The sequence below is a fragment of the Pleurodeles waltl genome, chromosome 3_1, assembly GCF_031143425.1.
Source record: "Pleurodeles waltl isolate 20211129_DDA chromosome 3_1, aPleWal1.hap1.20221129, whole genome shotgun sequence".
Classification (NCBI taxonomy): Eukaryota; Metazoa; Chordata; class Amphibia; order Caudata; family Salamandridae; genus Pleurodeles; species Pleurodeles waltl.
In genome coordinates, this window is record NC_090440.1 from 455,608,463 (window position 1) to 455,752,641 (window position 144,179).

The following is a 144,179-nucleotide window of genomic DNA, read 5'->3' on the forward strand; positions in this document are numbered from 1 at the left end:
GACTGGGGACAGATATGTAATGTCATATCATCACATGATAGATGCAGTCGGCTGAATGTTATGATCATAGCTGCGAGATTGATCGCAAGCAGCTACAGTCTGGGATTGGCTGTAAAATTGCTCTCACTTCTCAGTTAATCACACGTGAGTCATAATGAATGATTGAAGCAGCCTATGCTCTTGCTCTGCCTCTTGGTACTGTCTTCGTCAAGCTTACCTTCTGTCCTTCTCCTTGCTTCTACAATATTGTTTCTATTTTATAACCCACTGACCTTTTCTTTTTCTACATGAAAGGTGAAAGCTCTATAACAGTCCTGCTTACCTTATTGGACTGGTTCAGTTAGGCACCCAAGAAGATGGATATTTCAAGTACAATGAAGATGCACCACCCAATTTGGTATTTATATACAGTATCATTTTTCTCTTAATCATGATTTTCAGAACTGTATGTGTTCACACCTCCAAAACATTTTTATTCTTCAAACCTAGATGACAGAATATTTAGTATTATATTAACGTGGGTCTCAGGGGCTGAAAAACTGTTTGCATTGTATTCAATTGAACTGTAATTTCTTCTTTTCCTTCCACAACAGATTTGATGATGATGTGCTGCTCATCTACCTGATGAATATTGTTGTTGTCTAGTGTTGGTCTTTTTCACACCTTACCCAACTACCCATTCCGATCCATTCACCACACTCCCAAACCTCTTCCCCCAAGCTGTGTGATATATATTGATGTGTGACCTATGAATTTACACCATGAATGGATCACATACTTGGTGGAACAAATGTGGTGAAAGCGATCCCAACTCACTCTGGTACCTTCTATTATCGGAGCAATAGCCACACACTAGCCCCACTCATCCATGAACACATAAAAGGAATCCATAATTTACATTTATAACATTCTTTGTCAACAGTATCATTCAAGCCTTATGTTGTATAATTGCTTACCCTTGTGTAAACTTCTCCTGACTCTAGGATTTTGTAAGTTTAGATTTAATTGTTTTAATGAATTAAACACTAACTCCCATGGCACAGAAGAAGTTACTACTGCTTTAGTCTGATGTTAGTCTGGTTGTAGTCTTTGATTAATTTATGATATAAATGAATAAACCACTAACTCTGTGCTTTCTTTCTAGTTGTCTGTGATGGATACTCATTCTGATTAATCCTTCAGTTGGAATTCACCTAGTTCTGGTGGGATACCACCATTATTAAGAGGCCACTTTGGGAAATCCTGCATTAAGGTTTTGGAAGATCGGGAGAGGTAGCAACCATCGCTAGTGCAGTTAGTAACTAACTTCTACTAGATTAGGATTTTTAGAATAGATAATTGTAGGCAATATAGGCATAGGCATACCCCCCTAGTGGACAATATAGTTACAGAGGGTAAAAGGACAATGGCATAACCAACTGATATACACTTTGATAAATGGATTGACAAAAGCAGCCTGCGCTAAAAGGAAGCAGTGCAAAGTAAAACACAAAAGACGGATCTCTGGCATAACAATTTCCCTTTAATTATTTTAACAATAAAATCCTTGTCCACCCACAACAGGCCCACCCCTTCCCAAAACAAATAAATAAATGACCACAACCAATGTCCAAAGAAAGAAGACACTAAAGTCCAAGGTTCAACTGTCCACCCCAATTCCCACTCTCTCCACTCACAACAAAAGTCCCTTCCACCAAAGCAAATAATAAAAAGGGCATTAGGGGGCATCACTAATCCAGGCATGAAGGCATGTCACCTCTCGGCGAATGATCATCAGCTCTCATGGGATGTGGCGTTGGAATCAATCTCAGTATACTAATGAGGAGGGGGCAGTAGTGGTGAATTTCAGCTGCTGGCAGTGCTTGTGATGATGTGGCAGGGTTGGAGGCCCTGTCATCTGGCTGGAGGTACTGGGGTCTGGGGCAGTGTCATATGCCTTTGTCTCCTCATCCTCCAGAGCCACCAGATGGCTATATTCAGCACACATTGGCCCCCATCCATTGCCACCACAACCAAGTTGCTATCTCGTCTCGACATGGTGGACCAGCAGGAGTAGCTATATCAAGAAAGGAAAAAAAGAAAAAAGACAAATTGTAAATAATGCTCAGTGCAAACTTGTTTATATAGTGTCAGAGTAGCAATAAATGGTTGGTCCCTAAAGCTTTTGGAATTTTTGAAGTGATTAGTCACAGGGTCAAGTTTTCCTCACACTGCATCACATAAAAGCACTGACTGGCTGCAAGGGATTAAGGCAGAACACCACCAGATTAAAGCTAAGTGTTTTTTTTTTTCTTCTTTTAAAGGATTTCCTAGTAAAAGAACTAAACAGACACTTTGGTGGTCATTATGAACATGGTGGTCATTATGAACATGGCGGTCTGGACCGCCACGCCAGCGGTGGCAGTCATTACCACCAATGGCATAGCGGTCCAGACTGCCATATTTTGAAAACAGTAGTTAACTGCTTGCAAAGCAGCCAGTTCACTACCACCCACCGCCAGGCCAGATTCGACCAGCGGGCCAACTGTGGGCACATTCAGTTATTATGATCCCATTTCCACCAGGGATTCCCTGGCGAGTTACCCCACAAGGTAATCCCAGGTGGAAAGCATACCGGTGACAGGAATAATCATTCCTGTCACCTTTATGTGACACGCCAGACCACTCCCCCCCTTTCCACTACACCTAACCACCCTCCAAGCCCCTAGTACAGCCCCCACCACCCACCCCCTGAACCCCAGAAACAGACCCCCCAAACCTCCACTCCCAAAACCCCATGTAGGTCCCCCAACCTGGCCTTCACCATCCCCCATTCCCCCCTTACATACAGGTCCCCCCAAACCCCAACTCCCCACATCCACATGCACCCATTCACTTATATGCACACATGCATACTTGCGCTCAGACACACATCCCCCACACATACACTGACGCACACCCCAATGCACTCACACACTCACAAACACCCCCCTCCCCTCTTCCCTCTTGGACAGCACTTACCTCTTCCGTCGTGCTGCTCCGGGAGGGAATGGTCTCCCTGGATGCTGCTCCGCCGCCATCGCTGCCTCTCCATACACCACCACGCCTATAACTGCTTCATTATAGGCGTGGTGGTGTATGGTCTCACGTGGCGGTGAGGGTGGAGGAGCATCCACCCCCACCACCGATCGCCAGCATGGTGCATGGCTGCCCACACTACCATCAATAGCGGCTAGGCTCCATCATGCGTCATTATTTGGTGGGATGCCGGTCGCCATCTTTCATTGACCGCCGGCACGCTTGACAGCGGGGCATCCCGCCGAGTTCATAATGGGGGCCTTTGTGTGAAAATTAAATTACCCCTTATTAATGAGTAAGGTGCTATGCAGCATAATTAATAGTATCCTTGTTATGCAACTTTAATGACCTTAATGGAGTCATGCTAGCATCAGGTACTACTTTGCGACTCTCTGTAGTTTGCAACTGGGGCAGCAGTAACAGGCAATTTATAATCTTACTTTAATTACAATGGTCCTGATATTTTACGACTGCCTTTAAAATCAACCCTGATTCCAAAGAGGAAGATGAATAATAATAATACTACGTCACACATGTCACCTATAAAAGTGGATATCCCGTCTCCTGTAAGAAGATAGTGGAAAGAACTGAGCACTGCAGTATAGGGAAAGTAAGGGGTTACAGATTTCATTTGTCACATTTGTCACAGTGTATCACATTCACCAAAATCAGGCACTTAGGGGCTCATTCTGAGCCCGGCGGGCGGCGGGAGCCGCCCGCCTGGAGGGAGCCGCTAAATGGCCGCTCCGCGGTTGAAAGACCGCGGAGGCCATTCTGGCTTTCCCGCTGGGCTGGCGGGCGACCGCCAGAGGGCCGCCCGCCAGCCCAGCGGGAAACCCCTCCCCACGAGGAAGCCGGCTCCGAATGGAGCCGGCGGAGTGGGTATGTGCGACGGGTGCAGTGGCACCCGTCGCGTATTTCAGTGTCTGCAAAGCAGACACTGAAATACAAAGTGGGGCCCTCTTACGGGGGCCCCTGCAGTGCCCATGCCATTGGCATGGGCACTGCAGGGGCCCCACGACACCCCTCACCGCCATCCTGTTCCTGGCGGTCGGAGCCGCCAGGAACAGGATGGCGGTGAGGGGGTCGGAATCCCCCATGGCGGCGGAAAACCGGCAGGAGACCGCCGGTTTTCCTTGTCTGACCGAGGCCAAACCGCCGCGGTCAGAATGCCCTGCGGGGCACCGGCAGCCTGTTGGCGGTGCTCCCGCATCCCCGGACCACCGGGGTCGGAATGACCCCCTTAATCCCACGCTACTCTCAGTTTTATCCTTTACCACAAATTATTTTCAACAAATACCTTCGCTTTACGGTAAGGAAAGTTATTCTTCTGCAGGGTATGTTAGTGGGATTAGGGTAGGTAGAGATTTTGCCATTTTAAGGGGGTTGCTAATGATCATCATGTGCTAAGCTCTGGCTTAGTCACTCACTGTAGTTGGTGAATGACGAAAGGGAAATATTTGAACAGGCCGAAATCCTTTATATCAGCCATTAATTATGTATATATAAACCACATGGCCAGTGCGGCACAAGGCACTAATGGATTTTTCAATTTGTTTGGTAGGCTGGTCAGAGCTGAGGAAAGAATAATGGAGTGAAGTACTAGAAGGAGGTAACTGAGTGAGCACTGGGAAACACACCTTGTTTTCGCTTTGTAATGCATTGAAGACTTTGTAATACCACATTAACTGATGTAGACACACACTTCAGTGCCAAATTGAACCATGCTGCAGTTATGTAACAGGCAGTGAAATATCATGGGCAGAGAGGTGATGGATGATGATGGGCTGGATATCTTCCTTGCTTAATAAATACAAAATTCAACTTTGGGGTAGGGTCCATGACCAGGGCCACAATCTTGTTTTGACTGTTTGATCATGAGCAAGAAAACCCTCTCAACAAACATGCATGGTATTAAAATAGCTTACTTAGTCCTACAATCTTAACAGTACCAAGATTCTGTTCTTTTAGTCTTGCAGTACCACAAGATATATAGGGGGAGAGGGAAACCTTACTAACAAAGCCAGAGAAAGCTACAGAATACAGGCAGGATGAAGTCAGCTACAGAAATATGAAATATAGAAAAAAAGGATAATGCAGCGATAACAAGAATTTACCAAACATTAGATAGAGGAGTTGAAAAAAGGAGAAAGTCAAAATGAAACATGACAAAATGATTCTAATAGTGAGGAAGTGTAAAGGTTAAGAAAATAATAATAATAACAGCACTTACTGGGGCCAGCAGAACCATTGGCTGAGGCACTGATGGTGGTGGTTCCACTCGCTGTAGCACTTGTGGTGGCAACCCCTTCACCCACCTGTGATGCCCTTTTGACCTTCAGTGCAGATGTAATAAATAACAAAGATAAAAAAATAGATCAGTGCCTTTGTGTTTCTCTATTGTCCTTGGGTGCTGATATAAAAAATGAAGAAGATAAAAAAATATATAGATCAGTGGTACTGTTAATTTCCCAAAAAATGTTTTTACAGGCAGATGCAGCAGCATTGTACTTTTCTAAATCAGATTATCTGTAGTACTAATAATGAGTTGATCTATTCCTTATTTCCTAAACCTAAACTACATTTTGAACTACTAATGCATTGCAGTGAATGCTCTTTGCTTCTCAACCCTCTTGATAGACCAACTGAGTCTCCCTTATTATTGGAACCCTATGAGATACATAGAGAAAGTCACAACAAAGAGAGTACTAACTCACTGATATACTACCACTATTTTAGTGACAGGACAGAAGAGTCTGCATGACTTATTAAATAATCAGCCCAAGTGAGCACCAACAAGTACGAGTAAGTAGCACCAAGAACTTGGCTAGCTCAAGTTGGATCAGATATTATTTGTGACATAAATTTAACTTACTTCTGAGTGTGAACAGCATGGCATTTAATTTTTAGAAAATAATCAATAAATAAATAATTATTCAAGCCACATGACCTCAACACCCAGCAGGTCTAGCAGGTCCTATTTGCAGTCTAGCAGGTCTGCCTAGTGGTGCATCAGCTGCTATGTCTTGAGCTGTGCTCCAATTCTATGGCACATGTACTGGTGTACTCTCCTCCACAGCAGCCGATGCTCCAGTAGGGTGTACCCTCTCTCATGTCTGCCGCTTGCTGTCAGCATGGAGGAGAGGTGGCACTGTACAGTGTGGCCATCCCTGGCCTAGGGCTGGATCGCACAACTTTGCGGCGTCAGCGACTGCAAGGTGTGCAACTTTTTACATACAAGTGCATTTATGCCATCTACTCATCTGGGTGCCTAATATGCAAAGCCTAGGTACTGAAACCATTGGAGCAATAAAGCTGGATCACATTCGGTGCAGCTTGAGTGCCTCTGAAAGGTAGACAAGGTTCTATTTAGCAGGGGTAGTATTGATTTGCAGATGGTTGATCTCATCTGTAATGTCACTGATGGTATTGAACCATGGGAAGGAGTCTGCCCAGGAGAAGAGTACTTACGGAGCACTGGCTCAAAACTTTCTACCCATGAACTTTTAATCATGTGGGATTTCCAAAAAAAGTACTAAGAAACCCCAGAATTAATGTTATAGGACCCTCTTGAGTGTTTATCTCTGCTTGGGCCTCTGGCACCGCATACCATACTCAGATTCAATATGCTTTTGTAAAAGGGCATTGCCTTGAGCTCCAATTATGTCAATGTGAACATGCAACTTACCAGACACCTTTGTCAAGGTGGTTTGAATGTTAGTAGGCAGTACTATATATATTGGCTGCAGGTATATACAATCTAGTTATATATGTATATATGATGATGTTTAGGAGCATTGTATCATGTGACTTTTGAACCACTAAATGCTTGTATGTGTCTTTTGACACCCAAGCAGATACTGGTTATACAGAGCAAAATCAAAATCTCCCTAATGTTTTACATGCATTTATTGCTTTCATTTTATTGGTGGTGAACAGGAAGATGAAATTCTTAAGCTTAGTAGATTTTGAAAGAAAAACATCAAATAGTAAATGATCAGAAATATGTTCTAATTGAGAGGTAATGGATGACGATTTACAGTTTGAACTAGAAATGGAGTAATTCAATTCTACCTATCTACAATAGTTGGGAATGACATGCAGAGAAGGAGGGAGGAGAATCAAGTTTGCCAGAAAGTTTTCAGTACATATGAATTTTCCATTCACATTTTACTCTACTGGGGACTTTGCTGGACTCTCTCAACGATTTTGAACTGTGCTATGATGTGGGTCTTGCTTATATGTATACAAGGCTTGTGGAATGACCCTTTTCAGATCACATTCACAAGGCCACAGGGCTGACAGGGGCTACTGTACCGTTACTTTGCTGGTTAAAGTAATTTGCCAGTGGCGTCCTGGTGGTTGTCTTACTACGGCTCTGCAAACATTGCCAAGTTCACCCTTTCTATACTTGACTCTCAGGGTACTGAGGGTGATTAGTCAAAGGCTACTCAGGGATGTAGTGTGGGGAGCAAGAGCTCATGAACTTAACCGTAAAAAACAACAGACACAATAATGTACTGACCAGCCCAGTGGCATGTTTTAGCTTAAAGAATCTCACAGCAAATTGAAATACTACACAGCACAAGTAAAGTTCTCAGTTTTAGGGTTATAATATGGTTTGCAATCTTCATTGAAGCACTGCAACCCTTTGGTACCTAATGTCTACTGCGTGTAGCATGACATAGCCATGAATTAGGAAGAGGTACAGTTCAAACAAAACTACTGCATTGTACAAATCAAGAGAAGTGACTTTCATACATTCAATTTAAACCAGCAGGTTCAGAAAGAAGAGTTCTAGAGTTCTGTGTTCTCATTCTCTCATTCCACTCATGGTTAGGCCTTGTGGTTTCCTGTGGATCTATAGTTTTATAGTTGTATTCTTTAGGGCTTAGGGTGTAGTTTATTTACTAGGGGCGGGGGAAGGCTTTAGGGCTCAGGGCCGGTGGGGAATGTTGGGCTACTTTAGTTTTAAGGGGCAGGGTGTGGGGGTCAGGGTAGTTTAGCTATTAGGGATGGGGGTAGTTTTGTGCCTCAGGGTGTCTGGGGGCTCTAGGGGTAGTTTTGTTTTTAGGGGTGGAGTTGGGGGGTCAGGGTAAAGTCATTTTTTAGGGCTTAGGGTGGTTGGGAGGGTCAGGGTAGTTTAGCTGTTGGGGTGGAGTCGTTTTTAGGGCTCAGACTGGGTAGGGTAGTTGGGGTAGTTTCGTTTTTAGGGGTGTAGTTTATTTTTAGGGCGGGAGGGGGGTCAGGGTAGTTTAATTATGAGGGGTGGGGTTGTTTTGGGCCTCAGGGCAGGTGCAGGAGGTTGTATGATAGAACCCCAATGTTGTGTCCACATATGCCTTTACTAGGCATTCTTTTACAACAAAATTCGTTGTAAAGACATGCATGATAAAGGCATGCCTAGAAATGACACGGTCGTGGTTCCGACCTGGTTGTTAAGGCATGCGTTGTTCCGGCATGCGTGGTTCTGTCATACAACCCCCAAGCTTGATTAAGACTGCACTTGTTCTGAGATGGTTGGTAGCAGTAAGATGTTTTCGGCAATTATATCATCCAGGCCGATTAGGACATATGGATCGGCAACTGTTAGACTTGTCGCCCTAGGGTGGGATACCTCCAAACATTTTGCCTTACTTCTTCAGTTTTTAATGAATTCGATTTTTTTTACTTTAGGACTCAGTGCACTTTACCAGTGCTAACCAGTGCTAAAGTGCGTGTGCCCTCACCTATAAACATGGTGAAATCGACTTCCACCCCACTGCCACATTTAATTCACTTGTAAGTCCTTGGTAAAGTGGTACTACATGTACCCAGGTCCTGTAAATTAATGCTACTAGTGGGCCTGCAGCATTATTGTACCTTCCATTCAGTAGCCCTTTTAAACATGTCTCAGACCTGCCGTTGCAGCCTGTATGGGCTGTTATAAACAAAAGGCTCTGTGCTATGCCCAAAACTCTCTTTTTTATACGCTTAAGTTAACTCTAGGGTAGGCTTTATATCCCATACGGTATGGTATAGTATATTTAAAATGCTGGACATATACTTTTGAATTTTACATGTCCTGTTAGTGAAAAACTTCTAAATAATTTTTCACTACTGTGAGGGCTTTTTCTCTCTATGATAACATTGGGTTATCGTATTACTTTTAATAGATAATAACTTTCAAATGAGAGCAGGTAGAAATGTTGAATTTCTTCACTAAAGAATTGTAATTGAAAACTTGCTTTAATGGGAAAGTCTGATTCTAAGTTATTATTCTGACAATGCCACTTTTAGAAAGTTCATTTAAAACACAAGACCCCCATTCACCATACACAACAAACATAGAATTCAAATCACAATAGAGTAGGATTTAGATTAATTTGTTGGTTCTTACCATTAAGCAGGAAAAATGCAGCATAAGTAACCAGCAGAAATATGTTCCTACACTATTCAAGTCATTATCAGAGAAACCTTAATATCCACCTTATAGTCAGTTCCTTCAAATTCTAAGAAACTGTTCTAAAAAGGAGGATGTTTGCATATAGTGTAAATCATGCAACAACAGGGATAGATTTCAACAATTTTTGCTAAGGTATCAGGGTGCTTCTGTCACAAAGCCTTTCGGTTGTTTCCTTTCAGAGATGGCCTGAGTTCGGCTCATTCCTGTCCTCTTTGTGGTTTCGTTAAATGTCTCTCTCTCTTCTCCCCACAATCTGGTCACCAACAAGGGTTGAGATCCTTGGGATAAATCACACGGAAGTAATCAGTAATTTGACTTTTCTCTGAGAATTCCTAGGTGCTCCCATCACCTTCCTAGTGAGGGTTGTATTCTACACACGGTGTTCCCCCCTCTCTCTTTCCCATTGCTCCCCCCACCCCATTGTGCGTACCCTCAGTGGTACCACCACCTCCACACTTGCATACATTGAAATGAAGACACTTGCCTGTGGCCACAACCCTCCTCTAGGGCCGTGGAGTTGGGCCATCGGTTTTCAAGAGGTTGCTTGGGTTACCTGGTACCGACCACTGCCATCACTGATCATCCCTCCACTTGCCTTGCTAGGGTCTTCTTTGGCATCTTAAGGGTTGGTCTCCTCCTTACCAATACGCCTCAACTCCTCTTCCTCTGGTTCCTTCAGGGTCTGGATATTCCTGTTAGTTTCTCGCCTCCATATCTCCTCCCTCTCACCATCCATCATCTTCGCCTGGCCTTCCCACTCTTCTCTTCATTGTCCCGTCGTGGGGCCTCATTGTCAGCCCTCTCAGTAACTACAATGTTGATCTGTTTTCCACCGTGGAGCATTTTAGTGTCCATCTTGTTGTCCCCACTTGGCCTCTGGGACTCCTTAAAGAGGACTACTTTTCCAATGCGGGCTATTAATATCAAAGTAAAAGGCCGCCAATATCTTCATAAACTTTTAAAGTGAGCTATGAAATGGACTTAACCCCTCTCAACCAGTAACCCAATTTCATATAGCAAAGATAACGAATCTCTGACTCTGATTTTGTCAGCAGCAGAACCAGTGTCTCGGACACACAGTAGTTTGCCGCATGACACGAGGGGGAAGCCCTTTCATAACAGTGATCACATCAGGCTGCAATCACTTTTGGACATCTGCTCCCTCAGGTTGTTTGTCATGATGGGGAAACACTGGAATTCTCCTCCAAGGATGTAAATCCTACACAGTGAGGCACACCCCAAACTCTATCAACAGACAGGTGTTCCAGCTCTGTGCAGATGCTTAGCTTTTCTACCAGAAAATTAAAGCTTCAGGTAATAACACCTCACTTCTAGGAGACTGACTGTTAGAAATGGGGTCTTTGGTTGGCAGTCAGGTTACCCCCTGTTCAAGCAAGGACCCTCACTATAGTCAGGGCAAAGGAGAAACATACATGGTTCGGCCCCACTGATCCCCTTGGTAGCTTGGCACAAGCAGGCAGGCTTAACTTAGAAGCAATGTGTAAAGTATTTGTACCAACACACACAGTAATACAGTGAAGACACTACAGCATGGACACCACACCAGTTTAGTAAAAATCGGCAATATTTGCCTAAATCAAACAAGAACAAAACAACAAATATCTAACATACACAAGTCAAGATATGAATTTTCAAAAGAATAAGGTGCTCATTATGACATTGGTGGTGACTGATAAAGTGGCGGTAATACTGCCAACAGGCTGGCGGTAATTACCGCCAAATTATGACCATGGTGGTGAGAACTCCCATAGACAACCAATGTACCACACCAACCTCCAGGGCGTTAACGCCATTGAACACGGCAGTAGCCATCAACAGCCAGGCGAAAGACAAGGTACCTCCCACCATATTATGACCCAGCAAACTGCCAGGATTTTTGTGGCGGAACCAATTCCATCAAAAGCCTGGCAGAAACACTGAACAGAAAACCAAAGACTCACCATCAGAGACACAGAGAAGAACAACGCCACCATGGAACCGGAACTGCAAGTTTTCCCAATGCTTTTCTACGCCATGTTTCATCTGGAACACCAACGCCGACAAAGACGATGACGGTGAGTACAGCCACCTAGCACACAAGGGAGGGAGGAAAAGAAGAGTGACACACACATGCACAACACGCACCATACACACACACGCCATACACACAACCAGCTGCAGACGTAAACCGATGGCACACGACACACGCCATAATAAAACAAGGACTAGATTTCAGAAGTACTGAAAATGTATTAGCAAAGGAAAATCCACCACATGAACCAAATATGTACAAATGTCCACAAAGAGCCAATGCCCAATCCAAAGTACTTAGGCCCTGATTTATACTTTTTGACACAAACCTGCATTAGCGCAGGTTTCCGTCAAAAAGTTTACATTCGGCTAGCGCCATTCCTGGACTCCAGCTGGGCGTCATATTTAAGGAATGACGCTAGCCGGTGGTAAGGCCCAGTTAGCATAAAAATTATTGATGCTAACCGGGTGGGGGAGGCGTAGTGGAAACAGGAGGTTGTGCATCAAAGAATGGCGCTAGTCAGGTTAGAGTCTGAAAAATAACTCTAACCTGACTAGCGTCATTTTTTGACACACAACCTCCATGGATATGACTCCTTTCTTAGTAAAGACAGGAGTCATGCCCCCCTGCCCAATGGCCATGCCCAGAGGACTTGTGTCCTCTGGGCATGGCCATTGGGCACAGTGCCATGTAAGAGGGCCCAAGTTAGGCCCCCTAAGGCACTTTGGAAAAAAATCAAAAATGTACCTGGACTTATCTGGGATGGGTCCCCACATCCTTAGGTGTCCTCCAGGTGTGGGTGGGGTGGGTAGTGCTGTTCCTGGGTACAGGGAAGGGCACTTGTGGGCTGTTTCCATTGTCTGACCATGGCAAATGGCCCACAGGTCCCCTTACGCCTGCCCTGACCCAGGCGTTAAATAATGGCACTAAGCAGGCTTAGCGCCATTATTTAAGGCCCTCCTCCTCCTGTGCATTAGTTTTGCACAGGAGAATAAATAAGGCACAAAGGGCTTAGAGTCATTTTTTGCCCGGGAACGCCTACCTTGCATCTCATTGAGGCAAGGTCATTTTCTGCAATATATAGTTTTATATTTTGATGCTAGACTGCTCTAGCATCAAAATATAAATATAGAGTTAAGTTTGGGCCGGATTTGCATAAAAAAAAAATGCAAATCCTGCGCAAACATCGTATAAATATGCCCCTAAGGGCTCTCATGGAAACAGGGTACAGTCGAAGGCTCAACTTATTTCCTGGTGACATCCTCACAGAATTGTGCATGATTGAAGTGGGCAGGCACCTCACGGGGAAGGTGGTGGAGGGCACCTCAGCCGAAGTCAGCAACTCGCCCACTGGTTCTGGAGGGGGCTCCATGCCCATTTTCCTTTGCTGGGGAGTGCAAGGTCACAGTCTCTCAGGTGGGGAACTCGCCCAATGCTTCTGGAGGGGGCTCCATGCCCATTTTACTTTGCTGGGGAGTGCAAGGTCACAGTCTCTCAGGTGGGGAACTCGCCCACTGCTTCTGGAGGAGGCTCCTTGCACACCAGTCCCTGGAGGGTGGCCTACATGTCTGCTGCTGGAGGAGAGGGCTGAACCCTCTCAGCTGGAGGTGAGGGCTCTGTGACCACTGGTGGTGGTGGTGATACCCTGCCAGCCTCTGCTAGGGATGAGGGCTGCTGTGTCTCAGCTGGGGAAGGTGCCTCATGGGCAGCCTCTTCTGGAGTTGAGGGCTGCTATGTCTCATCTGTGGAAGGTGCCTCCTGGGCAGCCTCTGCTGCAGGTGAGGGCTGCTGTGTCTCAACTGTGGAAGGTGCCTCCTGAGCAGCCTCCATTGGAGGCGAGGGCTGTTGTGTGGCAGCAGGAGGTGAGGGCTTCTGGAGTGGGATCCTTACCCTTCATGGCTGGTGGAGTGGGATCCTTTACTGTCTTGTCTACCAGACTAGAAGGTGCCTCCAGTGTCTCCGTGGACTGTTTGGCTGAGGTGCTTGGCTGGGTCATTGGGACCCTGCTCTTACGAGCAGGACGGGGGGAGGGAGAGGGAAGGAAGAGGTCAAGTTGGGCACAGAAAAGCTTCTTAGGGATGGTGGGGCGGGATGATGGAGGAGGGGTGGGAGTGGAGGTTAAGGGAGTGGTTGTTGGAGGAGTATGTCTGCTGGATTGGGTGCAAGTGCATAGGCAGTGTGTTGATGTGAGGTGGATGTCTGTTGGGTGTCTGATTGCCTGCGTTTGTGTCCTTTGTGGGGGGGACAGACAGGGTGGGAGAGAACACGGGGGATGAGTGCATGGATGTTGTGGAGGTGTCTGCAAGTGAGGTGTGTGTGCTGCTTGTTGTAGTGATGCTGTGGTGGATGTCAAAGCAGTGCATGCAGGTGTGAGTGTGGACGCAACTGTGAGGGAGGGGAGAAGGAGGAGGAGGGGACACAGTGGAGCCAGTGGATGTGGTTGTGTGTGTGCAACTGTATGGTATTTGCGTGAGTGGTTGTGGGCTAAAGTATGGTGCCTCTGTTTGACTGTGCCACTCTTGTGTGATGTCTTGTGTGCATGCTCATCTGTATGAGTGCATGGGATGGGTTGAGGTTGAGGAGACTGGGACTGGGAAGTGATAGTTGGAGGGAGGACCTTAGGAACAGGGACAATGGCTGCCATCAGAGAGAAGGCCAGAGCCTGAATCGATATCTGTTGGGCTGCCAATCCACTGTGGATGCCCCCCAGGAATGCATTGCATTGCTGCATATGGGATGCCTGCCCATGGATGGCATTCACATTGGTTGACTGCCCTACAGAGATGGATCTCAGGAGGTCAATAGCCTCCTCACTCAGGGAAGCAGGGCCTGGGGTTCCTGGGTGAGCGGGCACGGGCAGCTCGCTGAGGGGCTACAGGGAGGGTGGTGCTGGTACAGGGGGTGGCGGCTGTACCTGCAGCTGTGGTGGTCACAGAGGTGTTTTCCACCACCAGGGAGCTTCCATCGGAGGAGGTATCTGAGTCTGTGCTGTCACCTCCTGTCTCTGCCATGGTGCTCCCCTCGCCCTCTGTTTCACTGGTTCCCTCTGTTCCCTCGGCATTGTTGGACTCTGCCTCCTGAGTCTTGTGGGATGCAGCTCCCTCTGTTGCTGGTGCCCCTGCTCCTCTGCCAGATAATGCTAATGTACACATGGACAGGATGACAGAAGAAAAAAGGGAGGGAGAGAGAGAAAGGGAACACTGGGTCAATTACAGCACCAACACCACAGTTGGCATACACAGCACCATCACACACAGGGATCAGGATTCAGCACTATGCATTGCACTGCCATTGATTTAGCTGGATGCCACAGCAAGATAAGTGCCAAACACTGCCAACTGCACCCCTCATGGGACCCACTAACCCTTGACTGACATGGAATGCAAACAAGCTAGGTTACCTGTATTTAGCATACACCCATTACCTTTGAGCTGGATCACGCTGCAATGTCTGGCCTGGCATCAAGGGGCTCCCACTAACTCACAACCCCCACCCAGATTATTGCAGTAATGCCCACTGTACTCACCCCTTGTGGCTGCTGTGATGCCCTCAAGTGCCCATCCAGCTCTGAGTAGGCCACTTCCAGTATGCAGGCCATCAGGGGGGTCATATTTCAATGGGCACCCCTTCCTCGTTGGGAGGCCATCCCCAGCTGGGCCTACGTGGTCTTCCGTGCCCAGCATCTCAGGTCCTCCCAACGTCCTCCCAACGTTTCCTGCAGTGGGTGCTCCACCTGCTGCAGACCCCCATGGTCCGCACATCCTTTGCGATTGTACACCAAAACCCCTTCTTCTGATGGGCGCTGACCTGCAGAGGAAACACAGACAGGAGGACACCATTAACCATACAATCCAGCCTGTCACACACATGGCCCACAAATCCCGTTTCCATCACAATTGGGACACACACATCATCCGGTACCCACCATGTACACTACCACCAGACATCCCCCTGATGACACGTTACTTGCACACACATCCTCATGCATCCTTCTCACATGCATCGTGCCCATGATATACTCACCTGTTGGTCTGGACGCCATTACAGCAGTCCATACTGGGGTAGGCCACATCCCCCAGTTGCTCCCCGATCACACGGGCCATGGTAGGTTCAAGACACAGGTCACAGCAGCACACGAAGTGTAGGTGTCGTCCTATGGAAAGTCAGGAAACAAGTGAGGATTTGGGTATAAAATGGCGATCCCGTCTGTGGCAGTGTATGCAGTCACCGTTGGTACAGATCCCCATTGGCCACTGTACTCCATAGAGCCCCATATTATCCAATGAGGAATAGCATGGCGGTGCAAGACCATCTTCCGCCATGACGCATAACGTCAGCAGAGTCACTTCACTTCCACCTGTCCCAAGATACAGGACAGGTGGACAACGATCAGATAAACCATAACTGCATTATTTCCTAAAATAGAACATACATTGCCATTCCCACTGTTCCATCACCTTGATGCTATATGTACACGGAGATAGTGGTTCTATTGTTCAAATGGGGACAGACCACTCACTTTTGTGTCCCTTAGATACCTACCGCTGTGGATGAATAGAAGGAGGAGACAAACCCCCATGTACAGACCCCTTGTGGACTTGGCTACACTGGAGGACAGGCGCATTATACTCACCTATAGACTGGACAGGGCCACAATCACACAGCTGTGTGCCCAATCGGAACCTGACCTGATATCAGCTATCCGTCATCCCACTGGTATCCCCCCTCTTGTGCTAGGGCTATCAGTGCTCCATTTCCTGGCAACTGGTTCTTTCAATTGACAGTGGGCTTGGCAGCAGGAATCCCACAATCAATGTTCTCAATCATGCTGTGAGGGGTTCTATCTTTCCTGGTGAAACACATGTGCAGCTACATTATTTTCCCCTACATGGAAGATCTAGCCATTGTTAAGGCAGGGTTCTATTCAATGGTAAATATCCCTAATATTATTGGGGTGATTGACTGTACACATGTTCCATTAGTCCCCTACCGCCAAAATTAACAGGTGTTCAGGAATCGTAATAGTTACCACTCACTGAATGTACAAATGGTGTACCTGGCTGACCACTAAATCTCCCACGTCACTGCCAAATATCCTGGGTCGGTGCATGTTGTCATTGTCCTGAGGAATAGCAGCAGCAAACATTTGATGGCCCAACTACAGAGGCAAAGGGTGTGGCTAATATGCCAGAGTTCCCACCCACTGTATGTCAGTGTATGCCTTGAGGTGTTATCACCATAGGATTGTGTAACACTAAAGTTTGTCCCTAACTATTTGCAGGTGACTCTGGCTACCCAAAGCTTTCATGGCTCCTGACCCCTGTGAAGAATACCAGGACAGGGGCTGAGAAATGTTATATTGAGGCACATAGGTAAACCAGGAAAATAATTGAAAGGGCCTTCGGCCTCCTGAATGCGAGGTTCAGGTGCCTCTATCTGACAGTGTATCCCTGTGCTACTTACCCGGGAAGGTCTGCCAAATAGTAGTGGCATGCTGCATGTTGAACAACCTAGCCCTCAGATGGCAGTGAGGATGAGAAGGCAGAGGATGAGGATGTGGACAACAGAACATCAGTTATATGTCAATATACACAGCTGAGACAGTAGAACTGATCATTGCTCTGAATATTGATTTCATCTGTTTGGCTGTGGCATGATAGCATTCACTTCATTTGCATCTAATCTTACTGTCACCTATGGTTTGTAATCTTACAGATGTTGGTGATATGACAACAGTGTCCTGATGTGATTACTACAGAGAGATACAGGTCATTAATTATATGCTATCACGGTGTCCATATCAATTGCACCAGATGTGACTGTTCCCCTACATGCACATTTTCAACACATAAAATACTATCAGTCAAGGTGTGTTCAAGGGTGTTTATTATGGTGATATAAAATCGAGGGTAAATTGCAATGAGATGGGGTGATGGTAGAGCAAAATCCAGGATATTGTTCTAGTCAGTTTGTAGCACAGTTGCAGTATCCAAGGTGCCACAGGAAGGGGAGCAAAGGCAGTTCAAAGTGGACGAGGTGACAGGGTGGGACAGAAGGGGGACAATCAGGAGAGTCTCATTTCCTGGCAGTGGCCTTGGCAAGTGTCTCTGGCTTCTGTCTGGGTCACAGGGAACGTTTGCGGGGTGGTTCACCTTCTGCAGGGGAAGGGATGCCAGTGTCCTGTGGGTCCTGTGGTGGGGCCTCCTGCCCACTAGCTGCAGTGGAGGTGGTGGGCTGGTTAATAGACTGCCTAGTGGTAGAGGCCGTTGGTGTGCTGTCGATTCCATCATGATGTTGACCATGTCTGCTAGCACCCCTGCTATGGAGATCATGGTGGTGTTGGGAGCCTGCAAGTCCTCCCTGATCTCCAGATGGTGTTCCTACTACAGCTACTTGTTCTCCTGCATATGTCAAGGATCTGGTCCATTGTGTCCTGGGATTGTTGGTAGACACCCAGGATCTTGGTGACTGTCTCCTGGAGAGTCGGTTCTCTGGGCCTGTCTTCCCCTGGTACACATCGGTCCTCTCAGTGTCCCTGTTGGTGTACCTGTTGGCCTGTGCCCCTGTCCCCTGAACGATGTGCCCACTGCCACTGACCCCAGGTCCCTGATTGTCGTGGGTGTGAGGTGTGGACTGGGGTCCCAGAACAGGTGGGCACACTTCTGATTGACGTGTCCTGGGGACAGAGGTGTGGGAATGCTGGGTGGGTGCTGTGGTGTTGAATACTGTTGGGGGAGGATCTGTGGTGGACTGTGAGTGGGCTGGGGTGACCGACTGTCTAGTGGTCCCTGATGGGTCAGTTTGTTGATACAGATCCTGAAGTCCAGAGTTACTGTCATCACTGTGGTCATCTTCTTTTGGGGGACTGCTTTGTTATGGCACCTCCTCTACGATGACATTGGCTGGGGCACCTGCGGGGATGTAAGTGATGTATTATGTTTCATGCCTGTGACATATTGTACATCCCTAGCTTCCCCTCCATCGTTGCTGTTTCCCTGCCACCTTTGGTTGTGTACGGTGATGTATTGTGGGATTGTTAGTTCCCCTATGCTGTGCATGCTTTAGTGATGGGTGTCCATGCAGGGCTTGTAGGGCTGTCCATGCATTGGTATAGCATGCAGGGCTGGGCATTGTGGTTAGTTATGTGTGTAGATGCAGTGTGTGGGATGTAGTGGAGTGATGGGAGTGAGGGTGAGGGGGTGTGATGGCATGCAGGTATGAGGGGTGATAAGTAGTAAATATTGACTTACCAGTGTCCACTCCTCTGGAAACTCCAGTGAGTCCCTCAGGATGCATTATGGCTAAGGCTTGCTCCTCTCATGCTGTGAGCTGTGGGGGAGGAAGCAGGGGTTCACCACCAGTCCTCTGTATGGCGAGCTGGTGCCTTGCTGCAATGGAACGCACCTTCCGCCGTAGGTCATTCCACCTCTTCCTGATGTCATTCCTTGTTCTTGGATGCTGTCCCACAGCATTCACCCTGTCCAAAATTCTCCACCACAGCTCCATCTTCCTTGCAATGGATATCTGCTGTACCTGTGCTCCAAACAGCTGTTGCTCTTCCTCCACCATGACCCTCAACTCCTCATCTGTGAAACGGGGGTGCCTTTGTGGGGACATGGGTGTTGTGTGGTGTGTATAAGTGTGTGGGTGTTGTGTAGTGTTGTTGGGTGTGCATAGTGATGTGAGTGCGAGATGTATGGGTATAAGTGGTGTGTGTGTCTAGTTGTCGCAGTTGTCTTGGTGTCAGTGTGGTGGCAATAATTTGCATTCATAAAGGGTTGTGGGTAATGTGAGAGTTTGTTTTATAGTTCTGTGCTTGGGTGGGTGTGGTGTGTGTCTGATTGTCAGTTGTGTGTTTTTGGTATTGGCCAATATTGTGCAGTTTAGTATTTGGGTGTCCATTCTAAGCGCGCCGGTGTGCACCGCCAATGGTTTACTGCCGTTGAATGTCCGCCGTGGTGGTTTGTGGGTCATGATGTAGTCGGCGTTGTTTTGTTGGCGTAACGGTATGGGTGTTGGTACCGACACTTTAGCACTGACCTTTGGACTGGCAGATTTGTGAATGTGCCAGTATTCTGTCAGATTAGTGTGTGTGTGTCATAATATGGTGAACGGATATTCGCCACCCCAGCGGTATGTTGGCGCCATCACCATGGGGGTAAGTGGGATTTACCGCCAATGTCATAATGAGGGCCTGAGAGTCTTACTCCATAGAAAACAATGGAAATTATGTAGATTTTTCTATGCCATTTTTGTAGCCTCCTTGAGTGGGAATGCCCCCCTTGCATACAATGTGCCTGAAGCAGGCAAAATGTGGCACAAGGGTTAACAAAGTGGCACAATGCAAGCATTGCACCACTTTGTAAATATTGCACAGGCAAATGGCCTCCTTAACGCCACATTAGCATAAAATTACACCAGTGTGGCGCAAGGAGGTGCAAGGGCCTTGTAAATTTGGCCCTTGGTATTTAATCCAGACAACGAGTCACCTGATATCAAAGCTTTTTACACAAATATCCCTAAGGTGAACAGTGTTTAAATTAAATGCTCTTAAAACATCCACTGAAAAGAGATTTATACACAAATGTCATTGTGAAATATATAAAACTAAGCAAGACAAGTGTATATGGGGGGAAAAATAGATGATGTGTGTGAAGAGTGTATAATGGGATTTAGACAAAAGGCCTGCCTCCTAACAATAAATGGATGCCAAGATGTGTGGTCTGTCTTGCAGTGGAAATGCAAAGGATTGTGGTCTGTGAATGGGTGTGTTTTATAATGTGCAGGTGTGTACACTTGCCCAATGTATGTGAGCTGTGTTGCTTTTGAATTTATCCAATGTAAACTTGTCTGTTACTTTGCTGAACGCAAACCACAGTGGTCAACTGCCATTAGTTGACTGCCGCGAGGGGACAACCACAGTGTTTGTAATATGCTCGGTAGTTAGCTGAAGCGCTGATGACACTGGAGATCAGACCACCTAGTTACAAGCCACTGTGCCACTAGCAGTCTGCCTTTTTTGCTTGACGGATGGTGGTCCTGCATGAATAACTCATAATACAGCGGTCTGGGGACTGCCAGCACAGCAGTCTTTTTAGGACCACCAACATGCGGTCTTGCGGTCCAACCGCCAAACTCATAATCAGGACCAAAGTCCCAAGATAAGATTTTGACCGCAGCTTCCTGCTCAGTATTTCCGACTTGCAATACATCACAGTCTGCCTCAAACTTTCACTTTCAGCTGGAAACAGCCTACAGCATTGTCTCCAGCTCGTAATAGAGCTGGTGGCAATGTAGTAGTGCGCAGGTTGCAGACAGTAAATATTGAGATGGTGCTGGCCAGGGGGCCCTACAATTCCGATGCCAAGTGTATGGGCAGTGCAAGGGCCCTCCTGGGGCCCCCTGTACCTGTTCTCCACCAGCCTTTGTTGGTGGAGAACGTAGTCATAATCCCAATGGCAGCGCTGCTTGCTGTTCTGGCTCATTAGGACTACCACGACCTCCGGGACTACTAATCCTGGCTGTGCTGGTGGTCCAACCGGTGTACAACCGCTGCAGTCATAATGAGGAATTTGGACTGCTGCATTTGGTGGTTGTCCATATGCCACAGCGAGTCTGGCGGTCAGTATACCTGCAGACTCGTAATGACCCCCCTTAATCTTTAAAAAAATATATCTCTGGTTACCTACATTGGATTTTTGTCATTTTGGTGTAATTCTAGAGATAAACATATGTGTACTTATTTACTGTATGTAGTTATTAAATGTTTTACACAGTTGTCTCTTAAATTAAGCCTAACTGCTCATGGGCCAAGCTACCAAGGGTTGAGCATGGATTACTTTATTGACTGGACCATATGTGAGACTGTGGCCTGCTACTAAGTGTAAGCACCAACCTGTCCTTACTAATATCCACTTTCCAGTGTAGGTAGAGCCAGAATGTCATCATGATTGCTCACCTTGTCTCTTGAAGTGCCAGGCAGAGTTATATTTTACCAAAAATGCCAAAATGAAGGAGCGATCATTTTTGACAAGGATAGCCATGATTCCAGTGAAACTGCTCACATTACAATCTGAAGTCACCACATTCATGGCAGAGAAAAATAGACTGTCACCAAACAAAGCCACCTTATGTCAGAAAGTACCATTATGACTATACATGCCCCCACACACACACATACATGCACACATAGATGTACACAGAGAGGCAGCAGGCAAACAAGTACACAATCCTTCTCCTACAGTCCCTTTCTCATGTACACTTACCGACTTGAAGACGCTGTCCCTGGCTTTCTCAAGGCTCTTCTCCTCTGCACAGTCACTCTCCATTAGTTGGCCCTTTACCATGTGAGGAGCCTGCTGCCATATATAATTGAATTTTAAACTGTGCTGGGGACTGACACTTCTTCTTTTGTAGGCTAGACATTTCTTTATCTCAATTCATGATAAGGTATATTAAAATAAGATAAAAGAATGTAGAGTACTCAAATAAATTAACTTCAAATACTGTAACTCTTGAAAACCTGTGTTTATACAATACAACTTTAAATCTCAATATATTATATTCCTTGAATGTTTATTCCCTTGATTATGTAATCATGTATCTATCTATCATGTATCTATATATTTACTCTCTCAAATCCTACTGTACAAGAGGAGAAAAAGAATACATTTTATTCTCTTGAAACCTTTACTTTGTCCCACCATCACCCTATACCTCTCTCAATCTATCCTCTATCTCCACTCTCTGACTCATACCAAACCCATTCTACTACTCTGATCTCCAAAATAATCCTTCCCAGACTATTCCCTCCTCTACGCTTCCTAGGTCACCGCAAACCTCAGTTTATCACTATGAGCTCACAAACAACTCTTCTAAATTCTCCTTCATTTATCTCTCATTTGACTCATCCCAAAAACCCATTTGATTACTATGATCTCCCTTATCCCTTTCTACAGATTTTTCCATCCTCCACCTCTCCTTTACTTATCCCAAACCTCATCTTACTACTATGATTTCCCAATTAACACTTCTGTATTCTTCCCTCCTCTAACCGTCCATTATTCTTTTCAAACCAACTAACAGACTTGCATGTAGCATGGTACTCGCAAAAAAGCACTTCAATGTCTTGTCAGGGATAGATGTGCTACATAAATACAATTACAATAAGGCCGGAACTGGCTTTGGGAAAGAGCACCAGTGTCCGAAATAGGGCCTACTAGATTCCTTGAAAAATGCACAGCATGTGAAGGATAGCCTTGTTCTGGTGCAATGGAAATGTTAAAGGAAAATGCTTGTCTGACAGTTAAAATCCTTTAAAACAGAGCTCAAACAGTAATGCTCAGCATGGCTAAAATCCCAGCATAGATTTGACCATGAGTGAAACTGTTATGCAAACAATGTCTTAAAAACATAACTACAATGAACACTACTGTAATAAGAGAAGTACTACCATCAGGAACTTTGTGGCCCCAAAAGAACAATGCTCCATAACAGTACTGTGTGAAAATCTCTTCTTGGGTGGTCATCCCATTTTTTTGTGTGTGATGCTGCTGGATTTTTTTACTTAGACACTGCTAACCAGACCCCAAGGCATGCACTCTGACCTCTAAAGTATGTTAAGTTGGCTAATACCTTATTGACATTATTAACTGTTAAATAAGTCCGTACTATATGGAGTCCTAAGTACACTTATGGCGTAGAAAGTTAAATGTGTGCTATGAACTATAGCAGTACAGTCCAATCCACTAGTAAAATCATGCCCAGCAGCTGCAGCTCAAAACTATTACCTGAGATGTTGAAATAAACCATTTTTGCCAGGAGTAAACCTCCCTTTTAAATATTAATATGTCACCTTGTGTGGGCTTTGTTACTCATAGGTCAGGGTGCATGGTATTTGAAGGTACAACATGCAAGAAATTAATGTTAACATGTCATTACAGTGACTAGCACCCAGAAGCCATTTTCACTGTTGGAAGGCTGACTGGACTATAGAGAAGCAATGGGAAACAATATAAAGTATTATTTTTGCTCTTTCAGGCTTGGGACCAGTTAGCAACACAATTCAAGGACTATTTTTACTTTTGTTTTAAAGCCCAACTCATTGTTGACATCAGATTTTAAAAAAAATATGAAGGAAAGGGGATTTTATAAAGTAACCTTTTCTCTGCCCGGAGTTATCAGAGGCTAATTTGCAATATGGTTTGTGTTACCCTTCATATGTCACCCAGCTGGTGAACAGCCCTGATAAGGTATGAAAACTGCTTGAAAAACAGAGCCAAAGGCCTGTGTATGAAGACGTATTTTCTTCCTCTGGTAGGAAGAGCAGTTAGATTGTACCTGGAACACATTTTATTTCAAAGGGGTCTCCACTGTCATACACAGATATACACTGGGCCGCCTCCATTATCCTCCCAATCAGTTAGCGGGAAAAGAGCTGCCCCAGAATTAGTTTGGAGTGATCAATGAGGAGGGTGCTGCTCAATGCTCTGGTCACAGCTCTGGGTGGGCACACAGGTTCCATACAATGGGAGAAAGATTTCTCTATCTTGAATTTCATTACAAAGTCACACTGTGGGACTGTTTGTAGTAGGGCAGTCATGAACTGCTACTAAAATGGCTAGGGTTACCTCTAGAAACATGCTTCGTATGGGTCAGCGAGGGTCCAGCAGACACCCCTACCCATAAGCTATCGCCAGGCATAAATGTGGCATCCCTAGAAACCTCCTCCAAACACTCTGGATCTTTGTAAGAACAGAAGAAAAACTGCATGTGCTCTGTGTGATGTCTGAAGAGACCTGAAGGGCTGAACCTGCTCCCCCATGAGCCCAGGACAATGAAGTGGACTTCAAGGGTCAGTTGGCTGACCTCCTACCTAAGCAACAGTTCCATAAAATCTACAGGAGGCCTTTTCAATGGAGATCCCAATTGACCAGTACTAATTGGATTTCATCTGGGCCCTGATAGTGGCCTCTGCTGGAGTGAGTTTGATCTCCATGTTCTGTGCCTGAGGTCCTAGGAACCTTGGCTCGGTCAGAGTGCACCCTTCCTACCATACCTGAAAGACCTGAGAATCAGAAACCTTTTGGACTGAAGACTCCTGAAGAACTGGGACAAACCTGTCAAGCTGATGTGATCAACGTGTGTTGCCACTGTGCTAAAAGGTTTCTCCTGCTCAGAGTGACCCTGCAGCATCAAATCAAATTCAGCTGGACCTCCCGGAGAATGCATACAGCCTCTTGGAGTGTTGTGAAGTTCATGATTCACAAATGACTGCATCAAAGATAGGTATTCACAATTTACAGTTGTATTTAAAAATGAAGCTCTCTGATCATACATAAGTATACGTTTTTCATTTTTCACATTGTGATCCTTGTCTTGGTTTAACATATGATTAACGTATTAAAAACACTTGTGTTTCAGTCAGTCAGGATCAGTAATGGACTTATACCCAAACGCTGAGTATGGTCTACTGGTATAATAATCAAAATACTTCAAATAACTGAACAATGAAGAAGGATCACTGCCACTGGGTTTCTAAATGAGAGTTAAAAGCATTATTTTATTTTCATACTTTCATCGTCTTAAAAGGTGCTAAATTTGATAAGCATGTTTCTTTTGTTTCATATGTATACTAATATATTTATTGCTAGCTAACCACATAAATATGAAGGTATCATGTTTGCACAGCACCACCACCAAGGTTGTAGTATTAAAAAAATATTTATAAGGTAAAAAATACTCATTAAAATTCCCTAGACTTTTTTCTTTATATAACTACACATAAAAAAAAAAAAAAAGAAATTTAGAATGTTTGTTTAAAATAAATCCAAACCATTATTAACCATGCTTTTAATCAAAGTAGCACCATGTATAACAAAAACCTGTACCATAATCTGCCAAGTAAATGATGTAAAGATAACTCTTTTCAGATAAGGTGTACTGCATATATTCCATGCATGCCTGCCTGTCAGGATGAATGATCATGCACATTACCCTAATAACCATTGTATATTAGTTAGTGCACAAGCATACTACAATAACATTACACTGAACATAACAATTTAGCATAGCAAATTACAACATAATGGTGGTCATTACAACCCTGGCGGACGGTGTTAAAGCGGAGGTAAGACCGCCAACAGGCCGGCGGTAAAAAAATTGCAATTACAACCGTGGCGGAAACCGCCAACAAAAACAGCCACTTTAACACTCCGACCGCCACGGCGGTACAAACAAACAGCGCGGCGGTGACCACCAACAGACAGGCGGGAGACAATGTACCGCCCACACTATTATGACAGGCCAATCCGCCACCATTTCCGGGGCGGATTCACCGCGGATAAAAACACGGTGGAAACAGGAAACCCGAAGGTAAAACGCTCACCTCTACACACCCCACAAGGAACGAGGACGCCACGGATCCGGGTCTCAGCTGCTGGCGGTCCTTCATGGCCTAGCGGGGCTTTTGCTGGCAGTCCTTCATGGCACAGAGGGGCTTGTGCTGGCGGTGGCCTCCTGGGCAGGTGGGCTGGTGCTGGCGGGCCCCTCCTGGGCAGCTGGGCTTGTGCTGGCGGGCCTGTCCTGGGCAGCTGGGCTGGTGCTGGCAGTCTGGTCCTGGGCAGGTGGGCTTGTGCTGGCGGTCCGGTCCTGGGCAGCTGGGCTTGTGCTGGCGGTCTGGACCTGGGCCGGTGGGCTGGTGCTGGTGGTCCGGTCCTGGGCAGCTGGGCTGGTGCTGACGGGCCTGTCCTGGGCAGGTGGGCTGGTGCTGGAGGTGGCCTCCTGGGCAGCGGGGATGATGGCGGTCTTCTCCGCCGTGCTGCTCTTCCCGGACTTGCCGGGTTTCTTGTGGCCCTTCCCCACCTTGGATGGTGTCACAGCTGACTCCACACTCCCACCGGGACCCCTGGGAGCGGCTTTGGTGGCTGGAGTCTTCCCCCTCTCCCGCCGGGCACTGACCAACTTCTGATGCTTCACAGGTGGGGGACTGTCTGTGCTGTGGCTCCGTGCCCCACTGGCTGCCCTGGTGGCCGGTGCACTCCAGATTCCGGTGACTATAGGCACCACTGGTCCTGGAGATGTTGTGGCTGAGGTGCTAGTTCGGGACCTAGGAGATGGACGGGTGGGGGAGGTGTGGGAAAGAGGTCAAGGTTGGACAGGAAGAGTTTTTGGGACACACTGGGACGGGTAGCTGGAGGGGGTTTGGGAGTGGAGGCAGAGGTGGTGGTTGTAGGAGGTGTTCGTTTGGTGACTTTGGGTGAAGGTGCATGCGCTGGAGGCTGTTGTGAGATGGATGGCTGTTGAGTGGGTGTGTGCCTGCGTTTGTGTATCTTGGGAGGGGGCATCACAGGCACACTGGGAGAGGTACAGGGGATGTGTGAATGGTAGTGGGGGTAGTGACTGAACTTGAGTGGGGTGTTGTGGTGGGTGTGCTGGGGAGGGACGTAGTGGCTGTAGAGGTAGTGCATGCAGGTGTGAGTTTAGACAAGACTGGGAGGGTGGAGGGAGATGAGGAGGAGGGGGACACAGTGGAGGCAGTGGATGTTGGTGTGTCTGCATGTGTGTGATGCTTGCGTGAGTGCCTGTCAGATGTGTGGTGCTTATGTTTGTCTGAGCTTCCCTTGTGTGTTGAGGTGTGTGCATGCTGGTCTGTAGGCGTGCTTGGGATAGGCTGAGGTACAGGGGATTGGGTTGGGGTGGAGGAAGTTGGAGGGGGAGGCTAGACACAGGGACAATGGCTGCCATCAGTGCTGAGGCCAGAGTCTGAAAAGCTCGCTGAAGGGCCGCCTGACCAGAATGAATGCCCTCCAGGAATGCATTTGTTTGTTGCAACTGCCTTTCTACACCCTGGATGGCATTCAAAATGGTAGACTGCCCAACAGTGAGGGACCTGAGGAGGTCAATGGCCTCCTCACTGAGGGCAGCAGGGATGACTGGGGCAGGGCCTGAGGTGCCTGGGGCGAAGGTGATGCCCACCCTCCCGGGTGAGAGGGCACGGGGCGAAGGCTGAGGGGCTGCTGGGAGGGCGGTGCTGAAAGGAGGGGTGGTGGCTGTACCTGTAGATGGGGGTGGCACAGATGTTGCTGCCACCACAAGGGAGCTCCCATCAGAGGACGAGTCCGTGTCACTGGTGTCAGCTCCTGTCCCCGCCGTGGAGCGCCCCTCGCCCTCCGTCCCACTGGTGGAGCCGAGTCCGTAGTGTGGCCCTCCATGGCCATGTGGGATGCAGCCTCCTGGTGCTCCGGTGCCACCGCTCCTCCGTCTGATGATGCTAATGCACACAAGAACTGGGAGACCACAAAAAGGGGGGGACGACAGAAGAAAGACATGTTGAGTGCATGCATTACCGCTACCGTTGGCGGACACGACAGACACAGAAGCCCCCTGCACTACACCGCGCTCTTGGGCTCCACTGTTCAATTCCTGGGAAATGGCCTACAAGGCTATGGACGACATCTACACACATAGATGACACAGGGGCATGACTAGGTGTACTTGGCACTCTACAGAGGTGGGGTGGAGTGCCACATGGCCTGCCTTACGGAGGGACATTGCCTACGGAACTCGCCCTGGCCTAGGGGAACCCACAGCCCACCTCCTGCACCCAGACACCTCCACTGCGCACAATGTCAGCAGAATGAGATTGTACTCACCCACTTGTGGCTGTTGTGATGCCCTCAAGCGCCCACCCAACTCCCGGTAGGCCACCGCCAGGATCCTGAACATCAGGTGGGTCATGGTGCGACAGGCACCCCTCCCACATTGGGAGGCCATCCTCAGCTGAGCCTCCGCGGTCTTCTTGCTCCAGCGGCGAATGTCCTCCCATCTTTTCCGGCAGTGGGTGCTCCGTCTGTGGTAGACCCCCAGGGTCCGGACGTCCTTGGAGATGGCACGCCAAATATATTTTTTCTGGTGGGCGCTGTCCTACATGAAATATACAGGGGGAAGAGTAAGTAATTACCAACTGCACCGTCAAACTGATTGGCCCCCATCCCTACCCTTGCCATGTGGCACATGCATTTACCATCTTTCATGCACGCAGCACTCTCCCCCCTTCCTTCTTGCATCCAGCCCTCTCCACACAGGCACACCCCATACAACATGCTACCTGTGTACTTACCTGTTTGTCTGGAGGACCGTAGAGTAGCGTGTACTGGGGGAGGACCCCATCCACGAGTTTCTCCAACTCCTCCGGTGTGAAGGCAGGGGCCCTTTCCCCAGACACTCGAGCCATTGTCTCTTCCAGACCGAGATCACAGCAGCACTTGCAGTGTAGGTCCTCTCCTATCGAAGATCAGGTATCGAGTGATTGAACCGATAGAAAATGGCGGTCACGTCCGCCGTGGTACGTACCGTCACCTCCGGTGTACATCGTCATTGGTTCCTGGGACCCAGAGGGTCCAATGTTAACCAATGCAGCATTGCGCTGCGGTCTTCGACGGCCTACCGCCAGCGCAGTTACCTCACATCCCATTGTCCCACTTTAGAGGTCAGACAGCCACCATTTCAGGGGCCCACATGGCTTCATTTTCAACTGCGTCACACAAACCTAGGCCTAGACTCAACACACACACAGGCCACCTTTTGTGTATGAATGGTGTTCTGAGTAAACTGTGGTTACGTAACTCTGAGTTGTTTGACTCTGTGCTCGCTGTTGTCCTTCATAGGCACCGTCCGCTGGGACATGTGAGGAGATGGCGGCATCCTCCGGTGTACCGACCGTTGGTGGACCTGTCGACAATGGAGGAGCGACATGTGATAATCACATACAGGCTTGACCTTGCCACAATCCAGGAACTGTGTACCCAGTTGGAGCCAGACCTGATGTCAGCAATCCGCCATCCCACAGGAATCTCCCCTCAAGTGCAGGTGCTGTCAGTGCTCCATTTCCTTGCAAGTGGGTATTTTCAAACAACAGTGGCCATAGCATCAGGGATGTCCCAGCCTATGTTTTCCAACATATTGTCCAGAGTGTTGTCTGCCCTTCTGAAACACATGCAGAGCTACATCGTTTTTCCTCAGGTGGAGGATTTGCCTACAGTGAAATGTGCTTTCCATGCCCTGGGACACATCCCCAACATCATAGGTGCCATTGATGGGACACAGGTGGCTTTGGTCCCCCCGCAGGAGTGAACAAGTGTACAGAAACCGGAAGAGTTAGCATTCAATGAATGTACAGATGGTATGCTTGGCAGACCAGTACATGTCTCATGTGAATGCCATGTTCCCTGGCTCAGTGCATGACGCCTACATCCTGCGGAATACCAGCATCCCTTATGTGATGGGTCAACTCCAGAGGCACCGTGTGTGGCTATTAGGTGAGCACCTGGAAGCAAGACAGTGGGAATGGTTGTCTGGGTCTGGGGATATCCCTACAGGTTAGTGTGTGTCTAACAGTTGTCCCTCGCCATTTGCAGGTGACTCTGGTTAGCCCAACCTGTCATGGCTACTGACCCCAGTGAGGAATCCCAGGACAAGGGCAGAGGAACGCTACAATGAGGCCCATGGGCGAACTAGGAGGGTGATCGAGCAGACCTTCGGCCTCCTGAAGGCCAGGTTCTGGTGCCTCCCTATGACAGGTGGATCCCTATTCTACTCACCAAAGAAGGTGTGCCAGATCATCGTGGTCTGCTGTATGCTTCACAACTTGGCATTGCGATGACAGGTGCCTTTTCTGCAGGAGGATGGTCCAGATGGCAGTGTTGTGGCAGCTGTGGAGCCTGTGGACAGTGAAGACGAGGAAGCAGAGAAAGAAGACATGAACAACAGGGACTCAGTGATCCAGCAATATTTCCAGTGAGACACAGGTAAGAGTACAGACCTGCCTACTACATGTACTTAAACACTACTACCTCTCTACTGTCTGTCGTTTTCACCCAGTGTATGGTCACTGAGTTGTCACTTTCCCTTACGATTTCACAGATGTGGGTCCCACTGTGTGACATCTGCTTAGATTCCTCATGGACTAGAGCTGTGTGACATAGGTATGTTGACATTACAATTGAAAGAGCATTTTGTCACTGTAATTGCTAATACACTATTTCAAAATCACAGACAGACTCCAGATTGTTTTGTGCTTTAAGTGTGTTTATTTAAGTGCTCAATATTGGAGGGGGTAGTGAAATGGTGAGGGGTGATGGCGGAGGAATGTCCATGGTAGAGTCCAGTCTATTAGTCTCACAGGTGCATTGCCCATATGGGCATAGGAAGTGGAGCTGGGGCAGTTTAAGTATGGACAGGGTGACAAAGTGGAACAGTAGGATGACAATCAGGGTGGTCTCATTTCTTGGCAGGGGTCTTGGAATCGTGCTCTGTCTTGTTCCTGGATCTCAGGGATGATTTGCGGGGTGGTTCTCCCTCTGCAGGGGGTGGGGTGCTGGTGTGGTGGTCCTGTGGTGGGGTGTCCTGTCCACTAGTGCCGGCGGAGGTACTGGGCAGTTCATCGTCCATGCTAGTGTCAGGGGACCCTTGTAGTGCCACAGTGTCCCTCCTGGTGTTCACAAGTTCCTTCAGCACCCCTACGATGGTGCCCAGGGTGGAGCTTATGTTTCTGAGTTCCTCCCTGAAGCCCATATACTGTTCCTCCTGCAGGCGCTGGGTCTCCTGAAAGTTGGCCAGTACCGTTGCCATCGTCTCCTGGGAGTGGCGGTAGGCTCCCATGATGGAGGAGAGTGCCTCGTGGAGAGTGGGTTCCCTTGGCCTGTCCGCCCCCTGTCGCACAGAAGTCCTCCCAGTTCCCCTGTGTTCCTGGGCCTCCGTCCCCTGGACCGTGTGCCCACTGCCATTGCCCCCAGGTCCCTGTTGTTGTTGGGGTGGTGGGTTAGCCTGGGTTCCCTGTAGTAGTAGACACACAGCTGATTGACGTGTCCTGGGGACGGAGGTATGGGCCCACTGGGTGGGTGCTGTGCTGGTGTTTCCAGAGGGGGGAAGGTCTGGTGGCCTGTGACTGGGTGAGGGGATCCGACTGTCCAGAGATACTCGATGGGCCGGGCTGGTCATCTAGATCCAGTTGGTCAGAGCTGCTGTCATCACTGTGGGCCTCTTCTGTTGGTGGTCTGGACATGTGTGGACCCTCCTATCCGGTGACGTTGGGTAGGGGTCCTGCAGGGGTATAAATGGATGGTTATTACATCTGTGTGTGGCATGGTGTGCAATGGGTGGGTGACCGTGTACCCCAGTGCTTGCATTCCTGTGTGGGACCTTGTGTGATGATGGTTTAGGGGGTTGTATGGGTATGTGCAGTGGGCATGCTTTTGTGATGGGTGTCCATGCTTTGGTGTTGCATGCAGGGCTTGGTGTTGGGATGGGTGGATTGTGATGTTGGGACATATGTGAGGAGTTGGAGTGCTGGGCGTGAGGGTGGGGGTATTTGCTGGCATGCAGGTAGGGTGGGGGATGTAATAGTTAAGATTTGACTTACCAGAGTCCATTCCTCCACCTACTCCTGGGAGGCCCTCAGGATGCAGAATCGCCAAGACCTGCTCCTCCCATGTTGTTAGTTGTGGGGGAGGAGGTGGGGGTCCGCCACCAGTCCGCTGAACCGCCAGGTGGTGTCTTGAGACCACGGAACGCACCTTCCCCCGTAGGTCGTTCCACCTCTTCCTGATGTCCTCCCGATTTCTTGGGTGCTGTCCCACTGCGTTGACCCTGTCTACTATTCTACGCCATAGCTCCATCTTCCTTGCAATGGAGGTGTGCTGCACCTGTGATCCGAATAGCTGTGGCTCTGCCCGGGCGGACGATTTCCTCCACCATGACTCTGAGCTCCTCCTCCAAGAACCTGGGGTGTCTTTGCCGTGCCATGGGGTGGTGTAGGTGATGTGTGGGGTGGAGTGTGTGGTGATAAGTGTGCTGATATGTAGTGGTGTGTTGTGTGAGGTGCATGGAAGTTCTGTGGGTGATGGTGTTGTGTGCCTGTGGATGCTGTTGTTCTTGCTGGTGCTGTCTCTCACTGGCCTTCTTTCGGAATTTTTGGTCGTAGGGGTTTGTGGGTGATGTATGTCTGTGTTTTATATTGTAATGGGTTTGTGGGAGTGGTGTGTGTATGTGTATCAGGTGTGTGTATTTTGAATTGTCCAATGTGGATGTGTTTTGTAAAAGTGTGTGTATTTTGAGCGCGGCGGTGTGTACCGCCAATGGAATACCGCAATTGAAAGACCGCCGCGTGGATTCATGTGTCGTGATAGTGTGGGCATATTTCTGTTGGCGTGACGGCGGAGGTTTTGTTTTCGCCAGTTTATCACTGACCTTTGGTGTGGCGGACTTGTGTGGGTGTCTAGATTTTGGCGGATTCCGAACTGTCGGACATAATAGCTGTGGCCGAATTCCGCGGCCGTGGCGGTGTGTTGGAAGTCTTCTGCACGGTGGTAAGCGGCTTTTACCGCCAATGTTGTAATGAGGGCCAATATGATATATACTGAAAAAAGGATGACCAAACATCAGAAAATTAAAAAAATATATATATCTAAGAGTATATGGAAAACTGCTGCTTTTGATGTCATAAATTACACTTGTGTTTGGGCTTACAATTGTGTAAGTTGCAACTAGTGAAAAATAGACATTTACAAAAATGTACAATGATTCACAATACATTTTGTAATATGTGCATCACACAAAGGGAATCCATTTATCCATGCATGTGCTTATTTTGACTCTACTAGAAATATGTTACATACCAGTTTAGCATTTTTATAATTTCTAGTTCTAAAGAAAAGCAAATACTTTGAAACATGTATGCTTTGGAAAGAAAGCAAGCTAATGTTAAGTTGGTGTGCATTTAAAGACTTGGCATCATATCATCCTTTGTACTTCCTGGACCCAGCAATTTAAAAAGGTACTCCGGGATGCCATGCACTGGGGGAATTGGGGGACAAGGTGTAGCTTCGAATAGCAGTGGCATCATGAAAGTGGATGTCATAAAAAACAAAGTAGCAGTCAACTTATCCCCAAAAAAACTGCTGCAAGGAAATTGCCAAGAAGGACAAATATGACAATATATCTGTTTTGGTTTACTTAATTTGTCCCAATAAAGCAACATTTTAAAAATATCTTGGAGGGTTAATGCTTCTGCTGCAGATAACTTTGTTAAAGGGAACTGTGATAGTTAATGCTCTTACTTTGTCTATTCACAGTTTTGACTCATAAAGTACCACACAAGCTTAATTTCCCTGTTGCAAAACATACTGTGAATCATACAGATGTGTAGTTTATGTAGATAGGTAAGTGGATTACTACTTTTATACTTAGATCCTTTTGTTACTTGTAGTTCAGAATTTCCAATTATCCGAATGCAGCACAGTGACCAATTATTAAGACAGATAAAACCAAGCACTACATCAGGTATTAAATCAGACTTTTTGTTTCTCCAAACCATGCAATTTTAATATACCCACCTGCATTCTTGTTGTCCTATGTAACATTCAGATATAATGTGTTTGGGTAATGTAAAGCACCATGTCATCCTACATTGTGACGATTGAGGCTATAAAAGAAAATAAATAAAAAAATAAATAATATTTGAATTGTTATTTGTGTAATTTCTAATATAGACAGAAACATTAGACATTGTTACTGGGCATGCATGGCTCTTACATGAAGGGGTTTTACAACTTTAAAAAATCTGCCTCCAAACCATAACTTTTCTTAAGTATTTGTCAAGTGATAGCAAGCTATGTGCCTCTGTTTCCATCCATTGCACTGGCATCTAAGTGTTAGTCTCCAGGCAGCTTCGAGATGATATTCAAACGAAAGAAGAACTGGTGGCCTTTTAATTTGGTATCTTTGTTTTGTGCCCCGCTGGAAGTGAAAATAAGAGTGTTTTGACAAAATATCCACTTAAAGAAATTGGGAGGCATAAATATTGGAAATTAAATATTGTGACACAAATATGCTGGTGCACAAATATTGTTGCCAAGAATATCATTTCTGAGGTAAGTAATATTGTTTTAAATAAAACCTATATTTTTCATATCAGTTTCCATATTAAAGTAGTTAAAATATCAATTTATATTTACTTCAATGTGTTTTAGTTGATATAATAAGATTATGTGTTACTATTGTTATATAAATGTTATTAGTTATTCCAAAATATAGTTTGTAATTTTAACTGCTTTCAAATTTGTATTCAATGAATGATAGGCATTTGTTGTGTTGCAGTGGGTTGTTGCATTTTTCAGATATAGGTTTTAAAAGTAATTAGGCTATAGTTAATTATAAAGTATTCAATACATTATATTTAATCATATGATTGATATTTATTATGTAAGTTAGGGAGTACTGATTGGTTTTTTAAATATATTTGAATGATGTTAGGTTTGTAGGAGAATAGAGTTGGAAGTTTGTTAAGTACTAATTGATTAGCACTTAATTATTAAATTGTTCTTTAATTATGTAATTTCTTTTTAATTATGTAATTGATGTAACACTGTGTTTTTACTTATACCTCATATATTACATTTTAGATGTGAGCTTCTAGATTTGTAGGATGAGAAGTTAATTAAGTAAAATTAATTGTTAGAATAATTATTTAATTGATTTTAGTTCTAAATATATAATATATAATGCTGATTTATTTTACTTATATTTAGTTGTAGGATGCAAGTGCATAGGGGCGTAGAGTGGGATGTTAGTTAAGAAATAATTAATTAACCAATAATTATTATTTATAAATGAATTATTTAATTGAATTTTTAAAATGCAGATTATGGAATAATTATTTATTTTAAATATATTTTAGTTGCAGACTGTTAGGCTTGTTGAGGTCTAGGCTGGAAAGTTAGTTGGGCAATAATAATTTAAACATGAATTAATAATTATTAATTAATTATGTGATTGATTTTACATATATAAAGTAAGGAATACTTAGTTATATTTTAGGTGCCCACTTCTAGGTTTCTAGGGGCATAGTTTGAGTAGTTAAATAATTGAATAACAAATATTTATTAATTGATAATTATTTTATTGAACAGTAAATATGTTAATTAATTAATTATTTGCAATTTGTTATTACATATATATTTTTTCATATATGTTAATATGTTTTACATTAGAGTTTAATATTTTGTCTACATTCATGGGGTTATTTAAGCATGTAATAAGTTTGAAGCGAAGTACTTTACCTACTCTTGTTTAGACTACAGTACGAATAGTACAATTAACTTGTTAGCAGTTCAACACTTTCTCCACTGTTGCACAGTTTGGTGAGATGTTTGGAGTGGGAATAGTACTTTTAACCCCTCCAAAATCCAATGCATTCCCTACTGTTAAATTTAACTCTTTGAAGTTCAACACTTTCCTTACTGTCGTTTGGAGTGGGAATAGTAAATGTAACCCAATCAAATCAAAAGAAGGGCCAAGGCGATTGATGCCACACTTTACCACACTAATGTGGTAACTCATATGGGTTCCATAATATGATGAAAAGTTCAACAGAATCTGATATGCACAGATTGTCAAAACTTCGTTCTTGGTGGAACAAATCATTTTTATTCATAAATGTTCATAAAAAACATCTTCTTCTATAGTTCATAATAGACCATAGTAGCCTTAATTCGTAGTAGCCATAGTAGCCATTGTGTTTTGTCCACAAGGACTTTTTCAGGGCTCAGGTGTCAAATCTCCAACATTTCTGCTACGGTGTCCTGTCATGTAAAAATGAATGACCATAACGGGACGCCATAGCAGAAATGTTTTATGAACATTTATGAATAAAAATAATTTGTTCCACCAGGAAGAACGTTTTGTGTAGTTGTGCTATTTTGGGTTATACATTTGTAATATTGTATGTATTTTCTACATTAATTAATATATGTTTTCTTTTTTTTTCTTTTTTATTTTATTATTAGTATTCTAGCATGTCAAAAGAGAAGGACCATACAAATCTTGTCCAAAATGAAAACATAGTATTCCAAAAACAAAAACAAAAGATGGAAGGAGGCAGAAATATTCATCACATATCAAACCAAACAAACCAACAACCTCTACAGCGCATCTTGGCTTTCCAGCCATTTGGTCAATGGTGCCCAAATTCGTTCCCCCCTATGTCTCTTCTTATGACCTTTTAGTTTATATAAACTCAGTTCAAAGTTATAAATGGCAAGTAATCTAGATCGCCATCCCTCAAACGTAGGGGGTTCTTTTTTAATCCAGTCTGTTGCAATACACAGTCGAAATATTGCCATTGCTACAAATAGAAACTGCCTTATTTTATACAATGGGGGCTCTATGCCTTCAGTTGAATCTATAACCCCAAGTAATACCAGCATAGCAGACAACTGGACATTACAGCCTGTGATCTTCTTGAGGAATACCTCTATCTCCCACAGCAATAACCTCAGCATTGCACATACATAAAACATATGCAGTATCTCAGCTTCCTCCTCTCCACAGCGAATACAAAGCCCAGAAGATTTACCCCATTTTTTCAGCTTAGCAGGTGTGTAGTATAGATCAACCAGTGTTTTATAATGCTGGGTTTTCAGATTAGCTGAGAGAAGAGTTGTATCGGCCATAGGTAAAGATTGGCCCATCCAGTCCCCAGCCTTGCCAAACCGTTTGGACCATCTTTCATTCTGATGTACCATATCATCTGATTGCAAATCGACTAATAAAGTATATATCATACCAATCTTTGCACCACGATTAATGGCCTCAACTAATGGAATCTTGGTCATTTCTGGTATGTCGTACTTATGACAGCCAAAATAAAATCGTACTTGCAAAAACGTAAAGAAATGGGTCTTAGGTAGACCGTATTGAGATTGCAGCTCCATAAAGGATTTACATCCAGACTTACTATACATATCTCCAATATTCTTTATTCCCCAATAACGCCAAGAAGCTAGTATAGGATCTTTAAAAATATAGTTAGGAATAAAAGAGAAATTCATTGGCGTATAAGCTGTAATCTTTCCCAATCCCGTACTCCGTTTCACCTGCACCCAAACCTTATAGGCAGCTAAAAAAGGCTTAAATCTTACTTTTTTTAAATAGCTTGGTTCCTCAAACTTCGACAACCACCCACTTGCTTCCCCACCCCCCATCATAGTATATATAGAGGATTGATTTGTTTCTATAACTGCTCTGGGGCTTCCCCTAATAAGTTCATCCATATGTTGGAGACAACAAGCATAGAAATACAATGTAAAGTGGGGAACCGACCAGCCTCCACGGCTCTTAGAAAGCGTCATATACTTCATTGCTCTTCTAGATTTAGCATATCCCCACAAGAAGTTATTCCCTATTTTTTCCAATTTTTTAAGCCAATTTTTGGTAACCTCGAGAGGAATAGCCCGAAATAGGGGAGAACCATCATTTTTAAAAACATTACAGCGACCTTCAAGTGATAAGTGCAAATTATGCATTCTATCTAAGTCGCTTTTTATTTTACTTAACAATGGAGCAAAATTAAGTTCAACCAATCGATTGACCGTAGAGGTAATTTTAATCCCCAAATACACAGCATCAGATACCACCCGCTTGTCTATTAGTGAGGTATACTCAGAACACACTATCTGCGTCCTGCCTGAATTCAACTTATATCCGGAGTATCTTCCAAACTTTCTCGCCTCCATTTCAACTGCCTTGATAGCATCCTCCGGACTGCTTGTCACTATGGCTACATCAGCTGCATAAGCAAACACCTTATATTCTTCTCCATGATATAATAATGGTTTAATATTTTTGCATTCCTCTAATCTTAATAGGAAGGGATCAATATATAAAGCGAAAAGCAAAGGGGAGCATGGGCACCCCTGTCTGGTCCCCCTTGAAATAGATATAACACCAGATTCCAAGCCCGCAAAACGAACTCTAGCTTTAGGGGCTGCATATAAGGCTTTTATAGCTGTTATATACCCTATACCTATACCCTTCCACTGCAGAGTTTCCCCAAAAAACTTCCATGATACTCGATCAAATGCTTTTTCGGCATCTAATAATAATAACCCAAGAGTTGTTCGATGCAGCTCTGCAAGATCAAACATAGATATTCTTCTTCTTATATGATCTATTGTGTCTCTGGAGGGAATAAATCCATGTTGTTTTTTCCCTACCAAGCTAGCTATTACATTTGCCAATCTACTAGCTAAAACCTTTGCATAAATCTTCCCGTCCACATTCAGCAACGATATTGGTCTATATGAGCTGGGGAGACCTGCTGGTTTATCCTTTTTTTTAAACACTATAATATTAGCATGTTCCTAAGATAAGGGTGCTTGACCTGCCTGTGCTTTACAAAAGGTGGTATGTATGTCCCTTTTTATGTCTGCCAGAAAAACCTTATAGAATTCGAGTGGTATGGCATCAGGTCCGGCCGCCTTCCCGCCTGCCAGGGAACTCGCGGCTTCAATTATCTCTTCAATTCGAATCGGTGTATCCAATATCCTTTGTTTCTCAAGAGAGAGCCTTGTGTTTTTTAATTCACCTAAAAATCCACTGGCCTCTTTTTGAAGTTGTTCAGAACAAACTATATCCTCTCTATACAAATCTTGATAATAATCCTTGAAGACCCCTAAAATTTCTTCTGGCTTTACATGTTTCTGGCCATTAATGTCAATGATATCTAGAATATTTTGTTTGACAGCCTTTTGTCTTCTACGTATAGCTAAAACTTTTCCAGTTGTTTCACCATATTCATAATACTCAAACCGGTGACTTTGATAATCAGCGGTGACTATTTTATTCAAATATGCATTTATTCTGGCTTTGAGGATCACCTTCTGAGTCTGTTTAAGAGTAAAATCTTCCTTATTAATAATTTTAAGGGCTAATTCCCTCTCTTTTGCTGTTAATCTTTCCTGAAGCTCTGTAATCTCTTTCCCCCTGGCTACCTGTACTCCTAAACTATAGCTAAGGGTTTCACCCCTTACAGCGGCTTTAAATGAATCCCATACCATCCCGCAATTTGTTGTGTTTCTATTGATTTAAAAAAATTGATGAATCCACACTCTCATGTGAGATATATATCCTGGGTTGACCAACAATTTCCTATCAAATGTCCACACACGACGTGGACTTAATGACCCCCTTACCACTATAGACAAAATTAGTGGATTATGATCTGACGAAAATCTAGGCTTACCTTCTATTCCAACCCCTTGAATTAAACTTCGTGAAATAAAAAAATAGCCCAACCGTACTAATTTCGCATGAGGGGAGGAGTAGTAAGTATACCCCGGGTCTGGAGCTTTAGTGTTTTCCCAAACATCAATCAAACCGTGATCCACCACTAGCCTCCTCAAAGCCTTCCATACTTTAGGCTTTCGGCCCTTATATAAGCTCTGAGCATCCATATTATTACTGCCTACTTCTAAATGAATATTTAAATCACCACATACAATTAATGGTAAGGGCCATCCGGTTAATTCTACATTCAGCGGATCCAGAATCTCAGCCTCATCAAAGATTTACCCATATATGGTACAGAAAGTCAATTTGTATGTGTTCACAGAGAGTTCTGCGAGAGCCCAGCGTCCATCACAGCTTGCTTGAGATCAGCAAACATGAAAGCTACCCATTCTAGCGAATATCGCCACACCACGTCGACACCTCCTGTCGGGTACAAACCAAGTTCTCTCAGTAGCTCACATCTATCCCATGAAATATGTGTTTCTTGTAAACAGTATAAGTCTGATTTAATCAATTTAAGGCCGGCTGCAACTCTTTTCCTTTTTTGAGAATTATTAAGACCACAGATATTCACCGTGCAAATCCTTAATCTATTTACCATTTTGATCATCTTGTTGTACCAGCCTCGCGACACTTCTCCTTCCTCTATACAAACCTACTCGTTGGTTTTGAGCCCTATTAATCCTCCTCCTCTGGCATGTCTCAACTAGCTTGTTCCTTATGTCACTAACTGTAAAAGTACCCCCCCATCCCCCACCGCCCAACCCCTTGCCATCCTGCCCCACTACCTACCCTGCCCCACCCCTCCCCCCAACTATACCCCCCGTACCCTTACCCTTACACCCAGTTTGTGGAAATATGGGACCCCACTGTCCCTAATGATGGAAGCATACCTGCTCCAACCGTCCCACCATTGCATTTGTGCTTTTTATACTAGGCCACAAGATTACCTTATAGCACCTTAACCTTAACATTTTATATCCATCTAAATACTACCTGTATTTAAATTTTATGGTTAGGGAGACAGAAGTAACAGGGGGGGGAGAATCACAGAGGATTACTTACCACCACCTAGCCCTCCCACCTCTCAACACCTTACCCATTCTGCTTTCCCCACCTCCCCTCCCGTCCCATTAGTCATGCGGTTCTTTACCCAACATTAAGGAAGACATTTCAGAGTCAAGTTCCGAGGAAGTCCTATCAGCCTCTAAGTCCAATTGCTCATTGCTTGACCAGCTCGAATGATCTGATAATGAGAAAAACTTGTCTCCTTGCATTATCTCATTATCTCGGGGTGCGATAAAACCCTCCTTTAATGAGCTAGTGTCAGAGTCACCAGATCCTCGGGGTCTGTGCACATCCACCACTGAACAGCTCCAAGACTCTGATAGATAAATCACAGAGACTGAGAGAGTTCAAGAGGGGAAGAGGGGATTAGGAAGGGAACAGCTGGGAAGGAGACCTGTAGTAAGAAAAAGGTTAGAACACACAATATGAAAATTATGGCGGTCACCGCCATTTGGCCGCTCCGCGGTCAAAAGACCGCGGAGGCCATTCTGGCTTTCCCGCTGGGCCGGCGGGCGCCCGCCAAAGGAGCGCCCGCCGGCCCAGCGGGAAAGGCCCTGCAACATAGAAGCCGGCTCCGAATGGAGCCGGCGGTGTTGCAGGGGTGCGACGGGTGCAGTTGCACCCGTCGCGATTTTCACTGTCTGCTAAGCAGACAGTGAAAATCATGCTGGGGCCCACGACACCCGTTCCTGCCATCCTGTTCCTGGGGGTAACCCCTGAAACTATAAATACATATGCAAAGTTTTAAAGTCTAGTTTTAGTACAATTAATTTATCAGTCTACTAGATAGTTGTATGTAGTAGTAAACACACTGGCATAGCTGATTCTAATATTTACTTTTAAACTATTTTCTGTAGAGGTACATTTATTTCTCATTTGAATTTCAGGTATTTAGTTGTACTGGAAAAAGTAGAATCACAATGCCTGATAAGAGAGAAAGAAAATTGAAACAGAGGAGACAATACTACCTAATTTAAACTGACAGTAAAAAGTCAGATGAGGTGGAAATGTGGACAAGAAGGAAAGAACTGCAGGTAAGATCACTAAGCACTTTCTGAAAAGAAATATGTCAATAATTGGAAACTGAAAAAAAGTCTACTAAAAAGAGGACATTTTACATCAACAAATGATAAAGAGGAGAGACTATATGATTTTAAAAGTAGAAGATGTAATAAGGAAAAAAGAAAATTGACTTTGAGAGAAAAACAGTTTAAAGAGATAAAAATGAAAATATTTCGAACTAGAAATTCTAAAGGAGACTAAGAAGTAAAAGGAGAGAAATACTTTGATGAAAAAGAAGCAACTTATTGAGACTTTAAAAGCTACAACATTTATTTTAAAAAGGAAACTTTTTATCCTAAAATTGAATAGAATTAAGATATTAGACAAAACAGTGCTATGCTGAAGGAAAAGAATGTTAAGAAAGAAATATATTAACCAACCAAATTTTTGCAAAGTATTTAAAGGTGAATGGGTGCACACATGTAGCACAGAACTGTTTTAATGAAGAGAGCTATGTGCAAGTCTTAAGCAAAACATTAAAGAATTAAGGCCCTCATTCTGACTTTGGCGGGTGGCGGTCGCCGCCTGCCAAAATCAGGCCGCCGAAAGACCGCTCCGCGGTCAAAAGACCGCAGCAGCCATTCTGGCTTTGGGGCGCCCGCCAAAAGGAGCACCCGCCGGCCCAGCGGGAAAGGCCCTGCAACAATGAAGCCGGCTCCGAATGGAGTTGCAGGGGTGCGACGGGTGCAGTTGCAATGCAGACAGTGAAAATCTTTATGGGGCCCCCAGGGGCCCCACGACACCCGTTCCCGCCATCCTGTTCCTGGCGGTCAAAACTGCCAGAAACAGGGTGGCGGGAAGGGGGTCAGAATCTCCATGGCGGCGCTGCTTGCAGCGCCGCCATGGAGATTCAGCCCATGCAGGGGAAATCCGGTGGGAAACCGCCGGATTCCCTTTTCTGACCGCGGCTTTACCGCCACGGTCAGAATGGTCTGGGAAGCACCGCCAGCCTGTTGGCGGTGCTTCCGTGGTCCCCGGCCCTGGCGGTCTTGGACCGCCAGGGTCGGAATGACCCCCTAAATCTTTTCAAAGTTAGAAAGTATATCAACCTACAAGCCCATTCATTGGCATGTCTTTCGAAAGAAAGTCTGCAAAAGCACTTTTCATCACTTTAGAATGTTAGCTGTGCATCATTCTAAAATGAATAGTTTTGTTACGTCACTTTATTATGTGAAAAATTCAGCTTTATGTTTAGGAGTTTTGAATAGAGCTATGTTACATGGTAGTGTGACTGAAGTTGAAAATCTTTCTGAAAACATTCAGTTTTATTTCTTTTGACCTGAAGAAGGTAAAACAGAAAATGAGGATATAGTGACAAGAGATGTAGATGAAGTGCATATAGAAATTAGTACTGAACATTTTTCAAAGGAGATAACAAATTTTGATGCAGTATGTTCTGAGAAACCTGAATATGTTTGTATTTCTTGTCACAGCATTCACTACATATATCAAACTTGTAATGTAGTTGTATATTCTAAAACAGCGCATGATAGCAATGATAAGTGGCAGGAATTGGGTGCATATCTATTTGTAGAAGAACATTTTGATTTAGACGGAAATGAAAGATTATGGCCCTTATTATGACCCTGGTGGTCGGTGATAAAGTGGCGGTAATACCGCCAACAGGCTGGCAGTAACTACTGCCAAATTATGACCATGGCGGAAAGATCTCTGAAAGACAGCCAATGTACCACACCAACCGCTAGGGCGGAAACAACAGGCACCATGGCGGTAGCTGCCTACAGCCATGCGGAAGTCAAGGTTCCGCCCACCACATTACAACAACACAATCCACCACCTTTTCCAGGCGGTACCAACAACATCAAAAGCCTGGTGGAAACAGACCTCAGACGTGAAAGGACTCACCTTTGGAGACACAGGGAAGAACCACGCCTCCATGGAACCCAAACTGCATGTTTTTCCAATGATAATCTACGTTCTGCTCCACCACAAACACCAACGCCGGCGAAGATGACAACGGTGAGTACAGCTACCTAGCACACAAGAGGGGGGAAGCAACAGTGACACACACACGCATCATACACACGCCACACACACACACCATACACACAACCAGTTGCACAAGAAAACAAGTTAATCCCACTAGATCGGCTGAATAATGCAAGGACAAAAAGAATTTAAAAGTGAATGTAATAAGATCAACACAGTATAAATAATAATTTAGGCAAAGCAACAGATATATACAAATGTACAGAACAAGGGACACAGCCCAGTCCTCATTTTGCGTGGGCCACATAGCCACAGGCCAAAGTCCAAGGCCCTACTTTTCACCTGCATCAACACAGAGAGAACACTGCAGGGGCATCAGTTGGTAAATAGGCAGGCACCTCAGGGGAAGGGGGGGCACCTCAGCCGGGAGCTGAAACAAGACCACTGGTTATGAAGGGGGCAACATGCTCTGTGTTTGGTCCTGGGGAGTGCAAGGCCACAGTCTCTCGAGTGGGTGTCTTGCCCACTGGTTCTGGAGGGGGAAACATGCCTTGTGCTTGATCCTGGGGAGTGCAAGGCCACAGTCTCTTGAGTGGGTGTCTTGCCCACTGGTTCTGGAGGGGGAAACATGCCTTGTGCTTGGTCCTGGGGAGTGCAAGGCCACATCTCTGGAGTGGGTGTCTTGCCCACTGGTTCTGGAGTGAACAGGCCACACAGCAGCCCATGGATGCAGGATTACATTTCATCCACCGGCGGTAACGGCTTCACTGTGTTGGTGTTGGTGATGGTGATGGGCTCTGGCACATCCCCTGCACCCTCAGATGCATGCACTGTGGTGGTGCTGCTGGTGTTGGAAGGCTCCTGCACATCCCCTGCACCCTTGGATTAATTCACTGTGGTGGTGCTGCTGGTGGTGGGAGGCTCCTGCAAATCCCCTGCACCCTCGGATGGATGCATAGTGGTTGTGCTGCTGGTGGGGGGAGGCTCCTACACATCCCCTGAACCCTCGGATGGATGCACAAACATGCTTGGTGGTGGAGTCTCTGTCACAGCTGTTGGCCCAGGCTCTTTGCCCTTCTTGCCTGCTGGTGCAGGCTCCTTGCCCCTCTTGCCTGCTTGTGCCTGCTCTTTGGCCTTCTTTCCTGCTGGTGCAGGCTCCTTGCCCTTCTTGACTGCTGGTGCAGGCTCCTTAGCCTTTCGGGTGGCAGGCTCCTTGCCCCTCCTACCTGCTGGTGCAGGCTCCTTGGCCTTTCGGGTGGCAGGTGCAGGCTCCTTGCCCTTCCTGCCTGCTGGTGCAGGCTCCTTCCCCTTTAGGCTGGCTGGTACAGGCTCCTTTCTCTTCAGTAAATGTGGTCTGGATTCCTTTCCTCCACGAGTGGTTGACGATGGAACTGGGCCCGTGGACTGTGTGGCTGAGGTGCTTGGCTGGGTTCGTGATACCCTGGCCATACGTGCAGGACGGGGGGTAAGAAACAGGTTAATGGTGGATAGGAACAGTTTTTTAGGGACATTGGGGCGGGAAGAGGGAGAAGGAATGGGAGTGGAGGATGAGGGAGTGGTTTTTGGAGGTGTCTGTCTGCTGGTTTGGGTGCAGGTGCATGGGCTGTATGCTGTTGTGAGGTGGATGGTGTACTTTAGGAGGGGGGGACAGACACAGTGGGAGAGGCTACAGGGGACATGTGCATGGATGTTGTGGAGGTGTCTGCCAGTGAGGTGTATGTTCTGCTTGGTGTGGTGATGATGCTAGTAGTAGATGATGATGTAGTGCATGCAGGTGTGAGTGTTGACGTAACTAGGTGTGAGGTGGAGGAGAAGGAAGAGAGGGAGACAGCGCAAATAGTGGATGTTGTAGTGTCTGCAACTGGATGGTGTTTGTGTGAGTGCATGTGGGATGAAGTGTGGTGCTTGTGTTTGCCTGTGACACTCTTGGGTGTTGCCTTGTGTGCATGCTTGTATGCCTGTGTGTTTGGGATAGGTTGGGGTTGAGGAGAATGGACTGCGCAGTGGAAGTTGGAGGGGGACGGTAGAAACAGGGACAGTGGCTGCCATCAGAGAGGAGGCCGGAGCATGGATCGATCTCTGTTGGCCCATCAAGTCAGTGTGAATGCTCACCAGGAATGCATTAGATTGTTGCATCTGGGCTGCTAGCCCCTGAATGGCATTCACAATGGTTGACTGCCCTACGGAGATGGATCTCAGGAGGTCAATAGCCTCCTCACTCAGGGCAGCAGGGCTTACTGGGGCAGGGCCCGAGGTACCTGGGAAGAAGGAGATGCCCACCCTCCTGGCTGAGTGGGCACAGGCAACTCTATAAGGGGCTGCTGGGAGGGCAGTGCTGATATGGGGGTTGCGGCTGTACCTGTAGTTGGGGTGGTCACAGAAGTGTCTTCCACCACCCAGGAGCTTCCATCGGAGGCGGTATCTGTGTCTGAAGTGTCCTATCCAGTCTACGTCATGGTGCTCCCATCGCCCTCTGTCCCACTGGTGTCCTCAGTGTCAGTGGACTCTGTCTCCCGGGTCCTGTGGGATGCAGCTCCCTCCATTGCCGGTGCCTCTGCTCCCCCGCCAGATGATGCTAATGCACATAAGGACAGGATGACAAAACAAGAAAGGGGGGGAGAGACAAAGGATACACTGGGTCAATGGCTTCACCAACACCACTGTTGGTGTGCACAGCACCCTCACACACAGGGAATAGGCCTACACACTATGCATTGCACTACCAGTGATATTGCTAGCCACCAAGGCATGGGGAGGGGCACATACCGGCAAATGCAGCACACCTGGGACCTGCGCAGTCCTGACCAGTAGTGGATGCCTATGAGCTAGATAGCAGGATTATCCCTTCAGAACCCTAGCCACCAGTGGACCTACACTGCAATGTCAGGCCTGACTTTGGGGCACCAACTGACACATATCCACCACCTGGATACCATCCTACCATGCGTAAGTTGTAATGATGGGTACTGTACTCACCCCCTTGTGGCTGCTGTGATGCCCTCAAGTGCCCATCCAACTATGGATAGGCCACCGCCAGTATGCAGGCCACCAGAGGGGTCAGGGTTCGAAGGGCACCCCTTCCTCATTTGGAGGCCATCCCCAGCTGGGCCTCTGCCGTCTTCCATGCCCACCATCTCAGGTCCTCCCACCGTTTGCAACAGTGGGTGCTCTGCCTGCCATAGTCCCCCAGGTTCCACACCTCCTTGGCGATGGCACGCCATATACTGTTCTTTTGAATGGCGCTGACCTGCAGAGGCAAGACACACAGGGAAATACCATTAGACGAGTCCAGCCTGTTACACATATGGTCCACCATACCCGTTTCCAACACCATTGGTACACACATAGCCCTGCATACAACCTGTATGCTGCCAAGAGGACATCCACCCACCCCCCCATACACGAGGCCTTCACACACAACACACCATGCATCCTTCCCACATGCATCGTGACCACAGTGTACTCACTTGTTGGTCTGGAGGCCCATACAGCAGTCTGTACTGGGGAAGGACCCCATCCACCAGTCTCTCCAACTCCTCCGAAGTGAAGACTGGGGCCCTTTCCCCAGTCACACAGACCATGGTAGGTTCCAGACACAGGTCACAGCAATACATGCAGTGTAGGTCCTCTCCTATGGAAGGTCAGGTAGCAAGTGAGGAATAGGATAGGAAATGGCGGTCACGTCCATGGCGGTGCATACCGTCACCGCCGGCGTAGATCACCATCGGCCACTGTACCCCATAGGGCCCGATGTTAACCAATGAGGAGTTGCACAGTGGTTCTCGACTGCCTCTCGCAACGGTGCACAATGTCAGCAGAATTACCTCACTTCCACCTGTCCCTCCACACAGGACAGGCAGACACCATTTCATGGGAGGGGCAGGCCTCTGGAATAATGCTGCATCACAAGAGGTATTGGCACATACTGGACAAATCATACTAACCCATTACATGTTTACAGAATTCAAACTATAGTTGTAGCTCCATTGTTCAGGTTGTGACCGGCTCCTCACTCTTGTGTCCCGACAGGTTCCTACCGCTACGGATGAATAGGAGATGGAGACATACCCCAGTGTACAGACCCCTGGTGGACTTGGCAAGGGCCACAATCACAGAGATGTGTGCCCAATTGGAGCCTGACCTGATATCTGTTATCTGTCACCCCACTGGGATCCCCCTTCTTGTACAAGTGCTATCAGAACTCCATTTCCTGGCAAATGGTTCTTTCCAAGTGACAGTGGGATTGGCAGCAGGAATGTCACAGCCAATGTTCTCAAATGTGCTAACAAGAGTGTTGTCTGCCCTGATAAAACACACGCACAGCTACATTGTTTTCCCCCAGGTTGAGGATTTGGCCACAGTGAAGGCTGAGTTTTATACAATGAGACATATCCCCAACATAATTGGGGCAATTGAGGTAACGAATATTGCATTTGTTCCCCCCGGCACAATGAACAGATGCTCAGGAATCGTAAGAGTTTCCACTCCACGAATGTTCAGATGGTGTGCATGGTGGACCAGTACATCTCCCACGTCAATGGTAAGTATCCTGGGTCAGTGCATGATGCTTATGTCCTGAGGAATAGCAGCATCCCAAATGTGATGGGCCAACTACAGAGGCACAGGGTGTGACTAATAGGTGAGCCCTGGTTCCCACCCAGTCTATGTTGGTGTATGGGTATGGTGTGGGCCATATAGGATAGTGTGTGGCTAAATGTTGTCCCTCAATATTTGCAGGTGACTCTGGTTACTCAAACCTATCATGGCTGCTGACCCCTGTGAGGAATGGCAGGACAAGGGCAGAAGAACATTATAATAAGGCACATGGGTGAACCAGAAGGATCATTGAAAAGACCTTTGGCCTTCTGAAGGCCAGGTTCCTGTGCCTCCATCTAACTGGTGGATCTTTGGGCTACTCACCCAAGAAGGTCTGCCAGATAATAGTGGCTTGCTACATGTTGTATAACATGGCCCTCAGATGCCATGTCCCTTTTCTGCAGGAGGAGGAGACTGGAGATGCCCGTGTGCAAGCAGTAGACCCTGTCGACAGTGAGGATGAGGAGGCAGAGGATGAGGACAACAGAATATCTGTGATCCGTCAATACTTCCAATGACACACATGTAGGACAGTGTAACTTTACATTTCAGTGAGTTTAGATGTCATCTGTGTGGCAATGGCCTGCTGATATTTCCCACTTCCATGCCCACTTACTGTTCCCTCTGGCAATTCATTTTGCAGATGTTGGTGACCTGACATAAACTCCTGGTGTGATCATTACAGCCAGCTACAGGTCATCAATCTATGCTAATTCTATGTACAGTTAATTTGCAATGGTTGTACCTGTTTCAATTAATACATATTTGAAATACATGACATACTAGAAATCGATTTTGATCCAAGGGTGTTTATTGAAGTGCTAACATATAGGGGGGAAGTGCAATGAGATAGGGTGATGATGGAGGAAAGTCCAAGTTATTGTTCTAGTCTGTTTGTAGCACAGGTGCAGTGTCCATGGGAACATAGGAAGGGGAGCAATGGCAGTTCAAGGTGGACAGGGTGACTTAGTGGGACACAAGAGTGACAATCAGGAGTCTAATTTCCTGGTGGCGTCTTGGCAAGTGTATCTGGCTTCTGTCTGAATCACAGGGAATGTTTGTGGGGTGGTTCACCTTCTGCAGGGGAAGGGGTGCTGGTGGCCTGTGAGACCTGTGGCGGGGCCTCCTGGCCACTAGAGGCAGCTGAGGTGGAATGCTGTTCAGATGTCTGGCTAGTGGCAGGGGCCCGCTGGTGTGAGACTGCCTCCCTGATAATGTTGGCCATGTCTGACAGCACCCCTGCTATGGAGATTAGGGTGTTGTTGATGGCCTGCAAGTCCTCCCTGATCCCCTGGTACTGTCCCTCCTGCAGCCGCCTGTTCTCCTGCACGATGTCCAGGATCTGGCCCATCATGTCCAGGGAATGTTGGTAGGCTCCCAGGAACTCAGAGAGCGCCTCCTGGAGAGTCGGTTCCCTGGGCCTGTCCTCCACCTGGAGCACAGCAGTCCTCCCAGTGTCCCTGGTGGCCTGTGCCTCTGTCCCCTCAACCGTGTGCCCACTGTCACTGACCCCAGGTCCCTGATTGTCTTGGGGGGTGAGGTGTGGCCTGGGGTCCCTGTAGAGGCGGACACACTGCTGATTGACGTGTCCTGTGGGCAGAGGTGTGGGTACGCTGGGTGGGTGCTGTGGTGGTGTTTCCTGATGGGGGAGGCTCTGTGGTGGTGTGTGACTGGGCCTGGGTGACCAGCTATCCAGTGGTCCCTGATGGGCCAGGTAGGTCATCCAGATCCTGAAGACTAGAGTTGCTGTCATCACTGTGGGCCTCTTCAGTTGGGGGACTGGATAGTGCTGAACTGTACCTGTGGGGATGTAAATGGTGTGTTATGGTTTATGTGTCTGACATACTGTACATCAGTTGCTTCACTTATATGGTTGGATTTGCCCTGCCAGCTTTCACTAGTGTAGGAAAGTATATGGTGGTATTGTTAGTTCTCTATAGTGTGCATGCTTTAGTGATGAGTGTCCATGCAGGGATGTGAGGGGTGTCCATGCATTGGTACAGCATGCAGCGCTTGGCATTGGGATGAGTGAGATGTGATGGTGGGGTGTGTGGGAAGTAGTGGAGTGATGGGGGTGAGGGTGAGGGTAAGTGATGCCATGCAGAAAGGGGGGTGATAATACTAGAGAGTTGACTTACCAGAGTCCAGTCCACCTCCGACTCAGGCAAGGCCCTCAGGATGCAGTATTGCCAAGACTTGCTCCTCCCATGCTGTGAGTTGTGGGGGAGGAGGTGGGGGTCCACCGCCAGTCCTCTGTATAGCGAGGTGGTGTCTTGCTGCTATGGAACATACCTTCCCTTGTAGGTCGTTCCACCTCTTCCTGATGTCTTCCCTAGTTCTGGGGTGCTGTCCCACGACGTTGACCCTGTCCACGATTCTCTGCCATAGCTCCATCTTCCTGGCTATTGATATCTGCTGCACTTGTGCTCCAAATAGCTGTGGCTCTACCCTAATGTTTTCCTCCACCGTGACCCTTAGCTCCTCCTCTTTGAAATGGGGGTGTCTTTGTGGTGCCATGCGTGTTCTGTGAGGTGTGTTGGTGAGGATGTGTTGGGTAATGTGTTGGGGGTGTGATGTGAAGTGTGTGATTGGTGTATAGATGTGAGTAGTGTGTGGCTCTAGTTGTGTCAGTGGTCTTCGTGTCTCTCTGGTGGCAATGGTTTGTAGTCATAAAGGGTTGTGGGTACTGTGGGTGTGTGTTTTTTAGTGGTGTGGGTGTGTGGGTGTGGTGTGTCTGGGTGTCAGGTGCGTGTTATTAGAATTGTCCAATGCAGCATTGTTTTGTTTGTGGGTGTTCATTGTGAGCGCAGCGGTATGTACCTCCAATAGTTTACTGCTGTTGAATGTCCGCCGTGGTGATTCGTGGGTCATAATGTGATGGGCGTTGTTCTGTTGGTGTAGGTGTAGGTTTTGATACTGCCACTTTATCACTGACCTTTGGGCTGGCAGATTTGTGTGTGTGGCTGTGTTCTGTCGGATTGGGATGTGTGTGTGTCATAATATGGTGAACGGATTTCCGCTGCCGTGGCAGTAAGCTGGCAGCCGTCAGCATGGCGATAAGTGGGATTTAATGCCAATGTCATAATGAGGGCCTATGTAAATATTGTAATGACAAATCAGAAGACAATAAAATGCAAAGTAGAGGAATTCATAATAGATTAGAATTGGTACCAGTGCCAGAAGAACTTGACCATCATATGTGTATGAATAATTTCTAATGCAAACTATTGATCCATTTCAAGCAATTGTTTGAATGGAGCCAAAAACAGGAAACCTACCACCATCAGAACTTCAAAAAGGACTGAAAGGAAGAGTTGTGTATTTACCTTTGGGTTTAAAAAGAAGTGTTGACACTGTGGCTGTTGAGAAGGATGTAGATGAACCACTCATTATCCTAGTAAATAGAGTGCCCACAAAAAGTTTTAAAAAATCTAGTTGATATGAATAAAATAAAAAAGCCACATTATACTTGAAAGGAAATAATGTTTTTTTTACAAAAATGTTGATATCATTGGAGAAGTAAGTAGGATTGATGATGAAGCACTACGATCAAGAGGACAAATAGAAAAAGTAGATACGCAGAAATTAAAAGAAATATATGATCGCTACAGTATTCATCCATTTAATTCAAAAGAACTTATTAGGGATGTTATTGACCTTTTTCAAATGAACCAAGCTGGAGAAGCAAAAATAAGTGTGTGAGAAAAATGTTTGGAAGTTAGCTGTTTTCCACAGCTATTTCCCACAGGAGTAGGTGGTCACTATGATGACCGACCTGTGGAAATACCAGCAGGTAAATACAAGTTAACAAGACTATATTCAGAGGACCCTAGGTTTCCACAATGTATTCCCTACATATTCCATCAGTTATTTGAGGGGAGTTCTGAGGTCTCTCAGTCTGTCAACCATATTCCTAAAACAGGAATCAATCTGCAAAATCTTTTTGCAAGGAAGTTGGTTGATAAAATACAAATTACAGATGATAATCTGAAGTACAACTTAATTAATTTGAAGGCATGTCAACGTGGGACTAATAAATACTGGTACTGTTGTCATGTGGAACTTAAATGTATGCTTTGAAACTTAGGTCCACCTACTTGGTTTGTCACAGTTGTGCAGAGTATTCTTGGGATGATTTACTAGAGAAGCAAATTCTAACATTAAGGATATCCATTTGAAGACAGCAGAAGAACTTTGCTGAACGGATCCTGATAATGTATGTATGTTGGAAAATGGGTTATTGGTAAGGGCAGGTAAGTACCTACACTTAGCAAAAGGCCACTAACCTCCACTTAGGTCCAGTTAGGACTCAGTAAATTGAACCCATCTCAACCCTTGCTAGCTTGGCAACGAGCGACAAGGCTTAACTTAGGAGACAGAGTGTAAAGCATTCAAATATCACAAAACAGTAATGAAATAAAACACAGGAATCCGTTTTAAAATCTAAAATCAATTTATAAAAATAGATCATATTTTTATCTTTAAAATGACACCAGAATGAATAAAATCAGGTAAGGGGAACCGGAGATATGAATTTTTAAAGAATTAATGCTTTCTAGCGCATTAAAGCAACTAGGGCTCAAAGGGTTAAAAAAGGTCACACTGGAAAGGAACAAAGTCCAGAGTTCAGGCCACCCACGAGGTAACACTGTCACACTTACTTTCAGAAGTGTTTGATTCAGGAAAGTGGTCTACAGCACCTCCCAAGGGTTCAGAGGCTCTGGTGTGCCTCTTGGGGTGTGGGACTACAACTCCCACAATGTACCTCTTCAACCTATAGAGTTGCTCCAAACGTCTCCAAACTTCCGGATCTTCTTCCGGAGGTCCTTTTTGTGTCCTTGAAGTGTCCACAACTTGATCCAAGGTTCCAAAGCTCTGAGTTCCTCCTTGGGAGTTGGCACTACAATTCCCAGAATGCACCTGATCAGAATCCTCAAATGCCCCCTGGACGCTGGTCAGCTGGGCTCTGCTTGCAGGACTTGATGCCGGGGACGCTAGGCAGCTTCTTTGTACCTGTAGCAAACAGGGAGTCCCTTCTTGAAGCAGTAGAAGACAGGAAAAGTCCTTTTAGTAGTGAAGCCCAAGTGTGCAGCTGGTGCAGTCCTCCAGAGTGCAGTGCCCAGGTGTAGGTCAGGGGTCCAGCAGGGCATTCCTTCTTCTCCTGTAGTTCTTCCTTGTTGGAATCTGGTAGGGATCTGAGGTGTGGGTGCAGGTCTGCCAGTTGTATCCCTGTTCCTGGGTGAAAAACAGGGGGGTCCTGGTTCTCCAATCAGGGGTAGGGTCCTTCCCCCTGTGATGACCACTTCCTAGGAAGTGTGGCAAAAGTCAATCCCAGGGAGTAACATTCCTTAAAAATCCATCATGGCTGAAAGTGATTTTTGGAGGTTACATCTGGCTGAGCCCACCCAGTGGTGTGGCTAAAAATCCTAAACACACCCCTCTCCTGCCCTCTCCTAATCTAATCAAGGGGGCACCTAGTTGTCTGGGTTTGCAGGATGTGAGGGTGTTGCTGGGTTGCTCCAAATGTCCTTCTCTGCCTTTGAAGATCAGTTTGGCAGCCCTCCCCTTCTTGCTTCACCATCTGCTGAGGGGAGATCTCCTCCCACAGACACATCTATTTGTGTGGAGCCAGGCCACTTCACACCTCATCAAGATAGCCTCCCCAGGCTGCCAGAGGCTGTCCAATCAGAGCACAGCAGCAAAAACACTGCAGGGCTGAAGTTTGCAACTTTTCAGGTAAAGTTTAAAACTCTTTACCTGAACAAGTTATATTAAATCCCACAACTGGAAGTTGTGGGATTTATTATAACAATTAATTTGATACCAAACTTCTGGTATCTGTTACTTAAGGGGACTTTAAAAATTAAAATACATTCTCCCCATTCTAGCCTATGGAGGTCATTCACTACAATGAGGGAAAACAAATGTGTCTGTTTTACCTCACCAGGGCTTATAAAACTATTTTTATAAGGTCCCTGCTTATATTTACATGGCACCCAGCCCTAGGGGCACATAGGGCACTCCTTAGGGGTGACTTATATGTAAAATAAAGGTAGTTTAAGACTTTGGAACTTGTTTTAATTCCAAAGTTGAATTTGCATGTAACTTTAATTTAAAAGCAGCCAGCAAGGCAGGCCTGCCTTTAAAATGACACTGAGCACCTCAGTAGTGCACATTTGGGAGCACCACCTATGTTGTGGTCCCTAAACCTACATGCTGTACCATATTTATACCAAATGGTCCTAATTGTGGCGCGCATATTATTCTGGTGCCAGCGTGAAGAACGTACCCTTTCTCCCAAATAATTATAAAACAAAACTGTCGCCAGTTATAACGCTGCACCCCAGGAAAGATCTCTTTGTTGTTTAATCAATTCTGTGCATCACCAACCATCACCACCGACGCGGTGAACAAGACCGAGAGGTCGAAACATTTCGGTGGTGATGGTTGCTGATCACAAAAGACTGGTGTGAAACCCTTTATATGTGTGCCCAGGCAGAGCCTATGTGATGTGCAAGTGTGGTAGGTGATAACTCATCTCCCCCATCAAGTCAGATATGGCCCATCCTGCCAACACCTAAGCTCCTTTGATTTACTGTCTGGGAAATGTCTGGGAACAACAGGCAGCTACACCAAGTCATGTGACCCAGGAAACAGGTTGCAGGCAACAAATGGTTAGGACAAGAAAATGCTAACTTTCTAAAAATTGCATTTTCAGAGTTGTGACTTAGGCCCTCATTCTGACCTTGCCGGTCTTTTCGCAAGACCGCCGAGTTACCGCCGCAGTGAAGACTGCCGACCGCGGCGGTATGCCGCTGTGCGTATTCCGACCGCTGGGAGCGTTCCGCCGGGAAACGCCAGCAGCCACACTGGCGGTCGGCGGGAAAGTGGAGACTGGTCAACCTCCACCGCCACGCCAGCAGAACACCGCCCACAGAATTACGACCCACATATCTGTGTGGTGGTCTTCTGTTGGCGGTGTTCTGTTGGCGGTCACCTCCCCATGGCTCCCGTCGCCTCCCGGAGGACCAACGCACAAGGTAAGTTGATCGTCCGTTAGGGGAGGGGGTGGGGGGGTGTTGTGTGATGTGTGCGTGCATGGGGGTGTGCGTGTGAGTGTGTAGAGGGGGTGTGTGAGTGCGTGTATGCGGGCGGGGGGTGCTGCTGTGTCTATGGGTAATGTGTGCAGTTCGGCGGGTGCGCATGTCTGCATGTATGTGTGCGGGTATGTGTCCCCGTTGTGTATGTGTGTGTGTGGGGGGTGTGTGCATGTCGGGGTGCATGTATGTGCATGTCGGGGGTGGGGGTGGGGAGGGGGTTCGTACCACCTCTGGGTGGTGGCAGGGGGGTGGAGGGTGTGGGGGGAGGACTCGTGGGGGGTAGTGGGGGGTGGGGGAGACCCCTATCAGTGCCAGGGAAGGAATTCCCTGGCCCCGATAGTGCCTACCGCCATGGTTCGCATGGTGGTTCCCGACCGCCAGAAACCGCGGCGGTAAGCAGGGTCATGATACCGTTGGCGGTCTTGGGACGACCGCCGGGCCGGAGTGCGCAAACTCCAGCCCGGCGGTCATGACCGCCGTGGCGGTCGGAGTGGGGAAGTGGCAGTCGATCGCGGCGGTGACCGCCGCGGTCAGAATGCCATTTTTTTGACCGCTGGTCTGTTCGCGGTCCGACCGCCGCATCTCCGCCGACCGCCAAGGTCAGAATGAGGGCCTTAGTATTGAACTTTACAATTAAAGAGGTCTTTGAATTACAATTCTGAATACACTAAACTTGACATTTCTTCCTGTTCCCAATTGAAAGTTATCACTTATTAAATGTAATAAGTTAACTCAAAGTTATCCTATGGTTTCCATAGGCCTTCCAGTACTGAAAAATCAATGTAAGATTTTTGTCTCCCAGGACACCAAGACATGTAAATGTTAAAAGTACAGGTCAAACCTTTTAAATACTCTGCATCCTGCCTTATGGGTTGTTTAGGCCCTACTCTGCATCTGCCTTATATGTATTAAAAAGAAAGGTTTAGGTCAGGGAAAATGTTTGTCAGGTCTGAGATATGTTTAAAGGACCACTTAAGTGGGTGGCACAATCAGTGCTGCAGGCCCACTAGTAGCATTTATTTTAAAGGCCCTGAGTACATGTAGCACTACTTTACGATGGACCTACAATTAAATTAAATGCACCGATTGGGTGTAAGCCAATTTTACCAAGTTAATAGGAGAGAGCACACATAATGTAGCACTGGTTAGCAGTGGTAGAGACCAAAGCCACTGAAAACAGGATCAGCAAAAATGGTGGGCTGAGGAAAAAATTTGGGTGACGACCACTCTAGGGCTGATAGGTCTAACGAGTAGTAAGATACATTACAGTCAAGAATTGGAATATACCAACCATTGTCCACTATTTCTATAAATAAAATGCAATCTTACAAACATGCTTAACTGAAAACATTATTAGTCCTGAGATGGCTTCAGATTATAAAAATACAACCAGATTACAATATCATAATTGGAGCCTGGATATGGTGATCACATTTTGAAGTGATGTTTGCCATAAAGTTCCTATCATTGTCCATTTAGTTCATACTTTTATTTATGGTTGTCAAACTAAGGGCTATTTCACTTGAATTCCCAGGACTTCTTGGTAAGTTACGATTTTCCACAACGTCCCCTTAAGGATAATCATTATCATGAGGTACCGGTGACTAATCCTGGGGGGAAGTGGAGTTGGAGTGAGAGATCAATGATTTTGGTGTACCTTGGAGCTCCTGTTAACAGGATGGCAAGTCGGTATTAATCCTTCTGAGCAGGACCCCTCAAGTTCTAGTGGCAAGGTGCACTCCTTCAGTCAGGATAAGATTCTACAACAAGAACACAATCATTTAAGACAGCCATGCATGAATGCTTCACAATCAGCATGAGGTAGGAGTCCTTAAGGGAATATACCAAACAAGAATTACTACATTGAATGTGAGTGCATTTCAGGGGCCCTTGAGCACAGACTGCTGACCTGAACCCTCAGAATGTATTCTTTAGCCTCTGATGATTCTGAAATCTTTATCTGTTGTTATCCTTCTGTTCATTTCCCACAACTAGTATTTTTCCTATGTGGTGTTTACCTCACACAACTAGTATTTTTCCTTTAGCTAAAACATACTCATTAAAACTCACATTGCTAGGGGGACCATGAAACAAATTGTGATAGCAAATCAAGACATGCCCATTTAGTGCACAAACCTGATGTCAATGAGAAGTGGCAGAATATCTGACCCATTAAACAGTGAGAAGAATACAGTAGTCAAGGAGAAAGGGGAATGGCAGTGACAACTGATTGACTAGGTTCCAGAGCTCAAGGTTGTTGAGACCTTCTCAAAGGGATAGAGCTCAACAAGTTATTGCTGACTGATTGACCAGGTTTCAGAGTTCAAGGATGTTCAAAGCTGTCTTGAAGGGAAGCAGTTCGAAGATGGGTGGGCCCCCCAGCTTCCATGTGAGGATATCCAGGTTATTTTTATTGCAAGCAGCAGGGTTCAGAATTGAAGGATGGTGCTGACTGGAGACAAAGCCTTCCCTCAAGAGAGATTGACAAAGAAAGACAGTGGAACCTATAGTTATAGCATTGCATACAGGTGTTTATCTCAAGCCTTGTAAAACATTATCAAGTGTTTCCTGTCACTTAGATGGCTATCTCAGTGGAGGCTGGTGCCAGAAACTGTATGTTCAGTAAACAAACACATTATGGGCTAGAGCCACTACTGAGTATTTCCTGTCAGTTAGAAGAATGTCTCCAGCAGGAAACTAAGGCAGGGAATTGAAGGTTGAAAAACACACACATTAAAACCAATAGCCTTCCTTAAGAAAATTGAGTGTTTCCTGTCAATTTAGCAAGCTGTCTCTGGCAGGAAATTGAGACAGTGAGTGGGGGCCCTTTATTCAATTGAAAGGTCTGAGATGTTCAGGAAGTTTTTTACTAATTCATGCCACTTGTTAGGACACTTGAACAAATGAACAAAAGACAAGCATTAGGTGACCCTGAGGTCAGAAGAAAACAGGAGCTAATGAGCACCTTAGTACTTTGGTAAACAGATCTTGAAACAATGCCCTCAAACTGAAGTACATTGTATGCTTAAATAAAGTGCACAGCAGATTACATGGCAACCACCCAACTACAAAATAGTGTAAAGTGTAAAGCAGAGTACATTGCACATGCCTACCTAGAAAGTAGTAAAAACTGCTTTGCAAAGTACATTGTGCCTACCCAACTAGACAATAGTGGCAACAGATGGGAAACGAACATCACAGGCAGGTCGGGTATGCTATCCAAAACAATCACAAAAGGTGCACCTTTGGGGAGCTGTAATAAAAAAGTTTGACCTCCTTCCTAGGTACAAAATCAGAAATAGTGTTCTTTGCCTTGTTTGATTGTAGGTTGTAGAAGCTTGTCCACAGATATGGCCAGATCGAGCCTAAAGGCCTCTGAATTGCATTGTAACAGATCCCTACCAAGAAGAACTACAGAAGAATAAGGACTGCCCTGCTGTACCCCTGACCTGCACCTGGACCCTGCACTCTGGAGGACTACGCCAGCTGCACACTTGGGCTTCACCACAAGAAGGACTTTGCCTAGCTTTAACTGGTTCAAAGAGGGATTCCCTGTTTGCTACAGGTGAAAACTGGCTAACCAGAGTCACCTACACCAGCTCCTGAAGAAACCAACCAGCTGTTCACTCTCCAGTGGCCAAAAAGGAGTTTGCTTCAGGTGCATTCTGGGAGTTGTAGTCTGCACCCTCAAGAAGCATCTCAGAGCTTCTGGAACCTTGGGGTGAGCTGTGGACCTCAGAAGAACCTCAAAGGAACATCTGGAAGAAGATCCAGAAGTTTGGAGACGTTTGGAGAACTTTTGGGAAAAAAGCCCCATAAAGGGACCAACCTGCTGCGGCAACTCTAGCCAGCTTGCCTCAACCACGACCGGGCCTAACTTGCAGATTCATCCCAGTGAAGAAAATCCCAGAAAAAGTGACTAAGTCTGAACATAGGAAGTTGACCGGGACCTACCAGGCAGTGTATCCGAAGAGGGTTCCAGGGATGTCGGATCAAGATTCAGGTTTGCCCTGGTCAAAGGATTTTCTTCTCGAAAAAATGACTACGTCTGAAGGTAAACAGTTCCACCAAGGGCTACTGTGGAAGAGTTCCAGGATGTTGGATTGAACTGGCGATTTGGTCCCGCTGTAGAAAATCTTAAAGAAAACGACTAAGTCCGAAGGTAAACTTTTGACTGAGGCCTGCCACAAGCTGTAGCCAAGCAGGGCTCCATCGCGGTCAGCCTCAAACTTTGACTTTGCCCCGGTCGAGGTGCGACCAGGTGACCAGATTGGGGCTATTCGTTTCTGAGCGCTAAAAAGAATTTAATTCTTTAAAAATTCATATCTTCGGTTCACTTTATCTGATTTTATTCATTTTGGTGTCATTTTAAAGCTAAAATCATTTTCTATTGTCATAAAATAGTTATGGATTTTTAAACTGTTTCCTGTGTTTTATTTACAAAACAATCCCTGTAGCCGTCGGTAGATTCTGCCCCCCTTGGGTCAGATGGGCCTGAAAAAATTGGCCGATCTGCCCCCAAGGGGGATTGAAATGGTCAAGAGTAATGTGCCCCCTTTAGGGGGTGACCCTTGCCCAATGGACTGCCCCTCCCACACAAAAAACACACACACAGATCCCTGGCGCCTAGTGGGTTTTGACCCCCATGGGGCAGATCGGCCAAAAAAAACAGCCAATCTAGCTTTCAGGGGGCGAAAACATGGCCAATTATGACCCCCAGAGAAAGACTCTTGCCTAACAGGTCACTCCCGAACATAAACTCAAAAACATCCCTGGTGCCTAGTGGGTGCATTCCAAGGCCCACGATCGTGTAGCAGGAATCCATTCAAAACAGGAACGGGGAACGGAAAAACTCTTTTCTTTCCCTCTGAGTCTACCCCCCCTTAACCACCCCTATGGAGAGGACTTACCAAAACAAGTCCTCTTTCCTACGATGTGCTGGAAGCAAATTCTTCCAGCGCATCCCCGGCAGCATGTGATGACATCTGCACACTGTGAGCGCACCAAGGCCATCAGATTACTGAGGGGGGGTTGGGGTTGAAAGAGCATAGCTTATATAATATATATTAACATGAAATGTTTATGAATTAATGTGTGATAATGCTGCATAGAAACTATAATAATGATTTTGCTTAAAACATGCACCTGAAATGTGACCATGGGGAGTGGCCGTCAATGTATACGTAAACTAATAATGATGGCTAAAATGTTTATATTATGTTTAAATAAGTTTGTACTAATGATTGCGTTATTGAATCTGTGCTGAAATCCTCATAGGCCTTAAGTTAGCATGAGCTGAAGCTTAGCTGCTTGGCTCACATATTAAATGTATTTTTCTATCTTGCAGTGCGCTGACTATAAAAGGACACAACCTTGTTATTATTTTCTCCTCCAAGCTAAAAGACGAATTTAACCATGTTAGATCTGTTCTCATGCATACTTTTCCTTATTGGTGGAATAAATGTTAAAAACAAACTGAAACAGTGTAGATTAATGTAATGTACAAGGTCATTCAAACCGGTGAAGACAATGGAACTGCTGACCAAAAGATGTGCAAAGAATTACAGAAAGATAAAATCATACCGGACTTGCCACCTCTGAAGACGTCAATTATGAAGACCAATCAAAGACTTGTAAAATAATATGGGGTGAAGAGTTAGGTTACCTAATGTATTTTCTGATAGGTTAAAGATAGTGGGGTATAACAAATGTCCAATAAAATCTTGGGGGAATGTACAATGGAAAAGGGATAAAAACCCATGTCACGGGGAGTCATTTAGGTGGGTTAGGGAATGCTATTGATTTTATCCATAAACTCTGTCACTCTGTTTGGTGACTTGTTGGTTTACTTTAAATCATCCTTGCCTTTAGATTGTCCATTTTACACTTTACCTCCTTATGAGGGAAGTGCACTTTTGCCCCGGAGCTGAGTTCTGACTGATGGCGATTTGACTGATGTCCTCAAGCCGAAGACTGAACCTGTGCGCTGACCTAAACTTTGGAGGGTAATTATGACAATGCATTTGTGATTTGTCTGTTTGCTTTTCCTTTCTAGGTACCAACTGCTTACTTTTGACAGAGGCCATAGTTAGATGTTTTCCAAATTGGTGTTCTAAATTGTTTTGCATGAAGCCCAACATGCTAATGCTAATCAGTGGTTAGGACAGGTGTTCACTAAACTGACGCAAAATAGACAAACAACCGAATCCATGCTTTGTTGAACTGACGCGTTATTGACACTCTTCTAAATTGATCTATGTTCACGCCGTGTTATGTTCTGATGTTTGTGATTCTCGCTTTAATGAAATCTTACCAAATTTGCCATATTGTGACTATGCTATTATGTTTCTTGGTTTTGAGATTGACGCACCTGCTATTAGATTTGTAAGCAATAGGGAATAAAACTCATCAAATTCTACTAAACCGGTGTGGTTATTCATAGCTGAAATGTCATGGTAGCGTCTTGAATTGATTAATGACTTTGACTAAAGTGAAATGTATTGTCGTGATAAATATTGATGACATTATTGACGTATTGATTGACACATTGATTAGCTATCTCGTCCTAAGGTGTCTCTCAACTGGGTCAAAAGATTCATTGGCCTAAAACGAGTCCTGATGTGTAATAAATTATCATAAAGGGACGCGTTAACAGGGTTTTAGGGGAAGCGACCGGGTGCTGGACGAGCTGGTCTCATCCTTGGCACACAGCAACCATGGCCCAGGGCGAGACCAGCTCGTCAATGGCACCCATGGGGTTAATCGTGTGGTGTATAGTCTGGAATGTAACATTGGGAGGAATACAATAATATAATAAGAATAAGAATAATAACAACAAAAACAACAACAAAAATAATAATAATAATAATAATAATAATAGGGATTAGAATAAGAATAAAAAATACAAGAAATGCTGACAACACATGTTTTGCAGCCTGTTTTCATTCTTGTCACTTTAGCTATATTTTGCCAATAACTTTAGCAATACTCTTTCAAAATACTCAGGCCCATATTCATCAATATTTCACCCAACCCAAAGTAGCAAGCCAACTTGCTGACCGGCACTGGGTGGAAGGGAGATGGCAGGAATGTGTCATATTTAACATTACATGGTATATTCCTGTTCTCTGTCTGTCGTGGTGCAAAAACTATTGCCTAGCACCAAAGCAGACACCCCTGCACCATTGTGCAAGTGTGCCAGTATTGTGCCCGCATTATAGGCAGGTTTGTTTTTGTGTAGGAAGGGACACCTTCCTGCACAAAAGCACTTCTCTGAGGAATTTTCCTCTTTTTAGTGTGCAGCCAAATGCGCAACAGATTGGAAAGAGGAAATAACAAGGAAAAATAAAGGTTTTTCTCCACGTTTGGCCTCTGTTGGGGAGGCATACAAGTCTGACCCATCCCTTGGTTTATCAGTGTTGGTAAATCTAGTGATGTGTCAGAATGCATGAGTGGATGCATGGAACACTCAGGCACCACCAATGCCACGTCTCCCTGTTGCAGAGTAATGCAAGGCAACAATTTGTGCCCTTAGTAGTTTGGCAGCGAGCAACAAGGCTTAACTTAGTGGACAGAAGGCCCTCATTATGACATTGGCGGGCGGCGGAGGCCACCTGCCAATGCCATCCTGCCATAAGGCCACCTGTGCGGCCTGAACCTTGCGAGCCCTTTTATGGCTTCCCCGCTGGACCTGCGGCGGAAACAGAGCGGGGAACAGGGCCTTAACATTGCCTTAACATTGCAGCCGGCTCCTAATGAACTGTCATAATCTTGCCACTTTGACGGCGGTCCGACCCAGACCGTGACCTGGTGGTCACTATGGGTCATAATGACCCCCAACGAGTGTAAAGCATTGAAATATCACAAAACAGTAATAAAATGAAACACAAGAAACAGCTTTAAAATCCAAAACCAATTTATAAAAATAGGAAATTAATGTTTTCTAATGCATAGAAACTAAAAGTACTACTGGCGATATCTGGTCAAACCTAGACCGGGCAAGGCTGACAGCGATGGAGCCCTGCTCAGCTAAAGTAAGCGGGAAGCTTCAGTCAATAGTTTGCCTTCGCACTGAGGAGGTCACTATGACCCTGGCGGTCACTAGGCCGCCATGGTCACGGTTGTGGTTGGACGGCCCGACTGCTACATTTTAACTGTGGCAGAGCCGCCATGGTCCAAACCCTGGGGATTCTGAGTCCCCATCCGCCAGTGTGTCCATGGCGGTAAACACCGCCATGGAAAGGCTGGTGGAATGGGGGGCCCGGGGGCCCCTGCAGCCCCTGCAGTGCCCATGCACTTGGCATGGGCTGTGCAGGGGGCCCCATATACAGCCCCATCGCTCATTCAACTGCCCTAATTACGTCCAGTGAAATGCAAAACGGGTGGTGCTGCACCGCCATATTGCAGCCGGCTCCAGCAGGAGCTGGCTGCAATGTTAAGGCTCTGTTCCCCACTGGGCCGGCAGGTGGAAACTCTGTTTCTGCTGGCAGGCCCAGTGGGGAAACCATAATAGGGGTATCAAGGTTCCGGCCGCACATGTGGCCTGATGGCAGAAAAACATTGGCAGACGGCCTCTGCCACCCACCAATGTCATAATGTGGGCCTTGGTATTTTTCTCAAAGATTTTTCTCACTGGGACAAAGTCACCAATCCAATCCGACCTCCCTGAAGCCCTCTTCGGATACACGTTGCAGGAGACCTCAGTGATGAATTCTTCCTTCGGACTCAGGCGGAAATTTTAGTCCAGGCCAAAGTTGAATTTGGATACAATGTCCCTGGAGCCCTCCTTGGATACGCTGCACGGGAAGTTCCAGGCAACTTTTACGTTCAGACTTCATCACATTTTTTGGAGCTCTTTCTCTCTGACGTCGGACAACCCTTCAGAGCAAGCCGATTTTGAGTCAATGTCATGGGATTGCCTTTCCAGTAGTCCCCGCTGAAATCCTGGAAGTCTGGGGCTCTGGAGATTTTCAGTGGGACAAACCTGCAAGTCAGGGTGGGTCGCGGTTGAGGTAAGCCGGCTTGACTCACAACTTTTGGTCTTTCCCTTTATGGAGCTTTTTTCCAAAAGTTCTCCAAACTTCTGCATCATATACAGAAGGTCTTTGAAGATCCTTTAGGGGTCCACAGCTCACCCCAAGGTTCCAGAAGCTCTGATTTGCTCCTTGAGGGTTAGGACTCCAACTCCCAGAATGCACCTGTGAGTTGGAGTCCAAATGAACTCCAAATGAACACTGGGCAGGGGTCAGCTGGTCAGTTTATTCAGGATTTGATGCAGGGGACTCTGGTTAGCTATTTTTCACCAGTAGCAAACAGGGAGTTCTTTCTTGAACCAGTTGAAGTGTGCAGTTGGTGCAGTCCTTCAGAATGCAGTGTCCAGAAGCAGGGCAGGGGTCCAGCAGGTCAGCCTTTTTTCTTCTTTCCTTTGTTCCTGGTAGGGATCAGAGGTGTGGGTGCAGCTCTGATATATTTATCCTTGCTTCTCGGTTGGAAAGCAGGGGGGGCAACTGTTGAATCAAAGGCAAGCTACCACCCTCTTGGATGACCACTTCCTGTGTCAAAAGTAAATCCCAGGGAACAACATTCTTTAAAAATCCAAAATTGTGGAAACTGACCTTTGGAGGTTAGGTCTGGCTGAGTCCACCCACTAATGTGGCCCAAAATCCTCAACACATCCCTTTCCTGCCCTCACCTGATCTAATCAAGAGGACACCTGGTTTTCTTGGATTGCAGGAAAGGAAATGGGGAGGTCCTGAGCTGCTCCAAATGTCCTTCCCTCCTTTAATGACCTGTTTGGCTGCTTTCCCCCATCCTGTTTCCACCATCTGCTGAGGAATATCACCTTGTCCAGGCTCTGTCTTGGTCTTCAGCCCAGGCCCCTTCACACCTCATCAAGCCAGCCTGGCCAGGCTGCCAGAGGCTGGCCAATCAGAGAAGGCCACTACAGAACTGAAGTTGGCAACTTTTGGGCAGAGTTCTAAAACTCTTTCCATGAACTAGTTATAATAAATTCAACAAAGGCAAGTTGTTGGATGTATCATAACAATAGCTTTGATACCAAACTTGACAAGGTTAGCTCCTTTTGGGATTTTATCAATTAAAATAAAATCTCCCAATTTTAGCCTATGGAGGCCAGTCACTACAGTGCGGAAAAACACATTTGGCTATTTTACCTCACCAGGATTTATAAAACAATTTTTATAAGGTCCCTGCTTATAGTTACATAGCACCCAGCCCTATGGGCACTTAGGCCCCACCTTAGAGGTGACTTGTATGTAAAAATAAGGTAACATAAAACTTTGGCAGAACTTTTAATTCCAAAGTTGAATGTGCATATAACTTTAGTTTAAAAGCAGACAGAAAGGCAGGCCTGCTTTAAAATGACACTGGGTTCCTCAGCAGTGGGGTTCCTAAACCTACATGCCCTAACATATTCTAAGGACTTATAGGTAGGTTGACGTAGCCAATTATAATTAGCCTAATGTGCATATCCACTTTACACAAAGCACTGGCCATTGGACTGGAAGCAGTACCCAGGGCAGAGCCAATAGTCAGTAACCACCAGTATCTGTCCACAACATTTGGGGGTGACCCACAGACTCCGATCACAACACACAGACCTAACCCCATAAACATTCCAATTATCCAACACACATTACAAATCACTCTTGTTAGCACTCTATACAGTACCCCATACTCCATGAAATCACAGACCTCATGACCTATGACAACCTTGACCCAATCTTCATCACATAAACATGACTCAGCCTTCTTTCATCATATATCCTGGTTGGTTCCATTCCTACAGGCTACAGAATCCACAGTGGACAGTTCACCATCATGCATAAACCCTCAGCCCTGCACCCTAGGCAAGTAAGTAACCCTGAACTGCATGAAGCTCCTCACATGCCACTTCCCAAAAATTTAAACTCAGTCTTCTGCCCATCAGAGGCAGATCTTTGGTGAAGAAGTCTGGGAGTTGCTCGCTGTCTCTTCCATCCAAAATGCTCACCCATGAGAGTAACTTTGACACTAGACAACACAAGCTAAAACAACACCCTGTTTTAGCATATTGAAATGCTTAAAGAGGTACATCATGTCACCAAACCAATGCACCTTCATGTTCCCATTCTCAGTCATGCCTGCTCAACATAACCAACCATTCAGCCAACTACTCATGTCCCTGCCCTGGATGAACCACTGCAACATCAAGTTCTCCCTACACAAAATCTAACCAATTCACTGAGGCCAACCCAAAATGACAACAACCCTTTTGGTCCATGAAAGACTTCTCCATCTATAACCTAAAGTTCAAATATATCTCTCTACCTGTCAACTTTATATCTGACATCATATTCTTCTAAACTAATTTTAAATAATGTGAGACCCTTATTGCAAGTTGAAACCTACAAAAGCAAATAAATGAGCAGCCAGGATGTAAATGATAGATCTAGAAAACTCTCCAATGTCCTCTTGCTGCTGAGGTGACAGAGCAAAACACTTAGGCAATTAATCACAGCAGCCAAGGATAACTACTATACCAAAACCATCAATGCTGCCTAAAGAAGCAAAACATTCCTCAAGACAAATAAGCACTGCCTCATTCCCATGCCTAACCATACTATACAGACAAGTAGATCATGTAGCGTTAATGGATCAAGGCCCTATTACTCACAGATGTTTCTAAAATTCTCAAACACTTCACATCTGCCTTCTATGATGATTATGATGATGATGATGTCTTCCCCTAATTTGTCAACATAGCTCACTCCAAGACACTCTTTCACCCTTTTTACCACAATCTGGGCTTCCCTCACTCATGGCATCTTTCCAGAAACTCTGAAGAGAGGCCATATCTTTGTACTCCTGAAGATACCCATGTGAGATCCTGATGACCTTGCCAACCATCAACCTACTATTCACCTACCCTTCATTGGGAATATCATTGGAAAAGCAGTATACACTGTACTCAAATATAATGCAAAGTATCTCATGCCTGATTGTTGGGCTTCAAATCATGCTGCAGTACAGAGATTGCAGTCTGACACCTTGCAGACAATTCTCTCATGAACACCATTATGATTACACCTGCTTCTCAATATTGCTGGACCTCTCAGCAGTCTTCAACGACATTGAACATTGTAACCATATTAACACCCTGAGGGCTTGAATGGGATTCACTGACAAAGTCCTTCACTTGTTTTCCTCTCACCTATCCAACAGAACAGCAGTTTGTTAACAATGGAAACTCCAGGCCCCAGAAGATCCAAATTACTTGTGGAGTCCCTCAGCATACAATCTTGCTCTCCACCACCTGCAACCTATACATGTGGACTTTTATTGACCTACTCACTTTGTTGCCCAAGTGGGAAGGGTATGCCCAGACATGGGTCCCGTGCTCACTGAGTAAATGGATTTAAGCTAGCCTGGCTTCTGAAGGGTGATACCCTGAAACTGGCCTCAGGATTCTTGTTTCTGGTGCTTTGAGGACCTGGCCTTGCGGTTCAGGCTGGACTGTCCCCAGGGGGAGCAGGGACAAGTCTGATTTGCATGTGGCTGGGTCCGAACTGGGGAGGCATTGTGGGCAAAAACATGATGAATTAAACCTAGACCTTTGTGGCTAGGGGGAAATGTTTGCATTGTTCAGTATTTCATCCATTATCTGTTCTTTTTTCTTCTACTCACTGAAAACAGCATCAAAATTCATAAATATGCTGATGATACTCCACTACCTGAAGTTCAACTACAACAATATGTTGTATGCTATATCTATGTGTGGTGATGATCTGTGTGTGTGTGAATGAAGTAGAGATGGATAATATAATTGATTTGTTAGATAATATTTTTTCTCAAGAAGGGATTCCTGAAAGTTTGGCGTCTGACAATGACCCTCAATTTTCAAGTATCTGAATAAAGAATTGTCCGGGGAATTTGGGAATTAATCATAGAAGAATGTCAGTGTATCACCCCGAGGCAAATTGTCATGTTGAGAGATTTAATATGGTGATTTAGGAAACAGCACAATTCAGTTCTTGGTTTCAGGAAGTGTTTATAGTCAATGTTAGTGTATCATACTATTTTTCATCCCTTAGCCAATTGGACTCCTTTCCAACTTTTAAAGGCAAGGCGTTCAGCTTTGAGGTTGTATCAATGGTGATTAAGGAAGTGCAGGGGTAAGGAAGTAGTTTTAGATTTAAAGGATAATGCAGAAGGTGAAATAATAAATTAAACCTTAGATTAATTGGAATAGAAAATGTCATTGCAATCTGCAAGTTCAATAGGGCAATTGGTGAGGATTAAGAAACCGAGAAACAGTAGTAAGAGGTTCTCAAGGTGGCCTCCTCCCCAAAAAGTTGTTCAGGACTTCAAGGTAGCAGTGAGAGTGGAAGGAGAATAGGTGTGGAAAATGGATAGAATTTCTTGAGTGGGTGTGTGGATGTGGATGCCATGTTCCTTGAAGTTATCCTAATCCTGCAGCTGATATCAATGTTATAGGTTTGGAATCCAGTTGTAGTTCTAATTTAATATAGATTGGCATGAGATATAGGGGGTCATTCCGACCCTGGCGGTAAATACCGCCAGGGCCGGGGACCGCGGGAGCACCGCCAACAGGCTGGCGGTGCTCCCTTGGGCATTCTGACCGCGGCGGTTCGGCTGCGGTCAGAAGTGGAAAACCGGCGGTCTCCCGCCGGTTTTCCGCTGCCCTGGGAATCCCCCATGACGGCGCAGCTTGCTGCGCCGCCATGGGGGATTCCGACCCCCTCACCGCCATCCTGTTCCTGGCGGTTCCGCCCGCCAGGAACAGGATGGCAGTGAGGGGTGTCGTGGGGCCCCTGGGGGCCCCTGCAGTGCCCATGCCAAGGGCACTGCAGGGGCCCCCGTTAGAGGGCCCCACTTTGTATTTCAGTATCTGCATTGCAGACACTGAAATACGCGACGGGTGCCACTGCACCCGTCGCACATCCTCCACTCCGCCGGCTCCATTCGGAGCCGGCATCCTCATGGAGGGCTGTTTCCCACTGGGCTGGCGGGCGGCCTTTTGGCGGTCGCCCGCCAGCCCAGTGGGAAACCCAGAATGACCGCCGCAGTCTTTTGACCGCGGTACGGTCTTCTGGCGGTTCCCTCCAGGCGGGCGGCTCCCGCCGCCCGCCGGGGTCAGAATGACCCCCATAATGTAGATTATAAATGTCTTCCAAAGAAGTTGATTTGTTTTGATCATTATCTAAATAGTTGGAAAGATTGCCTTCAGTGAGTTTAGGCCCATATTTATACTTTTTGACGGAAAACTGCGCCAACGCAGTTTTGCGTCAAAATAATTAGCGCCGGCTAACGCCATTCTGAAGCACCATGCGGGCGCCGTATTTATTGAATGACGTTAGCCGGCGTTAGCCGCCGGCGCCGTCTGGTGTGCGTTAAAAAAAACGACGTTCACCAGGCAGCGCCGGCGTAGGGGGATATGGGGCTTGGGCGTCAAGAAATGGGGCAAGTCAGGTTGAGGCAATTTTTTCACCTCAACCCGATTTGCGCCATTTGTTTTCACTCCCAACCCCCATAGAAATGACTCCAGTCTTAGCAAAGACAGGAGTCATGCCCCCTTGCCCAATGGCCATGCCCAGGGGACTTCTGTCCCCTGGGCATGGTCATTGGGCATAGTGGCATGTAGGGGGGCACAAATCAGGCCCCCCTATGCCACAAAAAAAAAAAAAAAAACACTTTCCTGAACTTACCTAAATGTCCCTGGAATGGTTCCCTCCAGCCTTGGGTTTCCTCCTGGGGTGGTCAAGGGTGACAGGGGGTGTCCCTGGGGGCATGGGAGGGCACCTCTGGGCTCCTTCAGAGCCCACAGGTCCCTTAACGCCTGCCTTTTGTAGGCGCTAAAAAACGGCGCAAAAGCGGCCGTACGTCATTTTTTTTGACCCGCCTACTCCCGGGCGTGATTTTTGCCCTGGAGTATAAATCCGACGCACATGCCTCGGAGTCGATTTTTTAGACGGGAACGCCTACCTTGCATATAATTAACGCAAAGTAGGTGTCCACGCTAAAAAATGACGCTAACTCGATGGACTTTGGCGCTAGACGCGTCTAACGCCAAAGTATAAATATGGAGTTAGTTTTGCGTCGAAATTGCGTCAAAAAAAACGACGCAATTCCGGCGCAAACGGAGTATAAATATGCCCCTTAGTTTGTTCCTGGATTGCTTCTCTCTATTTTTTTATTTGTTATTTCACTCACTTTATTATAGGAAAGGAAGGAGTGTGTGCTATATTCTGTATCTGTGTGTGGGTTGATGTGGTGATGGTCTATGTGTGACTAGGTGTAGGGAAGGGTTTAAAATGGTGGGTATGTCATGTGGAATTTTGGTGTCTGAGTTGTTGGCAGTTGATGGCTGGTAATGGATGACTGCAGTTGTGTCTTTTTATTTTGCCGATCTTTTAATACTTTTGGAAGCTTTATTACTCTTATTGACCATCACCTTTGGAAAGTGTTTCATTACCATACAAGACATAATCCCTGTTATGTGCTATGAACATCCAGTAACCACTACTCAAACCTGTTTCAATAACATGAACATTAAAACCCCAACTTTCCCCCTAAGCAAAGTCACTTCTCCTACAAGGCATTTTCAAAACTTCTATCCAAGCCCCCATGCTTTCACATCTAAATGGTGGGAATGCCCTACTTTATGACCTTCCGCACACTATATTGGACCCACCTTAGGACCATCCTAAGTGACACAGGGACTGAAAAAGATAGTCACATCACCACAGTTTCAATGAAAATCTGCATAATTTCTTAAACTATTAGAAACAACTGCATATTTTTGTGGCTAGCTTGCTTTCTGTGGTGAATCTCAACACACACAAGCAATACACCACAAAACTGGAGATAAAACAAGTATGAAAAAAGAAAAGTAGGAGAACAGACTAAGTAACAAGATCTAGAACCCCACGCTAGTATGTACCAGGATTGTCCAAACCCAGCTGCAATTTAGAAAAGAGTTGAAGGCACACCACTTGAAAGATGGTTGCAATAACAATACAGACCTGTCCCCAGAACCTAGCTGTGACTTCAATCACTCTATCACTCTTTAACTCTGCGTTTGGGGTTGACTCCATATTGGGTTTCACTGTCTTGTACATAAGTGTTTGCTTTACAAATACCACACATACTCGTGCATAAACGGCCCTATTGTCCATGAACCTAACTAATGTTGAATTGCCAGTCTAATTTTATTTCATCATCACTTTCTGACTACACCAAGAGCTCTGTCAAATTACGTTATATACTGCTTCATGCAACAGAGCCAATAACAACTCAGTTACCCTCACAGCATTTTTTCCCACTCTCCCACATCACAGTTAGGTAATACATCACCACAGAACACACGTCACTTCCAGTAAATCCGCTCTCTTTCCCTGGTGTTGGCTGCAGAAGTGCTTTTTCTTTTAAACAAGTGTCACTTCTAGATCTAGGTTGCCCCTATTTCAGATTGGTTGCTCCCTGAATACTGTAAATAATTAGGTCAAGCGGAATGTTACCAAGTACGCCAGTAACAACGTTAGGCTTCTGTGTGCTCCTAGTCCAAGTCTGTGCTTCTCCCCCTCTCTTTCAGCATAATGTTACATGGGCAACTTCTCTCAACTATGTAGACAAGCTGGAGTTGTTTTCTTATTGCATTTAACATCCTTTTTCCTTGTATTGATTCTATTAAGCTAGGGTTCAGCCATGGGGGTAATCAAGAATTGCAGTTACATCTGGCTAAAGCACTATGTGGAGAAAGGACTGAACACAGACCATGAACTGCAATACTTTTTAAGATGTGACTGATTCAGTTATCTTGTGAATGTGTCACACTGATTAGGATAACTAAACATAAATGCTGTAATGTAAAATGTTATAGCAATAGAATATAGTGATGTTTAATTTATATGTGGTTCTTTTCTGCTATTGTAGATTTGTTGTACAACTATTGGCAGAAATTATTGATTTTCGAGGCTTGTAAGTCTTTACTAAAATAGCAATTCGTGGGCACTTTAGTGAAGAGAGTAAACACATTATTAATTATTATATGTACTTTCTACTTTTAAGCTTTTAAGATGGCGCCCATGTTGATAATATATAATATGATATTGTACGATGCAAGTATGATTGTAAGATGGCATCTATGAAGAGCACCAAAAACAGAGATGCATAAATGAGTTGGAAGCTCCTGTATAATGTATGAATGAGTGGACTTTTGTTCAAGAAATATGGGCTTACATTTGATAGAACATACAATTTAGCACTGTCCCTCGTGTTACAGAAGTGATCAGAACATGACAACTTTAAGTTTTTGAAAATAAATAGTGGAAAAACGAACATAGAAAGATGCACTAAAACGTCTTTTAAAAGGTGCAATTGGTTGTATTTCAAAGTTTGACTTAAGTGTTTTTTTTAAATAAATCTCATGTTAGAAGGTTGAAGCGGATGTCAAAATGTAATTTAGACTCTAACAGTTAATATAGAAACAATATTGAATTTCTTGGGATTTATAAAAAAATGATGACATTAAAAATATGTGCAAGTAAGAACATACAATTTGCTGTTATACTTAATGTCATACAATAAGAAAGTGTTTCTATTTATATGAAATGTATTGCTCATACTGATAAAATATTATTATTGCTGAAGTTATAAAGTTGCATAAAATATGTGTTTTACTAAAATGCATTAATTAAATGCATTTTATATTATTCTTTGTGTTAGCATAAGTGTGGCCTACAGAGTTTGCATTTTGTAGTCAGGTAAGTGTTGAATTATTTTTTCATATCGTGAAGTCTTCTTTCAGATTCTGATCCCATGAGACTCAAAGTCCTTTTTGTATAAAGGTCATAGTTTAAACATGGAGAAGTGTACCCATTTGCCCTTGGAAACATTATGCTGAAGGAATATGGACTAAGATCATATACTTTGTTTCAAACCTGCTTGGAGTCAGACTTACAGACTTTAGGAAATTGTCAAACTGTTGCAACCTGGAGTGTGGTGATTAATTATAACTGGATGATGCCTATTCAAAGTAATACGAACAGACATATTTGGCAAATCAGAACATTTCTTGTAAATTGATATATCACTGGACTTTTCAACTTTGGTCAGTCCGCAGCATGTTCCTGCGTTTCTGAGAAGACATTTGCGGCTTGCAGAGGCTATCCTTATGCTTGCTGTTCCTGATGTCTTACTGATTAAAAATTCCCCGAATGCGGTATCCTTTAGAGAAGTATCTTCCTCTCTGCCATTTGCCTTTACCCTGTAAGCTTCTGATTTGCTGACACTTCCTCGTTTTACTCATCTTTTGCCAAACTTAGTTAGTATCCTGCAGTCAAAGATTTTCTTTTTCCAAATGTTTTTTGTCTTTTTGTGCTTTTTGTATTTTGTCAACATGTGTTTCTCCCCATGCATGTATTTTCCTGATTTGGTTACCCGTAAGGTTGGCCTGTGATTGTAAATTCTGAGCATTGTGTGATATCTGTCACAGATATTTTTATTGACATTATGTACAAATTTAATTAACCACAATGATTTTCAATCAAATCAGGAAGTAATTTCAATCCCACAATACATTTTGCAAGCTATTCTCAACCAATAGCAACACAATACTGTCCACCAATACCACGCCCATGTTCCTGCAGTATAATGTTTCCAAGGACGTTATGTATTATTCTTCTTGAATGCCTAGTTTTACTAGTTAGTTTGTCTAAATTTATTTCAACTCCTTGAGCAACCCTTGGTGATTATGTGTTAGATAAGTTTAGCATAGGATAGTTATGGTCAGTTGTTGGTTATGTATAGTTAGGATAGGTTAGGATAGGTGTTCCTAATTCTGTTTAGCTTAGTTTAATTCTTATTAAAAATCTTTGGGTACTCCCTTACTTCATGTGTCATATGCTTGGGTCGCAGAGTCTTCCCAAGAGTGTACAGTGAAAATATTGTGTTGGCCTAGGGATTTCGTCCTGCCTCCAAATCCCTCTCTTGACATGTTCATCACCTTCTTACAACTGAGCTATCACATTGGCAGCTACAACACATCTACCTGTCAATGCGTCTGCCATCCAGTCTACCTACCACTCAAGGTGACTATGATAACTATGTATTGGACAGGTAGGTGTGGCAATTCAGCTGTCATTGTTTGGGTCCTGTGTAGGAATGTTGGGCATTGTGCGGCATCTGACAACAGCCTACATTTCATATCTATACTGCTAAACTGACCAGTGCCAAATACAGATGAGGTTAAGTACCTCTGTTTTTCACCATTGTGTTCTACTGGTACTCCCAGTTGACAATTTTGCCCGAGAACTGTTTCACAGTTATTCCTGCCGTATGTAGTGGGTGAAGCATACATGTGTTCTACATTTTTGACATACTCAATAAATTGCTTGTAGGGGATGAGTCGAGCAGCGACGGACATCATGTAGGTACCTTGTGCGTAGATAGGTGCTCCCATATTCCTGCACTCTTGCACTCACACTCTGTGACTAAAGACATGTTACACACATCACAATTCCTAAGCATAGTAGATGTGTCACTGTTAGAAATGGAGTCTTTGGTTGGCACTCAGGTCACCCCCTGTCCATGCAAGGACCCTCCCTCTAGTCAGGGTAAGTCACACACAATCCAAATTATCCTGTGCCCACCCTCTGGTATCTTGGCACTGAGCAGTCAGCCTTAACATAGAAGGCAATGTGTAAAGTATTTGTGCAATAAATCATGCAATAACACAGTAGAACACCACAAAAATACTCCACACAGTGTTTAGATTCAGGTCAAAACGGTTAATAGGTATATGTTGAAATATCACTGTAAAAGTGACATAAAGGGGGTCATTCTGACCCTGGCGGTAGACTACCGCCAGGCCAACGACCGCGGATGCACCGCCAACAGGCTGGCGGTGCATCCATGGGCATTCTGACTGCGGCGGTACCGCCGCGGTCAGAAAGGGAAAACCGGCGGTGTCCCGCTGGTTTCCCGCTGCCCTGGGGAATCCTCCATGGCGGCGCTGCAGGCAGCGCCGCCATGGGGATTCCGACCCCCTTACCGCCAGCCTGGCTCTGGCGGTTTTGACCGCCAGAACCTGGCTGGCGGTAACAGGTGTCGCGGGTCCCCTGGGGGCCCCTGCAGTGCCCATGCCACTGGCATGGGCACTGCAGGGGCCCCCTAACAGGGCCCCACCAAGATTTTCAGTGTCTGCCAAGCAGACACTGAAAATCGCGACGGGTGCAACTGCACCCGTCGCACCCCTTCCACTCCGCCGGCTCCATTCGGAGCCGGCATCCTCATGGAAGGGGGTTTCCCGCTGGGCTGGCGGGCGGCCTTCTGGCGGTCGCCCGCCAGCCCAGCGGGAAACTCAGAATTACCGCGGCGGTCCTCTGACCGCGCAGCGGTATTCTAACGGCGGGACTTTCTGCCCGCCAAAGTCAGAATGACCCCCAAAGTGTCTTTAGTCTATTAAAAGCAATAATTGTCTCTTTCAAGCACAAGGTGCCTGGTTTGCGTTCAAAGTCTCCGCTGAGAACCGCAGAGGAGGAGATGCGTGGAAAACAGGGTGGTGTGTGTCCATTTCTTGGGCCGCACTTGGCATTGCATTCTTTCGTTTTCAGGCAAGGAAGGCTTTGCGTCGATTTCCGGCGTTCGGTATTGGATCCTCGTCGGGTTGCGGGGTTTTCAGTCATCCCAGGGATTATGCGTGAATTTCGGGCACTGACAGGACAAAGTCACAGGGGCTGCATGAATCCGGTGGGCATTGTGTGGAAATTTCTAGGAATTAGGGCTGCGTCATTCTTGCTCGACTGCGTGTCGTTCCAGTGGGCTGTACATCGAATTTCCAGTTGCTACGCTGGTGCTGCGTCGATCTTCTCGTTGTGAAGTCGGCCTGCGTCGTTCTGGTTCGGTGTGCGAAGGCTGTGCATCGTTTCTGGCAGTCTGTGCATCAATTTTCACAGCACAAGGAGTCCCTCTTGTAGAGATTATGGCCCTCATTGCAACCCTGGTGGTAAATCCCGCTTACCGCTGTGCTGATGGCCATCAAGATACCGTCGCCGCAGCAGAAATCCGCTACAGCTATTACGACCCACAGCTCGTGATCCGCCACAATACAGATACCCACACAAGTCCGCCACACCAAAGGTCAGTGATAAACTGGCGATAGCATAACCTACACCGTCACACCAACAGAACTACGCCCACAATATCACAGCCCACGAATCAATGCAGCAGTCATTTAACCGTGGTAATCCATTGGCAGTACACACCACTGCGCTCAAAATACACACACACTTACAAAACACAACCACATTGGACAATTTAAAATACACACACATGATACACATACTCACAGCACACCCACACACCCAATCCAATATAAAACACACACCCACATCACCCACAACCCCTTACAATGACCTGTTTGGAAGAAGCCCAGAGGGAGAGAATAGCAAACACAACACCAGCATCCACAGGCACACAACACCATCACTCATACAACATCCACGCACCTCAACAACACACCCCAACACATCCCCCCACACATCACAACAGACAGCACCTCAAACATCACCCACACCACATCATGGCACCTCAAAGACACCCCAGGTTTTCTGAGGAGGAGCTCAGGGTCATGGTAGAGGAAATCATCTGGGTAGAGCCACAGCTATTCGGATCACAAGTGCAGCAGACCTCCATTGCAAGGAAGATGGAGCTATGACAGAGAATAGTTGACAGCATCCAAGAACACGGAATGACATCAGTAAGAGGTGGAACGACCTACGGGGGAAGGTGTGTTCCGTGGTATCCAGACACTAGGTAGCAGTACAGAGGACTGGCGGTAGACCCCTACCTCCTCCCCTACAACTAACAACATGGGAGGAGCAAGTCTTGGCAATCATGCATCCTGAGGGCCTCACAGGAGTAGCAGGAGGACTGGACTGTGGTAAGTCATATCTTTACTACTATATCCCCCCACCTTACCTGCATGCCATCACAAACTCCTACCCCTACCCTCACACCCATCACCCCAACACCCCAACACCCCAGAGATACCCCACTATCACAACCCACACATCTCAATAACAAGGCCTGCATATCACACCAATGCATGCACACCCATCACCAAAGCATGTCCAGTACAGATACTCACCCAGGCCCCAAAATTACTAATCACACAAGGCCAAAGAAAATAAGCCAACTACAGGAGTAGAGGGTAACTCAGACATTGGACAAGAGGGCACACACAGATACAATCACTATGCATTTACCCCCCCAACAGGACCCCTACCCAACGTCACTGGACAGGAGGTGCCAAACATATCCAGTCCACCCACAGAAGAGGCCCACAGTGACAACAGCAGCTCTGCACGCCTGGATCAAGATGACCAGCCCGACCCATCAGGGACCTCTGGACAGTCGGTTCCCCTGCCACTGTCCCAAACAACCAAAGAACCTCCTCCCTCAGGAAACACCCCCAAAGCACCAACCCAGCGGGACCATGCCACTGTCCCCAGGACACGTCAATCAACAGTGTATCCACCACTACAGGTACCGCAGGCAAACCCACTAACCCAAGACAATCAGGGACCTGGGGTCAGTGACAGTGGGCACACGGTTCAGGGGACAGAGGCACAGGATAACAGGGAAGCATGGACATTCCTCCACCATCACCTCAGCCCATTGCACAGCCCCCTCACTTATTAGCACATAAATAAACACCCTTGAATCACAAATCAATCTGGAGTCAGTCTGTACTTTCACTAATGTGTTATTCCAAACTTTCAGAAAAATAGCAATGTTCATTTTCACATACCAATGTTAGACAGTTGTTGGACAGCAGTAACCATAGCAGAAGGCAGAAAGTGGTACACAGATCTGTAAAATGGAAAGCCAAAGTGAATTGTCAGGGTCCATACACAGAGACAAAAAGGCAGAATCATGCAATGTCCTGCAGTAGTCTGATATGAGAGGAGCAGTGCCAGTCTCTTACCTGTGTCTAACTGGAAGTATTACATGATGATGTTGTTTCGGTTGTCAATATCTTCTTCTTCCGCCTCCTCTTCTTCACTGTCCACCGGTTCCACAGCTGCCACAAGACCAACATCAGGCCCATCCTCCTGCAGAAAAGGCACCTGGCGTCACAAAGCCAGGTTGTGCAACATACAGCATGCCATGATGATCTGGCACACCTTCTTCGGTGAGTAGTATAGGGAGCCACCTGTCAGATGGAAGCACCAGAACCTGGCCTTCAGGAGGCCGAAAGTACGCTCAATTATCCTCCTAGGCCACCCATGTGCCTCATTGTAGCGTAACTCTGCCCTTGTCCTGGGATTCCTCACTGGGGTCAGTAGCCATGACAGGTTGGGGTAACCAGAGTCACCTGCAAATATAGAGGGACAACTGTGAGACATACACCAACCATTATTGACTCTACCATAGCCAAACACCTATGTAATCTGTGTTGGGACCTTGGGCTCACCTATTAACCACACACAGTGCCTATGGAGTTGCCCACATCACATAAGGGATGCTGCTATTCCTCAAAATGTAAGCGTCATGCACTGAGCGAGGATACTTGGCATTCACATGGGAGATGTACTGGTCTGCCAAACACACCATCTGCACATTCATAGAATGGTAGCTTTTGCGGTTTCTGTACACCTGTTCATTTCTGGGGGGGGGGACAAATGCCACATGTGTATCATCAATGGCACCAATAATGTTGGGGATATGCCCCAGGGCATAGAAGTCAGCCTTCACTGTGGGCAAATCCTCCATCTGGTTGAATACGATGTAGCTGCACATGTGTTTCAGCAGGGCAGACAACAATCTGGACAACACGTTAGAGAACATTGGCTGTGACATCCCTGATGCCATGGCCACTGTTGTTTGAAAGGACCCACTGGCCAGGAAATGGAGTACTGACAGGACCTGCACTGGAGGGGGGATTCCTGTGGGATGGCGGATAGCTGACATCAGGTCTGGCTCCAACTGGGCACACAGTTCATGGACTGTGGCACGATCAAGTCTGTAGGTGATGATGATGTGTCTGTCTTCCGTCTCTATGGTGTAATTTAATAGCGATTAGATTAAGCATTAGCAGAAGACATCTTGTATTTAGCAACTATTGTGAACATTTTGCAGAATCCATTTGTATTCATGGCAGTCATTTTCTCTGCCACATGCTGCCATGTGCTCGCCATCTGCTCTGTCCTACCTTCCTGTTAATTACTCTTGGAAATCTGTCTAGTGACAAGTTATATTTAGCATCTCAAACTTTGCACATGCCCAGTAAGGTCTGCAGCTGTTAGTAATTAGTAACCGACAGTAATGTGTCTACTAGTCCTTGAAAACTGTTAGCCCCTTCTACCTGTCGACTGTGCATTCCATATGACCTTATATGTATATAAGTCTTGCTTCTATAATTGTTCCACCTTCTTTTAGCGCCTGCGTGGGTATAAAAGGACCATGCTCTCTTAGTTCAGTGTGCTACTTCAAACATTACCGAAGGGTGCTGTTTGAACTGTAGTACCACCTCATGAGGTTTAATAAACGTTGGGGGTTATTCCAACTTTGGAGGAGGTGGTAATCCGTCCCAAATGTGACGGATTTACCACCAGCCGTATTACGAGTTCCATAGGATATGATGGACTTGTAATACGGCTGGTGGTATATCCGTCACTTTACCGTCACTTTTGGGACGGATTACCACTTCCTTCAAAGTTGGAATAACCCCCTTTGTCTTTTATTTCAGTTTCTGTGCTAACTTCTTCCTATATGGTCTGAGGACTTTGTGCAGAGAAGGGCGAACCCCTTGGACTAGTAGGCCCTGCTGAGGCTTACTTCGACAAATTGGCGCCCGAACAGGGACTCATCAGCAACTCGGACGCCCGACAGATTGGTCGCGACGAAGGATTGGGATCTTGCTGCGGACGATCAATGCCTGAGGAGACCCGAGTCTTGGCAACCACAGCGTTTTTCCCTTCTTTCTGATTTGACCATCCAGGTGGCGCCGGTTCTCAACTGAGATCCTTTTTGTTCATTCGTCGTGCAGTGACCATTTGGTCGATTTTAGAACTTGGCAGTTGGAACCTGGACGCCCTGTGATTGGTAAGAGACGTTTTACGGCACTTGCTGTGGGTTTTGATGCCTTTGTTTCACCACTTACTGTGGCTCTCGTGTTTTGGGTGACTAGTCAATTTGTGTCCTTCGAATTGATATATAAATTGCAATTTATATAGGCAGGTAATGAGGAGAATTTTCTCTAATTTAATTTTGATTTGAACGGCACTTCGTACTAGAGGTACTTTAAGTGCTACTTTGATTGTAATACTGCATATTCTGCACTATTTTTGGCATGCCTGTTTTTAGCGCACTTCGTAGGATGTGTTGCTTTTGTAATGGTACCAATTTGAGACTGGAAGAATCGCAACCGGCACCCCCAGAGGGGACGCCCAATAGAGATATGTATGTTAAACATGGTCTTTCTTCTATAATGTATAGCACATTATGGAATAAATACACTTGTGCGGATCCTGAGTTATGTTGGCCTATGCATGGGTCATTGATTTGCAAAAGATTGAGTATGTGGAACAATGTATGTGTAAGCGAAGGTCTAGGCAAGATATGTTTGACTGTGTACGAATGTGGGAGAAAGAAGTGCATGAACGAGTGAAGCATGAGCAAGCCTTGCTTGAGAAAGAGCAGTGGAAGAATGTATATGTGAAAGCATTGGAAATGAGAAAGAAAGAAATAAATGGTTTAAAGGAGATCGAAGAGAAAGAACGTAAATTACAGGTAACTGGCCAATACACTGTTCAGCAACCTCTCTATCCTATCCTTAATAAACCGCACAATGATTTTTTGTTATTAGATCGCCCTCCAACTCCGTATGTCGTTCCTTCTGCCCCTCATGAGTTAGCTGAGACCTCCGGTTTGGAGCAACAGAAGATACGAGACAGTCGCTCTATGTTGCCTGCTGACCGTGCGTCTGAGCTTAGATCTATTGCTCGTAAAGCAATTCGTAGCGTTGTCTCTGCTTCTGAACTTTTAGACAACATGAAAGGTTGGACAGAAAAGGAGCAGCTATATTTTACTGAGGCATTTGGCACAGAAGTTATTGAACTATTTCGGAAATATTCTGATGAGTTAGAGCCCGATGATGTAGCAGCTGATCATAAGCAAATGCGTGATGGACTTTTTGTTTTCTCCCAGGTGGCTGATGCAATCAGGCGTTTGGTGAAATTATGTGTTGCGGCAGTCCGTTTGCAAGAAGAGAAAAGGGCCGTGGACGTAGTTGCATGGACATCTCAGACCGGCGGGGTGCAAGCTTCCATCTTCAGAACAGATAAGACTATGATAGTTCACACTAAACCAATGCGTGAGGCTGCGCCTTTGTATGTTCCTCCTAAAGGATTGGGTACAATTGATGATAAAACTACTGTTGATGCTAAGGATTATTTTAATTTTAATTGAGTGTATACTCCTTCGAATAGGGCAGATGTACTGGCACTTAAAACAGCATTACCTGACCCGCGGAAAAATCCAGCCACCTTTTATGAGGAAGTTGAGGGAGCAATTAGTTCTTGTACTATGACTTTGGCTGACATTGATTTATTTTTCAGATTGATATTACCGCCAGATATGTGTTCATAAAGTTGATGTTCGTGTAGTTTTTGGGGTGTCATGGAAAGTATTAGAACAGATGGACGGGGATAGGGAACCTGCGAAAAAGCCATATTAGTTGATTCTAGATCTTCCCGCAGCCATATTAGTTAAGTTAAAAACTATTATTCCCCCTAAAAAGATAGATTGGACTATTTTAGCATCTTGTAAGCAAAAGGCAGATGAATCGGTCTCTGATTTCTTTAGACGCTTTGAAGAAGCATTTCATGATTTTAGCGGCCAGTTATTGTCAGATGATACGGGCAGACATTTGTTCCTCGATAAATATGTCGCAAATCTGTTACCAGGAATAGCTAGTCGTCTAAAAGCTAGTGAAATTTCATGGACTACCTCTACTCCGGTTTCTATTTTGACTATAGCTCAGTATTATGAACGTCAGGAATTAGAAGCAAAAGGTAGCGAGGATAAAAAGATTAAAGAATTAAAGACGAAGGTTATGTTGGCTCAAGCTTATGGTCCGCCTTTTAGAGGTAGTGATAGAGGTGGACGTGGATCTTATGGTTATTCTTACACTAGTTCAAATTTGTCTGTTGATCAGTGTGCGTATTGTAAGTAATTTGGGCATTGGGCTGCAGTTTGTCCAGCACTACATGTTCAGCAGTGGTCGGGACAAATGAGAAATCGCTCAGGATATTCAGGGCCTAGAAGAAGCATGAATGATCATGCTAGGGTTGATGCTAATGTACGAGGGCAGGATGGGTTTAACACTTTTGATAGACGGAACCAATACCAGATGTCTAACTATGTGCAGCCTGATTTCCATGATTCTGCTTATGCATAGGATTGCCTAGGATGGGGTAAGGAATCAGTTGAAGTTCCAGTAGATCAGAGGGGTCCCTATGTTACAGCACATGTTTTGGGCTCTACTGATCAGTTTCTGGTTGATACAGGAGCTACTCATGGCACCTTGTCTAAACAATTGGTTCCAAGGGCTCCCCTGTCTGGCAAACCATTACATCAATAGGTTTCGATGGAACACCTTCCCCTAGACCATTGTCACAACCACTTGCATTCCATGTTGATAAATTTACTGCTCCATGTCTGTTTTTGCTTTCTCCAAATACACAAATACACCAGACAATATTGTGGGTCTTGATATGCTCAAGTATTTCAGGGCTACAATACGATGCTCTCCTGAAGGGGTGCGTGTAATTTGAATGATAATCATCCTGTGATTGAAAGAGTTTGTCTTGTTAAAGAGGATATTGCATTAGCTTCACTCCCTAGTACTTTGTGGGCTACTTCAGATAATGATGTGGGACAATTTATTATTCCACCAGTACATATAAGTGTCAAGGAGGGAGCTGTATTGCCATGTTTGCCTCAATACAAAATTTCACAGGAGGGCGAAGAAGCACTCACACGAATTGTGCATGATCTCATTGCAGTTGGAGTTGTTGAGGAAGTTCCGTATAATGTTTGTAACAGTCCGATTCTTCCTATTCTGAAAAAGGATACTGATACTAGGATTTACCGATTCATTATTGATTTACGAGAAGTGAATAAGATTGTGGTACCGTAATATCCTGTGGTATCTGACATCAGGACACTTCTTACTTTGGTTCCCCTGACAGCAACTACGTTCTCTGTGATAGACTTGAAGAATGCTTTCTTTTCGATTCCTATTCATCCTGACAGCCGATATTTGTTTGGTTTTACTTTGAATAAATTATCATATATATATATTTTGCAGAGTTCCTCAAGGCTATACTGAGAGTCCTAGTATTTATAGTCAAGCGTTAAAACGACAACTTGATTCTTTTGTTTTGCCTGAAGGTGTGGCTCTCATACAATATGTCGATGATATTTTGTTGGCAGCTGATACCCCTGAGCAATGTGAAAAGTGCACTTTGTCCTTACTTTCTTTTCTTGCTTCACATCATCATAAAGTGTCACAAAAGAAATTGCAATATTGTAGACCAAAGGTAACCTATTTAGGTCACCTTTTGTCTAAGGGGGGTTGTGCACTCACATCAGATCGTATTCAAGCAATTTTAGACACACCAGTGTCCTCTACTCAGAAAGATGTTCGTGCATTCCTTTGTCTGACTTCTTTTTGTGGGCAATGGATATTAGGGTTTTCCCACATTGTCAAACCTTTGCTAACACTTTTGACTAAAGATACTCCAATGCCCCTCCCATGGACAGATGAATGTGAGACTGCTTTCCGTAGCTACGACAAGCCCTTTGTTCAGCACCAGTGTTAGGTACTCAAGATTACACAAAGCCTTTTACACTTTACATACATGAGAAAGATAGGTGTGCATTGTCAATTTTAATGCGATAAGCAGCATCCCTGTGCATATTTTTCAGCAGTACTTGATCCTGTCGCTCGAGTGTTGCCTGGGTGTTTTCGTTCAGTTGCGGCAACAGCTGTGTCAATACGTCAGAGTGAAGGGATAGTTTTGTCACATAAGCTGTTGGTGTTAGTACCCCATGCGGTTGATGCTCTTTTAAATCAAACAAAGACGCAACATTTAACTAGCGCTCGCCTGACAGGATAAGAATTGACATTGCTGGCTCCTCACATTACACTGAAGAGGTGTGCAACACTGAACCCACCCACTTTGTTGCCATATCCAGTGACTCAGCCTCAGTCACAAGAAACACATGATTGTATATTCCTTACCGAAGAACAGACAAAGGGTTGTATTGATTTGCAAGATACACCCCTTCCAGATGTAGACTGGGAATTGTGGGTTGATGGGTATTGTTTGAAGTTAACAGACGGTACGACCTTAGCTGCATATGCAATCACCACAATATACACGGTAGTGGAGACAGCTCGTATACCACAGACGTCAGCTCAAGCAGCTGAACTAATAGCTTTGACACGAGCATGTGAGCTTAGTACTGACTTATGTGTGAACATTTATACAGACAGCCGCTATGCTTTTGGAGTGGCTCATGATTTTGGTTTGCTTTGGAAGGAGAGAGGCTTTCTCACATCCCACGGGATGCAGATAATGCATGGAGAATTAGTGCATAACCTCTTGACTGCATTGACATATCCAAAGAAAATAGCTATTGTGAAATGTGCTGCACACAAGAGAGTGAACGATAAGATAGGGCAAGGTAATGCCCTTGCGGACCGCGTAGCACATGAGACTGCGATGCAGCGAAGTACTACTTCTATGTATGTAGTGAAGTCACAAGCTGAACGTTGGCATAATGCTAGACAAGACGTATTAGATATACAGAAATCTGCTTCTGTGAAAGAACGTGAGCAATGGTCTGAAGAAGTAGAATTGGATGATGAGGGCTGTTGGCGGAATGCGCAGATGGATTAATGGAAATTGCCTATAGCTTTTGTACAACCTATGGTTCAGATGGCACATGGGCTGGCACAGGTTGGAGCTTCAACAATAACGAAGTTGCTTACGCAAGTTTGCGAGCATCCAGAAATTTCCAGTACAGCTAAGAGAGTAGTACAGTCTTGTTTGATCTATTTACAATACAATCCTGGAAAAGGGACACGAACTCCTGCGGGAGGGTTTGCTACACCAACTGCACCTTTCGAAGTTCTACAAATGGATTATATTCAGCTTGAACGCTGCAACAATTTAAAGTATGTCTTGGTGGTGGTATGTGCCTTCAGTAAATGGATAGAGGCGTACCCCACAAAGGATAATACTGCCATTACCACAGCGAAGGTGCTTTTGAAATAATTTTTCCCTAGGTTTGGTGTTTGTAGACTTTTATGGAATGATAACGGACCTCATTTTGTTGGGGAAGTTATTAAGTATGTCCTGAAAGGATTAGGGATCAAACAGAAGTTCCATGTGGTTTTCCACCCACAATCAGCAGGGTTGGTGGAAAGGTATAATGCTACTTTGAAGCTGCGAAGTTAGCGAAGATACAGGCTTCCACATCTTTAACTTGGCTGGATGCATTACCGTTGGCATTATTGTCTATTAGGTCAGTGCCACACTCTCAAACAGGCCTAACCCCCTATGAAATAGTATTTGGAAGGCCAATGAACATTTGGGGAGTTCCTAAGCCAAATTCTGTATTTGATGTACCTTGTGTCCTGATGAATGATTATTTGGCACAGTTAACTGACAATTTGGTTTCTATTCATCAACAGGTTCGAGAAGTACTTCCTGACAGATCTACAGGTGAAGGCCAGGAACTCCGACCTGGTGACCAGGTGATGATTAAGTCCTTTGAAAGATCAAGCAGCTTGGAACCAAGGTGGCGAGGCCCAGAGCAAGTGCTCCTTGCGACAATGACAGCAGTTCGAGTGACGAACCGAAAGAATTGGGTCCATAGTACTCACTGCAAGAGAGTGCTACCTACCTTGGTGGAACCTGCTGTGCTGACCAATTATCGAGAGATCTTGACTACGGAAAAAGGCCGTGCTATATCACCTGACGAATCTGCGGAGTTCTTCCCGGACCATACGATTTCTGGAGTATTGCGATATAATTTGAGACCGAGGAAAGAATCTGTACTGAAAGGAGAAAACTGGTTGAGCTACCGCCCTGGGTTAGTGAAACGGAGAGCCAATGTGGCAAGAGGGGGGATCAGCCATGCATTAGAGTAGTGACACCCGTCTTGGCCCATGGTGAAGAAATCAGCTGCTGTCCAGTGATAAGAGCTCCAACGATTGTTTTTAATTAATTTCTGGAAGGGTCAATCATCACTGTTGCTAAAATGAATAACAAAGTGATCATTAGTACTATGGGGTTTGTTGTTGTTTTGGTGGTTATGGCAATAATCACCTGGTTTGTTGAAAAGATGGCTCCTGCTCGTGAGTTTTTTGTTGCCACGACTCCAGTACCAGAGGATCACTATTACTTTACGCTTCCCTATCATGAGCAGAAGCACCGTCAATCGTACTTCAATAATACTTTCATTCAGATGTTGCATCATACTCATAATGCTACAAATACTACTAACTGTTGGGTATGTGGAATGATATCTGCGCATCAAAAGAAAGGAGGACACCTTTCATTCCTCTTCCTTTTTCACACAATGGTTCTTGTCAAGCTTGGTATACGCTTTTGTTTGCAACTGGAAAATGTACAGAGGGCGGACTTCTTTTTCGCCTTAATAAAGTACGCTACCAAAACAAAGATTGGTATCCCCGAGACAAAGGAACTAAATGGCAATGGGAAGAATATCAACCGGACAATGTTTAAATACCATGGGGGTCATTACAACCCTGGCGGACGGTGTTAAAGCGGCGGTAAGACCGCCAACAGGCCGGCGGTAAAAAAATTGCAATTATGGGGGTCATTACAACATTGGCGGTAAAAGCCGCTTACCGCCGTGCAGAAGACCGCCAGTACACCGCCACGGAATTCCGCCACAGCTATTATGACCCACATCCTGAAATCCGACAAAATTCAGACACCCACACAAGTCCGCCACACCAAAGGTCAGTGATAAACTAGTGAAAACAAAACCTCCACCGTCACGCCAACAGAAATACGCCCACGCTATCACAACCCACGAATCCACGCAGCGGTCTTTCAACCGCGGTATTCCATTGGCGATACACACCGCCGCGCTCAAAATACACACACATTTACAAAACACTACCACATTGGACAATTCGAAATACACACACCTGATACACATACACACACCACACCCACACACCCAATACAATATAAAACACACACCCACATCACCCACAAACCCCTACTACCAAAAATTCCGAAAGAAGGCCAGAGAGAGACACCACCATCCACAAACTAGCAGCCACAGGCACCCAACACCATCACCCACACAACTTCCACGCACCTCACACAACACACCACTACATATCACCACACTTATCACCACACACACCACCCCACACATCACCTACATCACCCCATGGCACGGCAAAGACAACCCAGGTTCTCGGAGTCATGGTGGAGGAGATCGTCCGGGTAGAGCCACAGCTATTTTGATCACAGGTGCAGCACACCTCAATTGCAAGGAAGATGGAGCTATGGTGAAGAATAGTGGACAAGGACAACGCAGTGGGACAGCACCCAAGAAATCGGGACAACATCAGGAAGAGGTGGAACGACCTACGGGGGAAGGTGCGTTCCGTGGTCTCAAGACACCACATCGCGGTACAGCGGACTAGCGGGGGACCCCCACCTCCTCACCCACAACTAACAACATGGGAGGAGCAGGTCTTGGCAATTCTGCATCCTGAGGGCCTCGCAGGAGTCGGTGGAGGAATGGACTCTGGTAAGTCAAACCTTTAACTATCATATCCCCCACCCTACCTGTATGCTATCACAGACCCCCACCCTCGCCCCCTCCCCTATCACTCCAACTCCTCACAAATGTACTAATACCACAAACCACACATCCCAACACCAATCCCTGCATGACACAACAAAGCATGGACACCCATCACTAAAGCATGCCCACTGCACATACCCATAACACCCCCCTCAACCATCATCACATAAGCCCCCACACAGGAATGCTAGCACTGGGGTACACGGTCACTCACCGATTGCACACCATGACACACACAGATGCAATAATCATGCTTTTACACCCCTGCAGGACCACTACCCAACGTCACCAGACAGGAGGGTCCAGACATCTCCATCCCACCCACAGAAGAGGCCCACAGTGATGACAGCAGCTCTGTCCAACTGGATCTAGATGACCAGCCCGGACCATCGTGTGCCAAGGGACAGTCGGTTCCCCTCACACAGGCACAGCCCACCACAGACCTTCCATGCTCTGGTATCACCAGCACAGCACCCACCCAGCGGGCCCATACCTCCGTCCCCAGGACACGTCAATCAGCTGTGTGTCCACCACTACAGGGAACCCAGGATAACCCACCACCGCAACAACAACAGGGACCTGGGGGCAGTGGCAGTGGGCACACGGTCCAGGGGACGGAGGCACAGGAACACAGGGGAACTGGGAGGGCTGCCGTGCGACAGGGGGCGGACAGGCCAAGGGAACCCACTCTCCACGAGGCCCTGTCCTCCATCATGGGAGCATACCACCACTCCCAGGAGACGATGGCAACGGTCCTGGCCAAGTTTCAGGAGACCCAGCGCATGCAGGAGGAACAGTATTTGGGGTTCAGGGAGGAACTCAGAACCATCAGCTCCACCCTGGGCACCATTGTAGGGGTGCTGAAGGAAATACTTAACACCAGGAAGGATACTGTGGCACTCCAAGCGGCCCCTGACACTAGCATGGACGATGAACTGCCCACCACCTCCGCCGGCGCTAGTGGACAGGAGGCACCGCCACAGGACCACCACGCCAGCCCCCCCCCTGCAGACGGAGAACCACCCTGCAAGCGGTCCCTGAGATCCAGGAACAAGACAGAGCACGATGCCAAGACCCCCGCCAAGAAATGAGACCAACCTGATTGTCAAACCACTGTCCCACTTTGTAACCCTGTCTATATTGGAACTGCCCCAGCTCCACTTCCTATGCCCATATGGGCAATGCACCTGTGAGACTAATAGACTGGACTCTGCCATGGACATTCCTCCACCATCACCCCTCACCATTTTACTACCCCCTCCAATATTGAGCACTTCAATAAACACCCTTGAAGCACAAAACAAGCAGGAGTCAGTCTGTGATTTCGAAATTGTGTATTAGCAATGACAGTGACAAAATGCTTTTTCAAATGTAATGTCAACATACCTATGTCACAAATCTCAAGTCCATGAGGAATCTGAGCAGATGACACACGTTGGAAACCACACCTGTGAAACCGTAAGGGAAAATGACAACTCAGTGACTATACACTGTTTGAAATCGACAGACAGGATAGAGGTAGAAGTGTAAAAGTACATGTAGTAGGCTGGAAGGTTTTCTCACCTGTGTGTCACTGGAAATATTGCTGGATGACTGAGTCCCTGTTGTCAAGGTCTTCTTCCTCATCACTGTCCACAGGCTCCACAGCTGCCACAACACCGCCATCTGGACCATCCTCCTTCAGAAAAGGCACCTGTCGTCGTAAAGCCAAGTTGTGAATCATACAGCAGGCCACAATGTTCTGGCACACCTTCTTTGGTGTGTAGAATAGGGAACCACCTGTCATATGGAGGCACCTGAACCTGGCCTTCAGGAGGCCGAAGGTGCGTTCGATCACCCTCCTAGTCCGCCCATGGGACTCATTGTAGCGTTCTGCTGCCCTGGTCCTGAGATTCCTCACTGGGGTCAGTAGCCATGACAGGTTGGGGTAACCAGAGTCCCCTAATAGCCACACCCGGTGCCTCTGGAGTTGACCCATCACATAAGGGATGCTGCTATTCCGCAGGATGTAGGCGTCATGCACTGAGCCAGGGAACATAGCATTTACCTGGGAGATGTACTGGTCTGCCAAACATACCATCTGTACATTAATGGAATGATAACTCTTCCGGTTCCTGTACACCTGTTCACTCCTGTGTGAGGGGGGGACCAGAGCTGCATGGGTCCCATCAATGGCACCTATGATGTTGGGGATATGTCCCATGGCATAGAAGTCACCTTTCACTGTGGGCAAGTCCTCCAACTGAGGGAAAACGATATAGCTCCGCATGTGTTTCAGAAGGGCAGACAACACTCTGGACAACACGTTGGAAAACATAGGCTGGGACATCCCTGATGCCATGGCCACAGCTGTTTGAAAAGACCCACTTGCAAGGAAATGGAGCACTGATAGCACCTGCACTTGAGGGGGGATTCCTGTGAGATGGCGGATTGATGACATCAGGTCAGGCTCCAATTGGGTACACAGTTCCTGGATTGTGGCACGGTCAAACCTGTAGGTGATGATCAAACTTCTTTCCTCCATTGTCGACAGGTCCACCAGCGGTCGGTACACCGGAGTATGCCGCCATCTCCTCACATGTCCCAGCGGACGGTGCCTATAAAGGACAACAGCGACCACAGAGTCAAACAACTCAGAGGTATGTACCCACAGTCTACACAGAACACCATTCATACACAAAATGTGGCCTGTATTTGTGTTGTGAGACAAGGCCTAGGTATGTTTGACGCAGTTGGTAATTAGGCCATGTGGGCCCCTGAAATGGTGGCTGCCTGACCTCAAAAGTGGGACAATGGGATGTGAGGTAACTGCGCTGGCGTTGTACACCGTCGCGGTAGGCGGTAGAAGACCGCGCCGCAATGCTGCATTGGTTAACATTGGACCCTATGGGTCCCAGGAGCCAATGACGATGTACGCCGGCGGTGATGGTACGCACCGCTGCGGACGTGACCGCCGCGGACGTGACCACCATTTTCTAGCTGTTGAATCACTCGATACCTTATCTTCGACAGGAGAGGACCTACACTGCAAGTGCTCCTGTGACCTCGTCTGGAAGAGACAATGGCTCGTGCGTCTGGGGAAAGGGCCCCTGCCTTCACTGCAGAGGTGTTGGAGAAGCTCGTCGACGGGGTCCTCCCCCAGTACACGCTACTCTACGGTCCTCCAGACCAACAGGTAAGTACACAGGGAGCATGTTGTATGGGCTATGCCTGTGTGGAGAGGGCTGGTTGTAAGAAGGAAGGGGGCAGAGTTCTGCGTGCATGAAGGACTGTGAATGCATGTGCCACATGGCAAGGGTAGGGATGTGGGCCACTCACTTTGACGGTGCAGTTGGTAATGACTTATCTTCTTCCCCTGTACATGTCATGTAGGTCAGCGCCCACCAGAAGAAGGATATTTGGTGTGCCATCGCCAAGGACGTCCGGACCCTGGGGGTCCACCACAGACGGAGCACCCACTGCCGTAAAAGATGGGAGGACATTCGCCGCTGGAGCAAGAAGATTGCAGAGGCTCAGCTGGAGATGGCCTCCCAATGTGGGAGGGGTGCCCGTCGAACCATGACCCCCCGGATGTTCCGGATCCTGGTGGTGGCCTACCCTGAGTTGGATGGGCGCTTGAGGGCATCACAGCAGACACAAGGGGGTGAGTACACTCTCATTCAGCTGACTTTGCACGCAGTGAAGGTGTCTGGGTGGGGGAGGAGGGCTGTGGGTTTCCCTAGGCCAGGGCGAGTTCAGTAGGCTAGGCCCCTCCGTAAGGCAGGCCATGTGGCACCCCACCCCACCTCTGTAGAGCGGCAAGTACAGGTATTCATGCCCCTGTGTCATCTATGTGTGCAGATGTCGTCCATAGCCTTGTAGGCCATTTCCCAGGAATTGAATCTGTAGAGCCAAACAGCGCGACGTAGTGCAGGGGGCTGCTGTGTCTGTATTGTCCGCCAATGGTAGCGGTAAGCCATGCACTCAACCTGTCTCTCTTTTGTCGTTCCACCCCCTTTTTGTGGTCTCCCTGTTCTTGTGTGCATTAGCATCATCAGGCGGAGGTACAGTGGCACCGGTGCATGAGGGAGCTGCATCCCACATGGCCATGGAGGGCCACACTACGGACTCAGAATACACCAGTGGGACGGAGGGCGAGGGAAGCACCACGGCGGTCACAGGATCTGCAACCAGCGACACAGACTCATCCTCCGATGGGAGCTCCCTTGTGGTGGCAGCAACCTCTGTGCCCTCCACTTCTACAGGTATAGCCGCCACCACCCCTACCCGCACCGCCCTCCCAGCAGCCCCTCAGCCTTCGCCCTGTGCCCGCTCACCCAGGAGGGTGGGCATCACCTTTGCCCCAGGCACCTCAGCCCCTGCCCCTGTCACCTCTGCTGCCCTCAGTGAGGAGGCCATTGACCTCCTCAGGTCCCTCACTGTTGGGCAGTCTACCATTTTGAATGCCATCCAGGGTATAGAAAGGGAGTTGCAACACACAAATGCATTCCTGGAGGGCATTCATTCTGGTCAGGTTGCCCTTCATCGAACCCTTCAAACTCTGGCCTCAGCACTGATGGCAGCCATTGTCCCTGTGTCTAGCCTACGCCCTCTAAATTCCTCCACCCAGACCCAATCCCCTGTACCTCTGCCTATCCCAAGCACACCATCAGACCAGCCTGCACACACCTCAACACCCAAGGGAAGCTCAGGCAAACATAAGCACCACACATCCCACAGGCACTCACGCAAGCATCACACACATACAGACACACCAACATCCACTGCCTCCACTGTGTCCCCCTCCTCCTCATCTCCCTCCTCCCTCCCAGTCTCATCTACACTCACACCTGCATGCACTACCACTACAGCCACTACGTCCCGCTCCGGCACACCCACCACCACAACCCGCTCACGTGCAGTCACCACCCCCACCACCATTTCCACGTCCCCTGTGTCCTCTCCCAGTGTGTCTGTGATGCTCCCTCCGAAGATACACAAACGCAGGCACACACCCACCCAACAGCCATCCACCTCACAACAGCCTCCAGCCCATGCACCTGCACCCAAATCCACAAAAGTTACACCTCCTACAACCACCACCTCTTCCTCCACTCCCAAACCCCCTCCAGCTACCCGTCCCAGTGTCTCCAAAAAACTTTTCCTGTCCACCCTTAACCTATTCCCCCCCCACCGTCCAACTCATAGGTCCCGTACTAGCACCTCTGCCAAAAAATCTCCGGGACCAGTGGTGCCTGTTGTTACAGGTATGTGGAGTGCACCGGCCACCAGGCCAGCCAGTGTATCACGGAGCCACAACACAGCCAGTCCCCCCCCTGTGAAGCACCATAAGTTGGACAGTGCCCGGCGGGAGAGGGGAAAGACTCCAGCCAGCAAAGCCGCTCACAGGGGTCCCGGGGGGAGTGTCGACTCAGCTGTGACTCCTCCCAAGGTGGGGAAGGGGTAGAAGAAATCTCCAAAGTCTGGGATGAGCAGCACGGCGGAGAAGACCGCCATCATCCCCGCTGGCCAGGAGGCTACCGCCAGCCCCATCGTCACTGCCCAGGAGGCCACCGCCAGCCTCATCGTCACTGCCCAGGTGGCCACCGTCAGCCCCATCGTCACTGCCCAGGAGGCCACCGCCAGCCCCATCGTCACTGCCCAGGAGGCCACCGCCAGAGTCACTGCCCAGGAGGCCCCCGCCAGCCCCATCGTCACTGCCCAGGAGGCCACCGCCAGAGTCACTGCACAGGAGGCCACCGCCAGCCTCATCGTCACTGCCCAGGAGGCCACCGCCAGCCTCATCGTGACTGCCCAGGAGGCCACCGCCAACCCCATCGTCACTGCCCAGGAGGCCACCGCCAGCCCCATCGTCAATGCCCAGGAGGCCACCGCCAGAGTCACTGCCCAGGAGGCCCCTGCCAGCCCCATCATCACTGCCCAGGAGGCCACCGCCAGAGTCACTGCCCAGGAGGCCACCGCCAGCCTCATCGTCACTGCCCAGGAGGCCACCGCCAGCCCCATTGCCACTGCCCAGGAGGCCACCGCCAGAGTCACTGCCCAGGAGGCCACCGCCAGAGTCACTGCCCAGGAGGCCACCGCCAGAGTCACTGTCCAGGAGGCCATCGCCAGCCACAGCCCAGCTGGCCAGGAGGGCCCCGCAAGCCACAGCCCAGCTGACCCATGAAGGACCGCCAGCCACAGCCCTGATGGGCAATGAAGGACCGCCTTGGCAAGAACCGCTGAACAGGGCAAAGACCGCCATGGAAAGCACCGCTGAACAGGTCTGACACTGGCAACTCAAGCACCGCTGAACAGGCCAAGGACCGCTGAACAGGGCAAAGACCACCATGGAAAGCACCGCTGAACAGGTCTGACACTGGCAACTCAAGCACCGCTGAACAGGCCAAGGACCGCTGAACAGGGCAAAGACCGCCATGGAAAGCACCGCTAGCCCATTTGCGGCAGGGCCGGTTTCCGCCACGGTCATAATTGCAATTTTTTTACCGCCGGCCTGTTGGCGGTCTTACTGCCTCTTTAACACCGTCCGCCAGGGTTGTAATGACCCCCTATGACCGTGGCGGAAACCGCCAACAAAGACAGCCACTTTAACACTCAAACTGCCACGGCGGTATAAACAACAGCGCGGCGTCACCGCCAACAGACAGGCGGGAGACAATGTACCGCCCACAGTATCACAACCTACCAATCCGCCACCTTTTCTGGGGCGGATTCACCGCGGATAAAAACACGGCGGAAACAGCCATTTCAAAGGGAAAACGCTCACCTCTACTCACTCCACGAGGAAGGACGGCACCATGGAGCCGGAACTCCATATTCTGCCAGCGCTAGTCTTCCTGCTCCTCTACGAGGATCATCAACGCCGGCGGCGAAGACCACAGTGAGTACTGCACCTACGACATAGGGGAGGGGGGAGGCAAAAACACAGGGACACACACACTCAACACCCCAACCCCTACCCCCACCCTCACCCACTACAACACACACACCAATGCATATCCATACATTACAGTAACACCCCCCAACCCCCCCGGAAGAATGCAAAGACAAAAGGAAATGAGTGGAACCATTGTAATATATCAAAATACAGTAAGCAAATATATACATATATATATATATATACACAATAAACAAAATATACACCACGATTAGTTGTGCAGGTATTACACCATTCATAGTCCGCGGACCACTGGGCCCAAAATGAATGGGCGAGGCCCACACAAGATACCCGATCCAAACGGAGAGAACACTGCAGGGGCATCAGATAGAAATACAACAGGCACCTCAGGGGGAAGGGAAGGGGGGGCACCTCAGCCGGATGAGTGCACCACGCCAGATCCACGAGGGGGCTCCATGCCCATTGATGTATCCTGGGGAGTGCAAAGCCACAGTCTCTCAAGTCTCTACAGTGGGTGGCTTGCCCACTGTTACATCCTGGGGAGTGCAAAGCCACAGTCTCTCAAGTCTCTACAGTGGGTGGGTTGCCCACTGTTACATCCTGGGGAGTGCAAAGCCACAGTCTCTCAAGTCTCTCCACTGGGTGGTTTGCCCACTGTTACATCCTGGGGAGTGCAAAGCCACAGTCTCTCAAGTCTCTACAGTGGGTGGGTTGCCCACTGTTAAATCCTGGGGAGTGCAAAGCCAGAGTCTCTCAAGTCTCTACAGTTGGTGGGTTGCCCACTGTTAAATCCTGGGGAGTGCAAAGCCACAGTCTCTCAAATCTCTACAGTGGGTGGCTTGCCCACTGTTACATCCAGGGGAGTGCAAAGCCACAGTCTCTCAAGTCTCTACAGTGGGTGGCTTGCCCACTGTTAAATCCTGGGGAGTGCAAAGCCAGAGTCTCTCAAGTCTCTACAGTGGGTGGCTTGCCCACTGTACCATCCTGGGGAGTGCAAAGCCACAGTCTCTTAAGTCTCTACAGTGGGTGGGTTGCCCACTGTACCATCCTGGGGAGTGCAAAGCCACAGTCTCTCAAGTGGATGCTGTTCTCCACTAGTTCTGGAGGGGGACTGGTGCCCAGAGTGCTTCATCCTGCCAAGGACAGACGGAGTGGATGCTGTTCTCCACTGGTTCTGGAGGGGGACTGGTGCCCAGAGTGCTTCATCCTGTGCAGGACAGACGGAGTGAATGGATCTCTCCACTGGTTCTGGAGGGGGACTGGTGCCCAGAGTGCTTCATCCTGTGCAGGACAGACGGAGTGGATGGATCTCTCCACTGGTTCTGGAGGGGGACTGGTGCCCAGAGAGCAGCACACACCCAGTGACGGTCCTAGTTGCGTCACTGGCCCTGCCGCAAAATGGGCTAGTGGTGATTTCCATGGCGGTCTTTGCCCTGTTCAGCGGCCCTTGGCCTGTTCAGCTGTACTTGAGTTGCCAGTGTCAGACCTGTTCAGCGGTGCTTTCCATGGCGGTCTTTGCCCTGTTCAGCGGTCCTTGGCCTGTTCAGCGGTGCTTGAGTTGCCAGTGTCAGACCTGTTCAGCGGTGCTTTCCATGGCCTTCTTTGCCCTGTTCAGCGGTCCTTGCCAAGGCGGTCCTTCATTGCCCAGTAGAGCTGTGGCTGGCGGTCCTTCTTGGGTCAGCTGGGCTGTCGCTTGCGGGGCCCTCCTGGCCAGCTGGGCTGTGGCTGGCGGTGGCCTCCTGGGCAGTGACTCTGGCGGTGGCCTCCTGGGCAGTGACTCTGGCGGTGGCCTCCTGGGCAGTGATGATGGGTCTGGCGGTGGCCTCCTGGGCAGTGACGATGAGGCTGGCGGTGGCTTCCTGGGCAGTGACTCTGGTGGTGGCCTCCTAGGCAGTGACGATGGGGCTGGCGAGGGCCTCCTGGGCAGTGACTCTGGCGGTGGCCTCCTGGGCAGTGATGATGGGGCTGGCGGTGGCCTCCTGGGCAGTGACGATGGGGCTGGCGGTGGCCTCCTGGGCAGTGACGATGAGGCTGGCGTGGCCTCCTGGGCAGTGACGATTGGGCTAGCGGTGGCCTCCTGGGCAGTGACGATGAGGCTGGCGGTGGCCTCCTGAGCAGTGACTCTGGCGGTGGCCTCCTGGGCAGTGACAATGGGGCTGGCGGGGGCCTCCTGGGCAGTGACTCTGGCGGTGGCCTCCTGGGCAGTGACGATGGGGTTGGGGGTGGCCTCCTGGGCAGTGACGATGGGGCTGGCGGTGTCCTCCTGGGCAGTGACGATGAGGCTGGCGGTGGCCTCCTGGGCAGTGACGATGGGACTGGCGGTGGCCTCCTGGCCAGCGGGGATGATGGCGGTCGTCTCCGCCGTGCTGCTCCTCCCAGACTTTGGAGATTTCTTCTGCCCCTTCCCCACCTTGGGAGGAATCACAGCTGAGACGACACTCCCCCCGGGACCCCTGTGAGCGGCTTTGCTGGCTGGAGTCTTCCCCCTCTCCCACCGGGCACTGTCCAACTTCTGGTGCTTCACAGGGGGGGGACTGGCTGTGCTGTGGCTCCGTGATACACTGGCTGGCCTGGTGGCCGGTGCACTCCACATACCTGTAACAACAGGCACCACTGGTCCCGGAGATTTTTTGACTGAGGTGCTAGTACGGGACCTATGAGTTGGACGGGGGGGAATAGGTTAAGGGTGGACAGGAAAAGTTTTTGGGAGACACTGGGACGGGTAGCTGGAGGGAGTTTGGGAGTGGAGGAAGAGGTGGTGGTTGTAGGAGGTGTAACTTTTGTGGATTTGGGTGCAGGTGCATGGGCTGGAGGCCGTCTTGAGGTGGATGGCTGTTGGGTGGGTGTGTGCCTCCGTTTGTGTATCTTCGGAGGGGGCGTCACAGACACACTGGGAGAGGACACAGGGGACGTGGAAATGGTAGTGGGGGTGGTGACTGCACATGAGCGGGTTGTGGTGGTGGGTGTGCTGGAGAGGGACGTAGTGGCTGTAGTGGTAGTGCATGCAGGTGTGGGTGTAGACGAGACTGGGAGGGAGGAGGGAGACGAGGAGGAGGGCAACACAGTGGAGGCAGTGGATGTTGGTGTGTCTGTATGTGTGTGATTCTTGCGTGAGTGCCTGTGGGATGTGTGGTGCTTATATTTGCCTGAGCTTCCCTTGGGTGTTGAGGTGTGTGCACGGTGGTCTGATGGTGTGCTTGGGATAGGCAGAGGTACAGGGGATTGGGTCTGGGTGGAGGAAGTTGGAGGGGGGAGGCTAGACACAGGGACAATGGCTGCCATCAGTGTTGAGGCCAGAGTTTGAAGGGTTCGATGAAGGGCAGCCTGACCAGAATGAATGCCCTCCAGGAATGCATTTGTGTGTTGCAACTCCCTTTCTACACCCTGGATGGCATTCAAAATGGTAGACTGCCCAACAGTGAGGGACCTGAGGAGGTCAATGGCCTCCTCACTGAGGGCAGCAGAGGTGACAGGGGCAGGGGCTGAGGTGCCTGGGGCGAAGGTGATGCCCACCCTCCTGGGTGAGCGGGCACGGGGCGAAGGCTGAGGGGCTGCTGGGAGGGCGGTTCTGGTAGGGGGGGTGGCACCTGTACCTGTATAAGTGGGGGGCACAGATGTTGCAGCCACCACAAGGGAGCTCCCACCGGAGGATGAGTCCGTGTCGCTGGTTGCAGATCCTGTGACTGCTGTGGTGCTCCCCTCGCCCTCCGTCCCACTGGAGTATTCAGAGTCTGTAGTATGGCCCTCCATGGCCATGTGGGATGCAGCTCCCTCGTGCTCCGGTGCCACTGTACCTCCGCCTGATGATGCTAATGCACACAAGAACAGGGAGACCACAAAAAAGGGGGGGAAGATAAAAGAAAGACAGGTTGAGTGCATGGCTTACCACTACAGTTGGCGGACAATACAGACACAGCAGCCCCCTGCACTACGTCGCGCTGTTGGGCTCTACAGATGCAATTCCTGGGAAATGGCCTACAAGGCTATGGACAACATCTGCACATATAGATGACACAGGGGTATGAATACCTGTACTTATCACTCTACAGAGGTGGGGTGGGGTGCCACATGGCCTGCCTTACGGAGGGGCCTAGCCTACTGAATTCACCCTGGCCTAGGGAAACCCACAGCCCTCCTCCCCCACCCAGACACCTTCACTGCGCGCAAAGTCAGCTGAATGAGAGTGTACTAACCCCCTTGTGTCTGCTGTGATGCCCTCAAGCGCCCATCCAACTCAGGGTAGCCCACCGCCAGAATCCAGAACATCAGGGGGGTCATGGTTCGACGGGCACCCCTCCCACGTTGGGAGGCCATCCCCAGCTGAGCCTCCGCTGTCTTCTTACTCCAGCGGCGAATGTCCTCCCATCTTTTACGGCAGTGAGTGCTCCGTCTGTGGTGGACCCCCAGGGTCCGGACGTCCTTGGCGATAGAATGCCAAATATCCTTCTTCTAGTGGGCGCTGACCTACATGACATGTACAGGGGAAGAAGAGAAGTCATTACCAACTGCACCGTCAAAGTGAGTGGCCCACATCCCTATCCTTGCAATGTGGCACATGCATTCTCATTCCTTCATGCACGCAGAACTCTGCCCCCTTCCTTCTTACAACCAGCCCTCTCCACACAGGCATAGCCCATACAAAATGCTCCCTGTGTACTTACCTGTTGGTCTGGAGGACCGTAGAGTAGCGTTTACTGGGGAGGACCCCATCAATGAGCTTCTCCAACTCCTCTGCAGTGAAGGCAGGGGCATTTTCCCCAGGCGCACGAGCCATTGTCTCTTCCAGACCGAGGTCACAGCAGCACTTGCAGTGTATGGCCTCTCCTGTCGAAGATCAGGTATTGAGTGATTCAACAGCTAGAAAATGGCGGTCGCGTCCGCTGCGGTCACATCCGCGGCGGTGCGTACCATCACCGCCAGCGTACATCGTCATTGGCTCCTGGGACCCATAGGGTCCAATGTTAACCAATGCAGCATTGCGCTGTGGTCTTAGACCGCCTACCGCGACGGTGTACAATGCCAGCGCAGTTACCTCACATCCCATTGTCCCACTTTTGAGGTCAGGCAGCCGCCATTTTAGGGGTCCTCATGGCCTAATTACCAACTGCGTCACACATACCTAGGCCTTGTCTCACAACACAAATACAGGCCACATTTTGTGTATGAATGGTGTTCTGTGTAGACTGTGGGTACATACCTCTGAGTTGTTTGACTCTGTGGTCGCTGTAGTCCTTCATAGGCACCGTCCGCTGGGACATGTGAGGAGATGGCGGCATCCTCCGGTGTACCGACCGCTGGTGGACCTGTCGACAATGATTTCCAAAGATTTCGGGATGTGGGTCATAATAGCTGTGGCGGAATTCCGCGGCCGCGGCGGTGTATTGGGGGTCTTCTGCACGGCGGTAAGCGGCTTTTACCACCAATGTTGTAATGACCCCCCATATGTCTTCACAAATATAAGAGACTCTGACAAGAAAGAACAATTTGTGATTTCTGTTACAAAAACTAAAGCAGATTTATGTATACGTAGCATTGGGCGAATTCCAGTGGGGACAAGCGAATGTCCCTTGATTTTAACTATTGAGGGTGTAAATAATAGTAGTTTTACAGCTTCACATAATACATATTTTGTTTTTGGTAACTATGGATATTACCAACTACCTGTTGGTTGGTCAGGTGTGTTATGTATCTTTTCTATTACCCCCTGTGTTTTTGGCACCTGCATCATATCACCGAGATTTTAAACTGTTCAATGACATCATTAAAAATAGATATAAAAGGACAATAAGTACAAATGAGGTAGACCAAACGGACACTAGCCTGCAATAATATGTTGATTTTAATTTAGGGTTGTTCTCCTTTGTGGGTGCTGTGTAAGGAAAAGTGAGACGATTGACTAGGGTTGTGGAAGCTGTTACCAATCAGGCAGCTCCGGCACTTGGGAATATTACTGAGGAGCTCCAAATTGTGAGGATTGTAGCGCTCCAAAATCGTATGGTACTAGATATGATATTAGCTGATCGAGATGGTGCATGTCGCATCATCGGTAGTAGTTGCTGCGTTTTCATTCCAGATCACTCACCTTCAGTATATGATGCAATATCTAAATTGCATAAAATTGCTGCAGAAATTCACACAGAGACTGGTGCTTGGACTTTTTCTGGATGGTTTTGGGCTCTTGTTTCCGCTTGGGGCTGGAAACTACTGACTATCCTGTGTGTAATGATTGCAATATTTTTCACATGCTGTATCTGTATTCAGTGTAGTCCAGTGTTCTGTTCCACGTGTATTACTGCTTGTATGCCTACCAAAAGAGATATTACAGAAATGAAAGCACAACACATGTTAGATAAGGAAAGAGCTGAAATGATGAGCATAAATATAAAAGATGAATATTTAGATTATCCGAGAAAGATGAATGTCTTCAGCTAATGCTGAAAGGGTTGTCTGTTGTAATTTAGTAGCGATTAGATAAAGCATTAGCAGAAGACATCTTGTATTTAGCAACTATTGTGAACATTTCGCGGAATCCATTTGTATTCATGGCAGCCATTTTCTCTGCCACATGCTGCCATGTGCTCGCCATGTGCTCTGTCCTACCTTCCTGTTAACTACTCTTGAAAATCTGTCTAGTGACAAGTTATATTTAGCATCTCCCACTTTGCACATGCCCAGTAAGGTCTGCAGCTGTTAGTAATTAGTAACCAACAGTAATGTGTCTACTAGTCCTTGAAAACTGTTAGCCCCTCCTACCTGTCGACTGTGCATTTCCATATGACCTTATATGTATATAAGTCTTGCTTCTATAATTGTTCCACCTTCTTTTAGCCCCTGCGTGGGTATAAAAGGACCATGCTCTCTTAGTTCAGTGTGCTACTTCAAACATTACCGAAGGGTGCTGTTTGAACTGTAGTACCACCTCATGAGGTTTAATAAACTTTGGGGCATATTTATACTCCGTTTGCGCCAAATTTGCGTCGGTTTTTTCGATGCAAATTCAGCGCAAAACTAACGCCATATTTATACTTTGGCGTTAGGCGCGTCTAGCGCCAAACTATGAGTAAAGAGCGTCATTTTTTTGCGTGAACGCCTTCCTTGCGTTAATGATATGCAAGGTAGGCGTTCCCGTCCAAAAAACTGACTGCACCGCAAATGCGTCGTATTTATACTCCCGGGCAAAAATCACGCCCGGGAGTGGGCGGGCCAAAAAATCCCGGATTTTAGCGCCTGGGTCAGGGCAGGTGTTAAGGGACCTGTGGGCTCAAAATGAGCCCACAGCTGCCCTCCCATGCCCCCAGGGACGCCCCCTGCCACCCTTGCCAACCCCAGGAGGACACCCAAGGATGGAGGGACCCATCCCAGGGACATTCAGATAAGTTCAGGTAAGTATATATATATATTTTTTTTGTCATAGGGGGGCCTGATTTGTGCCCCCCTACATGCCTCAATGCCCAATGACCATGCCCAGGGGACACAAGTCCCCTGGGCATGGCCATTGGGCAAGGGGGCATGACTCCTGTCTTTACTAAGACAGGAGTCATGTAAATGGCGTCTGGGCGTCGTTAAAAATGGCGCAAATCGGGTGGAGGCGATTTTTTTGCGTCAACCTGACTTGCACCATTTTTAAGACGCCCTAACGCCATTTTTCCCTACGCCGGCGCTGCCTGGTGTACGTGTTTCTTTTCCACGCACACCAGGCAGCGCCGGTCTGCTTGCGCCGGCTAACGCCATTCAATAAATACGGCGCCCGCATGGTGCTTCAGAATGGCGTTAGCCGGCGCAAAATTTTTTGACGCTAAACTGCGTTAGCGCAGTTTAGCGTCAAAAAGTATAAATACGGTCCTTTGTCTTTTATTTCAGTTTATGTGCTAACTTCTTCCTATATGGTCTGAGGACTTTGTGCAGAGAAGGGTGAACCCCTTGCACTAGTAGGCCTTGCTGAGGCTTACTTCGACATCTATACAGAGGATGACGTCATCTCATCATCTGCCCCAGCAGACGTGGCCTATGGAGGAGAAGGGTGAGCAGAGGTTCATACACCATGTAGGTTTCACAAGAACAAATGTAATGTAATCTGTGTTTAGCGCTGTATGTCCGTATTCCTGCACAAAACTGTTGTGACGCAAGTTAGTTGGCCTGCCATGTGGCCACCTGAAATGGCGGCTACCTGTCCTGTAAGGAGGGATAAGGGGAAATGAGGTAACTGCGCTGGCGCTGTACGCCGTCGCGGTAGGCAGACGAAGACCATGGCGCAATTCAGCTTTGGTTATCATTGGGCCCTATGGGTTCCAGGAGCCAATGACTATACGCCAGCGGTGACGGTACGCACTGCAGCAGATGTGACAGCCATTTTCTATCTGTTCACTCACTTGATACCTGACCTTCAACAAGAGAGGACCTACACTGCAAGTGCTGCTGTGACCTCAGTCTGGAAGCGACAATGGCTACAGTGTCTGGGGAAAGGGCCCCTGCCTTCACTGCGGAGGAGTTGGACAAGCTGGTGGATGGGGTCCTCCCCCAGTACACGCAACTCTACAGTCCACCAGACAAACAGGTGAATACATTGTGAGCATGATGGATGGCACATGAATGTATGGAGTGCCGTTAATGGAAGATACAGGTGGGGGGGTGGGCATAGGTCAGCATGTGAGGATGATCAGTGTATGTGTTTGTGGGCCAGGGTGGGTGGTTGTGGCCAATGAGTAAGAATAACCGGACGCTTGGAGTAAAATCCATTCGTACTTTACATTTCCTCTAGGTCAGCGCCCACCAGAGGAAGGATGTTTGGCGTGCCATCGCCAAGGAAGTGCGGACCCTGGGGTCTACCATAGATGGAGCACCCACTGCCGCAAAGGATGGGAGGACCTGCGCCACTGGACCAAGAAGACGGCGGAGGCCCAGCTGGGGATGGCCTCCCAACATGGAAGGGGTGCCCGTCGCACCCTGACCCCCCTGATGTACCGGATCCTGCCGGTGGCATATCTGGAGTTGGATGGGCACTTGAGGGCATCACAGCAGCCACAAGGGGGTGAGTACTGTCTCATGCAGCTGACTCTGCACGCTTTATGAGGTTTCTTGGTGAGGGAAGAGGGCTGTGGGTTCCCCTAGGGCAGGGCACGCGTGCCAGGATAGATCCATTGTTAGACAGACTCACTGGCAGTCCAACCCCAAAAGTGGAAGTGGCCCTCTACACTTAGTCAAGCTCCTGTGGGATCCAGGTGTGCATCAAATGGGTATAGGCACAGTCCAGCATGGGCATGTGATTTTTCCCTGAACTGTTAGTGCATGGCTTAGTGCATAGGGCTGCTCCCTGTGTGTTGTGTCCGCCAAGCTGGTGTTGTTGCAGGCATTGACCATATCTCTCCTCTGTCTTCCCCCCCTTTTTGTTTTGTCTCCCTGTTCTTGTGTTCATTAGCATCATCTGGCCGAGGAGCAGTGGACCCGGAGCAGGAGGGAGCTGCAACCCACATGGCCCCGGAGGGTGAATGTACGGAGTCTGAAGCACCAGTGGGACGGAAGGCGAGGGGAGCTCCACGACGGGGGCGGGAGGAGACATCAGCAACAGCGACTCCTCCTCTGATGCGAGCTCCCTTGCGGTGGTGGGCACCTCTGTGCCCATTGCAACAACAGGTACAGCCGCCACCCCCCTACCAGCACCGCCCTCCCATCAGCTCCTCAGCGAGTTTCCCGTGCCCGCTCACCCAGGAGGGTGGGCATCTCCTTCGCCCCAGGCACCTCAGGCCCTGCCCGAGTCAGCCCTGCTTCCCTCGGTGAGGAGGCTATTGACCTCCTGAGATCCCTCACTGTTGGGCAATCAACCATTTTGAATGCCATCCAGGTTGTTTAGAGGTATTTGCAGCAAACAAATGCATACCTGGAGGGCATTGATTCTGGCATGGCAGCCCAACAGAGAGCATTTCAGGCTCTGGCCTCAGCACTGGTGGCAGCCATTGTCCCTGTGTCCAGCCTCCCCTTTCCAACATCCACTACCCAGACCCAATCCCCTGTACCTCAGCCTATCCCAAGCACACCATCAGACCAGCATGCACACTCATCAACACACAAGAGTGGACATGGCAAACATAAGCACCACACATCCAACAGGCACTCACACAAGCACTATCCCCATGCAGACACACCAACATCCACTGCCTCTACTGTGTCCCCCTCCTCCACATCCTCCTCCTCCCTCTCAGTCTCGTCTCAACTCACACCTGCATGCACTACATCCTCAGCCACTACCTCCATCACCAGCAAGCCAATCACCACACACCGCTCGCGTGCAATCACCACCCCCACTACCATTCACACGTCCCCTGTGTCCTCTTCCAGTGTGTCTGTGAGCCCTCCTCCCAAACTACACAAACGCCGGCACACACCCACTCAACAGCCATCCACCTCACAACAGCCTCCAGCCCATGCACCCTCACACAAATTCAGCAGACGTACATCTCCTACAACCACTACCTCTTCTTCCACTCCCAAACCCCCTCCATCTTCTCATCCCAGTGTGTCTAAAAAACTTTTCCTCACTAACTTGGACCTCTTCCCTACACCTCCCCACCCCGTCCTTCCCCTAGGGACTGGATGTCCAGATCCCAGCCAGCACCTCAGCCATGAAATCCTCCAGCACTGTGGTCCCTACAAGTCCTGTAACATCGCGGGCTGCACCCATCAGGGCTGCCAGTCTGCCACCTAATGAGGCCAAGGATTACCCTATTCCACCACCTGCCAAGGTGAAGAAGGGGACAACATACCGTAAGGACAAGCCGCACCAACCACGCAGCAAGGCCTCCTCTAAGACAAAAGAGGACAGTGCCAAGGTCCCAGCAGTGACTTCCAAGGTGGGGAATGGACCCAAGGCTAAAGGGAAGTCAGCTCAGGGCACGGAGCCTCAGGGTGAGGGACTGGTGACACCCCTTTTGCATGTCAAAACAGCAACCTGTACTACGGTGGACACCGCCGCAACCACAGCCACCTGCACCGCCACCTGCACCACCACCTGCACGCCCACCTGCACGTCTGCTGCCTCTGCTCCAGTCCCCAGTATCATCCCCAGTGGGCAGCCATCCGAGGCTGCAGGAGACGTCCTGGTGTCTCCCTCCACAGGTGCTGAGACATGCAGCACCGCCAGCATGTCCACCGCTGACACAGCAGCAACCACCGCCACCTGCCCCGCAACATACTCAGACTGTACCACCACAGCCGACATGGATATCATCCCCAGTGGGCAGTCGTCCGAGGCTGCAGGAGAAGTCCTGGATCCTGCACAGCGTGCATGAGGCACCACAACCAGCACTGGCAGTACCACCAGTTGGCAGGCTGAGTCGCCGCAGGGTGGAGTGTGTCTCTGCCTCCATGGAGTATCATGCTACCTGTTTCCAGGAAATCTCGTGGCTCTGACACCCAGGTGCGGGAATGGGAACTGACACACACCATGTGAAGCACTCTGGGCACAAAGCCCCCTCCAGAACCAGTGGAGAACAGCATCCACTATCCCAGTCCTTGGCAGGATGAAGCACTCTGGGCACTAAGCCCTCTCCAGATCCAGTGGAAAACAGCATGCACTACCCCAGTCCTTGGCAGGATGAAGCACTCTAGGCACTAAGCTCCCTCCAGAACCAGTGGAGACCAGCATCCACTCACCCAGTCCTTGGCAGGATGAAGCACTCTGGGCACTAAGCCCCCTCCAGAACCAGTGGAGAAAAAGATCCACTAGAGAGACTGTGGCTTTGCACTCCCCAAGACCAAACAGTGGGCAAACCACCCACTTGAGAGACTTGTGAGACTGTGGCTTTGCACTCCCCAGGACCAAACAGTGGGCAAACCACCCACTTGAGAGACTTGTGAGACTGTGGCTTTGCACTTCCCAGGACCAAACAGTGGGCAAACCACCCACTTGAGAGACTTGTGAGACTGTGGTTTGCACTCTCCAGGACCAGTCAGTGGACATGGAGCCCCCTCGTGGAGCAGTGGCGTCATCCCTTCATCCGGCTGAGGGGCCCCCCTCCCCTTCCCCCTGAGGTGCCTGATTTTTTTTTCAACCTGATGCCCCAGCAGTATTCTCTCCGTTTAGAGGCAGGTATCATGTGTGGGCTTCACCCATACATTTTTGGACCACTGGTCCACGGACAATGAATGGAACGCTATCCGGACTTGTGTAGTTGCTGTAAATATTTGTATATACTGATCTGTTACAGACCTGTTCCCATATCTGAATTTTTGATGATTACACTTGTTACAATCATTTCCTTTTGTCCTTGCGTTCTTACAGAGGGTTACGGGGTGTATATGTAATGTTGCGGCATGTATTTGTGTGTATGGTGTTGTGGGTTAGGGTGGGGGTGGTGGTGTTGCGTGTTGCGTGTGTGTGGTACTCTCTTTTTCCCCCCCTCCCCTGTCTGCTAGGTGCAGTACTCACCGTGGTCATCGCCGCCGTCTTTACTGCTCCTGGTAAAAGAGGAGGTAAACCAACATTGGTAGCACCTGTAACTCAGGCTCCGCGGCCTCCTGGTTCCTCGTTGGGTGTCGAGAGGTGAGTGGTTTCCGTTCCAAGTACTGTTTCCGCCATGCTTTTGATGGCGTTGGTACCGCCCCGGAAAAGGTGGCGGATTGGTACCTTGTAATACAGTGGGTGGTACATTATCTTCCGCCTGTCTGTTGGCGGCCACCGCCGCGGTGTTTGTTTCTACCGCTGTGGCGGTCGGAGTGTTAAAGTGGCTGTCTGTGTTGGTGATTCCCTTTTTTTCCCCGCCGGCCTGTTGACGGTATTACCACTGTTTTATCACCGACTGCCAGGGTTGTAATGAGGGCCTAAGTCTTTTTGGTCCCTGAGACTTCAGGGAACAGGAGGCAAGCTCTATCCAAGCCCTTGGAGAGCACTTCTCAGCAAAGCCAGAGAGCAGCAAGGCAGCAGGGCAACAGCAAGGCAGCAGTCCTTCACAGAAAGCAGTCAGGTGAGTCCTTTGGGCAGCCAGGAAGCTCTTCTGGGCAGGTTGCAGATTCTGGTTCAGGTTCTCTTCTCCAGGAAATGTCTGTGACAAGAGTGTCTTGTCAAGAAGTGTCTGAGTTTGTGGGGCAGAGGCCCTGTTTAAATACCCAAACGTGCCTATGAAGTGGGGGAGACTTCAAAGTGTGGCTTAGAAGTGTACCAGGTACCCTTTCAGTCCAATTCTGTCTGCCAGGGCCCCAGTAGGGGGTGTGGCAGTCCTTTGTGTGAGGGCAGGCTACTGTCCTTTGACATGCAAGTGTCAGGCCCTCCACCGTCCCAGCCCAGGAAGACCCATTCAAAATGCAGATGTATGCAAGTGAGGCTGAGCATCCTGTGTTTGGGGTGTGTCTGAGTGAATGCACAAGGGAGTTGTTAGCTGAACCCAGCCAGACGTGGATTGTGAGGCACATGAAAGATTTAAGTGCAGAAAAATGCTCACTTTGTAAAAGTGGCATTTCTAACATAGTAATATTAAATCCAACTTCACCAATCAGCAGGATTATGTATCACTATTCTGGCCATTCTAAATGTGACCTCCCTACTCCTTCCAGATCAGCAGCTACCACTCAAACAGTATATGAGGGTAGCCCCAATGTTAGCCTATGAAGGGAGCAGGCCTCAAAGCAGTGTAAAAACAAATTTAGGAGTTTTACACTACCAGGACATGTAAACTACACAAGTACATGCCCTGCATTTTACCTACACAGCACCCTGCCCTATGGGTAACCTAGGGAATACATTAGGGGTGACTTATATGTAGAAAAAGGGGAGTTTGAGGCTGTTCAAGTACTTTTAAATTCCAAGTTGAATTGGCAGTGAAACTGCACACACAGGCCTTGCAATGCAGGCCTGAGACACGGTGAAGGAGCTACTTAAATGGGTGGCATAATCAGTGCTGCAGGTCCACTGGTAGCATTTAGGGCCATATTTATACTTTTTGACGCAAAACTGCGCTAACGCAGTTTTGCGTAAAAAAAATTAGCGCCGGCTAACGCCATTCTGAAGCGCCATGCGGGCGCTGTATTTAATCAATGACGTTAGCCGGCGTTAGCCGCCGGTGCTGCCTGGTGTGCGTGGAAAAAAACGACGTACACCAGGCAGCGCCGGCGTAGGGGGATATAGAGCTTGGACGACAAAAAATGGGGCAAGTCAGGCTGAGACAAATCTTTCGCCTTAACCCGATTTGCGCCATTTTTTTCGACTCCCAAACCCCATAGAAATGACTCCTGTCTTAGCAAAGACAGAAGTCATGCCCCCTTGCCCAATGGCCATGCCCAGGGGACTTCTGTCCCCTGGGCATGGTCATTGGGCATAGTGGCATGTAGGGGGGCACAAATCAGGCCCCCCTATGCCACAAAAAAAAATACTTACCTGAACTTACCTTAATGTCCCTGGGATGGGTCCCTCCAGCCTTGGGTGTCCTCCTGGGGTGGGCAAGGGTGACAGGGGGTGTCCCTGGGGGCATGGGAGGGCACCTCTGGGCTCCTTCAGAGCCCACAGGTCCCTTAACGCCTGCCTTTTCCAGGCACTAAAAAACAGCGCAAAAGCGGGCGTACGTCATTTTTTTTGACCCGCCCACTCCCGGGCGTGAATTTTGTCCAGGAGTGTAAATACGGCGCACATGCCTCAGAGTCAATTTTTTAGACGGGAACGCCTACCTTGCATATCATTAACGCAAAGTAGGTGTCCACGCTAAAAAATGACGCAAACTCCATGGACTTTGGCGCTAGACGCGTCTAATGCCAAAGTATAAATATGGAGTTAGTTTTACGTCGGAATTGCGTAAAAAAAAACGACGCAATTCCGGCGCAAACAGAGTATAAATATGCCCCTTAATCTACAGGGTTGGGCACAGATAGCGCACATTACTAGGGACTTATAAGTATATTAAATAATCCAACTGGGTATGATCCAATGTTATTATGTTTAAAGGGAAAGAGCATATGCACGTTAGCACTGGTTTGCAGTGGTAAAGTGCACAGAGTCTTAACCAGTATCCAAAAAGTGGAGGGAGGCAGGCAAAATGGTTGGGGTGACCACCCTAAGACTGTCCGGTCTAATCTTTAGCTAGCAAACACCTGGAATATCATTCTTTGGCTCCTTGTAATATTTAATAAAAGTAAAACTCACTGGTAAAGTTGTATTTTAATAAATATTAAGGAATAGGTACTTTTAGAAAATTACCGTTTTCCTTACTAATGGCTCTGGAGGTTAATATGCATTAGCCTCCAGCTGAAGCACTCTGAGAGTCAAGCCCTATATGAGGTGTGACAACCGCTCCCGTTGCAGAGACAAAAGCATGGATATGGAGAGGTGTTTCTGTTTTTCTGGCATGGTGACTATTTGGGCTGTGCTCAGTAACCTAATTTACTTCCAAGGGACCTAACCTGTCACAGTCAGGGACCTAACCTGTCACAGGCAGATGACACTTTGTCAGGGCCTTTTTATTTTCCAAGACAAGCAGGCATCAATCTCATTTGGAAGATTGAATCTACTGGAACTTGAAAGTTACTACAGAGGAGTAGTTGCTCATTCCCCTAGTCACACCTCTAGAGTTGGGCACACAGGGTTTGCACAGCACAAGGGGAGATGGTTTCCACTATCTTCGATGTAGAAAAAGAAGAGAACTGCAGCACTGTTTCCAGTAGGGCACAATGAAAACCTTGCAAAAGTGGGTAGGGTAACCCCTGAATCTTCTATCCCTTTGTTAGAAGGGAGCCAGAAGCCATCCTGACTACAAGCAGGTGCTAGGCATAAATGTGGCATCCCTTGTACCCTCCTCTGAACTCTACTGGACCTGCGGATGATCAGAAAAGAACTCAAACTGCTGTCTGAGACTGGAGAAGAGCCCTGAAAGATTGAACCTGCTCCCTCTTGAATGCAGGACAAAGATGTGCACTCCAAGGGCCATAAGGCAGACCTGTTTAAACTACAGAGTCACAAGAGGCTTTTCCTGAAGATTTCCAGCTGACTAGTTCCAAATAAAGCTGCCCTGCTGGTGACCTCTTCTGGAGTGGGTTGTGACTACAAAATGCTGTTCTTGAAGTCCTGGTACCCTTGGCTATGTCTGGCTAGACTTAACCTACCACCCATAAAAACCTGAGACTTAGAAACTCTTTGGCTCCAAAAGACTGGGACAACGCTGCTAAGCCAATCTGACCAAGGTGTGGTGCTGCTAGTCAATAGGTTCAGGTTTTCCCTTCTTGGAGCTTTTCTGCAATGTGATTTCTCATTGGTGGGACATCACACAGAAGGCGTCTGAATTTGTGATGCCTTCTTCAGCTACAGACTACTACTTCTCCTGCTAGAGGAATCCAAGCTCCAAGAAAGTGACTATGCATGAATGGCAAAAACTATACCAGGGAAGGTGCCAAAAGTATCAGGCTGGTAAGAGACATTCCTTGGGTGTGAAATTAAGATTTGTTCTGCTCTGAGATTTTCCTGCACAAAGCAGTAGCTTCACTGAGAGTCAGTTTAACAGTTATCCAATCTTGTGGAGCCCTATTTGGTTATATCTTACTGCATCTCCCTTCTCAAGACTGTGGACTTCCATTTTTGAGAATTGTAAGTAAAATCATTTGACTGGGTTGATCCTAATCACTCTGTTTGACCTTTGTTTCATTGCAGTTGACCTTCAAATGTGCCTTGATCCTGGTCTACTGCAACCAGTTTTCAACTGGTACCCTAATTGATCATTTGCCATTTTTTGTCATTTTATTTATTAAAATATTCTCTATCTTTCTAAATTGATTTGAGATTTTTGAGTTGTTTTTAGGTATTTATTACTATTTTGGTACTGCATAGACATTTCAGACATTACCTCCAAATTAAGCATGACTTCTTTATGCCAAGCAACCAGAAGGTTAGACACAGGTTTGTTTAGTAGCTTTAGTGGTCACCCTGCCAAGTATTATTTTTGTTGCAAAAGGCAGGTAGTCATCCTCCTAAATATCAATCAAATTTCCTACAACAATAGCAATCAAATTTCCTACATGTGTTTTATCAATGGTACCTGACACATGTGGTATGTGTATATGTGTGCATGTGTGTGAAAGTGTCTTAAAGTCTAGAAACTGAATTTCAGGCTATCAGCTATAGACAATCTGTTGAAATTAGGTGTTTATTAATGGGTCAATGATCTACAATATGGAGTAATAACCTATAACCCAAGGACCCAGGTATAAACAGTATCAGATGCAAATGGTCTCTAAGCATTATATCTGTGGATAAGGTGAGGACAGTCCAATGTGTGAATGCTACCATTTGTGTTCCTATTATATTTAGATTGTTGTCAATATCTAACAGTGAGTTCATTTTTCAACAATGGGTGGATTCATTATATACCTTGAATTGAAACAGTCATATTCATATTTTATTTTTCATTATGACTCATAGAGGTTTTCATATTTAGGGCTATACTTCCAAATGTTGTGTCTTCTCTGCCTGGGCTATAATTAGACAAGGGTTGGTAATTGTTGCAGTAGTCCTTCAATGCTGAGTGCTTAAATGTCTAATACATTTATATTAATTTTTCATTTTGTGAAACCACAATTGATGTTGATTTACATACTGATATTTCTTTAAATATAAATGCATGTATCATGAAATATCTATTTTGTGTGTGAGTAGCAAATATAGTAACTTTGATGAGAAGTATATGTGGCTTGTGAGCAAATCTATTTAAAAAAACAAATAATCAAATAGGTCACTCTAAACATAATTTTTATTCATTAATGTATTGTTTTTATTGGTGAAACCTATTGTTGACACCATTTTACTCCAATTGAGAGTCTCAGAAAAATAATTTAACATTTGATGAATGGTAAATTAACAGTGAGGCAACAGCTTCTTACAGTCCTTTTCTCAATAAAGAGTCTATGAGAGGATGTGAAATGCCCAGTCATAAGGTTGATGAGGCGAACAGTTCAGACACCCATTTAGGAGATCACTTTTTACATCACTTGGTAGTAGATTCCTTGGTGTTGTCCTCAACTGGGAAGCATATGTAACCCCTCCTAAGGGACACTGAAGTAGCCTGAAAGTAAAAAGTGGGAAGGTGACAAGTTGTTTCATTGGTAGCTGTGTTGCACTTTCTGTGGAGCTTCCTGCTGTAGTTGTTGCTGGAACCGGGCTGGAAGTAGATGGCATTTGACCACGAAAAGCTGATGCAAATTCAGACACTGCTACAGTCATTGTTCTAAAACCGTCCTGCACCACCCCAGAGTGTAAAGTTAGGGCACTTAGGTGATGGTCCAGGAGATCACACAAAGCCTTCTGGATATTGTTTTTGGCCCTCAACAGATTGTTCTGGGCCTTTGGGAGGTCAATAATATGGTCCACCTGATTCTTCTGCTACATAGCTGTACCCGTCAGGTGTCTACCCATATAGTTCACATTAGTGACCACACCCTGAGCTTCCCTCCTCATAGCAGGTCCTTACCCCCGTTATAAACCTGCCAAGCAAACTTAAGTGGATAGAAATAGGTACAATTTATTAGCTGTGACTGTTATAGGAGCCATGACAGGGGTGGCCACAGTTGTTGTCGTTATATGGAGCCTCATGGGTTTATGGGGACACCAATGTAGGAAATGGGGAGAGGATTCTGTTGGATGTTGTTGATCTTGAGTCCTCAGGGTGATGCTTAGGGTGCTGGCCACACAAACCTGATGGGACAGGCATGTCTTCAAAGCATCGCCATCAGCAGGAGTGCTGCTCCCTCTGAAGGGCTGGGATCTTATATCTTCAGGCACAGTGGACATCACATTTGATGCTGATGATTGTGATCTTGTTGAGTCACCTTGAAGAAAAAAGTATTGTGACATTTTGATGATTGCTGTTTTTATATAAATTACTATGGTATTGAACATGTGTCCTTTATTGATGTTTAAGGGGTCAAACATCTCATTGTTGGAAGGTTGGTCATTAATTTTGGGGCCTGCACGAGTAATGGGTCTGCACACGACCCCACTGGGAACCAAACACCCCATTTTAGCGCTTGACTCTCATAAGGTATCATTTCTGAGTAGTCAAAGGCTTACTCGAGGGAGGTGGCGTGGGCTAGTAATCCCCATTCAAGAGCATGCAATTATGACACTCAAAAAATGATTGTCTCGTCTGTGCATTTCCTTTTGTTAAATTCAAAGTACAATTAAAAGTATACACTACTCAATACTATGCAACAATTTACAAAAATACACAAATTGATGGAATTACCCTTGGATGACATTGTGTAATCTCTCATGTCTACCACTATGAGAAATATAATCCAACAACCCACATGGCAAAACAATCCCTGGTATCCCAATGCAACATTTGCCTGTAATGTAGAGTAAAAGTGCCAACATCTGACAAATAAGCACATTTACTATACAAGAGAATGAATATCAGTCTCACTATGTAAATCAGCATTACCAGAAACACATAGAGACATGTTTAAATACATTAAACAGTAAAGATTATTTTTGGATGACTTTTAGATTACATTTTGATTACCTTGGTGTAACATCATACATTTGATTAATCTGATGTAATACTCTCCTGCACCCCTAGGGGGAGCAGTCACACAAGCCAAGAACAAAAGTTCTAAACTGCTGGTGTTTTACATTTGGTTGAAACCCTTTATCCCACCCAAGTTAGGGTGGGGGACACAAACGTGACATTGGGGGACGCTGCACTGTTTGAGCAGCTCCCCCTGACAATGGGCATTTGTTTGGTGGTGGCCTCATCTTCCTGGGACCACCACAAGCTGTCTAGGGGCCTAAACCAATGTTGGAGCCCCGCAAGGCATGCTGGGGCAGGACGCATATCAAATGAGCATCTCTCAAGCTGAGATGGGGAAAGCAGCATTGCCGCCAGAGTCGGGGTGCTGCCTTTGGGGAGCCCTGTCCCACCCGGACACCTCCACCACAGGTAAGTGCTCCCTCATTGGGGGGCAGTTCTGGGGGCCCACCCCTGGCCGCTCCCGCCGGCTCCACAGAGGAGCCAACCTTTTCTGTGGTGTCTGCCCACTCCTGTGGGTAGACATGTACAGGGGCTGTGGCTGGACGGGCCACTTGGGGGAGTGCAACAGCACTCCCCCTCCTCTTCTGCATTGCTGGGGCCCCGGGATTGGTTCCGGGGCCTCTCAGGCTATTTTCACAGGGGATGTGACGGCACCCCCTGACTTGGCATTTGGTGGGGCCCCAAGATCGGGTCTGGGGTCCTAGTTCTTCTTCGGCTGGTGGCACTTCCACAGCCGGTGGCCATCTTGCGGGAGTGTGCAACGGCACCCCCCCAGTCTTCCTTCTTCACCGGGCCCCAGGATTCGGTCCGGGGCCCTTTTCTACGATGTTCACTGGGAGCATGACGGCGCTCCCTGACTTTACTTCGGGCACGGGGGTTCCTACACCATCAGGGCAAGGAGGGCGCGTGACAGCACCTCCCCAATCTCCCTGAATGGGCCAGGATTCATGGGGCCTCAAAATGACGTTTAAGGCCCCTTCTTCCTCCAGAGGGGGAGTGCGACTGCACTTCCCCAGCTTCTCTTCCTTTTGGGGCAGCCCCCGGGCCCTGGCCCATCCCGGGGGCACAGTCTGGAGCAAAAACAACAGATGATGGATGGAATGCAGAGCAAATCAAACATTCACCCCCAATCATAAATCTGGGTTTAATCCATCATTTGTTTTGCCTGCCATGCCATTCCAGTTTAGACTCAGCCATATGCAAATCAGTCTTGACTCTGTTCCCCATGGGAACATTCCAGCCCGAACTGCCAGGCCAGGCCCTCCCTGGACAAGAAAAAAGCATCCTGGGACCGGTTTCAGGGTATCACCCTTCATCAGCCAGGCTAGCTTGAATCTGCTGGCATGGCAAGCATGGGACCCACGTCTGGATATACCCTTCCCACTTGGGGAGACAAAAGCAAAAACAACAGATGATGGATGGAATAAAGAACAAATCAAACATTCACCCCAGTCATAGATCTGGGTTTACTCCATCAGTGTTTTTGCCTGCCATGCCATTCAAGTTTGGACCCAGCCATATGCAAATCAGTCTTGACCTTGTTCCCCATGGGAACAGTTCAGCCCGAACTGTCAGGCCAGGTCCTCCCTGGACCAGAAAAAGGCATCATGGGACCGGTTTCAGGGTATCACTCTTCATCAGCCAGGCTAGCTTGAATCTGGTGGCGTGGCAAGCACGGGACCCATGGCTGGGCATACCCTTCCCACTTGGGAGACAAAAGCAAAAACAACAGATGATGGATGGAATGCAGAGCAAATCAAACATTCACCCCCAGTCATATATCTGGGTTTAATCCATCAGTTGCTTTGCCTGCAATGCCATTCCGGTTTGGACTCAGCCATATGAAAATCAGTCTTGACCCTGTTCCCCTCGCAGTCTAGAGCAGCAGCAGAGCCCCACACACTTCGACACTGCATCTGAAAAGGTTAAAGGTTGCTGCTCTTCTCCCCTTGATATCTCGGGCCCCCAAAGGCAGTTTTTCATGATTCTGGTGTCATTTCGCTCCTTGTGACAAGCCCTAGACACCAGGACCACTCTCCTTAGGCCTACTGGCCTGGAAGGGTCCCGGATTATAGGTAGTCAGTCCTTCCTCTGGTGCCCTCCTTTCATTTTGGGCAGTGCGCTCTCCTTGCGCCAGCCAGGTCTTTCCCCCAACTAAGCCCCAGGGGGAGAAAGGTGGTCAGCTTACCTGGCCCTGGCCTGTGCCTCACGGTGCCTGAAGTCCTTCAGATGCAGAGTCTCTGCCCCAGGGGGCAGTCAGGGGGTTCTTCTTTCCAGTTGTCCATTACACTTGTGTGCTTTTTCAGTGTCCAGCAGTGACGCACAGCCAAGAGAGAGATCTCTCCCCTGTGCAGGACCTTTTAAGTGGGGGCGGACGTGTCCAGCAGGTCTGCACCTCTGGTCTATCCAGGTGTGCCACTTCAATTCCTTGCCCTTGTCCCCTCCTTCCTGCACAATCTTCTGGGATAGCTCAAAAATCCAGGTCACCACCCACTCTGCAAAGTTCCTTCTGCAACAGGCTCCCTAAGCACAGTTCTTGGGCTGTTCACACCAGGAACCCTCCCTGCGCAGCCCTTACATGGGTGCACATGCATGTGCACACATGATCACGTGTAACCAGCCCAGGGCCTCCTACCCTTGCTGCTTCACAGCAGCCTTTCCTTAGCATGGCGGCACCAGTGGTCATACGTGCAGTCCATTTTAGCATGAGTTTACTGTGGGGGAATCCTTGACTAGGAGGCTCCCTCAAAGTAAAAGGTCAAAAACCGGGTGGTCAAAAAGTGAAAACATCAGGGCAAACCAGATGGTTAGAACAATCCTCTCACACTCATCATTGATTCTCACCCCACTGATGAAATTGAGGGTCCTGATTTCAATGTTTAAATCATATAGCATATTGTGTGAACAATTCATACAGAGTGACATGAAGTGATTTGGGGTCTACGGGACAGGATTGGTCTAATAGGTCTCAACAGCGGAAAATAAGGTGGCTTAGTTCTCCTGTCCTGTAGCCCATTGTACTATTCCTTGGCAACACTATGCCAAACAGAATCCTTCAAGCACTTGGCTGTCATTGTTGGTAATGGTAATCGAGCCTAAGCCTCTTAGGGAGGTTAGTGTGGGCATACAGCACACCTTGACCCCAACATGCAAGCTATATTGCATTGAAAAACAGAGTTTCATGGTGGTTCATTTTGACTTACAAAGTAAAAAAAAAATACATTGTAGTATTACAAAATCACAATATCTACACTCTTTTTCTGATAGACAATATACATGTGTGAGCCAGACACTTAGGGATGCTGATTCCTTGTAACTATACCAATAACCCTTTGCAGGGTTGGGTCTTTTAGAAAGATACACAGTACAGTTGCAGCAATACCCTTCAGTTCTTATACACAATTACATATTTTTCCTGCCATCTGCCAACCGCTGGTCGTCAGCAGACAGCAGTGCCCCATAGGCTTACAGTCTGAGGTATGTTGTGCCACAGCAGTGAGTGGGACAACTGAACTATAGTGATCAGCATCCATAGGTCTCCTTGCAGTGCTCTTGAGTGACCTATATGGACAACTTTATTTCTATGTCAGTATTCATGTGTCAAAGGCTGTATCTTGGTTTTTAAAGCAAAACTGAGTAGTTCTTGCACTTTTCAAGGCAAACTTACTCACTAATATGTATTAGCTGACAAGATGGATCAATGTTATGGTGACAGCACTATTATGGGGGTCATTCTGACCCTGGCGGACCGCGGAAGCACCGCCAACAGGCTGGCGGTGCTTCCGGGGGCATTCTGACCGCGGCGGTAAAGCCGCGGTCAGAAAAGGGAAGCCGGCAGTTTCCCGCCGGCTTCCAGCTGCCCCAGGGAATCCTCCACGGCAGCGCTGCAAGCAGCGCCGCCATGGGGATTCCGACCCCCTTCCCGCCAGCCTGGTTCTGGCGGTTTTCACCGCCAGAACCTGGCTGGCGGGAACGGGTGTCGTGGGGCCCCTGGGGGCCCCTGCTGTGCCCATGCCACTGGCATGGGCACTGCAGGGGCCCCCTAACAGGGCCCCACATAGATTTTCAGTGTCTGCGTGGCAGACACTGAAAATCGCGGCGGGTGCAACTGCACCCGTCGCACCCCTTCCACTCTGCCGGCTCCATTCGGAGCCGGCATCTTCGTGGAAGGGGGTTTCCCGCTGGGCGGGCGGGCGGCCTTCTGGCGGTCGCCCGCCAGCCCAGAGGGAAACTCAGAATGACCGCTGCAGTCTTTTGACTGCGGTACGGTCTTCTGGTGGTTCCCGCCAGGCCGGCGGCATCCGCCGCCAGCGGGGGTCAGAATGACCCCCTATATTCCTTGCCGTTTATGTATCATTGTCTCATGTGTGTTAGTTCAAAAGTAAAAAGTAAAAGAATTCAGTGATATGCAGTGATATATTAATTCAAACTACACAACTGAACCATTTTTGTCCTGGTGACATAGGTTCATTTGTCACACTTGTAGAGAACTGCAGTAGATCATGAGAGCTATTTTGTAATATAGGTTTGTGAATATTTTTAAATGGGTGGAGTGTACAGTGGTATTAATAACCTGACAGATTGTGTATTTTTTTAGGGAGTGTGATTTGTGGTTAAAGAGGCCGAAAAAATATAACGAAAGGCAGCGCATAGCGCTGCCATGTGTTACCTTGCACCATGGAGCAATTCCATTGATGGAGCCTTGGTGTTGAAATGCACCCACCCATAGATTTTGACCCAATCCCATATATACAAAGGTCTGTAGAACTGCACCAACATGATGTGCCTCCCAGTCAAGTGGGTACACTTTCCAAGTCGAATTGGAAGTTTAACACTGCACACACAGACACTGCAGTGGCAGGTCTGAGCCATGTTTACATGGCTACTAACGTGGTTGGCACAACCAGTGCTGCAGGCCCACTAGTAGCCCTGATTTAGAAGCCCTAGGCACCTCCAGTGCACTTTACTAAGGACTTACTAGTAAATCAAATATGCCAATCATGGATAAGCCAATCTACACATATAATTTATACAGCGAACAATTACACTTTAGCACTGTTCAGCAGTGGGAAAGTGTTCAGAGCAAACAAAACAGCAAAAACAGAGTCCAGCACACAGAAACAACTTGGGAAGCAGAGGCGAAAAGTTAGGGAAGACCATACCAAAGATGCCAAGTCTAACAGCATCTTTTGTACATTTAACAAAATGATAATTGATAATGATAATTCTTTTGTCTCGTTCTGCATGTTAACTATTGTTACCTTTGACCGGTTAAGAAATAACTAAATAAAGAAAGCACCATACGTTTGTACTTCTTTGAAAAATGAAGGCCCGTATTTATACTTTTTGACGCTAAACTGCGCTAACGCAGTTTAGCGACAAAAATTTTTGTGCCGGCTAACGCCATTCTGAAGCGCCATGCGGGCGCCGTATTTATTGAATGGCGTTAGCCGGCGCAAGCAGACCGGCGCTGCCTGGTGTGCGTGGAAAAAAACCACGTACACCAGGCAGCGCCGGCGTAGGGAAAAATGGCGTTAGGGCGTCTTAAAAATGGTGCAAGTCAGGTTGACGCAAAAAAATCGCCTCCACCCGATTTGCGCCATTTTTAACGACGCCCAGACGCCATTTACATGACTCCTGTCTTAGTAAAGACAGGAGTCATGCCCCCTTGCCCAATGGCCATGCCCAGGGGACTTATGTCCCCTGGGCATGGTCATTGGGCATTGTGGCATGTAGGGGGGCACAAATCAGGCCCCCCTATGCCAAAAAAATATATAAAAAAAATAAAATGTATACTTACCTGAACTTACCTGAATTTCCCTGGGGTGGGTCCCTCCATCCTTGGGTGTCCTCCTGGGGTGGGCAAGGGTGGCAGGGGGGGTCCCTGGGGGCATGGGAGGGCAGCTGTGGGCTCATTTTGAGCCCACAGGTCCCTTAATGCCTGCCCTGACCCAGGCGTTAAAAAGAGGCGCAAATTCGGGGTTTTTTGCCCCGCCCACTCCCGGGCGTGATTTTTGCCCGGGAGTATAAATACGACGCATTTGCGGCGCAGTAATTTTTTTGGACGGGAACGCCTACCTTGCATCTCATTAACGCAAGGAAGGCGTTCACGCAAAAAAATGACGCTCTTTACTCATACTTTGGCGCTAGACACGTCTAACGCCAAAGTATAAATATGGCGTTAGTTTTGCGCAGAATTTGCGTCGAAAAAAACGACGCAAATTTGGCGCAAACGGAGTATAAATATGCCCCGAAATGTCGCAATATGCAACTTACAAAGTGAACATAAAATATGTGAAATCTGAAATCAACTTTTGAGCTCACACAGCATCTGACGAGAACTTGGCATCTTCCACTCTGAAATGCTTTTCCCAGTAATGTCCGTCCGCTGCTTACGTGATCTTCATTTCGTGGTACACATGGGAGAACAGACAGCAGAGCTGTTATGGCTCTCAACATTAAATGCATCATAATAACTTGTCATAAAAATCAATGTAAAATTAAATGAAGACGGTCTGTGGGCTCTTAAGTAACAGCATCATGTGAACACAGATGGTATGAGGTTTTTACTGAGAATCTCCTCCAATTCCTTACTATACAGGGATGAGAACAGAAGACAGCGATGAAACATTCCCAATTTAATAACTTGCGCTTAGTAAATTAGATTATGCTATCATTGTTTAAATCTGTGAGACCATTCGAGGTATTACAATGTATTTTGAATTACTGTGCATAGTGCCTGAGACGGTCTCTAGTTAGTAACCCCATTGATGAGAGCTTCCCTTACTCAGCTTCACAAAGAACCACATAATTGTCAAGCCTTTCTGGTGTCACAGCTTGTTTTGCTGTACACTGTAAGCGGCAGATTTAAGACCCCCTAGTGTCCCCTTGTGCCACATTAGTGTTTTTTTTACGGTAATGTGGCCCGAGGGCAAAATCGCCATGCCAAATTTACATAGTGGTGCAATGCATGCATTGCGCCAGTTTGTAACCCTTTGCACTACATTATGCATGCACCAGGCATAATGTATCCAAAGAGGACATTTCCCGTTAGTGGGGTAAAAAAAATGGCACAAAGAAGACTAAGAGATTTCTTTGCATCATTTTGTTCAGCACTTAAAGGATGCGCACCGGGCCAGATTTTTAAAAAAGTGACGCAGCACTTGGTGCAGCAATGCTTTTCTTGCGCCCCCAGCATCCCTCTAATGCCACCATGTGTGCACACTTTTAAGATACAGCGCACCATGGAGGCTTTTGGGGAACCAGCGTCAATATTTTTGATGCTAATTTGGAGCTTTTCCGGATTAGAGTAAAAAATGTTGACGCTAATCCTGCATGGCCCATAGAGGCCCATTCTAAACAATGGCATGCCTCCTTTTAAAGTGCAGTGCCACGTTTCTTAAATCTGGCCCGAAATATTTCACATCCTAGAGTGTTATCCAGAGATGTTGATTAAACAAAGCATTACTTTCTTTTAAAATGAAAGAAAAACGTTGTACTTGTAAAAATGTATTCATGTTTTCTCTGCGCTATGGACTTGTTGTTTCTGTCTTTTTAGGGCTGGACTACAGACAGTTTTGTTCATATGGAAATACATAAATACATAGTACATCAGAGGATTTTGGTCACCCATCTGCAGACATTGATTGTTTGAAGTGCCATTAAAAATTTGAATCAACCCACAGAAATGCATACAATGGACCTCATTATGAGCAGCCTTTTAAAGGTGTACATCTGAGAGTGCAAGGCAAACACTGAGAGCCAGATGTACAAATCATCTGTTTGCAACAGAAAAATGTTTTTTTCTATGTACCAAAGACTTAGTAGCTTTTTTCCCTGAGTCGCATTTTTCTTTTGTGGTTCGTATAAGGATGGAGTGTTTTCAAAGTGTCCCTTCCTAATACCAAATCACACTGACACGGAGGACATGTTTTGTGACTGTGAATGTAATAGCAAAACATTTGCAGTTACTACCAACTTCAAGTTGGTTGTAACCCATTCACAAACAGGAAGGGGTCCCCAGGGCCACCTTTCCCTTTGTACATGGAAGTGTAAATATTTTTTCAGAGCAGGTGGTGGTCCTACGGACCACTGCCTATTCTGAAAAAATGAAAAGAAAACTTCATTTATTGTTAGAAATGCATCCTGTTTTCCTTTAAGGCCACATCCCCCCCCAAAAAAAAAATGTTTTTTATTTAAAAGCAGTTACAGACATGGTGGTTGTTAAAAATGGGGTCTTTGGTTGGCAGTCAGGTCACCCCCTGTCCAAGCAAGGAACCTCACTCTAGTCAGGGTAAGTCACACACAATCCACATTATCCTGTGCCCAACCTCTGGTAGCTTGGTACTGAGCAGTCAGGCTTAACTTAGAAGGCAATGTGTAAAGTATTTGTGCAATAAAACATACAATAACACAATATAGCACCCAAAAATACACCACACAGTGTTTAGAAAAATATATAATATTTATCTGGATATTTGTAGGTCAAAACGATCAAAGATGCAATAAGTAAATGTAGAGATATCACTGAAAAGTGATATAAAGTGTCTTAAGTCTTTTTAAAGCAAACAAAGTCTCTTTCAATCACAAAGTACCTGGTTTGCGTGAAAAATCTCCGCCGAGAGCCTCAGAGGAGGAGAAGCATGGAAACAAAGGGGAGTGTGTTGATTTCTCGGGCTGCACACGGCGATGCATCATTTAGTTTACTCGCAGGGATGGCTGTGCGTCAATTTCTGGCACTCGGTCATGGATCCTCTTCGGGTTGCAGGGTTTTCAGACGCCCCAGGGTCTGTGCGTGGAATCCCTAGCTTGTGGAGTGAAGTCACAAGCGCTGTGTCGTTCTGGTGGGTGTTGCGTAGAAATTTCTCCCGCGCAGCAGCCACTGCATCGATTTCCCTTCTGGAAGTCGTTCTGCATCATCCCAGGTCGGCTGTGCGTCGATCTGGTGGGCCGTACGTTAAAGTTCCGGATGCAACGCAGGTGCCGTGTTGATCTTCTCCTTGAGAAGTCACGCTGCGTCATTCCTGTTCAGCATGCGGTGAATTTCTCACCACAGGTCAGGAATGGCATGGGCAGCAAAAAAAATGATGGATTTAGGCCCAGATCACTGTACTGGGGGTGAAAGTTTGACAATGTTCAGCATTCCGTCCATCACTTGTTGTTTTTGCTTTGTCGCCCTAAGTGGGAAGGGTATGACCAGACGTGGGTCCCGTGCTTCCCATGCCACTGGATTCAAGCGAGCCTGGCTGATGAGGGGTGAAAGCCGGAAACCGGTCCCAGGATGCTTGTTTCCAGTCCAGGGAAGACCTGGCCTAGCAGTTCGGGCTGGACTGTTCCCATGGGGAACAGGGTCAAGACTGATTTGCATATGGCTGGGTCCAAACTGGAATGGCAAGGGCATCAAAAAAATGATGGATTTAGGCCCAGATCACTGTACTGGGGGTGAATGTTTGACAATGTTCAGCATTCCGTCCATCACTTGTTGTTTTTGCTTTGTGCGTCGGTTTTAGCAAGCTGTGCATAAAATTTTCACTGCACAAGGAGTCCAGTTGCAAGAGAGAAGTCTTTTTGGTCATGAGGCGTCAGGGAACAGGAGGCAAGCTCTATCCAAGCCCTTGGAGAGCACTTCTTCACCACACCTAGGGGCATATTTATACTCCGTTTGCGCCGAATTTGCGTCGTTTTTTTCGACGCAAATTCGACGCAAAACTAACGCCATATTTATACTTTGGCGTTAGACGCGTCTAGCGCCAAAGTTCATGGAGTTAGCGTCATTTTTTTGCGTGAACACCTTCCTTGCGTTAATGATATGCAAGGTAGGCGTTCCCGTCTTAAAAAATGACTCCGATGCATATGCGTCGGATTTATACTCCCGGGCAAAAATGACGCCCGGGAGTGGGCGGGTCTTAAAAACCCGCATTAGCGCCGGATTTTAGCGCCTGGGTCAGGGCAGGCGTTAAGGGACCTGTGGGCTCAGAATGAGCCCAGAGATGCCCTCCCCTGCCCCCAGGGACACCCCCTGCCACCCTTGCCCACCCCAGGAGGACACCCAAGGATGGAGGGACCCACCCCAGGGACATTAAGGTAAGTCCAGGTAGGTATTATTATTTTTTTTTTTTGTGGCATAGGGGGGCCTGATTTGTGCCCCCCTACATGCCACTATGCCCAATGACTATGCCCAGGGGACAGAAGTCCCCTGGGCATGGCCATTGGGCAAGGGGGCATGACTCCTGTCTTTGCTAAGACAGGAGTGATTTCAATGGGGGATGGGCGTCGTAAAAAAATGGCGCAAATCGGGTTGTGGCGATTTTTTTGCCTCAGCCTAAATTGCACCATTTGTGGACGCCCATACGCCATTTTCCCCCTACGCCGGCGCTGCCTGGTGTACGTCGTTTTTTTTAACGCACACCAGACAGCGCCGGCGGCTAACGCCGGCTAACGTCATTCAATAAATACGGCGCCCGCATGGTGCTTCAGAATGGCGTTAGCCGGCGCTAATTTTTTGGACGCAAAACTGCGTTGGCGCAGTTTTGCGTCAGAAAGTATAAATATGGGCCCTAGAGAGCAGCATAGCAGCAGGCCAACAGCAAGGCAGCGGTCCTTCACAGAAAGCAGTCAGGTGAGTCCTTTGGGCAGCCACGCAGTTCTTCTTGGCAGGATGCAGGTTCTGGTTCCAATTATCTTCTCCAGGAATTTCAATCCTGTTTACCAGGGTCCCAGTAGGGGGTGTGGCAGTCCTTTGTGTAAGAGCAGGCCCTTCACCCTCCCAGTCTAGGAAGACCCCTTCAAAATGTATATGTATGCAAGTGAGGCTGAGTATCCTGTGTTTGGGGTGTGTCTGAGTGAATGCACAAGAAGCTGTCAACTAAACCTAGCCAGACGTGGATTGTAAGGCACAGAAAGATTTAAGTGCAGAGAAATGCTCACTCTCTAAAAGTGGCATTTCTAAAATAGTAATATTAAATCCAACTTCACCAGTCATCAGGATTTTATGTCACCATTCTGGTCACACTAAATATGACATTCCTACTCCTTTCAGATGAGCAGCTACCACTCAAACAATGTATGAGGACAGCCCCAATCTTAGCTTATGAAGGGAGCAGGCCTCACAGCAGTGTAAAAACAAATTTAGGAGTTTTACACTACCAGGACATTTAAACTACATAGGTACATGTCCTGCCTTTTGCCTACACAGCACCCTGCCCTATGGCTTAGCTAGGGCATAACTTAGGGGTTTCTTATATGTAGAAAAAGGGGAGTGTTAGGTTTAGCAAGTAATGTTAAATGCCAAGTCGAATTGGCAGTGAAACTGCACACACAGGTCTTGCAATGGCAGGCCTGAGATAAGGTTAAGGGGCTACTGAAGTGGGTGGCACAATCAGTGCTGCAGGCCCACTAGTAGCATTTAATCTACAAGCCCTGGGCACAAATAGTGCACTCTACTAGGGACTTATAAGTAAATTAAATAGTCCAATTGGGTATGTTCAAATGTTACAATTTTTAAAGGGAGAGAGCATATGCACTTTAGCACTGGCTAGCAGTGGTAAAGTGTGCAGAGTCTAAAAACCAGCAAAAACAGTGTCCACATGTCGAGGGAGGCAGGCAAAAAGTTAGGGGTGACCACCCTAAGGCTGTCAGGTCTAACAGTGGTCTTTTGTCTCCAGCAGTCCACCATCCCTGTGAGTGCAACCATTCCCAATGGGGTCGCAAATTGAGACATACCTCATGAATATTAAAGAGGTAGGGCTTTGCAACCCCATTGGGAATCGCTAAATGTGTCATACACACATTTGGACATTTCATTCAGCAAATCTCTTATTGCTACTCACAAAATGTCGCAATTAGAGACTCTCAAAATTAAATGGACTTACATCTGACTTAAGAGGAGCAAACAGCAGCAAAGTCATTAGGTCTGGCCGTGGCAAGATAGTGCAATGGTTACTTACTCTTTAGGAAGAAATATAAACATGCTAACATCTACAAGTGATATCCATATCCTTGCAATAATTAATTAAGTAAAAAAACTATAATTTAAAAAATATATAATTTTAAAAGGTGCTTCAACTTTTGTTTCTTTAGTCAATATGTTGTGTTTGGCAGTCACTGCACAAGACCGGGACATAATCCCTAGAGCCTGAAAATGAATTAAACAATATTGTCTATGTCACATGTTTCTTCTGTTTGCCTCTACCCACGTGGCCCCTCAGTGACATATCCCCTCTTTCCCCAATCCCTGTCACTCCTTAACTGCTCCATCAAGCTCCTGCTTCTCCTTCCTGCTCTTTTGTTTCCCATGCTACCACTTCCATGCCCCCAGGCCCTACTTCCCTACTCTCCCCACCCATGACCTACATAATGGAAGCTGCAGCATGGATTTATGCAGCTGGTGTTCTACAGACAAGGCCATCTACACCAGCCCGCTCCTCGACCACACCTAAGACCTATGGTTGCCCAGCTACACACAACACGGAAGGAACCTCCATCTGCATCTCCTACAATTTCATCTTCACTCCCATGCCTACACTCACCACCCCAGCAACAACTACAGCGGCACCAACTACACCCAGAACCCCACCTGCTCTTGCACATAGAAACCTCACTCTCTTGCATATTCCTCAACATGCCCTCACTCAACAAACACACCACAGAGATCTGTGACCTGCTGGACGAATGTGCTTGGCCCTCCTTTTCCTCATGGAAGGGTAGTCAATCCCTGCAATGACACGAAACATTAGTACTCCAATTTCTGCTGTGGCGCAAGATTGTAAGACATAACTGCCAACACAACCTTGGAGGAAGAATGGCCATCATCGTCAAGGACACCATCAGCTGTTGCATTTCCACTGACATCAATACCAGTCTCATGGAGCACCTCAACTTCAAGCTAAGAATCACAACCAAATTCCAGAACCCCATGCCAGCTTCACTATCAGCATCACTGACTTCATTGCTCTACTCATCATCGACTCCAGCACCTGTTATGCCATGGGTTGCAGCACAACACTCACTCCAGTGCCTCCCTGGTGTCCTGCATTATAAAACAGGACTTCCTATACACTTAGTTGAAGCCTGGTAGAGTCCTGCAAGGGGCCACAGAGGCCCATTATTTACCTCACTTGAAAGCTGGGCTGGAGGCATTCCTCTCTTTGGGGGCCATATTTTTCCTCTCTGTAGTTTCTTCTTCCCAGAATTCCTAAGGAAGGGTTTTTCCTCAACCAATCCATCATGGTGGCTGGATCATATATTCCTGCCAACATTTGCCAAATCATCATGGCGGCCTCACTTCTTCCTCTATGTCACTTCCTGTTAGAAATGGGGTTTCTGGTTGGCTAGGGTATGCACCTCAGCCAGGCAGAACTTACCCACTCTAGTCAGGGCAAGGGAGTTACACGTCCAAGATAACCCCTGCTCACCCCCTTGGTAGCTTGGCACGAGCAGTCAGGCTTAACCCGGAGGCAATGTGTAAAGCGTTTGCACAACACACACAACACATGTGACGCAATGTCCCCACCACAAAGGAAACACAACACCAGATTATATGAAAATATACTGTATTGTACACAACGCAATTATCAGACCAAACATCACATATCAGCACTATCCTGCTACCTTAGCAGTTGTCAGAATGTTACACATTAGTTACTCTGCAACCTAGCAGTAGTCACACATAACACACAGGTTACTCAGTATTCTGCAACATAAGCAGTAGTCAGGAAAACGTTATCACATTAGAACACTTGTCATAAGAATATCATAAAACGCCCATAGTAGGAACATTAGAAAAAATATGGCAAGTTAGGGAAACATGGCAAGTCATGCCCATAAAAGGAACATTTGCATATGCCTATGAAACACCATCAAAAACAGGTAGGCAACATATAAATCAGAAGAAGTCACTAGTAAGAACTTATGTTCTATCTATTGTTCCTTTAACAGTACCTGGCTTGATGAAGGCACCTCCAGTGCCTAGAAGATGAACAATGGGGCCCCCGGCGCTCCTATGCGCAAAATGGGGGCCTCTGACATCCTTTTGAGGAGAAGAGGGCGGCACGCACCTCCTCTAGATCATTGACGGGACCCTCCGGGGACCGTGATTACTGGGGGCCATCCAGGAAGCGCTTTTCAAAGCGCTAAGGCCATACTTATAGCCCGTGTTGCGACGGTGATTCCAGCATGAAACAGGTGCCTCGAAGTGACTGAGGGCACAGAAGAGCACTCTCTCAGCACAAAGGGGATATCAAGGCAGCACTCCTCATGCAGGGAAAAGTTACAGGGGTCAGGGGCCACGGCACCCTGCCCCTGGGAACAATGAAGCAGCAAGGAGCACAAGGCTGGTGGGTCCAGCTACAGGCCAGCACAAGGGGTGCAGATGATGGCAGTTCCTCCTAGTGACCAGGCAGGTCACAGGTTAGCACAGCAGCAGCAGTCCAAGGCGGTTTCCTGGTGAGTCCATTCAGCAGCGTCTTGTGTCCAGGTTCAATTTCCAAGAGTGTTCAAATGGTGGGGAAAATTCCCCTGTACTTATAGTCAGTTCTTACAGTGTTTTACAATGGTAGGGAGAGGTGGTTCCAGCCAGTTACAACTGGTTCTGGGAGTGCTCCCTCTCTCCTTTCAGCACAGGCTCCAAACATCAGTGGGAGGTTAAAGACCCTATTGTGTGAGGCCAGGGCACAGTCTTTACAAATGCAGGTGTGCCCCGCCTCTCCCTTCTCTCAGCCCAGGAAGACTATTCAGTATGCAGATGCACCTCTGTGACACCTCCACCCTCCCTGTGTACAGGCTGTCTGAAAAGTATGCACAAAGCCCCAACTGTCACTCTGCCCAGACGTGGATTGGAGTCAAGCTGCAAAACACCAGAGTCATAAGCACAGATAAATGCGCTCTTTCTAGAAGTGGCATTTCTGTGATAGTAATAAAAAATACACCCACACCAGTAAGCAGCATTTATTATCACCATCACAACCATACCAAACACGCCTACGCTACCCCTCATAAATCAGACAATACCCCTTACACATAAGGCAGGGCATTTCTAATGTAATCCTCTGAGAAGGCAGCACTCACAGCAGTGAGACACCAAGTTAGGCTGTTTTTCACTACTAGGACAGGCCATGCAATATGGCACATGTCCTGCCTTTCTACATACATGGCACCCTGCCCATAGGGCTAGCTACGGCGTACCTTAGGGGTGACTTACATGTAGTAAAAGGGGAGTTCTGGGCCTGGCAAGTAAATTTAGATGCCAAGTCCCTGTGGCAGAAAACTGTGCACACAGGCCCTGCGCTAGCAGGCCTGAGACAGGTTTGAAAGTCTACTTCAGTGGGTGGCGCAAGCAGCGCTACAGGCCCACTAGTAGTATTTAATTTACAGGCCCTGGGTATAGAGATACCACTGTACAAGGGACTTATAGGTAAATTAAATATGCCAATTAGGTATAAGCCAATCATACCAACTTTAGATGGGAGAGCACCTGCACTTTAGCACTGGTCAGCAGTGATAAAGTGCTCAGAGTCCTAGAGCCAACAGCGAGAGGTCAGAAAAACCAGGAGGAAGGAGGCAAAAAGACTGGGGATGACCCTGCGTAAGGCAAAAAGTCCAACACTTCCTGTTTTAGGTATATAAGGAGCAGAACTATCTTTCTCCTTTGCGTTGCAACACTCTTCGCTCTTGCTGATGTGTTTTCCCTCCTGCTGGTGTATCCTCACTTGTGCTGGTGTCTCCTTGCTCCTGCTGGTGTATCATCACTCCTGCTGGTGTCTCCCTGCAGCTGCTAGTTATTATTGCTTCTGTTGGTTCCCTTCTGAACCTTTCCATTCTCCTGATTGTGGCATTTCCATTAGCTTTATTTGCACCTTCTGAGCCTTGCTGCACTCCTGGTCTTCTCTCATCAGTACCAGTTTTCATCAGCCTCCCGGGGTCTGAACGGCCATCTGAGATCTGTTACCTTCAGGGTTTTTTCTCTTTGGGTCTCATTGTGGAGGGCACTATCTACTTAGATGATCCATTGACAGTGGTGTTGTGGCTATCAGAAGGGCTCACCCCTACCTTTGGCAGAAAAGGACGGTCAAAAAACCTGGTCTTGTGGATTTTCCTATTGTTCCAAGACTGCAAATAGAAGCCTGTCCACTGAGGAACGTGACAGACCTGACCACACCTTCATCCACCTGGGGGACCTAAACTTTCATTTAGAGGATCACACTCACCCCAACTTAGTCACTCTCCTCAAAAGCCTCAGAAACCTCTCCTTCAGCCAGCATGTAGCCAGGCCCACACTGGACACCTTATGAACCCTGTCTTCAACTTTTTTTAATTACATCACGGTCAACAAACCATCACCAGGACTGATCACACCCATGACAATTCCAGCATCAACATCTCATGCCATAGAAAACCAACCACTGCAGGTTCGGCCAGCTGCTGTTGGAAGAACTCATTAGAGAAGGCTCTGCTCTCTCCAGGAACCACCTGTAACATAGCAGCAACCTATCAGAAGACATCAAAAAACTCAATGGCTTGGTCACCAGCTGTGCTGATATCCTGGTACCCCGCAAGCCATGCAAAATAATAAGAATACAAGCTTAGGCCAGATGGTACATGAACGACCTTAGGATGTTTAAATGGCACTGCAAACACATAAAACACAGAAGCAAAATGAGCAAGGTAGCACAGGCAAGGATGTCTGTAAATCTGCACTACCACTAACAAATCCAGAGCATCAAGAATACAGTTCTATCAAGCCGCATCAATACATACACAAACAAATGCAAAAAAAGTATCTCCATCGTCGAAGGTTTTAACATGCCTGCAGTAACCACCAGGAAAATCACCCCAACTCAAGAACTATGTAACGCCCTCTCAAAATATTTAGGGACAAAATCACAGCCATACATGACAACTTCAACTCTCAACCTGATCATATTAACTTTGCAGTCAGTCTTTAAATCTCAAATGAAGAACACATTCAGACCACATGAAACACTATGAGAAATTGGGTTGTTGTTTAACTGGGGTATGTGCACTAGTCAAGCAACAGACACAATCCTTTGCAGTGTGAACCACAAAAAGTCACTAATTTAGTGTGTGCTTACCCATGGGTAGCTTGCCACAAAAAGCAGTCAGGCTAAACTTAGAGGCAATGTGTTCAGTATGTATGCAGTGCATAAAGCAGGAACACAGTGATAACACAACACAATCAAAATCCCAAACCAATTTAGAAAACTAGAGTAATTTTTATCAAATTGTTTGACACTAACATGACGTCTGTTGCATGTGTTGCGACTATTCATGATTTGGCTCGTTTTTGTAAACGTGTGAATATATATATATATATATATATATATATATATATATATATACATATATATATATACATATATATATATACATATGTGTGTATATATATATATATATATATATATATATATATATATATATATATACATTTACATATCAAAAACTAAGTTGTCCTCATGTGAAAGCGCACTCCCAACAGGTTATATAAATGGGAAGAAAAAGCAAAGCCAGCAACTCACAGTGAATTCTTTAAGCAGTTTCATTATTCCAGGCCTTAGGTAATAAAATCATCTCTGGACACGTGTTTCTAGGTCAATCCTTTCTTCAGCAAAGAAAAATCTAAAAGTGTTTCACCCTCGTAGGTGCAGCCAGTGCTGGAAGTGTTCCAGGCATTTCTTTCTTACTGAAAAGACCGGCATGGCTTCAGCTTGTCTAATTACAGGCACCTGATTAGTCTCTTTAAATACCAGTCCGCCCCAGTGGGCTTCTCAAGTGAGTAACAGTGCATGCTGGTTGTGGTGGTCCTGCAATTTTTTCATTTTGCCCCAAGTGGGTTGCTGGAGCCAAACGAAATAATGAAGGAAAGTGCAAAACCTTCGTAGGCGAATCCAAAGGAAAATTGTCAGATTTGCTGTGAATATCCCAACCTGATTGCTCTTATGTGACAATCTATTTTTAGTCACACAGACCTGCTACGATGTGCAGTGGTGCTGCTTTCCCGGCTGGACAGGCCGGTTAATTATCAAAAACTAAGTTGTCCTCATGTGAAAGCGCACTCCCAACAGGTTATATAAATGGGTAGAAAAAGCAAAGCCAGCAACTCACAGTGAATTCTTTAAGCAGTTTCATTATTCCAGGCCTTAGGTAATAAAATCATCTCTGGGCACGTGTTTCTAGGTCAATCCTTTCTTCAGCAAAGAAAAATCTAAAAGTGTTTCACCCTCGTAGGTGCAGCCAGTGCTGGAAGTGTTCCAGGCATTTCTTTCTTACTGAAAAGACCGGCATGGCTTCAGCTTGTCTAATTACAGGCACCTGATTAGTCTCTTTAAATACCAGTCCGCCCCAGTGGGCCTCTCAAGTGAGCAGTGCATGCTGGTTGTGGTGGTCCTGCAATTTTTTCATTTTGCCCCAAGTGGGTTGCTGGAGCCAAACGAAATAATGACCCAAAGTGCAAAACCTTTGTAGGTGAATCCAAAGTAAAATTGTCAGATTTGCTGTGAATAACCCAACCTGATTGCTCTTATGTGACGATCCATTTTTAGTCACACAGACCTGCTTCGATGTGCAGTGGTGCTGCCTTCCCGGCTGGACAGGCCGGATAATTATCAAAAACGAAGTTGTCCTCATGTGAAAGCGCACTCCCAACAGGTTAATATAAACGGGAAGAAAAAGCAAAGCCAGCAACTCACAGTGAATTCTTTAAGCAGTTTCATTATTCCAGGCCTTAAGTTATAAAATCATCTCTGGACACGTGTTTCAAGGTCAATCCTTTCTTCAGCAGAGAAAAATATAAAAGTGTTTCACCCTCGTAGGTGCAGCCAGTGCTGGAGGTGTTCCAGGCATCTCTTTCTTACTGCAAAGACCGGCATGGCCTCAGCTTGTCTAATTACAGGCACCTGATTAGTCTCTTTAAATACTAGTCCGCCCCAGTGGGCCTCTCAAGTGAGCAGTGCATGCTGGTTGTGGTGGTCCTGCAATTTTTTCATTTTGCCCCAAGTGGGTTCCTGGAGCCAAACGAAATAATGACCCAAAGTGCAAAACCTTTGTAGGTGAATCCAAAGTAAAATTGTCAGATTTGCTGTGAATAACCCAACCTGATTGCTCTTATGTGACGATCCATTTTTAGTCACACAGACCTGCTTCGATGTGCAGTGGTGTCACTGAGGACAACTTCGTTTTTGATACATTTACATATATATATATATAGAAATATACATGTAGTTAATGCTGGAGATAAATATATCACTAATATGTATAAAGTAGTACTTGTGAGAGTAATTTTATTCTAAACTAGTTTTTTCTTTGTTTTCGCATATTTGCGACAACGTCGTTCAGGACGATGTTGGTGAATATCACATGACTTTGAAATAAGAATTCTGTTATATTTTGAGGAAGACCATACTCAGTCTTCTCTTTTCCTTGGTGTCAGTACAGAGAGAGTAAGCTATGGTGCACCTGATTTTTGCTAATATTTTTTGTTATTTCCTTCTGAAATGGCAACTGTCTGACAGTCAAGACCCTGAAAAATGCCCTGATTGCATGGGCAGTCAATTGCATGGGATATCTTTACAATCCCTTCTGGAGAGAAGACAACAGTGGCCAATTGGTAAATTGTTCATTATGTTACAAAACCCTTTTTAGGGGCACAAGCAAAACATGTTCATGCCCAACTTCTAGTATGTTGTCACATTTGAAGGCATACTATAACAGTATTTAAGCGCTTGGAGGGAGAGAAGAGCTGGAGAACCGTTAACATCTACTGCAGCAACACCAAGTGCAGGGGAATTTGTGCCACGAGGGGTTGAGAGGCGACTTTCAGAAATTTCTCCAGAATTACAGAGCATAGGGTCCTTCTACTTGGACTATAAGAGGATCCTTACAGCAGGCAAACAGTCGGTTGCTGTGCTGTTGGATGCATCCACACACTCAACACATCTACAAACCACACTATAAAACACATCGCTTCACACACTATAATCCATTGCATCTCAATGCATCTCAATGCTGAACACAAGCCAGAGCACTGCCCTAAGACTTTCCCAACCATGGATTAGGCACCCCTCAAACGTGTACTAAGGACATATCTCATACCCTCAACATACCCCCACCACACATGTTTGCACTTCTACATACCATTTAGTCCCTGCCACCTCCTCCTTACACAGCACCCAACCATTAAATCTATTTTTCAAGTTCATTTCCATCGCCATGCCACCACAGAAACATCCCTGTTTCACAGATGATGAGTTAAGAGTCATAGTGGGTTAAATCATTAGAGTAGAGTCACAAATATTTGGTCCAGCAAACTACTATGCCTAGGAAAATGGAAATGTGGCAAAGGATAGTCAACAGAGTGAACTATCCGGGGACAAGGGATGACATCAGGAAGAGATGAAAGGGCCTCAGGGGTAAGGTTTGTACCATGGCATCCTGGTACCAGCTTGCGGTCCTTGGGTCTGGCAGTGGTCCCCCACTCCTTCCCCTACAACTGACCTCATGGGAGCAGAAGGTCTTGGCCATCCTGCATCCCGAGGGCTTGGGATGCATACCTGGGGAAGTGGAGTCGGGTAAGTCACAACAACAAAATGGCATGAAAATGTATTGGCATGCATGCTCATTGATCACCTCTTGCCACCTGCTATGTCACCCCACTCAACAGTCCAGTGTCCACCTGTTCTGTTCATAGACCCCTGTCTGGCCACCAACATATCAAATAAACTATCCTGGGGAAACAACATCTTTGTATAGTGGGTGTAGTACAGGAATTGACGCACCTCAAGTCCCAGCAGGCACTGTTCCACATCACTAAAACCAGAACAGTTTAACCTAATCAAAATTAGGCTACAAGGCCTAATCAAAATGACCGTGTTCGTCAAATCCCCATTGAAGTGTACCCACCTGAGAGGATGACATCAGTATAGTGTGCGTAGTACAGGCAATGACAGGGCTGCTAAGGCCAGGAGGCACTGGGATTCTCACTACCCTCTGCCACAACTCTGTGTTCTGCTACTATGACCATTCTACATCTGATCAGCCATACAACTGTACTTACCTGAGGGGATCACAAATGTACAGTGTGTGGGTAGAACAGGCAATGACATGATTGCTAAGGTCAGAAGTCACTGGGACTCTCACTGCACTCTGCCACCGCTGTGTGTTCTGCTACTATGATGTTTCTCCCTCTACTCAGCCATACAGCTTTACTCACCTAAGGGGATCACAACTGTATAATGTGTGGGTAAGAAAGGCAATGACAGGAATGTAAAGACCATGGGGCACTCTCAATACACTTAGCTGCAACCGTGTGCTCTGCTACTATGACCATTCTCCATCTAATTAGCCATACAACTGTACTTACCTGGCAGGAGAACAACTCTACAGTGTGTGGAATACAGGGATTTAACTGGTTAGCACTTATAGGAGGATTCCTTACTCACAACCCAAGCAACGGTACACCTGCAAAAATATCTTTACCTCAAAGCACATTCATGATGTGTACACACCTGGGAGATTCTAACTGAAACACTGCATGTAGTACAGGAAGTCACATGACTGCTGAGGCCAGGAAGGTATATCTACCAAATCCAATTACCCAGTCCACTCGACATATGGTAAATTATCCCTGTTGGTATACTTGTAATGTAAGTCCACTCACCTCAGAGGATGGACAATGTGAACTGTGAGTTGTGTCCAGAGCCATGTCGGAATACATTCAAGGAGTACCAGGACATGTAACACCAAACACCAGACCACTGTCCAGATGATATTGTGCCACAGTCCCGGAACCCACAATGAATGTGATACACCTGGGAGGGACAAGAATACAGGTCATGGTACACCCTGTGATGTGGCAACACACTCAGATCCATCTAAAGCTGGCATGCCAAGATGAAAATAGTCTAGACAGGAAAGATAAATTGGCTGGTGGAACTTCCTACACTGATCAAACACCCCAAAATGTGTCTGCTGTATCGCATTGGCGGCCCTCATTTCCACAATGCACTGACCACAAGAAGACAACTATCACACATTATCCCAGGTCCTGACAATGCTTGCATGACAAACAGATAGCTTTTTAAGATGACTCAAACAACATGCTGCCCAGCCAATTTCCTGCCTGCACTGCTTGCAAGACATGAGTCTATTACATTCCTCCAACAGCTAAGGATTACAGACAGTCTAAGGCTAGGTCATTGAACAGTAATTGGTATGTGGCTACAATGTCAGCTCAGTACAAATGACAATATGTTTCTCCTGTCACATGAGGGAAATCAGCAAATGCAATGTGAACAGGGCCCTAGCCCATAGGCACTGTCAACTATTGAAGATAGATGTCACAGTGCAACCACTAACATTATCTCTCCACATTAACAGGTTGTGCTGCCAATGCAACTGGGAATGCTTTCACCGACACCACAGAGGAGACTGCCACTACCCCATGGATGAAGCCCTCAGTGAAACAAACACTCCTGGACTGCTGGACGTAGATGATATTTCTGGCCCATCTGGGGAACCTGGGGAGATGACACCAGTCAGCCTCAGCTTGACCACATTGACTCCTTCCAGCCCTGTGGCCTCAACATCTCAGGTAACAACTCACCCTCAGACCTGCATCCCTATAACAGTCTTCTATATCTTGTGTCCCCCAATCCAGGTTCCTGAGTAACAACCAGCCAACCCTGACAATGATGGACCTGGAACCAGTGGAAGGGTGCAGGCTGCACCAAGGGTGCAGGCTCAAGGGGGTAGGGTGCATGGCAGGGATGGTGTGGCCCAGTAGCAAGAGTCTGCTGGTGATGCCCCAGGCCAGGGTAACATTGGCCAGGTCTTGGCTGTCTTCCAAATTTCCTAAGGTATGATGTACCAGGTATTGATCGAACTCCGGGAAATCAAGAAGGAACAGAGGGATTTCCATTGTGAAATGCAGAAACAGTGGGAGGCCCACAATTCCAACATGGCCTCTCTAACAGGGATGCTGAGGGACATGAACAGTACCATGAGCAAGGATAGACAAAAACATCACACTCCGGGCCATATTTATACTTTTTTACGCAAAACTGCGCTAACGCAGTTTTGCGTCAAAAAAATTAGCGCCGGCTAACGCCATTCTGAAGCGCCATGCGGGCGCCGTATTTAATCAATGACGTTAGCCGACGTTAGCCGCCGGCGCTGCCTGGTGTGCGTGGAAAAAAACGACGTACACCAGGCAGCGCCGGCGTAGGGGGATATGGAGCTTGGGCGTCAAAAAATGGGGCAAGTCAGGCTGAGGCAAATTTTTCGCCTCAACCCGATTTGCGCCATTTTTTTCAACTCCCAACCCCCATAGAAATGACTCCTGTCTTAGCAAAGACAGGAGTCATGCCCCCTTGCCCAATGGCCATGCCCAGGGGACTTATGTCCCCTGGGCATGGTCATTGGGCATAGTGGCATGTAGGGGGGCACAAATCAGGCCCCCCATGCCACAATTTTTTTTTTTTTTAAAGTACTGTCCTCCTGGGGTGGGCAAGGGTGACAGGGGGTGTCCCTGGGGGCATGGGAGGGCACCTCTGGGCTCCTTCTGAGCCCACAGGTCCCTTAACGCCTGCCTTGTCCAGGCGCTAAAAAACCCGCCCACTCCCGGGCGTGAATTTTGCCCGGGAGTGTAAATAAAGGCGCACATGCCTCGGAGTCAATTTTTTAGACGGGAACGCCTACCTTGCATCTCATTAACGCAAAGTAGGTGTCCACGCTAAAAAATGACGCAAACTCCATGGACTTTGGCGCTAGACGCGTCTAACGCCAAAGTATAAATATGGAGTTAGTTTTGCGTCGGAATTGCGTCAAAAAAAACGACGCAATTCCGGCGCAAACAGAGTATAAATATGCCCCTCCTTTCTTTGATGAATCCACACCAGGTCATTCATCAATGCCAGCCACTGGAAGGGAGGCCCTGCTGGGGGAAGCACTCAACTCAGACACCCTTGCCTCAGTAGTTACTGAGCCTCCTCCAAGCGGGGACATCCAGCCAAGCATCCAGGAGGTGCAGGTGGTAAGAAAACAATCACTGTCAGCAAGTGACCGCTTCTTGATGTTACTCTTTTGTGTGCCAAGGACTCACTCTGTTGACTGTTCCTTAACCACTTTGCATATTTCATGCTTGTAGGACACTAGACTCAGGACCCCAAATGTGGCCTCTATTGATTGCATCCACCATGACTGATCCCTTCACCTGAAGTATTGTTTTTTATCCAGTATCATTATTCGTTTTTGTTGAAATGTAAATAAATACCTCATCACTAAAACACTGCCTACTACCTCTCTTTCTTATCTGTCTGGAATGTTGACTGCTAATCACACATAATGTAAATGCTTAAGACATTTGGAGACAATAGATGGAGGGAGATGTCTCAAGTAGTGTCACATGCGGAGGATTACTAGCAACACAATGTCAGGTGTGTGGTCACATCAAATGTTTTGTTGTACTGTATTGCACATGAGGTGTAAAGAATGTCTGCACAGTTATAGCCAAAAACACCCGAGCCATATGGAGTCAGGCCAGATATCCTATTACTAACGTGCACCAGACCACAACAGAAAGGGCCTGTAAGGCCTTGTTACATAGATTAGGCAAAGCAACTATGGGATTTTGTCTCCAGTTTGACCCTTGTCACATACCAAAACCAGGCCTGTCAGTTTTGCATATGCCATGGCACAGACAGAGGGCAGTTCAACAGATCCTGAGTCTAGGCCCTTCCCATAACAATGAGCAAGCACCTGGTGGAATGTCACAAACCTGTTTCAGTGCTGTGGCACAGGAAAATTGGCCTTGAATGAGGAAACACATTGACAGCCACTAACAGGTCATAGAGGATCAATGTCATCACAATGTGATGGTAGAAGAAATGGATTGCATAGGATGACATGTCACAAGGCCACATGACCATACACATGAGACATTGGATAAACACACCACTGCAAACAGGTCTACAACAGATTCCTGCCCTCCCACTGTCCTGGCAGCCTGGGCATAGGATTCAGACACCCCAAATGTAGAACAAACAGTACCAAGATCAATCCATGTGCACTTCACGTGTCAAACCAGCAACAGCCACTTGCCAATGACACAACTCTGAAATGTCCACATGAGGATGACATGATGAAGAGACCTGGAAGGAATAAGTGACATACAAGAAGTTTAAGCAGGTAAAGTCATACATAAGACACAAACCACATTTCCCCAAACAAAAGAGATCCTTAGAAGAGTCATGAGCCCAACAGCCCACTCCACGACACAGTGTGTACGTCCATGTGCCTCGTTGAAGCAGCCAGGCCCTCTCTTGGTGCAGTTGTGTCATCTGCTGTGGAATCACGCTGTTCCCCATGATAAAGACATCAAGAACTGAACCGGGGTACTGGACACCGACGTGGGAAATTAGTGGTCCACCAGACAAAGTACTCGGACATTGATGGAATGGTAGTTCTTCCTGTTGCAATAGACCTTTCATTGATATTTGTGAATACTAACATTACAAATACCGACTCTGGCACAAATACGGAGAGTGTAATAAAAAGGTCTTCAGAGTTGAAATTACCTATAAAAACTTCAGTTATTTTGTTTTATTTTTGAACTACTGATATTAAACATTAATTAGAATGTAGGTACATATGCTATTTAAACTTTGTCCAAAACACACAAAATTCAGGAATATTTGAGACATCGGAAAGAACGTAATGTGACATTTTGCAACAAATTTGCAAATAATAAAAGATGTAGATAAAAAGAAATGCATAAGCAGAACAGTAAAGACACTTTTTATCTTCACAGCTTAAAAAATGTATATCACCAACATATAGATATATTCCACAAATATTAATCAATAAATTCTATTCTTCTTTTGATTCCTATTTGTGTCTACCTAATGCGTGCTTTTTCCTCTTTCTGACTGCTCTGTCCTCACTCTAAGCTATGTTTTGTACATGCCTGCTGTACACCTTTACAACCTTCTAACCGCTTCCACCTTACTCTCAAACACATACCCCTATCACTCACTCACACAGCCACTCCTACTCCCAGTAACTCACCTATATAGACACTAACACAACCACTGATTCCTAGCAAACACATCCTGGTGGGGTGTGGGACACCATGGGAACCACCTACACCTGACATTCAAAACATACACAAACACACACACACACACTCACATACTGCAACACAGACATCCACACAGTCACAACATGACACTTCAGCCAGCATGCACACACTGCCAGGCAATACTATTCATGTACACATGGCTGCACAACATAGGCTCATAGAAGGCCTGACAATATTCACACACACAGCACCAACAACACAACTGCTGCACATATACAAATACATTCCACACACTCACACCAAGCACTGGCCAGGGACCTGCCACAACTACAACATACATATTCATACATGTGCCATGGCACACAGACAACACCACTATCAAACAACCCTGCTATCAACACACACATCACACGCACATATAGGACAACGGAAGAACAATTCCATGCACAATACACACAGAGACAAATAGACAAAAAACACTAAGCGCACCACCACAACAATACCTGCACAGCTAGGATAGGAGCATCAGGACAATACATGTAAGGAAGCTGCATTGGGTTATTTGGTATCAAACAACTCAGAATGATAAAACCAAACAGGTACTAGTATTGGATTTATCCGTAAATGTACCCAGGGGTCACTATAGAGGTGCCCCCTCCCAAAGCTATCTAACCTGGCATGGTTGCTGACTGGTTCTGTTCAGCCTGCCTCCTCCAGACACCCAATCTACAAACTTTGTGGGAGAGCCCTGTCTCTCTGGTTTGTAGAACAATGCTCTTCCTGGGTGGAGGTGCTAACACCCCCTCCCTCAGGAATATGCACTGCCTTGGTGGCAAGCTTTAACGGGCTTGCCACCTTTGAAACTCAATCCCCAGGCCTGCTATCAGTAAATGACCAGCACCTTTGCAAACCCCCACTTTTGGCAGGAGCAAACAGCAACAGAGTAGAAACTAGTAACCCAGTGAGGGTCACTTCACAGACTCTCGAACTGGGAGTTGCAGCAAGACCCAACAACACATCATCAACCACCAGGACAAACCCTGCAAGTGTGCCAAGTTTGGCGGCACTGCACCCTCCAGTGGTTCAACCATACCAATTCCCTGAGTACTGGTCAGCTGATGTCAGACACACCAGGACAAACCCTGCAAGTGTGCCAAGTTTGGTGGCACTGCACCCTCCAGTGGTTGAACCATGCCAATACCCTGAGTACTGGTCAGCTGATGTCAGACACATAACTTTGAAATAAAGTTATTTCATTGGGAAGGTAACTTTCAGTATACTGTAAAGGAAGGCCCCGACCAACTTCCCTTTTCTTACACCTGCAGAGCAGAGACTGGAGGCTTATAGTACACTTTGCCTGTGTATTGCAGTTTCCTATACTGTCTTTTTGTTACCTCAAAGTATAAAATGGCACCTGGTGGCAGTGAGGAGCAGGAGCCACATCATGAGGAAGACATCACTTGGGAGGATGAACCCCCTACAAAAAAACAATCTACAACTTGGGAGATTTTTACAATCCCCTCTGGAGAGAAGAAGGCCATCACCAAACATGTAAGTGCTCTCTATATGAGATCATTTTGCCAAGGGGCCCTTAAAAAAGGTACAAATGCAGGACCACCAGCATACTTACCCATGTTAAAAGCTATCATAGTGGGCACATGGCAAGAGCTGAATGGCAATGGAGTGATGATGAACCATCAACATCAGGAGCTGCAGTGGTAACACCAGGAGTGGCTAGCCCGGTTGATGCCACCTGTCAAAAATAGCTCCGGAGCTGGAAAGAGTGGGTATTTTTTGCCTTGATTGCAAGCAAGTCCTAACTGTGAGAGAGCAGTCACTTGACGTACTTATGCAGACAGCAAAAGACCACCAGTGTTAATTTCTTCTTGCTCTTTCAAAGCTTCAGTGCTTGGGTTAGTAGATCTGTGAGTTAGTGAGTAAGTGTGTGATTGCCAGTATGGGTGTGTGAGTAATTGTGTAAGTGTCTGTATGATTAAGTGAATGGTCATGCAAGTGACTGTGGGGTCATTACAACATTGGCGGTAGAAGCTGTTACCGCTGGGCAGAAGACTGCCAACACACCGCTGCGGCTGCGGAATTCCACCACGGTCATTATGACCCACAGCTCGGAATCCACCAAAATCCAGACACCCACACAAGTCCGCCACACCAAAGGTCAGTGATAAACTAGCGATAACAAAACCTCCACCGTCACGCCAACAGGAATACGCCCACACTATCACGACACATGAATCCACGCGGCGGTCTTTCAACTGCGGTATTCCATTGGTGGTACACACCGCTGCGATCAAAATACACACACATTTACAAAACACAACCACATTGGACAATTCAAAATAAACACACCTGATACACATACACACACCACTCCCACACATCCAATACAATATAAAACACACACCCACATCACCCACAAACCCTTACGACCACAATTGCGACTGAGGGCCAGGGGGAGACACCACCATCTACAAACTAGCATCCACAGGCACTCAACACCATCACTCACACAACATCCACGCACCTCACACAACACACCTCTAAATATCACCCCACACATCACAACACACACCACCCCACACATCACCCACACCACCCCATGGCACCGCAAAGACACCCCAGTTTCTCTGAGGAGGACCTCAGGGTCATGGTGGAGGAAATCATCTGGGTAGAGCCACAGCTATTCGGATCAGAGGTGCAGCACACCACCATAGCTAGGAAGATCAGTGCAGTGGGACAGCACCCAAGAATTAGGGATGACATCAGGAAGAGGTGGAAAGCCTACGGGGGAAGGTGCATTCCGTGGTCTCAAGACACCACATCGCGGTTCAGAGGACTGGCGGCGGACCCCCATCTCCTCCCCCACAACTAACAACATGGGAGGAGCAGGTCTTGGCTATACTGCATCCTGAGGGCCTCGCAGGAGTAGCTGTAGGAATGGACTCTGGTAAGGCAAATCTTAACTATTACATCCCCCACCCTCGCCCGCACCCCCATCACTCCAACTCCTCACATATGTCCCAATATCACAAACCACACATCCCGAACTCAAGCCCTGCATGTAACACCAAAGCATGGACACCCATCACCAATGCATGGCCACTACACATACCCATACACCCCTCTAAACCATTTCACACAAGGTCCTACACAGGAATGCAAGCACTGGGGTACATGGTCACCCACCCATTGCACACCATGGCACACACAGATGCAATAATCATGCCTTTACCCCCCTACATGACCCCTACCCAACATCACCGGACAAGAGGGTCCAGATATGTCCACTCCACCCAC